The sequence below is a fragment of the Trichoplax adhaerens genome, genomic scaffold, assembly GCF_000150275.1.
Source record: "Trichoplax adhaerens TRIADscaffold_3 genomic scaffold, whole genome shotgun sequence".
Classification (NCBI taxonomy): domain Eukaryota; kingdom Metazoa; phylum Placozoa; class Uniplacotomia; order Trichoplacea; family Trichoplacidae; genus Trichoplax; species Trichoplax adhaerens.
In genome coordinates this window covers 6899721-7009706 of record NW_002060945.1, presented here as the reverse complement: position 1 = coordinate 7009706, position 109986 = coordinate 6899721, and the positions used below count along the sequence as shown (strand labels likewise).

The 109986-nt window shown below is 32.2% G+C and overlaps 17 protein-coding genes across 17 annotated transcripts; 10 read left to right on the top strand and 7 right to left on the bottom strand.

Annotated features, from left to right (window-relative positions):
- Positions 1-8853: 8853 nt before the first annotated feature.
- TRIADDRAFT_22706 (uncharacterized protein) lies at positions 8854-9189 on the top strand (the record flags this gene model as incomplete). The annotated part of the gene is made up of 1 exon (XM_002111092.1): positions 8854-9189. One exon carries the CDS (start codon positions 8854-8856, stop codon positions 9187-9189), a length of 336 nt encoding a protein of 111 aa, XP_002111128.1.
- A 5068-nt stretch (positions 9190-14257) lies between these two features.
- On the top strand, positions 14258-19092 carry TRIADDRAFT_54775 (uncharacterized protein; the record flags this gene model as incomplete). The annotated part of the gene is made up of 13 exons (XM_002111091.1): positions 14258-14597; positions 15429-15475; positions 15592-15689; positions 15853-15927; positions 16205-16271; positions 16428-16549; positions 16692-16829; positions 17062-17141; positions 17302-17432; positions 17865-17930; positions 18091-18176; positions 18609-18728; positions 18912-19092. The coding sequence occupies 13 exons, from the start codon at positions 14258-14260 to the stop codon at positions 19090-19092; spliced, it is 1551 nt and encodes a 516-aa protein (XP_002111127.1).
- A 240-nt stretch (positions 19093-19332) lies between these two features.
- TRIADDRAFT_54774 (uncharacterized protein) lies at positions 19333-21777 on the top strand (the record flags this gene model as incomplete). Its single annotated transcript, XM_002111090.1, has 9 exons — positions 19333-19557; positions 19938-19991; positions 20067-20140; positions 20284-20423; positions 20539-20666; positions 20755-20841; positions 20987-21075; positions 21203-21386; positions 21553-21777. The coding sequence occupies 9 exons, from the start codon at positions 19333-19335 to the stop codon at positions 21775-21777; spliced, it is 1206 nt and encodes a 401-aa protein (XP_002111126.1).
- Positions 21778-22996: 1219 nt separating this feature from the next.
- Positions 22997-25808, bottom strand: TRIADDRAFT_54773 (uncharacterized protein; the record flags this gene model as incomplete). The annotated part of the gene is made up of 2 exons (XM_002110564.1): positions 22997-23158; positions 25623-25808. The coding sequence occupies 2 exons, from the start codon at positions 25806-25808 to the stop codon at positions 22997-22999; spliced, it is 348 nt and encodes a 115-aa protein (XP_002110600.1).
- Positions 25809-27118: 1310 nt separating this feature from the next.
- TRIADDRAFT_54772 (uncharacterized protein) lies at positions 27119-34744 on the top strand (the record flags this gene model as incomplete). The annotated part of the gene is made up of 29 exons (XM_002111089.1): positions 27119-27229; positions 28137-28226; positions 28599-28640; positions 29112-29180; positions 29421-29494; positions 29741-29804; positions 29933-30025; positions 30123-30170; positions 30299-30394; positions 30494-30568; positions 30682-30785; positions 30977-31052; positions 31128-31190; positions 31279-31431; positions 31537-31650; positions 31729-31820; positions 31918-32191; positions 32274-32337; positions 32421-32512; positions 32600-32682; positions 32764-32824; positions 32906-33046; positions 33139-33255; positions 33397-33491; positions 33600-33756; positions 33826-33901; positions 33979-34070; positions 34176-34288; positions 34720-34744. 29 exons carry the CDS (start codon positions 27119-27121, stop codon positions 34742-34744), a joined length of 2754 nt encoding a protein of 917 aa, XP_002111125.1.
- A 576-nt stretch (positions 34745-35320) lies between these two features.
- TRIADDRAFT_54771 (uncharacterized protein) lies at positions 35321-40464 on the bottom strand (the record flags this gene model as incomplete). Its single annotated transcript, XM_002110563.1, has 13 exons — positions 35321-35435; positions 35542-35666; positions 35778-35855; positions 36053-36140; positions 36256-36346; positions 36507-36570; positions 36657-36746; positions 36829-36960; positions 37380-37511; positions 37841-37915; positions 38222-38325; positions 39073-39149; positions 40322-40464. The coding sequence occupies 13 exons, from the start codon at positions 40462-40464 to the stop codon at positions 35321-35323; spliced, it is 1314 nt and encodes a 437-aa protein (XP_002110599.1).
- Positions 40465-45825: 5361 nt separating this feature from the next.
- On the top strand, positions 45826-48770 carry TRIADDRAFT_63781 (uncharacterized protein; the record flags this gene model as incomplete). The annotated part of the gene is made up of 5 exons (XM_002111088.1): positions 45826-46387; positions 47121-47264; positions 47652-47936; positions 48140-48327; positions 48424-48770. The coding sequence occupies 5 exons, from the start codon at positions 45826-45828 to the stop codon at positions 48451-48453; spliced, it is 1209 nt and encodes a 402-aa protein (XP_002111124.1). The 3' UTR covers positions 48454-48770.
- A 2043-nt stretch (positions 48771-50813) lies between these two features.
- On the top strand, positions 50814-56066 carry TRIADDRAFT_54769 (uncharacterized protein; the record flags this gene model as incomplete). Its single annotated transcript, XM_002111087.1, has 17 exons — positions 50814-50877; positions 51266-51366; positions 52336-52587; positions 53061-53085; positions 53212-53366; positions 53547-53629; positions 53725-53836; positions 53959-54003; positions 54104-54282; positions 54354-54433; positions 54527-54615; positions 54698-54895; positions 55003-55060; positions 55343-55506; positions 55589-55660; positions 55776-55849; positions 55943-56066. 17 exons carry the CDS (start codon positions 50814-50816, stop codon positions 56064-56066), a joined length of 1875 nt encoding a protein of 624 aa, XP_002111123.1.
- Positions 56067-57692: 1626 nt separating this feature from the next.
- On the bottom strand, positions 57693-61084 carry TRIADDRAFT_13231 (uncharacterized protein; the record flags this gene model as incomplete). Its single annotated transcript, XM_002110562.1, has 12 exons — positions 57693-57844; positions 57957-58056; positions 58198-58263; positions 58378-58472; positions 58550-58604; positions 58687-58752; positions 58892-58940; positions 59207-59316; positions 59553-59660; positions 60016-60136; positions 60487-60572; positions 61049-61084. Coding segments are annotated over 12 exons (1044 nt in total), but the record flags the coding sequence as incomplete, so codon positions are not given.
- A 5334-nt stretch (positions 61085-66418) lies between these two features.
- On the bottom strand, positions 66419-67030 carry TRIADDRAFT_16656 (uncharacterized protein; the record flags this gene model as incomplete). The annotated part of the gene is made up of 1 exon (XM_002110561.1): positions 66419-67030. A coding segment is annotated over one exon (612 nt), but the record flags the coding sequence as incomplete, so codon positions are not given.
- Positions 67031-70728: 3698 nt separating this feature from the next.
- Positions 70729-71379, top strand: TRIADDRAFT_16617 (uncharacterized protein; the record flags this gene model as incomplete). Its single annotated transcript, XM_002111086.1, has 1 exon — positions 70729-71379. A coding segment is annotated over one exon (651 nt), but the record flags the coding sequence as incomplete, so codon positions are not given.
- Positions 71380-74994: 3615 nt separating this feature from the next.
- Positions 74995-75480, bottom strand: TRIADDRAFT_7506 (uncharacterized protein; the record flags this gene model as incomplete). Its single annotated transcript, XM_002110560.1, has 1 exon — positions 74995-75480. A coding segment is annotated over one exon (486 nt), but the record flags the coding sequence as incomplete, so codon positions are not given.
- A 3317-nt stretch (positions 75481-78797) lies between these two features.
- TRIADDRAFT_7524 (uncharacterized protein) lies at positions 78798-79229 on the top strand (the record flags this gene model as incomplete). The annotated part of the gene is made up of 1 exon (XM_002111085.1): positions 78798-79229. A coding segment is annotated over one exon (432 nt), but the record flags the coding sequence as incomplete, so codon positions are not given.
- A 6617-nt stretch (positions 79230-85846) lies between these two features.
- Positions 85847-86524, top strand: TRIADDRAFT_16003 (uncharacterized protein; the record flags this gene model as incomplete). Its single annotated transcript, XM_002111084.1, has 1 exon — positions 85847-86524. A coding segment is annotated over one exon (678 nt), but the record flags the coding sequence as incomplete, so codon positions are not given.
- A 4446-nt stretch (positions 86525-90970) lies between these two features.
- TRIADDRAFT_15762 (uncharacterized protein) lies at positions 90971-91648 on the top strand (the record flags this gene model as incomplete). Its single annotated transcript, XM_002111083.1, has 1 exon — positions 90971-91648. A coding segment is annotated over one exon (678 nt), but the record flags the coding sequence as incomplete, so codon positions are not given.
- A 2126-nt stretch (positions 91649-93774) lies between these two features.
- TRIADDRAFT_54761 (uncharacterized protein) lies at positions 93775-95438 on the bottom strand (the record flags this gene model as incomplete). Its single annotated transcript, XM_002110559.1, has 3 exons — positions 93775-94187; positions 94336-94537; positions 94887-95438. 3 exons carry the CDS (start codon positions 95436-95438, stop codon positions 93775-93777), a joined length of 1167 nt encoding a protein of 388 aa, XP_002110595.1.
- A 3100-nt stretch (positions 95439-98538) lies between these two features.
- Positions 98539-106351, bottom strand: TRIADDRAFT_54760 (uncharacterized protein; the record flags this gene model as incomplete). Its single annotated transcript, XM_002110558.1, has 20 exons — positions 98539-98659; positions 99136-99344; positions 99569-99793; positions 99977-100082; positions 100213-100274; positions 100542-100642; positions 100861-100931; positions 101187-101276; positions 101370-101451; positions 102131-102356; positions 102531-102620; positions 102710-102814; positions 102947-103030; positions 103251-103410; positions 103964-104053; positions 104368-104543; positions 104636-104716; positions 104878-104911; positions 105049-105170; positions 106112-106351. The coding sequence occupies 20 exons, from the start codon at positions 106349-106351 to the stop codon at positions 98539-98541; spliced, it is 2475 nt and encodes an 824-aa protein (XP_002110594.1).
- Positions 106352-109986: the final 3635 nt, after the last annotated feature.

Sequence of the window (109986 nt, the reverse complement as noted above, 5' to 3'; positions counted from 1 at the left end):
AAAACATTATTATTTTGCTATTTCTGTTTAGATTATACACACTAAAGTAGTGAAAATTCATTCTACATCCTATTGCCTTTAGCTACAGTAAATTTAAATTTAATTTCAATTGTTAATCAAGCTAATATGAGCAATAGCATATAGTCTTAATATCCATTTCTAATTACTGTCAGGCGTACTTACAGCATCGATATTGAAACAATAAAACGAGACGATAAAAATAAATTAATTTTGTAACATTTGAACCTCTTCAAAAACTTTTTTATTTGACTTAATTTTTTTCTCTTATAATACACAGATAACATGATAGCCTTAATCGATGATTACTATTCTATAAACTTATATTAGATTGCAATATAATGGAAGAAACTCTAAGCAAAAAGTATCACCCTGTGACAGTGTTATATATTGTATTAGAGTAGAAATATCTATGTTATGACAATTCTGTTAGCCTATCTTTATTTAGTTAACTTATAATTTGGATATACTGTGTTTTAATATAGCACTGACTTTTATGGCAGTGGCACATAGACACATACTGAAATTAATAGTTATAGTAGGGAATGCAAATCATCTACTTACAGTTCGAATCATTATGATTGTAACCTACTTATGGTAGATTGTAAATTATCGTGGAAATGTTCCCTTATAGGACATATCGTAATCTGACTATTCTGTATTAGTCATCAGATGTCTATGTTCGTAAATACTGCTGTCTGCATTAAGGGAACAGTAGCTATAATTAATATCTAATTCAGTGAATGATTCCAAAGTTAATCATACTAACTAGGACTCATGAACTATTGAGGAAGAGTATATAAATGCAGTATATCGTGTAATAAAGTGGATTCTTAAACTTAGTGTTTAACGTAAAATACGAGGCGTCTAAGTTTTTGTGTAGTCTGCTAGTAGAGCAAAAGTGTTTCTGATAGTGCAGATATCGTTCCTTGATACGTAGTTCAAGAAATTGACTTATTGATCGTACATTACGTTATCTTGTTGCAAAGCTGTTTTGTGACACACTCCTATTATAACGAAGTCACTTTTCAATATTCTACTATAGAGTAGTCGAGCCAACTTTTCTAATAGCCATTATTGGTACTAACAATACTATAGTAATGATGCAATAATCAAAAGAATACTAACTGGTATAAAAATTATAACGAAACTCTTCAAATACGTATAACTTCTATTTTTTTATGACTTATAAAAGAGAAAAAAGAATATATCCATCACTTTTTCTTCAATTTTTTACAAGAGTGATCTGATCTATTATAATTGTTAGATGATGAAAATTTAAAACGATTTTGTGTACTCTGTCAGCAATTTCATTATTGACAAAGAATAACGCTGAATTATTAACGTATATGTTACTATATACTACTATAACTCTTCAACGAGAGGAATTGCCACCATTAAAATGGATAACATTTCAGAAGCAAATTAGAACAAACTATTTATTATAAAGTGTTCAACTGGAGATGCTACGAAAGTATAGGAAAGAGAATCTTTTTAATAATTCACTTCGCTGATATAAATAAAGGAAGTAAAAACAATATTCGAATGAACATCAAGTTCTATAATAGAGCGGCACGATTGTTCGCCTAAGTAATATCACAATTTATAGACTAGTTTAGGAAAATTTAAATTAGACCGTTATTTTGATATTTGTTTTGCCAATGAAGATTGATTTGATCGTCTGGACTAAACTAAGAGGAGAAAGCTAGTAATAAAAATAGAAACACTTGAAATTTTAATGATTTAAGATATAATGACGTACTTTTTATTTAAAATTCTATTCATTACACTGAAAATTCAAGCAGTAAATTAATTGATTTAAGGGAAATGCCGACGGCAAGTAAATAATGCATTTGAATCAACAGATCTTATCGTGTTCCTTAATCATTGCACTTTAAGTATACTGTATTTCAACTATAGGAAGCAACATTAGTATTAGCACTCTTAACCAAGGCAAAAGCACTGATATCAATTTTTGCATAAATTCTATCTGATATTTAAATCATAACATTAGCTTAATCATTTTATAATTTCACAAAATACAGCCATAAAAGCTATACACTCATATATTCTACACCACCGTTAAAACATACCCATATTGTAGGCAAATTTTAAAAATACCTCCATATTCAAAAATTTATAAGACTTCATTCCACTACATCTCATCTCTATTATATACGCGTACAAGCGCTCCCTGATAGGTATTTTTTCTTCTACTTTTAAAACTTAATTATCCTCTTTGTGTATACAGATTAACTAAGTATGCACCAATTTTACTGCTCAGGATAAATTTTAACTACAATAAAATATTTATATCAATTAATTTTAGTAATATCTACGTATACATATATAACTATATTTCAATTGGCACAGATAGGATAAATGTACGCTAACATCATGGTAATTGAATAATAACATTTAGACAAACGCATTTACATCTTTTCGTATCACTATTTCTAAAGGGTTGTAGCTTGACTTGAAACTCTACCAATATCCTATTTGCCTATTAAATAATCCTATGATATATTAGAAGATCCTTTCTATTCTTCAACTAGTTCAAAGAAATTCCACATATAAAATAACTTATAAACTTTCTAGTTCTATTAATTTATCTATAGCATAAAAATGTTAGATATATTGAAAATAAATGGTGTGCCTTTCGTGGGCAAGTTACACGTTTTAGCTGTTGATTTATATCCAACTTCTGTAATCGATCTCGCACAGATTTGTATCTTATTCGTTATAAAGCTATCAGATGTTATTTTATAGCCTTGGCATTGAAAGATACCAACGGGTACTTATAGGAAAGAGAGTTTATTACGATAGCAACTTTATTTTTGACATCTGCATACGTTATGGCTAGAAAATTCCTTAATGTACTATAAATTTATTGGTAAGAAGTTATCCAAAATGATGATAAAGATTAATAGTAGTGCATTAATGTTTTCCAATTCTCATACACAAAATATATCTTAAAGCATCGATAAATTTATCGGTAGTGCTTTCAATTCTCAATATTGCTGCAATACTTGTTTCTAATATATGCATGATTGGGTATTAGCCAAAAGTTTTTCTATAACTGATATACTTAATTTTCTAAATACTTTTAATATCAACTAACGAATAAGCAGTTATGAGATTATATTATTGTTATTAGCTTTTGAAGAATAAGAATTCCGAATACCTCACATTTAGAGTAAAAATATTTTATTTCATTCGCACTATTGCAGTATACAATTTTATTATGCTAAATTCTATCTAAAGCGATACTTCTATCGACATGACACAAGTGCTTTCAATATTTAATTAGTTAAGAACGAATTACGCTAGAGCTAAGCCGTGATCATGTTTTGCTTCCTTTCTCTATAAAATTTTAACATGATAGTGAGAATAATTTTCAATATATAGAATCAAAGTTCGAAGAGAGCATCCTGTAAGGGTAATTTTGTAATAAAAATATAGTGACAGCGATCATGCCAATAAATTAAAGTTTTTTACCTAATCGTGAGCAATCATAATTTGGTATTATCTTCATGCAGTGGATAATAAAGAATTTATTGGATACGATATTAATAGATCAGTTGAAAAACTGTAATAGCGTTGCTGTAATCCGCTAATTGAAAGAATATTAAGATAGAAAGTAGTTTAATTCAATTATTGTATCAAGCCATAAACCTGGGCTAATTTAAGATTGTTCATAAGAGTCCATAAATCAGGTAAAAAAATCATTCTCTTAATGTTAAGGATGGTAATTAGACAGTGCATATGGATCTTTTCAAGATTATTAAACCTAGAGATCGCTTTAAATTATAGTTTTAGATTATAGACAGTCACAATACAATAAATTAATTTTAATTTAAATTTGTGTAATTTTATTTTATCTAGTTCGTTAGCTATAAATTTGACCAAGTAAATTACCGCTTAAGGAACATGAGAAACCTCTTGACACCTTAATATCGCATTAACAATATCTCTATATAACTTAAGATATTGCATTAATTCCTAATAGAATTAATTTTTATACATTTTATTCTAGACTATTGTTTTAAGATAAAATAAAAACATAGAGACACTAACTGAAATTTAATTCTATCTGATCAGTCATTAAGAACAATTTTTTTCAGCTGAAGTTCAATAAGACTGTTGTTATATACCGTAGTTTCGATATATTCATGGTTGCCTTCAGTATGAGTTTTACTTTTCCTTGGCCTTAGCGAGTTGTAAATGAAGTATATTTAATAGCTATTATCAGAAATTAGGAAATGCAATTAGTAGTATTCATAGTCGTTGTTGGTTCCGCTCTTAAATAACTGCTTTAAAAAGGTTTCTCATAATGTTAATACATTAGGATCCATAGCATGTATTGAAGACGCTGCAGGCCACAATTTTTTTTGCAATTTTCATAAGCTGAAGATGTTTACGCTAAAATAAATATCAATTTAGTTTCGAAGCGAATGTGATGTAACGTAAATTGTGTAGCTGAAAGATCTAACCTAAATTTACCATGAATATGTAAGGTGACAATCATAATCGACAGCATATTTAACACCTGCCTAAGCCAAATAGTAAGATGATTGTTGCGGTCTATTAGTATTCTAAGTGAAAAGTCTAATAGCCAATATTTAGGTAAATATACTTTAAATTATACGTAAATCTTTCTAAATTACAGAATGTATATCCTAAGTATTATAAGTTACCCTTGATTGGCAAGTGCAAAGTAGCTTAAAATCATACGATATCGTCTAAGATTGCATGGCATTAATCTATTTATGATGAATAATTAAAATATTTGCCAAGGCAGCAGTGTAAATACTTTGAGATACCATAAAACCAATGAAGATATCTACCTTATGTAGTAATGGGATACTATTATCAGAGTTATATTACCAATTAATGACGTAAGAATTTAAATAATAACTAAGTTCAATATAGTAAATATAATGTATGGAATTTAAATTAAAATACGACAATCACTAGTTAAAGTAGCGAGAAAAAGTTTTCACCTGATACCAAGGTAATATCTTGATAAAAAAAAAATAGTCTAATTTTTAATATTTCAATCTAACGTTAATAAATTCCTTATTAAGGCAATATTATCGTTCCAATTTTAGTACATTATCCTAACATATTTTTATTTCTTAATCACAGTAATCGACTAGTTAGCTTATCATGATATAAGAAGTGGTATATGAGGCCATCCCGTTTATATCAGAGTAAGCGCTATCTTTAAGAACTAGCTACAACGGATTCATATACCGTACCTGCGTTTTTGAATAAATTAAATTATGTATCGCGATTTACTCATACAGTCAATGTAACCTGAGTTATTAGCTACTTCTGAAAAGCTATGGAAGGAGCGTGCCGTTACAAGATCTTTTATTTTGTCTGCGCCATGTGCAGCATGAGATGTAGCCACGTAATTTTAGTTTAGAGTAAGCGATGAGTAAAGGTAATGTTAAATAAATGTTCAAGCCCATCTCCATTTAAACGCTATATCAAAAACCAATATATGTATATCATAGCAAGTCCTATTTCATCGATTTCAATTATAGATTGAGATTTAATTTATCTAGCGTAGTTATGGTAATGTATTCAACATGATATTGCATTTGGTGATCGATGATTACTAAATAGAGAACAACATTTATAACAAATTATAAGCAATTATATAATTGTTACACGTTTATTCTCATTAAAATTTATATATTATTGACGAATGAATGGAGATTAGATTACAGAGAACCAATTTATAGGATAAAATTAAATTTTTTTATGGCGGCTTACAGTATACACATCATTAGGGATATCCAAAACTAGCAAGCTATGTCGATACTGCAAGTACCATTTACAGATAAATAAGTTTGCATAGTGATATTTATTCGATCAATTCAACAAAATTAGAACATGGTCAGGACCAAATTTGAGCTAATTTAGTGCGGTAGCTGAAATATTATTAGCCTTTAAATTACGCCAATTACGATCTTAGAACCTTGAATTTGAAGCACATTCTATGATTAAGCTCAATATTACGTTGATATGTATTTAAACTTACGTAGCATAAGCGCAATATGACAGTATTGTCATGTTTACCAGTCGATAGTGGGACTTTCACTGTGATCTAGCCGAAACAAGTTTGTTACATCACATAAAATTCAGTAATTTCGTTATACTTGTACACACTGTAGCTCGTATAAATATCATTGCTATTTAGAAGTATTATAAACATTATTCACTTCTAAATAAACTACTAATTCGATTTCAGAATAGAAGATCATGCTTGGGAGCTTAGTTATTATTGATAATATTGTTTTATAGACTTCTAAGTTTGCAATCCGGTTCTGTATTCGCAAAGCATCTTACTTATAATGAAGATTATATACTTGGAAAGCCTCTTAAAATCATGTAGCGATTAATTATATCGATGGTATATAAGTCCAATGTTCAAATGTCTACACCGAACTTACGTATAAAACATGAGAACTTTTTGTTGTTCTCTATTATGGCTAGTATTTTTCTATTTCTAGTATTTAGCCATCATAATGAGCTACATTAGGCAGTTAATCTATCTTACGATATTATAGGTTCAAATACGTCAATAATATACTGGCTCAAAGAGCTAAAGGCTGTAACGTAAAAGATATCTTTTATATGTGATCATAAATGATCAGACACATGAACTGATAATATCGAACATAGCTTGTTATGCATTAATTATTGGTAGATAATATGACATATTTAAAATGTAATCGCGGTATAGGTATTTGAATATCAGAAGCTACCAGTATTTGCTAGTAACCCTTCCATAAGCTAAGGCATGAATATCATGAAAGTTGGTTTTGCGACGTATAGTTAAGGCCAATCAGATATTTCTTTAGAGATACAGTTCTCATTTATGGAATGATCGACAAAAATTAGTACATAGCTTACCCAAGCAATCTATTATGGTCATACGTATTAAATCAATTTTGGTATTCCTTTATATTAACTGGACTGTAAATTACTGCTAAATAATATAATTTATATTCCATCTACAGTACGTTAAGATCTTGAAATTCATTTAGTGTACAAACTGTAAATATTATGTGGTATACGTATATATTTAAGTGGTTGCAATACGTTTTCGTATCTAGCCTAAAAAATGCTGTTTCATCTTGTGGTAGTATCCTCAAATCAACAGATTCGATTTTAGATTTATTGTTGTAAGTTAATCTGATAGAGGGTTTTTTTGTTGAATAGAAGGAATAAAAATTACGAAAGAAGCTTCCCTATTATCTAAATTCCAGCAGGACAAATAAAGTACACAGGTATAAGTTTGAAAAGTTTTAATTGTTATAATATCCGCCTTCCTATGAATAATTTAAAAAAATGTTAGCAATATGGTACATCTATTGAATTGGGAAAGAAAGTTTGCTATCTTAGCAACCACTGTAGGACAATATTGTTGGGATATAAAATTTATCAGTTTTGATTATAATAGCTAAATGAATTGTTTATTAATTAAAAAGGATTATTTATTAAATTTTGCTAACTAAGTTAAATATTAACGTTGCTTTTATTCTTGGTTTTACTGTCATTAGAAAGGTATTAGGACTGATTTCAATCTATCGCTTTGAAAAAATATAAGGCGCATTGTTATTCATGGTCTTGCTCTAATTTGGAACGGTAGCGAAGGAAATTTATTGGAGATATTAGGCTTGAAAAATTTCTATATACGAGTCCATATTAGACGTATAACATACGATATATTTCAAGATGAAGAAATCATTAACGCCGATAGATTCTATTGGTCTAACAGTAGAAGCGAAAAAAGAGCGAGATGGTGAAAAAATTCCAATTGTCACCAAATCGCTCAGTGATGTTCGAGTTCATTCAAGTCAGACAGATCTTCAAAATAATGGTAATAGTAGTAATAGCGGAAGCAATAACGAATCTACAAGTAATAGGGATAACTCTCCAGATGGTTGGCTGCAATCTCCACTATCTCATGGAGAATACTTACCACCATCACCGCGATCCAATTCATTTGCTAGCATCTCTAGCACAGTAACATCTCATATGATCATGGTGGAAACGGCAGAAAATCCAAACTTTATTGCCGATCGTATGGATTCAGTTAGTATTTCCGGAGGAAGTGATTCAGAATTAGTTCGTGATCATCGTCCAAAGCGGCACCTACTTAAATCACAGCAAACTATCGATAACTCATGGTTCGATCAGCCTAATGGTAGTAGCCACAATGTTGGTAATATCAACGTACGTAGCCATTCCACGACAGCAGCACCCACACATGGTTATAGTGGTAGTCATCATGGAAGCCATGGTAGTGCTAGTGGTATCACAGCCGAAATTTATGATTATCGTGTGGGAAGTAGTAATAGTGACATTGGCGGTAATTATACATCGCATCATATTCGATCCAAAGAGTTTTCACATATTCATATCAATAATGGTAGTAACAGTGTATCTTCTCTAGCGACAACTTCTGTTTCTATTCCTAACAATTACAATAACGTTAATACAGTTGCCGATGAAAACCATAATCACGATGGAATCACTTCGCATAATAATGATAAATCGACAGTTGCTTCTACGTCGGATAGGGAAGATTTAGCAGGTTTGCTCGATTATAACAATTATCGAAAAGCTCATTTACCTACGGATCATTTCTGTTTTGGTGATAAAATGGCTCAAATTACTGAATGTATCTTTCTTGGGGACATCCGTTCCGGTCATGACGAACCGTTGTTATGCCGTTTAAATATTGAAAGTATGGTCGATATGTCCAATTTATTACCAGAAGATGTACCTCGCTCAAAAATCCGTGATATTCCTTGTATGTGCCCATCGCCTTACAAGCATACACGCTTACGCTTAAATATACAAGTGCGTGACTCAACTGATGAAGATTTAATGCCTTACCTTGAAGATATTAACAGCTTTATTGAAGCTAATCGCCGCCGTAATAAAAGAGTGTTAATTTTTTGCTATACAGGTAAATCTAGTGCACCAACTGCTGTCATTCAATATTTAATGCATCATAGTAATATGCGCTTACAGCAAGCCCATGAGCATGTTAAACGGCGTTTCCCATCCATAAAAATCAATCAAGGATTTTGGCAAACGTTACAACGTCTAGATGAACGTTTACATTCTACAAGTAACAAGAAATGATAACATTATTTCTTCACAGAATTTTTTGAAATATATTAAAAGCATAACTTACGATATGTATAAAGTATCGTACATTGAAATTAATGTAAACATAGTTATTATCTTAATAACTTATAAATGATGACGTATTGATACTTAATGATAGAAATGGTGATTTTAAAAATAGTGCTGATGAACAATTTCTTAATCCGTAAGAAAAAATATTAAAAAAATGTATAGATAGTTCTTTCAAAGTGAAAGGGAGGACTAATGCTAGTAATTATTGGTTACTGGGATTGATGAATAAATCGCTATTCTAACTTGATCTGTGATTAGTATCTTATTTCTTAATATTACTAAAGTCGTGAAGGAGATATGTTAGTCACTCCAATGCTTGTATGTTAAATTAGAATGAAATGAAATGTTTTATTTCAAAGTGATTCAACATACATTTCTAAAGATTGTATTAATTATAGCTCTCTTTTTTCAACTTATATTTCATAATACCCAATGGTACACTAGCTTGGATGGTGATACAGTACGACTAAATGACTAATCAATATTTTTATGATAAATTCAGTTGCCATTGCAAGAATAATAATCCTACAACAGAATGGTTGAAAGCTGGTTGTTGTTTAGTTTGATTTAAAGTATCATGTACTAGAAAATAATTTCACTTCAATCACTCATTTGACGTTACTAAAATACTTTTTACTACTAGATTGTTTAATGGACGTGAGAACAGATATTTAAATCTTATTTGTTTTGTTATTTCTTGTCGTAACTCATAATCTCATATCCGTATTCATGACTCATATATCGGGACATCCTTTAGCCACTGATATTATAACTGGCTAACTGGATATTAGATTAAAGGAATAAATTTTAATTTTAAGTTGAAAATGCCATTTTATGTTGCCTTGCACTCTAAGATATTGATATAATGTAACTGTAGCTTCTACGGTGGAGACTGATGTAATAAAAGAGTAATAAATACCTGTGATCTAAAATTCGATATGTAAATTGAAGATCTCTAGTTTAGAAATGTATGTCCTGGGTAGTGATAAAAACAGAAAGATACAAATATTCGCATATTGTAAACAGGTCTAATTTTGACCATTATCGCTATGGTATTGAGAGAAAAAATATAAAATTGCATTGATTAATATTCTATGATGCAAATAAAAGAGTATTTCAATGCAGTAACATCTTATGCCATTCTAATTTCATAAGGCAGCTTTGTCAACAGAGGAATAAATTCAATTTAATGTATCCGTATTTATTAAATTTGAAAAAATTGCATCCGGATGCAGAAATCTTAGAAAGAATGAGAAGCACTGTTAAGGCCCAATAAAACAAAGTTCTAATTACTGAAGTAGGAGCAGAGATGATACTGTTTCTTGATGTCCTAGAATGAAATATCTCAATCCTAGTATCTTTATCCTAATATGCGGTTGTCAATATCAATTTTTTTTATAAATTCTATTTTTAATATTTTGATGTTCTTTGTTATATCATTGACTTTGGTTATAATGGCAAATTTGTTAATAATATTATTATTACGGAATAGACACTACATCGTCATCGTTATAAATAAGTAATTCAATAGCTTGGATCTTTATAGAAATAAATAATCATGGACTGTTTGATATCTGCTATCCGCGTTTGTCAATCTATTTTTGACCTTTTTAGAATTGATCTTATTCACATTATTTATTTTAAAATATATTTCTTAGTTTTTGCCATAAAAGGATAGAAAAAGAAAGGGAAATACAAAATGAATCTTGCCTCGATTGATAGTATTTTACTATTTATAGTATAAACTTTTCGTCCTATAGCTGTGACGACAAACCAGTGGGATAATCATGAAATACCATGAAGAAAATTGTTTTTAGGAAACTCATAATAAATAGATGGACGTTCCATAGCTATTCACATAATTTTTGTATATTATCACGATATATTAATGATAGTAGTTCTCAGCATATTATCATATTATGCTTGAATATGATGATTGATACATTTAATATTCTCATTAATCTGTAAATAAATTGAATTTATTCTTAGAATTTGCATCGTATATTAATAGTCTTAGTCACGGACGCGGATATATAGCAAGAAACACTAAGAAAAAATGATCTTTTCCTCGTTGCAGTGGATCTAATTACTTTTAGTATCTGCGACGCGAGTTTCGATAGATTGGTGGATTATAGGTTTAGTATCCGTCAGAATTTAAGATATGGCGTTTTACGAAGAATTAGATTCTTCATTAATATGGATATTATGAGCTTGAAAGTTACTATTATAGATTAGCAATAAGTGATTGTAGAGTAATGCGCATAACTAAGTAGTACTAACAGCTAGAACAATTACAAAAATTGAGATATGAAGTAAAAAGCAGCAATAGATTGGTAGAAAATAGATTTGGTAACCATCAGAGATTGAGACATGGCATTTTACTAAGAAATAGATTCTTTAATTAATATGAATAGTGTAAGCTTGAAAGTTACTACTATAGATTAGAAGTAACAAGTGATTGTGAAGTAATGCGAAAAACAAGGTAGCACTATTAAAACCACTACAATTGAGATATAAAGTAAAAATTAATTAAATCAACGATAGACTGTCAACTGTCAACTATTGATCTCACTAATTTATTAATATTTTATTTACCAAATGTTGCCTAACAGTAAAATAGTATAGCATTTAATATAGTCATATCTACTAGGAAGGTAACAAAACCGTAATGTGTCTACGACTGATTTATTGCACTATTATGGCGCTGAGGACTAAAGGATATCGCAAAACTACCACCGAACGCTGCCACTTATGAAATTGTTGATCTACAACAATCGGAGACTTCCCGTAGTCGTGTTTCTGCTTGTCTCACTATTTTAGCATCTGTTTTAGCCACATATTGATAGTTTCCCTTGGTTGTACTAGTAGTGGTCTCATTAGATTCAGTAATTTTTATTTCTAAAATAAAAGAATAGAGAATGATTAATCCTTAACAGCACGATAGTATTTCAGAAATAATGGAAACTGGAAAGAAAGTAAAATCATAGTGCTAGCTGTGATCTATTAGACCGTCTTGGCACTAGCATTAGAGGTATCACGATTAGCTTTGAAGCTGTAATCCGCTAGCACTTCTATCTGCGACTTTACTTCCTAATTCTGTGGCAGAATCACTATTTTAGCAATATTTTTTTCTAGAATTACAAAAACATGACCGTGAATAATTTATAACTTAGGATGGGGCTGGCTGATACACAGAAGTATCCATTAAATGTGTTCTGATTCATGTTTCCTTGAGCATAAAAGTAATTGGAAAGCATTTCTTTATAAAAGAAACCCGCTTTATTGAACAGATGTTACTGTATATAACAAAATACATCTCATTCAAACCAATTTTGTTAGAATTCTGGTTTGCTACTATATACCAGTTCTATTTATTTTTAATTACAAAAACACAATTGTGAATACTTTATAACTTAGAATGGGACTGGCTGATACTGTAGACGTATCCGTTAATTGCGGCCTGATTTATGCTTCCTTTAGCATAAAAGTAATTGGAAAGCATTTCTCCATACAAGAAGTCTGCTTTACTGGACAGATGTTACTGTATAGAGCAAAGTACTCTCATTCAAACCAATATCGTTAGGATTCTGGTTTGCTACTATATACCAGTCCTATTTATCTTTACTTAGATTTACAAAAACACATTTGTGAATACTTTATAATTTAGAATAGGACTGGCTGATACTCAGAAGCATCCATTAATTGCGGCCTGATTCATGTTTCTTTTAGCATAAAAGTAATTGGAAAGCATTTCTCCATAAAAGAAGTTCGCTTTACTGGATAGATATTACTATACAGAGCAAATCACTCTCATTCAAGCCAATATTGTTAGAATTCTGGTTCGATACATACCAGTCCTTTTCTGTTTATCTTTACTGAGAATTATAAAAATACAATTGTGAATACTTTATAATTTAGAATAGGGCTGGCCGATTCTCACGAGTATCCATTTATTACGGTCTGATACGTAGTTCCTTGGGCATATGAGTGTTTGGGCAGCATTTTTCTATAATAGACATTCGTTTTACTACACAGATATTACTATATAGAGAAAAATACTCATTGAAACCAATATTGTTAGAATTTTGGTCATTTTGATACCAGTCCTCTCCTATTTATCTTTACCTAGAATTACAAAAAAACTATTATGACATACTTTCTAATCTAGAATGGGCTGGCTAAGACTTAGAAGTATCCGTATATTGCTGTCTGATTTGCAGCTCCTTAAACATTTTTTGATAATAGAAATTTGTTTTACTGGATAGATATTACTTTATAGAGTATAACACTCTCATTCAAATCAATAGTGTTAGAATTCTGGTCATTTTGATATATACCATGCCTCTCCTGTTTGCTAATGAATGACAGTCGTGGATTGTATCTTGTTTACTTATGGTAATTACGTTTTTAGTTGAATAAAATCCATTCCACTGTTATAGAAATTACTTTATTAAATCAATACAAACAGAATATGGTTAATAAACCCAACTCGATAATACTGAAAACATCAACGATTGCTATAGTAGCACTACAGCAATTGTTGACCAAACTAAGTTAAACTACCCTATGAAAAATTGAATAAAAGGAACCCTTATTGCATTCATTAATCTATTATAACGACAATAACTTGAGTAATTATTATGTAAATGAAGTTTAATCTTAAAGATATTGTTGTAATACTTGTAAGTGTATCTAGTATTACTATATATTACATTAGCGATAGATTGTGGTCGATATTGAATCAATATGCATTAATGTTGACCAATTTTATTGCTATGCGGTAACTAAAGATAATTAAAAAGTAAACTCTATTGACTGTTGCACTAGGAGGGAACAAGCAAGACTATGGATACTGTATTATGTCTATTAGGTCAAGGATAGAGTATCTTCAAGAAGACGCTGGTCGTCATGGAAACATTCTCTCTAACTTGACACGATTATTATATACAATTGCAGTTGAGGAAGGGGGAAAGATATAAATTAGGATTAGCCATTTTGGGAAAAAGAAGTAATGGCAACCACTGTTAATTCAATTACCTCAGCAAGAGGCGAAAGAAATCGCTATGGCCCACAATTACCAGTGATTGAACATCCATTAACGCGACTTGGAAATAAATCAGAATTAAAAATACGAGGTGCATCAGCTAACTATAATAGTTCACGACCAACAAGTCATCAGTATGATCGATCAACCAACCAAAATCTAAGTAAATCCATTCACGTTAAATTCGATGATGATATAAATAATCAAAATCATAATGTATCGGAAGAAAACGATCTACCTCCGTTAAGAACAGAAAATAATCAAAATCTTCCGAGCCGGAAACATCAACGACTTTCGACATGGCCAGGTTAGATACTTTAAGGAGATACTTATAGATCATATCCAGAAAGATTACCACATCTGGAGTAAGGAATCTTTTTTCTAGTTGCTTATAATAATTTAAAATTAAATTGAGTAATTTTTATGAATTTGCTATCGATAAAAAAGATACACGTACGCGAATGTGTATGCTCCTTATTGTAGTAACACTGTTATCGCTTTCTAAATTTGACTATTTTATCAAGATCAATATTGTAATTATGAGTTAATGATCAGAAAGATCCATTAAATTTAATAAGAAAATTGGGGCCTATGTTGTGTTTTAAATAAATTACCGTGCTGTAATGTAGCTTAATATAAATAGGATTCTATGATAACGATAACAGTAATTCTTTAAATAGCTAATGAAATTTCTTGTTAGGCAAGTTATTAAATTTAATCTTTACAATTTAAGTAAATAAGGAAATGTCCAAATTAAAGCTAAAGCGTATTTTAGACACCCTTATTTAATCTCTGTAATCGAATCTGTTATTCTAAATTACATTTAATTATTTTTACATAGTTTATATGTTATACACGATTGAAATTTTATAGTTTGAGATCACTAAGAATATATTTTAATTAATTGAATTAATTGAATATGTTATGCAATATGTTTATAGATTTATACTCTTTCAATATCCATTTTGAGATATTAACTAAATTATTTGGGCAGAATGTATAATACTCGCATTAAAAATTTGTTGGAGATAGAGTATAATATATTTGTCATAGCAAAGCTACCCTATTTACTATCTGTAATATTGTAAAAAAGTATTTGAGTTGCCTAATAAATAAGCTCCTCTAATTGTTAATTTAGGCTCTATACTTGATAATGTTCCAAGACACAAGATGAATGCTCCTGAGGTTTGTCAGTTGACGTTAATCCTAGCTCTAAGCAACTAATATTTATCATTAACTTTCTGATTATTTAAAAATTATATGTTCTAACCCTTTTCTGAAATATTTTACTCTATTTTTAGTTAATACAACTAATACGAGAGAAAATACCGACGAGTTTTCACGGTATCAAACAAGCATTTAAAGCGTCAGATCCTTATGGAAAAGGAAACGCTCCTAGGTAAATTAATAAATATTATTCGCTATTTATTTATAATATCATTAATTCAGATTTAATTAAGCAGATTAGATTTTTTTTATATTTTTTCATATATTAGCCCGCTATAAATGTATATGTATACCTGTACGTGTAATCGTAACAGATATTACAATTGTTTCTATAGAGAGGCTATGGGAAGAATTATATATCACTTGTGTGGATATTTATTTCCAGGACAAATTGCTTCACTACTTAAGAGGTATTCATGAATGTCAATATTATACTGTACAGTATATTCTACCTAAATTTTAGGGTAGTATGCCATAAAAATTATTATTTATAGTTAGTTAATATGTTCAAAATAACAATTTATATCGTATTGAGAAAATAGTATAAGCTTACAGTTATACAGAATTTAATTTTTATTATATAAATCTAGTAATTTTACGCTTCGATTATTAAGCTTTCTTCTATTATTTGTAAAAGCTTATTTTACGTCCATCAACTTATTTGATATTAAACTATTCTGCTATTAGTCTGAATTTATCTAAGAAAAAGGCTATTTCGTTTGATGAGTTTATCGCCGCTATTAAAGACACTGAGGTTAGCTTACAAATTTTATTATCATTAATAAAGTAGTAATAATTTCAGAACTTAATAACTGTAGGGTTAATTTTGCACGTAGGTAGCTTATAATAATGTTAACAGTGTTGACTGCTTGTTTGAAATTCGTTGTTTTTAACAATGTTTAAATGATAGTCTAGCAACCATGTAGCTTGGGTAGATCCTGTACAGAGGTTAAATAATAAACCTGAATTAGCACCAGTAGAGTGGACAGCAACTCAAGTTCAAGCGCATTTACGCAATAGAGCATTAGATGGGTAAGCTTAATTATAATTTATAAATCTAATGCATTATTTATAAAATTGCACGTAGTCTCTATGATGTAGTAAAATTTCGCAACTAGAAGTATCCGCTGATGAGTACGTAAAGATGTTACTTGTTGTTCTTATACCGTATTAGGACATTGGCATTATATGATATTTTACCCCTGGAATGTTTAGTTGAAAATGGACAGATATTAAAGCCACAATTTCGTATCATGTTAGAAAATTTAAAGATTTCTATGACCGATTTTGAATTTGAAAAGCTGTGGGACAGGTAAAAAAGATTACCTTATAGCATTAGTACAACATTGCTTTTATTACTTGGATTTAAATTCTTACGGATTATTATTTTACGTATATATTACAGTATCTGTAATCCCTTTATCATTAAATATGGGCAAAAACTCGTTTATTAACTGTATTTAACGAGAGCCATTTACTATATTTAAAGAAAGTTAATACGTACTGAATATTATTAATAATCAATTCATTCGATGTTACTATAGATGCGATCTCCATGGTGTTGGTGGTATGAAAACAGGAAAAGTGTTTCGTAGATTGGGCATTGATTATGATAAGCTGTTAGGTATAATAAATTCCATTTCTATTACTGCTAATTCTTATAGTTCTCTATAAAATAATAGAAAATATATTGGGTATGCAACCTAAATACTTTAGTATACTGAGAATTGTTGCTGTCTTTTTCTTTTACCTCCACGATAAATTATTTGATTGGTTCGTACTAGATATAACTGCTGCTAGATCTAAATCAAGACAGTCAAGTGATGAAAAACCATCAGGTCAAGACGCCTCTAAAAAACAACCACAAAAGCTAATTAAAAAAATTTGTGCTGCTTTACAACGCCTGGTGCATAAGGTAACATGTTTTAAATAATTTTTCTATAAGCTGTGTGAACAATTAGACTTAGCTATATCGTGAGTTTTAATATGCATGAAGTAAATAAGGGATATTAATGAGCTTTGGAACTTTAGAACTTGAATACTATAGTTTTACATGCGAGTATACCATAAATAAACCTAAATATCAAATAGTTGGCTATACTGATATAATAGTTTGGTACAGTAATTATATTTAGTAAACGTAGACAATAATATTAATTAGAATTGATATTTACAAAATTCGTTAGTTTTTAAGGTCGTAAGCTATGCAGCAGTGAGCTATGCCATTATATTTAGGAAGATCACGAGAATAAATATCTAAACTTTAATAGAAATTTTGTTATTCAATTTTGGTAAAGACTCTTAGTTCCATTTGTCATTTTAAAACAACTTTAATAAAATGCTCTAGTTGGAAGAACCATTTGAAGACTTAATTCAGGAATTTCAAAAATATGATCATGATAAAATCGGAAAGGTAAAATTGTAGTTGTATTTTGGTTATTTTATATGATGGTGTTGCTTCTACCCTTGATAAGATTAGTGACAGTCCTATATCTGAAAACTAGTGGCAGCATAAATTGATATTTATAATAATGAATTTAAATTGTCTTATTTGATTTAAATAATTTAATTAGGTAACCAGGCAAAATTTTCGTACGATTATCAATAATTATTTCAAGCTTAAGCTATCTCCAATAGATTTGGAATATTTCTTGCAAAGGTATAAGAAAATTACAATACAAATTTTTACTAACTTATTGATTATATAATTGGTATAATTCGATCAAACAATTGGTGATAGAATACCAGAAATAGTATCACTTGGTATATGACTTTGTATATAGCGTATAATTTATCTAATAGAATATGCAAGTATATAGGGATGATAGGAATATCGGCTAAAATTTTTTCGTCTCTTTGTGTGCTTATGATGCGCAATATAGGATCAGTCATCGCGAGGAAAATGCTCTTTCTTATATTGAATTGGTAACGAAGTTTCTTAGTCGTCAAACTAATGGAATCTTACATTCCATCATGACAACGTAGGTCAATCTTGATATACTAAAGTAGCATATCTACTGATATCCTACATTCAATGTTTAAATAATAAAATAGGTTGATAATTTCATGTATTCATCCTACCTTGTTTTAGTCAACCAGATCCTGTTCCTGTGAAATCGAATTATGTCGACTTACATACTTCAATGATGGCAGAAGCTAAAATTGCTCAAATTCTTCATAAAAAATTTATTTCAATATTGGAGAAGTTTAGGTGTGTGAATTGCTGATCCATATTATTTCAATGATATACGCTCACTGTATAAATTATCAATAAGTACTTTGATTATATATAGTTATTACATGTATATTTGATTCATATCTATATAAATTTCTGTCTTTACTAATTTAATCGCTCTTTAATGGATGGTACATTAACTGCTGTATTCTACTACAGGGTATTCGATTCCGAAAAATGTGGCTTAGTCAACAAATATGATTTTCGCTTGTGCTTGGAATCAATTTTAAGTAATAGCTTAACTGATTCTGAATTTGACGAACTTCTGCATTCCACTGAAATTGAAGAATTGCGAGGAATCGATTATCCGCGATTTCTTACACTGCTTGATGATGCGTAAGAATTGACTTTATACATTAATTATTATTAAATGTTGCTATTTATTAATCCCTCAATAGTATGCACATAAAGATTTAATTGCCTATAGTAAGAGTATCTTGAAGGTATTAGTGAATTAAATAGTCTTTACATTCAATATAGCTCATCTGCTAGTTTGATGCGGCTAATAAACCGAAGCGGAAAATCACAGGAAGTTAAAGAGGAACCTATAAAAGCGCCTTCTGTTCCAGCAACGATCACTATGGCTAACGAAGATATAACTGCTACTCCGATTGAATATAAATCTTTTGAAAAAAGTGGAAGCAGCAACAAATTCAGTTATCGGAGTGATTTCAATCGTGTTGATCTGCCAGAGTCTGCAGTTGATGATGCTAAAGAAAAAACTAGTGAGTTGCCACTTTCAAATTCGAACACTAAAGTTGTTCGATTCAAAAGTGAAGTTGCAGCCGGAAGAACGTTAAAGGAGGTAAAATGCAGCTTGCATATTACATATTAGCTTCATATCACATTTCATGTATTCTAGTGCCCCCTCCCCCAAAATATAAAATACTACAAGCAGAATAAGTATTATAGCTGCTGGATATCCGAAACTAACATTCTTAATATATGCTATATACAGTATTAACTAAAATGTGCAAAATCTTGGATTCCAATGTCGTTATGATAAATATATTATTTTACAGTAAAGCTGCTGTATAATTTAGTACTAGTTAGTGTACGTTATAATTGCTGAATAATAGCTATCATCCTATACATGAAAAATTATAAAATATATATATTTATATCGTACGACAAGAATTTTTTTCCAATCGAATTCTGTAATAAAATGCCTTGATGTTTACGCAGATTGAAAACGAAATCCGTCCGATATTTTCGAAAAGATTTCATACTGCAAATAAGGTTGGTGGATTCCACGAATATGTATTTTGAATGAGATAAAACTGAATTAATTTCCCATTTTTGTCCTCCAATTAGTCATTTATTTTTAAAATTGACAAGAAGCGAACGGGAGAAGTCTCTGCTGCCGATTTAATTCTCCTTGCTTCAAAGTACGAGTAATAGATTGAAGATTATTACCCTAATTAAGTCTTAAGGCTGATTGTTATAGCTATTTTAAAAGAATGATTTATTCACTTCTTAACGACCGATGAAGCCCGGTACTGTAATAGTGCAATCTTAATTTCATTTTTAGGTATGGAATAACATTGGAAACAGATGAAGTCTTGACCTTTTTCCGATCTATTCGCGGAAAAACTGTAAAGAAGATCAAATTTGTTGATCTGTATCAATATTTTACCAAAAGTCATATACTAAAGCCGCAGGAATTCCTAGGTTAGATATAATGATTAATAATTTTGATTAATTTATATATTAGATAGAAATTAATGTAGTTTTATAATAATTCTGATTACTTGTAATGATATATGATTTATCCATTAATATTTAGATGATCAACATTTACGCGGCAAAGATAGCAAAATGACAAGCGATGTAAAAATCCTTATAAAGCAGAAAAAAACGGAGCACAAACTTCATAAGATTCAAGAAAAAGCTATCAAAATAATTACGTCTAAGGTTAGTATGAATTTCTTATTAATTAAGTATCTGGAGGATTTCTTGTTCGTTAATTCACTGTTTAACTCTTTTACACTCAAACTACTAGAGTGGCCATAAATTCAATGAAATTAGGAAAACATTTGGAGATATCGATTTATCACGAACTCAAGCAATCCCTCTCTCTGCTGTAAAGGTAAAGATACGATCATTATCCATTGCATATGCCTTAGAGGATCTATATAGCTTGTTTAAGAAGGATGTAATTGTAGCTAATTTTGTTTCTAAATCGAATAACGAATGAAATTTATTGTCTAATAAAATTTCTTATATGAAAATAGAAAATTTTTATGGAATATGCTTCTGTCGACCTTACTGATGAACAGTGGGAGGCTATAAATGAGTTGTATCGACACAAAAATGGCTTAGGGTAGGTATTAAAATATATAGGTATTGCTAACAGACACATAACATAAGTGGTCCATTGTGAAATTAACATAATCGTATACGTATGGTATCTATCTGATACTATTTTTTGCTTACGATAATATTTTTAGGATCGATTATAGCGTTCTGCTAAACGATATTGCATTAAATCGTCTGAAAATTAAGGAAACTAATGCTCAAACAACACCTATTCCTGGTCGTATAGTTGGACCTCGTTATGAAACTCCTTTGCCGAGTTCATCTTTTCAATTTGATAACGATGCCCGAGCAATACTAATCAAAATACAGAGAAAGGTAACTTATCGAAAATTTACTAAGCAGAGACTAGCGTTAATAGAATTGAGACAGATATATTGCATCGTCAAGTTCTAAATGGTTATACGTACATTAACTACTTTTAACAAGTACAGTACTATATCAAAAGGATCTAAACTGATCTACCGTTGCTATTAATTAATAGATTATGCCTCAATGGAAACCAATAAGACGGTTATTGAAGAAGATGGACGAATCAGGCAGTGGAAAAGTAGATGTTTTAGTCCTGAAAAGCCTTCTTGAAGATTGCGGTGTTACTCTGCAAGATGATCAATTTTATCATCTTTTGACGTATTTCGATAGTGATATTTCTGGCAACATATCATATGAAGATTTTCTGAGATGTTTGATACATTTAGATAGACTTTAAGGGTCTTTGTGAAATAACACATTATTTTTATTAAACGTATCTTCCACATTAAAATGTATCTTTACATTCTTATTTAGTAGTCACACCGAAATTAGATATATCTTTCATTCTTAATGCAAATCATGTCCAATATTAGAAGTTGATCAGCAAATTTTTGTTGCTAGTATATCAATTTAACCATAAACTATAATTTAATCCATGTAGCGTAGCCTACATTCGTACTACATGATTTATTTTCCCCTTAAATAGATACAGAAAATATCATAGTATTTTCATTGTATATTTATTAAATGTAAGATTACCGTGGTCAAACGGTAATTGCTTCGCCAATATTAAATACTAGACATAGTAGAAACTACAGTACTGTCAACTATATAAATTAATGTATACAAGCTATGGCAGTAAGCGTGAAAGATACTAAATCCTGTGCTCATGTAATTAAAAATATATATATATATGATATATATATATATACCGGGTAGATTAATCAATTATAGTTTTATTCGTGTATCTTACTAACACCTTCATTTGGTAATCTGAAATTTAAAAAAGTTGTAAGTACTATAGCTCTTTCAATTTATTGCTGTCAATTGTGAAATGTTTAACAATAAGCTACTTCATATTCTTACATCTGTGTATCAATAGTGAACTACATTTACTTCGTTTAGTGATAAACTCTATAAGTAAAAACTTGTTGATGTTACTTATCTAACGGTTATTAAAAAGAATACTTCAAATCGGATCTATGGTTCATAAAGTGACGTTATTAAAAATCAGGATACAACTCGCGCATTTATGGGCAGTAGAGTGCTGGATAAATTTATTAAAGCTAGTGGTTATCATATTGTGCAATATTTTCGAAATGAAAGTTTGAGTACTTGAGGCATTATGAAATTAGACGGTTTAATACCTAGGCAATTAGTTTATTGTAAAGGTAAAATTTATGAGTAAATTTACATGCAGATAAAATGCTATAGAAGGTTGAATTTATGATTTAATTTATTTATACTCATACAGTATATTGCAGGTAAACATACAGATATTATTTTCAAATTAGATTACAAGTTCCTTTCATACTATCCTTAGTTAATCTTGACATCGAATAGAGTATAGCCAGTACACGCATAAAAACGGACAAAAATTTGGGGTGGATTATTATTACTATTGATTGATATCCTTTATACTAGCCGTGGTAGCAGTATAATGTGTTTGCGTTATATTATTGTGGATCTGTTTCTTTAAATTTATTCAATTTCGCGATGACTGCCTGACCAAAGCTTTCTCGATATAACGGGCTGTAATTATCCAACAGAGAGTATAATGTTTCGTAATAGTCAGATGGATTGTCTGCATCAATTTTATTATTTTCGTATCCAACAATCTTAAGAGCAAAAATATATAAAATTACATTATTCATGGTATCTTGGATCTTCTCATTAAGTTATAAATTCAGGTATAAGCCACAATAACGTTTTAAAAATTGATATAGTTGCAAGGTTAGCAATCTGATTGTGATAGTATCGACTGATTGCTTTACTAAATAGTGTAGCTATACGATCTCCCTGTATACCAGCAAAAGCTATCTTGATCGTGTAGTACAATAATGTATGATAGAATAACGCATTGTACATAACTCTCCAACGTTAGGAAACGTCAGGAATATTCGGAGACCGAGAATCTACCACATTTATACAGTAGTCACTGTGTAAAATACAAAGCATTCTAAATAGCACAATGCTACTAGCTCTAGTTACCCACTGCGAACGTCGTATGATATATTTGGCGTATTATAGCATAGATAATTTTACATATGCTATTAGGACTCTTTGCAATAATGTATTTGCTGGATTTGTAGGTGAAACACGGAGTCATTTAAAGTAGCACAAGGCATTAACTGATTGGCATTTCAGCCAATACGAAGCTGTGATGGCAACAAACTAATAACGAATAGTCATTTAAAATAGTACAAGGTATTAACTGATTTGGTATTGAAGCCAATATCAAGCCGTGACGATATCAGACTCATAGCGTATAATTTGTAAATTAATTAAATGATAGAAGTATACTACATAAGGGATTACTCATAAATAACGAGTAGTTGAGTGGTGTTGAATTGAGCTATAATAATTAACGTAAAATTGTACGTATTGATCAGAAAGTTGTGTATAGGATAAAAGGTAGGGTAGTAGTAATAATATCAATCCAGAAACGAACATTAGAAGCATGGTTTTACTTGGTAGATGTGCTAGATCCACGGAGGAAAAATACAATTACTTTATAATATCTCCTTCGTGATAAAAGATCTACTGAATAGCTTTAGATGAATTACGAAGTGATTTAAAAATAGTGCAATGCACTAACTGATTGGTATTTAAACCGATATCAGTTATCTACTAGATTTGTAATAACTGTCGGTGAAATGTGAAGTATTTTTTGTCGTGCAATACATTAAGCGATTGCTATTTCAAACAAAAGCAAGTGTCTGGTGGACTTGTATTAATTTTGAGTGAACTATTTGTATTTTAAAAAGTGTAATATATTAACTGATTGGCTGTTACAGCAACACCAAGCATCTGCTGGATTGGCAATCCCATTTTGTACAATATTAGTTAGGAGAAACATCAATTATTTTAATTAGTACAGCAGTGCAATGCATTAACTGAATAGCAACAGTCTACTGTCTTACCAAACGCATAGATAAAAAAATGGAATATTTTAAATAGCGCAATGCGGATTATTATTGAAATCAATCGATCTAGAGCGAACGGTAATATTGGTACAGGTAAAAATGGCAACCAGTAAATTAGTGCGTTCCAGTAAAAAATAATTCAATTGTTAATTATATATAATTAATTATAATCAGAGGTTTAATGACAGTTAATTTTAAAAATTTTCTTTCAAGATTCTGTATTTTAATCAATAATGTAGCTTTCACATTTAGTTTGATTACAGTTGATTTCACTTAATATCTTAGTATACGCGTATTGTGAACTGACTGCATTATTGGGGTTCAAAATTTAATTGAATAATATCCGGAAGCATAGCCTTATCAAGAATTTCATATCGTCAGATTGTAATTTGAATGTTATCTGTATTTAGTTGGCGTTTTTCGTGAGCTATTTTTATCTCAATTCAGTGTCAATTCTAGTGGTTGGCATTTCCTAATTTTGACAGCCTTAATGCAGTATACGAGTAAACAAAGTTACTGTAACATTAACCTATACAAGTCTAAACTGCTTATACTGTAGTCACCAGTAAGAAATGCAATATTAGCCAAGTTACTCAAGATAGCTTTACATCGTAAGATTGTGAACTAAGTGATCTACTCTATTTAGTTAGTGTTTTATAAGAGCAATTTTACCTCAATTGTAAAACTTAATGATTTATTTTGGTGACTGGTATTTCCTAATTTTGACAGATTAACTTACAGTAATACAGCATACGAGTAAACAAAGTCCCCCTTTACAAATCTAGACTGCTTATAGTTACCAGTAGGAAAAGCGATGTTAGCCAAATTAATCAAGATAGCTTTACATCGTAAGATTGTGATCTAAGCGATATACTCTATTTAGTTAGTGTTTTATGTGAGCAATTTTACCTCAATTGTAAAACTTCATGATTTATTTTGCTGACAGGTATTTCCTTATTTTGACATACTTAATACAGTATACGAGTAAACAAAGTCCTCCTCTACAAGTCTAGACTGCTTACAGTTACTAGTTACCCGTAGGAAATGCAATGTTAGACAGGCTAATCAAGATGATTTTACATTCTGTACTATCCATTGTTTCAATAATTAGTAATTTTAATTAGTCACTAGCAAGATTGTGTGTAGATAATTTTACCCTCCATCCTGATGCTGTCACTTCAATGCAATAATTCTTTCCCTCTTGAGTGATGACATTAATATAGCATATCTCGAACAACCAAGGTAATGATTTTGCAGCATGAATATCCTTGACAGAGAAAGCGATCTCTTTCATAATTGCCAAGGCTTCTTGGCGAATATCGCCGCTCTCACTAGCATCCATCTTGAGTAAACTCTGATCGGTCAACAGCTGTAGCAGCTGCCTATAAATTAATTTTCAGCCTACCTTACATCATGCATGGCACAGTGCATAGTGTGCAATATCATGGACTGCTAGGAGAAAACTACTTCTGGAGCTTGCTCGAGCTCGAGTGTTCGTTACCAAGGAGCTTGATGACGATTCATACGCCTCGAGAGTCACGTACACCTTGTGTAGATCTCTCTCCCCCCCCCCCCCCTAGCGTACCGTACGCCACTACAATGCAATGGCCGCACAATCCGCGGGAATCCAAAAATGTCTAACTGCACTTTTTTATCGAATATTGAATGGTGGAGTGTATTACTAGTATGCAGTAGACCATACATCAACTGTAATACTTTTTGATTGAGAGAGAGAGAGAAGTACTGTGCTACAACATTCAACATTATACTGTATTATCAACAACGCTGGTATATTGTATTTCTAAAAGTCCATGGTATGACCATAGGCCAAGGGGAGAGGATATGAAGAAAATGCCGGACCATGGATCATTATTTTTAATGATGGATACAAACAAATACCAATAAAGCTCTCTATGAACTACTCAATCTTTCGGAGAATTACTGTTATCAATTATTAATTCCATACTTGATGAATAATTAATGAATGGTCCATTAATTAACGATAGGAAGACGAAAAACTACAAATGAAGGTCCCTGGCAACTCTAGTGGCAAGTACAATACGGTAGTCCTTGGAGTCTTTGAAGTGGTTGCGAAAATAATGTCACTCTATAGCAAGAAATCATACGACACAATAAGTGACATAGGTTTTAATTCATGATTGGGATACGAAAAACTACAAATGAAGATCCCTGCAGTCTTTTACAATGTTTGCGAAAGCAATGTCACTCAACAGTAACAAATCATACTTACAATAAGTGACATAATTTAGGGTCACGGCCTTATGTACTGTAATGTACAATACAGTACGCCCGCTACTACAGTGTACAGTACTGCATGTACAGTACTGTATTGTAGGCTTCAATCTTCAATCTTACAGCACTTGTAGTGCTTTCTACTGTGTAAGTACTATCACTTCATGAGTGTTTAAGACGTCCGAGTATCGTACTGTACAGCAAATCTGAGCCACACTGTACCGTACTGTATTGTACAGTGTACAGTGTACAGTGTACAGTACATGAAGTGTTTCGTACAGTACATTGTACACTGTACGCTAACAATCATACCGATACTGTACTGACGTACGACCACTGGACGAGGAGACATTGCTCTGGTGCATGGCGGCTTGCAACTTTTAGACTTCTTTTTGTGCAATGGCTATTCCAGGACGACCTACCATTAATGAGCTCGTTGCTGCTTTAGAAGCTTTGTATGTTCATAACGTAGAAAAAGCATCGAAATGGCTGGAAGAATTTCAAAAATCGGTAATAAATGCTCAGTAGGATAATAACAGTGCTTAATAAGTTTCTACAAGGAATCGTGCTTTCGTTCTGACTCATTTCCACTCTCATACTGTACTCACAAACGATCAGCACTCCTCTTCGTAGTCCTCCATGCTGAGCTTGTACAATGGAACATTTTACTCATCTATATTAATATCGTCAAGCCTTCACATAGGCTTTTTATCCAACTCTCCAATTCTATCGATATCCTTTGAACAAGATTCAACTTGGTTCTTGACCTATATCGATGTGATGGACTAGAATTAGGATAATGATGACGTTGCATGTCTACCCAAATTAATCGATCTAAAGTAAATCGAATAGTTTTGTAGACTCGTGTAGGCTCAGTCTGCTAGTAGTACTTTTGAAATTGAAATCGAACAGCTACATTATATTTTTGTAGCAATTATAATGATGAACTGCTAGTACAGCGTTGATTATTGGATATTATAAGATCGATATGCTTATCGTATGTGAAAATGAGCACAGCGAGTACCTGATCGGTTGATGCTATAGGGAATGAATCAACTCGCCTTGTAGCGGAAGTAGTTGCTAATATACGCGTACTAGACGAGGATCTTATCATCTTGAACACTTATGTTTTCTCCTACCAGATGAAATAAACAATAAATAGCTTATATAATAATAGACATGCTACTATAGTACAGCTAATGCTAGGCCTAGTGGAATGATACTTTTTATCTTATTAGAATTGGTTAGGACGCTTTTTATTCTCTATTTTATACAACTTACAGTTGAACAAAATTGCTAATTGACATAACGAATAATCACCCCTTGGCTTATGCTGATGCAGTCAGAAGTGATCAGGAAATCAACGTTATCATGTATAATTTTCATGTATTAATAACGTATCTTATCTTAATTACAGGTATATGCATGGGAATTATGTGATGAATTATTACATAAAAGCACCAATGAGACATATACTTACTTTGCTGCTAATACCATGAAAAGCAAGGTAACAAATCAACATCATTTCACACCTAGCTAATCAAATAAAACACTGAGTAGTTGATGCCTAATGTTAAATCTACCTTATTAAATGACGTATGATAAAGAAAATAAGATAGGTTTTCATTATAGATGATAGATTTATACTACCTTCAATTGGAATGCTTGCTAAAATACAGTATATTACAACACTAATCTGCCAGATTAAGATTGAACATATCAGTTGGTAGAGCAAACCAGATACTTCTAGAGTAGTGGCTTGCATCTACTGTTAAGTTGTACATTATATAACTGTAAACTAAAAGCGGTAAAGACTGTACTTACTAGTAAACGTTACTTTTCAGATAACATTTTAAATACTGATAATTGATTTACTTAGATTGAATATAGTTTTAACGAATTACCGGTATCGTCACATGGGGTAAGTCAATGCCTTAGCGTAAAATGTAATAGCAATATATTCTTCTTTTTTACTGGATAATCAATTTATTATAAATGAATTCATGAGCTACTAAAAAATGCAACTTTGTTGTCAATTTGTAATGTAATATGCCTGTATCACTTTTTCTTACGCTACGTAATTTTTTTACAGTCCCTAGAGGATGAGCATCTCGCCTCATATCTTGCTAATTTAGTAACGTTACTGTTTCAGTTTACGTACAACTGAGACACCAAGACTATATTTAATTCAAAATATATCACTCGATTTGCACTCTTTTAACATCAGTATCGCTATATAAATGAATACCAGAGCTATTATATTTCCTATACTTCAACATTAACCTTCAAAGGGGAATATTATACTTATATTAGTTGCTTATTTATGAATGGTTGCAGAAAGTATGTGCTATACTAATTATGGTTATTACTATTAATCTTTACCTACATACAGTCATTAAGAAACTCATTAATAGACCATTGCAAAAGATTACATGCTGGATCACCTTCAACCGTAACACAAGTAAGCATGATTTGACAAAGGAAGATTGTAAAATGGAAATTATTTATTCCCAGGAGTTACCATCTTACGTGTTATTGAAAGCTAACAAGATATAAAACTGTACTTTTTAACTGGTATTCACTGTTAAGTTTTTACCTCTTATATCCAATAGCATATTCTTATCGGCTTCTAACCTATAACTTATTATAAGTTATTTTAATTCATCTTTATTTCGCTTTTATTGTTATACATAAATATTAGTTATGCATAGCTCTTGCTGACTTAGCAATACAGATGGATCAATGGAACGACGCTGTACAAAGTTTGATTGTTAGGTAAATAGATTGATATTAATAGGAATTCATATTTATGGTGTCATTAAGTTGATAAAGATTCCTTCACATTTACTAATAGCTTAAACATCGACCTTTAAAGAATTTGTATATAACTCTAAAATGAATAATGATTAAAATGTTTTTCGTTCAATGTTATTATCATGCTTTGCTAGCAATAAGATACATTTTAATTTCAATGTACATACTTAACTGATAAATTCATGTTTGATGTTGGCGTTGTAATAGTTTCGCTAGCGAAATCCGGTATTATCCCATATTATTGGAAACACTTGAGATCTTACCCCAAGAAGTACGTTTTTATATACTCATTGTTACAGATGTTAGATATGCGCTTGATGTATTTTTAGAAAAACTCGTTGTTGATTTCAAGTATCATTTCTGCTTGGATGGTTCAACAATGAATTCATCTATTTATAGATTGAAAGTGAAAAAATACGAGTTGGTGAAAACAGAAGAACTTTGGTAACAACGATCTTACGGCAGTCGTCAACACTAGTTTTCGAGTTTTTGGTATGAATAAGATAAAAATAATGCACTTCAACTTTTCATAATTTTATAAAGAGCGACTAATGATTTAATGGGGAACTATTTGCAACGTTATCTTTAGTCAAAGTGCATGGAAATGGTGAAGACTGACTCCAATATCTGTGTTAAAGTGAGTAACTATTCTGGTTACATATTGATTTTTTAATTTGTCCACTATACCGCATCAATGACTTCACTACTGATATCTTATGCAGATTGCAATAGCAGTTCTAAAATATAGAAATCTTTAATTTATAGACTCTTGCTTGCCTTGCCAGCTGGTTTCAGTTAGGTCCTTTAATATCCGAACAAATTATCTTGAGTAATTTCTTAGAAGTTCCTTTTCAAATTTTAGTAAGTAATGATATTTTTAACATTTTCGGGCTTGCTTCCATGTTTAAATAGTTCAATTCAATAACCTGAAAGTTTGTCTGTCTTTGTTAATTATTTTAGTTAAACGTTCAGTCTAATATGCGAATTTATGAAGCGGCTAGCCGGTGCATATGCGGTGCTGCCACTGTTGTTGAGGTAAAATATCATTATCCTGTTTTATGATTAATTATCAAAGAAGATTAGCTATATTCCTCTAGTGGCAATTTGTATCGACGGTAATAATATGTGTGCCGCAAATTTATAAATAGGATTATGAAAAATATCAAGATTTAGCTAAAGCACTTCTTACAGCATGTCATCAACTGGCGAATGGTGCTTTTCAAGAAGTTCTTAACAACAAAGATATGGAAAGGTACCTTACTGAGCTAATTAAAGTTCACATAAGTTCTAACTGATTCTGTATACAGTACCTGAGTATTATGCTTCTGGATGTATTTGGCGGCAATCATTAAAATTTTACGTCAATCCATCGAAATATTTAGATATGATATACTATCATTTCATTTGCTAATTTTGTAACTTTTTTTCCATACACCACTGAAGAGCTGGTGCACTATGTCATATTTTTACTGAGCTTGGCATTTCCTTCCATCGGTGTATGATCGATACGCCTAATCAGGTATGCAATTATAAAGTTACTGTGTTCTTATATATAGAAAGCCACTTTGTTAAGTTATCACTTGTGATTATTTAGGGACTGGGTAGTTTTAATCTATTGGAAATGATATCTTTATGTTCCGAATATGGAAATATTTCTGTAAGTTACTTGTAGGTGAGCTCTCAAAATGAAATTATTGATTATTACTAATATATTTTGTTATTTTTGTTTCATTGTCTTGGCTTAGCTTGCCCAAATTACCTTCGATTTTTGGTTTTGCTTGGCCGACTCATTATTTGACTTGACAGAATCTGACAACACTTACAGTAAACCCTTTGAACCGTATATATTTCGACTATTGGATCATCTATGCAGACTATGCCAACGATGTGAAAGCGAGGTTTTCATGAATGAGATAATTTATACATTTTACATCTTTTTCTTGTCTGATAGATTAAAAATCTGACGATATAGTGAGAAATGAATATCATTATCTCTACACTAGGAAAATGAAATCCTAGCTGACGATGATACGATGATCGAATTTCGCCGCGATGTTGAAGATATTTTACATAGCATTAAGTTCGTCGTTGGTGGAGCTGTGAACTGCTTTACACACGTCAGTTAAACCTATTGCCTATTTACATGTTATTCAACTTGTTTCTTACTATATCGGTTAACATTCTATTAACTACAGGTATGTCAAAATACCCTAAATTCAGCGAATACGTGGGTACAGATAGAAGCGGCATTCTTTATTCTTGGTATTCTAGCTGAATCTTTATTAATGTAAGGCACTTGTCAATTTTTTTTGTCGCCATGGTGGTCATACTTAAACAGATCGACGTGTTATAGTCTTATTATTTTTGGTATCGTTCTTTTCTAGGAGGCATGCTGAAGCTGTAGTACCTGTGATTGATATCGTCATATCAAGTCCTTCTTATGGGCTTGCTTTGAAGCAGACTTGTTTAAAACTATTAGAAAAGCTTTGCTTTGTATTTCATCAAGAGGCAGGAAGGGCTTACCTTTCCGGCTTTTTGTCTTATACATTTAATTCGTTACAAGAATCGGCTCTTACTACTCAAGCTGCAGATACAATTGAAAGCGCTTGTAAAGAATGCAAGGAACATATGTATCCACATCTGAACCCATTAATTGAGGTATCTTATTTGACCTATTTTTTTATTACATTAATATTACCAACACATATTGGTAATAACTAAAGTTTTTCTGATTTTAAAGGCTATTCAGTTTACCAGCGTCAGTGACCGAAACGCTAATAAATCTGCCCTTAGTCTTATTAAAGGTGATTGCATAATTACTCATTTTTTAAGTATTTTAGTTAAGTTCTGTAACTTATAATTTTATTAACGGACCAATCCTATACAGGCGCAATGGAAATCTTAAGTAATGTATCAGTGTCCAATGCTTACGAAATTTTACAGAGACTGGGTGCTCTGCAATTGGAAACTTTGCAGCAGGTAACAAAGCATACTTGTCAGATAAATAAATGACCATTTTCGATGCGGATGTTCTACCAGGTTGGTATTGTACTATATAATTCCTAGATTGCACAAGTTGGTGATGGGGCATCTATGGAAAAATCCCTTGATCCTGTTCCTCCTATTGATCGTTTAAGCCATATTTTTAGGTACCTTATCGCAGCACTACTGCATCGTTACTTACAAGCATTAAATTATACTGTATTTCTAACAAATAAATATTGGTACAGGTTTTACAAGGCAGGCCTAAATCCATCTGAAATGCATCCTTGCCTTTCTATTCTTGAAAATGTACATACTTAAATTAGGACTTTATTGTTATCTGAAGCAAAGTGCTACACAATCGTACTAATTTACAAGTTTTGATTTTAGGCATGGCCGATTCTTAGTAGAATTCTTAACAAGTACAAGAATGATGTTATAGTTTTAGAGCATACATGCACTTGCATTCGGTTTGCAATTCGTTGTGTGAGCTGCCGAGCTGCAAAATTGTTAGCGCCTATAGCAGAGCAGGTGAGTAGCTCGTTAGGTAACTGTATTGAATTTAAATGCATGGAATTTTTACTTACTTAAATGTAATTGACTTTATTTTTTGACTTTTTCAGCTGGTAAGCTCTTACGCAGAGAATAAGCACTCGTGCTTCCTTTACCTGTCTAGTATTTTGGTTGATGAGTTTGCATCTGAAAGCATTTATGAGAATAGTTTCAGGCAAATGCTTGAGGTACTATTGCGTTATGGTATATTGAAATAATATCTGTCTATTGATTAATTTGCATATTTTTTTACCATAATTTTCAAATAATTATACTCGTTTCTTTTGTAGCAATTAAAATTAATTCTGATTTATTCTTGATGTTTTTAGATTTTTTGTCGAGTAACTTCAGAATTTTTGAATAATCAAGCAGATTTAATCGATAATCCTGCAACTGTTGATGATCTTTTCAGATTAACTGCTAGGTTGTAATCTTTTGTCTTTTAAATAGATGTAATACAACAGCAGATGTGTAGATTTGTAGTTTATTTCTATACGTATACTATATTATGGAATTGTTTTTTGAAGTATAGATATCTACAACGTTGCCCTCGACTGATATTAACTGCGCCAGCAGTTAATTTTATTGTTGGATGTGGGTTAGCTGCTGCTACGTTACAACATAGAGATGCTCATGATTCAGCTCTTATTGTATTTTGTGACTTAATTGAATGCATACGTTATAGAGAGGTTAGTCACTTGAAAATAGTTTCTTTTGAATGTGCTAGTTAAATATGTGTTCATTTCTCGTTGGGTAAGTCGTTACCTGGTAGTGATATTATAAGGCAACGATCAAAAGAATTAGTTGACAATCACGGTCAAGCATTAGTCAAAGGTAAAGCTGAACGTTTGGAGTTTAAAGACATGAATTTCGAGCATCGGTAATTAAGACATTTTATTATGTTATTATAGCTTTAATTGATTCCGTAGCTGACGGTATTCCGAAAAGCCTTCTCTCAAAAGTGGCTGAAGTTCTTCTAAAATTGCGGGATTATTCGACATCGGTATGCGCATATCTAGTAGCTAGCTATTTTGATCTTCCATAAATTTTCTATTTAGTGTAGTTCAATGTCAGTGCTTTTTTTCTATGTATTTCCTAAACTTGAAAGTTATTATCTGAGTGGGTTAAAGCCACCTTATCGTCGCTAAATACTGTGACTGAAACTGGATCAGTAATTGCAACACCAGAACAACTTAACCAACTGTATGACAGAATACTGAGGTAGGAAGATTTTATAATTTAGGTCTACGTTAATACTTCTTCCCTGTGCTACATTTTAGGTAGTCATAGCTTCTGCACTCAGACTATTGTTATTGTTTCATTGCAGAGCTAACAACATTGAGGACTTAATATACAGCTTGAAAGAATTTCGTAGACTTTTTTATTAATTTTTTTGGTATCATGTTATTTTGTATGCAATCGTACAAATGGATCTTATGTACTGTGTAAATGTCGCTTTTAAAGAGCACATAAAATCTAGCCTTCTGTCATGCTACGCATAGACTAACGAGTTCATTTTTCAAGAGCCTAATGTATAGCATACTTGTATCGTATTACTGTAAATTAAGGAACGGGATGCTTTGCTACTCTTTATAAATAAATTGAGATTAGCATGATATATTTTTATTCAAGATTTTGTTGAATTTTTCAAGGTACGGGTTAATTTATCACAAATAAGGATCTTATTGTAATACCAATAAAAATTTGAGGAATGTTATAAAGGACTTTTGCCGCAAAATTTTTCGGACGTCCTATTTTCTTAGTGCTTATGGTGGATATTAGTCCAAGCTCTGAAAGCTATATGTAACTGCTAGTTAGTTATACCGTTAACATTAACAATTTTAGTTAAAGTAGTAAAACCGATTTCGATAATTGAGGTGGATGTTTTAAATAATGAATTTGCTAAGAGGCTGTATTAGACTAGAAGCGAGTAAAAGCAAAATACGTATCTCGCAAGGAAGGGCACTAGTTATTGCAATATTTATATAGTGATAAAAAAATATCGATCAAAATAATATGTAAAGAATAGTACACATACTTATCAGTATCTGGATAGCGATTTAAATAAGATTAATATTCAATTGCTAACGTGAGAAATTGTATTATCGATAACAAAGAGTATAACTTTTATCGATGTAGTATCTCTTGGCCGTGTAGATGTAATGTAGTTATCATCTCTAACTTGTTATGGTTACAAAAATGATATCAAAAACAATAGAAATCATATTGGTAAAAATATGACAGTGATCCATCTTATTCAGCTTTTAATCTGTTATGCGTATGATAAACGGCTTTGTCTATAGGATTAGAACAGTTATTTGCGGGTTCTGAAGGCGGAAACATTCTCTTAAATATTTTATTAGTTGACCTTAATTTATCGAAAATATTTTAATTGTTAGTTTTACATTTGTAGTTAAATAAAGTAGTTGTAAGTGTACTATAAGATTTGCGTATTATCTTAAATGAAAACTAACCTGATAATAAGTACTAATAATACCAAGGGTATGGCAAGTGCGCAAAAAGTAAACGCGTAAACGGCATACTTCATATTATTCGTAGGCCTCGCTACTCTTGTTGGACAGCTTGCTGGAGTACTTTTCTAGTATGAATAATATAGTCAATAAGACAAAGTCTGCAGTAGACATATGATTAAAATGATAGATTTAAGAATAATACGGAACAAAACTTATAAGAGTGATACAAATTTTACCGAATCTAAGTCGCTTAATTTAACTGTTTGCTGCAAGCTTAGGCCATCTAATCCATGTATTTCGATTGAAATTTCAGTCTGCAGGTCGCATATAATAGTCAAGTTTTTGAAGTTAGTTAATAGACCTGCAACGGCCATATTGAAAAATATATCTATCGAATTTAGGATGCATGATTCTTTTAAGTTGATAAGCCTAAGTAGGCAGATCTCAACTGAACTACGGAGCAGATTGTAAAGGAGCATAATCATTAAAAAGAATCTACGGGTCGCAATACCGCTTGTTCATTCCATTTCAGACGTATCAATCCGAAATTTTGATTTAGATGTATATCACCGACTCGATACTTAGATATGACATATCTCCTAACGGAAATATAGAAATGTGCACTTTAATATGATGTTAAATCAAAAATATATGTATCGCAGCTAATTGTACGCATTGGCAGATAGATAGAAAGATAGAGTACAATTATATTACTTTAACGACCAGCTGCAGACGCTAAATGGAACAAGAGTTGTTTCACATGTATGCGTTAGTCCGCTGGAAGTAATATCGAATATAGGATATCCTATAGGATCAAGCAATAAAATATTATAATTTATGATTAATTGGATGGATTTATATTATATACATAGCATTAATAATACAATTCACATAAGTTTAGAAAATGAGGTAATTTTTAAAGTCGTCAAAGTATCAATTTTATATCCAAATACAAAGATACTAACCAATCCATGACTCGTTGAGACATGAAATTTCTCCAAAGTGAACATCGCCGCTTAGCAAGATGACCTGACAGCCAGATATGGAATGATAATGCGTACGTTACCATATACCAATATAGAATGATGTAAATATACAAAAGTATTATCCTATACCCTTGGTCTTGATCTGATTAACCATAGAAATCTATCAAAACTTTTTTTATAAAATCTCCATCTATCGACGAAGGGAATATCCGTTAAAACCTAACATTTGAATAGTGTTAAAAATATTGTAATGTATAGGCGATGTAAATAATTCTGTAGAGAATGTGAAATTTCAACTAACCTGTATGCTACTGCCTATTATAGTTAAAGCTGCGTCTTCACTTAGTTGCTCTTTCAACCATTTCCATTGTTCATTGCCAAGTATGTCTTCATTAATAGGATCAAAGAACGTTCTTGTATCAAGTAAAATTAGCTATGAAAAATAAAAATTTTAATTACATAAAATAATTGATCTTTAATCTTTTTTTCGGAGGTTTACCTTTAATTAATCTGAAATTTCCTTCTTTACGAGTCTTAATATCTTACATTAATGTAGCAATTACTTGTTGTTAGCATCATATTTTACGAAAATATATACTCGTACTTTATCACAGGTAGTATTTCTAGTTGATTGCTTCCAGAGCAATTCAGATAATGCTGACACAAGCAATCAATTTTAGGCTAATGTACATACGAATAGACGATTAAAACAACCTTTAATATAGTAGTAGTGACTTAAACTAACTTTTACTGACTTATGCCTAGCACCCTATTCGGTATAATAATAGTGGTACACCGATTTTGAAGGCAATAAATAATTTATCACAGATCATCATCAATATACTGTGATACCTTCACAGTTTTGTTACCAGTTCCAAAATAATAAGAGACGTAAATGCCTTCTCTTTGGCGACGTTTGCTATCTGGTGGTTCGTCCAAAAAATTTAAAAATACGTGTTGTGTTTGCAATTTGTTATTGGAATTCTGTTATGAAAATTATAGGATTAATAAATCGGATGATAAATATAGATGAAAATATCATTAGATGGTTAGGTTGCAATATTAAAATAATCTAAATATTACCATTAAATAATATAATTTTACATAGTGGGTTTTGTAGTTTAGTACACCTCAATACTGCTCACTATCAATATTAGGTGTTGATTAAATAAAAATGTTTCAACTCTTAATTAGAATAGGTTGAAGATAAAGGTTAATACTGGTACGGTGGATAGTATTGCTGAATAGAATAGTTTGTAGTGTAGCATAGTGGTATATACTGTAATGCTATATAGAACATTTTTCATTACTACCTTATTACCACCATTTTCACCATAATCATGATCGTCCCAAACGCCAACTATTTTTATACCGCTGTTTCGAAATTTCTATTAAATACACAAATTATCTAATTAATGCTTCAGCATTATAAGTAGATTAAGTATAGCATATAGATCGAAAGTGTTAATAGTATATTTACGAACATTACTAGCAAGATTTGATTAGCTATTAAAATTAGATCCAGAATACCCATAAACTAAGAATATTAGAATCAATTAAGCAAGATATGCATGCCATATACAAGTAGAATAAGCATTATTAGGTCTAATGAGAGCGGTTTCTCGAAATTCCTTTAATATTTGTAAGTACATGAGCCAATAGTCTTGTGATCTGTATAAAATAGGGAATAATACCTTGTATGCAGTATTGTTATAGAAGCGCATATAGATATCTTCTACAACTTCTGGTGGATTACGAGTCCATACAAATGGTAGAATTCTGCGATCCGCGTAGACCACTATATCGCAAGTTTGGTGAATATCAAATTATCTTATTAGTTCTTGTTTCATTGAAGCGGATAGTAGTTATCATGAAGGAATAAGATGCTTAACTCGTTACTATATTGACTACTTTAATTATTTAGTCTACAAAAAGATCGATGGATTATAAAACGAATATTAATTGTGACACCTTATAAAAATACATGAATAAAAGGTATCTTGATGTGCACTTAGACGGTATTAAGATACTTGCAGAGCGAATGGAGCTTGCTTACATCTAAGGTGATAGCAATGCTATCGTCATTTAGTATCCATCAAGGCTTGCATATTGTAGTGTGATTATATCTTTAATCAATTTTAAAATATTGGTAGAGTAAAATTTTTGAGCTACCGTGGTTAGGGAAAGCGTAAACTAAGCTCAATTTAATAAGTTGCCGTAATAGGTCAATTCTATACTGTATATGAGTATACGTATGTCGTATAGTGTTGATAAAGATCGGTTGTAGCTTTTATTTCAGTTGATTGATACACTTTGTAGTATTGTAGAAGGCGAGCAAATTATAACGCGTGCAGATACAAGTATTTTAATTGCAAATATGATTTGTTAACGACTTTATCTGACAGTAAATAATTCATACATGCGAATTAGTAAGATTAATTAGTTGATAATAAAACTTAACAAGTAGTTCAACAGGTACCTAATATAATTTAAGGTTATAAGCATTGTTGTTATAGCAAAATAGAGTCTACCCTTTCGGACTTACCATCACCTAGCCAAACGAATAAATCTGGCTTTTGTCCAATAACACTTTGCCAAATTGTTTGTGGTAAACTATTCTTGCTAAGGCATAGAAATGATGTAGATTAGTTTATAATAACATCATAGTAAGCTTGATGATTGAATTGAAATAGCTCTATCAGTTTGCAGTAAGACGACTTTTATACTGTTAATGCTGTAATCAACTAGTCGCTAATCATAGTATACCGATGGTGGTAGTGCTTAGGAGTATTTTATTGTTTTAATTCGTTCATGATTAATACTGAGATGAACAAACTCTATGTCAAGCTGGGTTAAATAATAATATTTAGTGGATAATTGATTATGAAAGCGTGATACATTTTATATCATGTAACGTGTAGATCATTTGGAGACGTTTGATCGACGCTGTGAAGATTCAAAGTGGATGGAGAAACATGCAATCACGTCGACATCTACAATACTTATCCAGATTGCATGTAGTGAAAGCGCTTGCATCGAATACTGCTGTAAATCTATCGATCAATAAATGAACATTAAATTGAAGTAGCTCTAGAAATTTCAGGTGGTCCAATAACGTGTATTGTATGCTATGGTCTAGCAGCTCGTTAGCATGTGTATTGGTGCCTGGCTAGCTTGTATGAATCTTATTACCGATCATTTAAATTATGCAGCTTTCATTCCGATCAAAGTAGTGAAGATTCTAGCCAATACAGATAAACATTAGTTGTATTCAAGCGTAGACTGGATTGCGCCTAATGCTGATACTACCATTGCACATGGTACATTGGACTTGGATGTGAAATTGAGACTACTTCAGGTAGGCCGATAGCGTGCACTGTATGCTATGGTCTAGTAGTGAGTTGGCATGTGTATTTATGCCTGACTAGCTTGTACAGTACGAATTTCATCACCGATTTTTAAAATCGTGCAGCTTCAATTTCGATCAAGGTAGTCAAAATTCCTTGCAAATAAATACCAGCTCTATTGAAGTGTATACTGTACCGTATTATCGACCGTTGGTCTATGGTACATTGTACTTATACTACTCCGATGTGAAATTGAGGACTCCATACTTTACTGTATGCGTCATCTATGCAGCTTCCACTCGGTAAATTGTTTCAAGTTGATAATATACTGGAACTGTAGATCTACCGATGAGCTTACTAACTTGTAGGATATGACGGAGGCATGCAGTAGGGGTAACTCTTGATTTTCATCCTGCTATACTTTATTCATTCAATAAATTTGCATACCTGCAGCTGCCAAAGGCGACAGTACTGATAACACTTTGATTGTAGTAATCGGAAGTTTGACCTCCACTTACACCAAGTATCAGCATAGTAGGTATGAAGATCACCTTGGTCAAGAACTTTAAATCGCTCATTTTCGCTACCATTTTGCATCAACTATGCCGATGAATTACCAGTGCTTTCGCCTTGGCTTTCTCAACGACGTAATACTATTACCATAAAATTACCATAAAATTACAGTACAGTACAGTACAGTACATACAGTACAGTAAATACAGTAGTACTGTACTGTAGGCCGTGATTTACTGTACAGTACAGTGGCAGTATGCGTTCCTGTACTGTACACTGCACACTGTAAAGTCAGTGTGCACGAGAGACCTTCTACAGTGTACAGTACATATACATGTACTGTACACTTGGCCCCGCTTGTTCTCCCATACTGCACTGTAAGTTGATGAAACTCTACTTGTGCTACACCGCAGAACCACTATACAGCACCTGTCAGAACACAATTGACAATTTGCAACAGCATTAATTGAGGTTAACCCTATGCATCCATTAATTCTGTTGAAAATTGTCAATTATGTTTTGACAGGTACTGTACATTCTATGAGGGTCTCTAGTGTACGTATGATCAAAGTCACGTGATATTCTCCCTTACATTGCAAAAGTAAAAAAAAAAAAATTGGATTTGCCAAAGTTTAGAAATGCCCTTTGCCCATACAGTACAGTACTAGAGTACTGTACACTGTACACTGTACTGTACACTACGCAGGCCCAAAAGGGACAACTTGACGGTGAAGAATTCGACAGTACAGCACAGCAGAGTACAAATTCTACAGTGTACAGTACTGTAGAATTCTATAGCATACTGTACTCTACTGTACAGTACAGTGTACAGTTGAGCATTCATTAGTGAATTCATTCATTCATTCCTATACTGTACAGTGGCATACTGGAGTGGACACGTAGAATTCATAAATGATTTCGTTACGGATGAGTCATCGATTCAGCTAGCAGCTACTCCTCTACTAATCAACATTTTATCCAACGTAGAATTACGACATTGTTATGCTGTATTACTGTAGTGCAATATTGAGAATCATTGTTTGACAGAAACCCTTGTGTGTCGTAGCAATTCATTAATCTATTGGATGCTTCGAATTCTATATGTCATATACGGTATATATGTAATTATTCTTATCACTGGATTAATAAATAGTGCTCAGTAGGTAGTGCTATCTATAGAATCTTTTTTTCATCACTTCCGTGTTGTGGTCTACTCTACAATTTTATACAGTAGTACCGTCCGATTTCCGTTATACTGAACAGTCAACGCAGTAGAGTGATATTATTTTTTTTTTTTAGCAGTCGCTGATGATCATTCTGCTTGTTTTCCGTTTAATAAAATGAGTAGTAATATGATTAAAAAGAATGATGCAATGATGGATATGAAGATAATACCTGTAAATCCTTAATCAGTCATCAGCTACATGGACACTGGCTATCCATGACAAAGGATTGATGACTCATTAGATGATCGGTAGAATAACGCAAGTTTAAACAAGTATTAGACCTATGCATATTTACTGTACGCTATTATAGTGATTATTTTGGGGATTGATTCCAGTTTCTACTGTACCGTCTAATATTGTAACAGTACAGCAATGTTTTCTTTCCAATTATTGTTCATAACTGTTTATAGAAGGATTTTTTCGAAGGTAATTCTCTTTGTACCAGCTTACAACGAGAGTATTCCTTAAAGCATCCAATAATACAATTGGCATCATCAATTTCATGACATCCAAATTTTGAAATAATTTGATCATTCTTCTAATCTTAATATTTTGTTTATGCGTACAACTGTAGATGAATGGAATATTAATGATTGCTACACGCCATGATAGCGTGATTGTGAGTTACCAGGAATAATTTTGTGGGAATTTTAATGTTTCAGCTCTATTTTTTGGGTGACCTTATCGTCAATCTACAATACAGTACAGTACTTTTAAGCGATAATATTACTATTACTAGTGGAGTTACCTTCGTTGTTTTTTACGTACTGTATATACAGTAATTTTCTGTACTCGTGAATCCACCTATTGTCCATTTGTAACACTTGATTACTGTCTTTTACCCGCTGTCAGCAATACGTAATCTCTAAATATAGTATCAACATTTTGAAAGATTACCATCTCTAAAAATTCAATAAGTCTTGGAAGATTAAACTCCATTTGAATCGTTGTACAGTAGGCTAAATTGTCATACACCGTGTTCAAGGTAAATAGACAAGGCACTCGAAACTGTTGTTAATATTAACACTTTGGATCATTTTCAATCTCCTTGGAGAGTAGTTGAATGTCATCCTCCTGATCGAGAAGTAATAAATTGGTGAGATATCCAAGATATACATTGTACATTCACTGCTTTATAGAATACTGTAGAAGTTAGATACTAGTGTATGACATTAGTGTGGGTTATAGCACGCGTAGATGCATAGTTTATCGGCACTTGGAAACCTTTTATTCGTTTCCATGGTGGCCAAAGAAAGAATTTCTTCAACTTTTTCTCACGTTGTCGAAAATTGCATGCACATGAGTAGGGCACAATAGAGTAATACTGTCATCACCATAGTGCATTATTTTACTTAGGCTTAGGATGGAATCCATGAATTGTAGGCTAATTTTGATCGCAACGACTGTACACCGTCGTTGTGTACTACAATCTACGAAGTCTATCCATCAGTAAATCGATTGTAAACAGCCAGAAATGATGTCATTTAATGCTAGTCCTGTAGGCGGGGCAATTTAGATCGTCTTTTTCATGAATAGTGGAAAAAAAAGGAAAATTATTTAATAGTCTAATTTAAAGGATCAACTGTCTGCCTATTTTCATGTTGTTTGTACTCGTCTCAAAATTGCAATCCGCAAAATTAACTTTTACATTGATCATGATCCTACGTAACCCTAACACACATAGCCATAGTGGACTGTAATCATGATCGAGGAGTACTTAAAAGAGAGTTTCCTTTTCAATCTTAAATTCATGCTAGCTCATGAATCACTAGATAGATATCGAGTAATCCCCATGGGTTCATCATGTCGTATCTTCGAGGTATAATATATGTTGCGAAGTGATGAAGTAAAGCCTGTTGCTTTCTTGTGAAAAGAGTAAAGTGTACAGTATATCCAGTGTATCTCCAGGGTTACCGAGTTGTTATTGAAGTTGAAAATACACTACAGTACAGTACTGTGCGTGTACTGTACACTGTACACTGTAGTTGATAGTACTGTTGCTACTGTCTACTGTAGTACCAGTTTCATGTTTACTGTCAGTCAGACTGCTGTGAGTAGTCAGTACAGTTACTACACTATCAAAGACTTTTTGTTTTGATTGGCTTTGGCTGCTAGAACTGTACTGTACTGTACTGTAAGTAAACAATCATGTTCCTACAGGCCTGCATTGGTCGATTACTAGATCAGAGCAGAGATTGTTTTTTTTAAGCCGTCAATAAACTTGCCATTAATGATAGAAAAACTATTTATAGACATCCAGTACTGTAACAGTGGCACAGTAGTGCAGAATATTGTGTCCAGTACGGTACCGTATAGACTGCATCACTCTACTGTATAGTACTGTGACCGAGCGTGAACTGAGTCATATCGCTTCGGTAGTCGGAAGAGGAGGACCTCGGCGACCCACTGCTGCTTTCATCTCACTCATTAGCAAAGGAGACCACAACACCGGACCGGACCGGACTGGATCGGATCGTTAAGGCGTTTTCTCAACTCCAGTTGGAAACATCAATCGCGCAAGCCTACCGCAAGCAAAGCAAGACAAGCCCATCTAAGCCCTCCATCCATTCGGCGGTGGAAGAAAATAAACTGCAAACATTCCTTACTCAAGGCTTAATTTTCATCATCCATATTGGCAGTGATTGGTGTCCAATATACGCGTAGCTCCCCGACAAGCCCATCTAAGCCCTCCATCCATTCGGCGGCGGTGGAAGAAATAAACTGCAAACATTCCTTACTCAAGGCTTAATTTTCATCATCCATATTGGCAGTGATTGGTGTCCAATATACGCGTAGCTCCCCTACAGTGTAGCTGGGTGTGATAATCATCTCTAAATGATTGATTCATCCTAGGTAATCAACTACGATTGAATTGATCCTTTGACACCCGACGCCAGAAGAGAGATTTACCACTATATTCAGCTGGTGATCTTGTTGAATTTCCCTTGAACAGGTATGCCTTCAAGGCGATATGTACAGTATACTAGAAATGGATTTTGAATTCAATCATCGCTTGATCGCATTGTAGTGTATGTAATTGTCGATGCTTTCTTTACAAACTATTCTAGGGTGTTGTTAACGTAGTATAACTTGGCATTGAGACTACTGTTTTCAATCATTTCAATCCATCAGCTACGGAAAGACAAGAGACTGAGTGATTAAACGCGGTGATCGAATGCAATTAATCCTTTACTCATCGTTGTTGGTCAATTGACCACATCTAGGTAGGTTAAGACTTTCTTCTTCATCTTAATAGTGTATTAGTTAAGGCGATGTACATCAGACGGATCAACTAAATAGACCTCATCGATCAACGAATAGTCAATAAAGAATCTCTTGATAGTACTGCAATCGTCTATACTTCGTGTACACTTTACACGCTGTACAGTCTACACTCGTATGTTGTTAACGTATGGAAGCTTACTATTCAGATTGATTGATTTTCTAGGAAAAAGAAGAGAGAATACAAAGTTTTCACGCTGTAGCTAGATTACGCTACCAATCCCCATCGGTTGACTGCGTACATACAGGTATGTCTTGACCTTATTTTAAGGCGATACAGAGCACGATCAGGGCTTGTCTCTAAGCTGATATTAAAATGCTCGTAAAATAACCTTTCGATAGTACTGTCTTGAAATCGTCCATACTTTATCCAGATACATTGGTACAATAGATTGACAGTATACGAGTATTCGAGTTCAAGTTGAGCATGGTGACTAATAGACCTTGTTTTCAATCATTTTCAATCCATGGACAGTACTACAGAAAGAGAAGGGAGAGAAATCACATTCTGTCAGCAGATTACCTTGCCAACTATCATCGGTTGACTACATACAGGTATTTCTTGACTTTGTAAACTTTATACAACCGATTTAGAATAGGATCATGACTCGCCCATCACCTAATCTTGAAAGAAAAATAATCTTTTGATTGTATTCAGTCACCTTGTCCACGTTTTTATCTACTGCAGGTGCACACTTATAACGTGTGTCATTAACGTAGTAAAGGATGGATATTTAATATTTTGCATCACTTTCATTCGGTTGTAGACAATTTAATCATAGTTGAAAATTCTGTGGGCTCTTGCAGACTTTCGTATTTTCTGGTCAATTTGACGTCTTGAACGTACTACAGTATACAAATACGTTGTATGGGCAGACGTGTCTTAACTCAATTAGCCTGTACTTTTAGACTGGCAATAGTTGAACTACCATGTCTTCCATCACGCGAAGAAAACCCTCTGATGAGGATAAAAAACAATCTCGTCGACAAATTAGTAAAGTATTAGAAAACTTTCTAAAGCTTAAATTGGAAACTGCTGATAATTATAATCATGCCGCAGTGAGTAGATCTTCCGTTAACAGCTCCGTTGGTGGCGGTATACGTCGTACCGAAATTAGAGAGGTCTCGGCATCAATGCCATCGGTATATCCGCCTCGAATAAGTGCTAGCGTTGAAGTCATTGGTTATAGGAATTCCAGTAGCAATACTACCACAGCCAGGGAACGTTCCAGTTCTGCGTCAAAGAGAGAAAGTTCTGGCTCCGCATCAAAGCGAGAAAGTTCTGGCTCCGCATCAAAGCGAGAACGCTCTGGATCTGCGCCAAAAAGAGAACGCTCTGGATCTGCGTCAAGGAGAGAGCGCTCTGGTTCTGGTACTTCTTCGAGAAGAAAAAGTAAGCTAACTTTGAATTGGAAGAAAGTCAAAAAGCTTTCTGCCCTCATTAACCGAACCGACTCTAAAGTTGATCAGCCACAATCACCTACAGGTCAAGGTAATTGATATCCCGTACTAAAATAAACTAATTGGCCTATACGGCAGTATTGTCAACGTACAGTAGTAACATGGGGAATCATCTTGTGATTATTATATCATTTTAAAGAACGCTGTACAATCACCTGCTCATTTTGCAACGTTAACATAAACTAGACAGATACAATTAGCTGCCACACCATTAAAACAGTTATGATATTACTATCAACAATGATTACAAGTTACCTCCAGTATTAAATTACCATTTTAGAGAATAAAGTTGTCTTGATTCATCGTTAAAAATTACCTCTTAAAAATAATCCCCGTTTCCGAAGATAAATCACGGCACAGTAAAGCTGTTTTTAAATTTTGTTATCTAATAGGATATTGTATGGTTTTGCCATGAGGATTTATTCTATACTTTCTAGTTTTTACTATCGTTAATCTGTAGATTAACCATTTAATGCTATTTGTTTACACCATAATAACTATACTGATAAGATATAGACACAATTTAGTTATTATTTTGAAAGTCTACTTACTGTAGTACACGTACAATAACACGTATTTAGACGTATTACTATCGAATAACACAATCGGAAATGTTGCTTATCCGGCAATGAACCATTTAAGTTTTAAGTTTTAAATTACCTTTTCCGCATAGATAAGTGATTGTTGAGCTGATTGATTGTTAATGTATAAAACGCCGTGAAATATTGATTGATATTGTTCTGATGTATTGATTGCGTCATTAGCTATAGTACAAAAGAATGAAATAAGTGAAAGTTGGAGGAATGGCGATCGCTCTAATTTCTATCAGTATGGTATCTCTGCTGAAGATGATACAGAACCCACAGCAGGGATTAGCACCGAAGAGACGAAGAAAAGTGAAGGCAATGGTACGATTCTAACTATTGTTAAATAATATGTAGAGAGATTATACCAGAAAGTAGGCATCAAAATACAGTCCATCAAATGCTTTTATTATTTCCACTACTCTTTTTGCTTATACTGTATCAGTAGGATGTATCTATAAAATTTATTTACCATTAGCATTCATTGATTGATTTCTATTCATTTTCACGCTACTATACTATAATCTTTATAAAGTACAGTCTCTATGATGTAAAGTGAAATGCCAGTTATTTTTTAAAGTCGCTAAAAGTTACTATTAAATTAATATCCACTTTATCTAATTGAGATTCAACATGCTCAGTAGTCAATAATATCCATTATAGAAAATAAAATGCGATATTAATCCATAAAATCGATGACGAAATTGATAGGAATAACTGCGGTACCAGCTGAATTAACGCGTAGTAAATGGTCTATGCTTAGACAAGTATCTAGAGACAGTTCATGCAACAGTGAAAGAGGAAGCCCTGTAGAAGGAAGCGAAGAAGATAAGAAAATGATGTATGTTGCTCAATGGCTAGCAGCTCTTTCTGAGAGAAATGATTTAAGACTCGCCGATATGGGGCTTGGCAACTGCTCTTATACTACAAAAAAGAAAACATACAAACGATTTCAGAAAATGGCCAGTGAGGCTATCCGCAAAACATCAAATGCAGGTACATTGGTCACTTTTTGTGACGTTGCACTATTAAATCCCCTGGTAGCCTTTCTACCACAACAGTACCGTTATTTGTATAAATTTTTCAAAGAGATTCCAACATAACTTTATGTGAAATGTCTTACTAAGTTGTTTAGCTAAGTAATTTACACAAGATGTTGTATAGAATATTCAGTAATCTATTATTTCTTCCTCTTGTAGAGGTAGTTGGTTCGCCTGAATTATCCTCGCCCCAGCAAATGGCCCAAATCGCTACCGTTTTAGATTTAAGTGGAAGTATCATTTCTGCTTGGGGTAATATTGGTGACTTAGCGGACAAAGTCAAGAAACACACTAAAAAGTTTATACATGACACATTTACTGAATGGATTATCATGCAAGGAGGATGGGTTAGTGGATAAACTTAGCCACGAATATTTCTCGCTTTAATAAATTATGTATTATTGATTCTAATTGGATAAACTTGTCAATGTGATCTTTTATAGGGTTCGTTTGATCCAGCTGTAGACGATTAGCTAGCTGAGATGATTATCTTGACCTTCAAGAGTGTACTTTTCAACTGTCGAGTAAACACAAACACAACATTTATACAATACTCAAAGTTTCAACTAGTGGATACAATACAGTAGTGAAATTAGAATTGCGTAATGCATTCTTAACATGCTGCATTTATTGATTGGCGCGAAGGCATATTTTGCGGTGCAGCTTTTTAAAAAATAAACAGTTTTTGTATTATAGTGTATCAGCATCGTTTCAATGTAATATATGCGCTTACATACCTGTATGTGGCGCTTTTGGAAATGAGTTTAACAAGGACATTTAAACTCTTAAACGATACTTTTATGTGATTTTAAAACTATTACCTGCTCTTGGTTTCGATAATTATCATTTTATCTAATGTATTATAACGATTGGTCTATTTATATATTTGTAACATAGTCAATTTATTATTGAATGCGCTGTAGCAGTAAAAAATGTTTTATTAACATACACGTACTGATATAATATCCAAGGTGTTTACATATGAACATATGCAAGTATACCATTTTAGTTAGGGACAATGTATGGGAAGGTATTACCTTCATATCAATTATTACTTATTAAACACCAATTTAAAAAAATTTCTTGAAGCAGTTTTTATTTTCTGCGTATTTACCATGCAATGAGGTATGCTGGAATTCCCTTACAATTTGTTACTAGTATTACATAACGTATTTCTGTACTCTCGCATTAGTTATTTTAGCTTAAATGCGTCAAATTTGAAAGGTTTTGATAGTATTCAATACAAGTCGATATTATATGGAGCGCTATACAGTAGTTTGCATATCGTATTGTAAAAAATAGTTATTGAATTTTGATTGAGATGACTGCTCGTAAGTACGGCCTACCATAGTAGTCTAGATACAATTAGGAATTATTCTATACTCTACAAACTTTATTTCCATATATTCTACCCTAAAATTATTATATTTTCTATAGTCAACTTTATTTCCATATATTTTATTGTAGATTATCCTCTACATGATTATTTACGACTACAGTGTGCTTCACAGCCCAAGAAGCATTGGATGATATCTATATTACCGTTATTCCGCTATTGAGATGATATTAGCTATTGGTTAATAATTAATACATATAAGCCATTTATTTTTCCGTCTATAACTACGTATAGCAGACTTTTTGCTATTGGCCAGGAGTATTGTCAGACGATAATTAGTGCAATAATTGTACTATATTATTACATATCCTTGTTTGGATATTAGTATAGCACCAATCCATGATCACGTTGCCCATTGAGAGTTTTTCAAGACAGCGTTGAAATAATTGTTATCATACATGCATCTCTCGGGTACGTCTAATGCATTTATTTTGCACTATATTTATATCATTCTAGCGTTCTTTTTAGTATAGTTAGGTAAGTATCACTTTATGGACTAGGAATTATTATCCAGACATGGAAGAAATTATTGTCAAGATTGTATTATATAATTCTATATGAGTGAAGGTCCGAGAGATTTTTTGGCTTAGGGTTTAGCACCAATTGGCAATGACGATATAGAGCGTTGAGTATCTACATACCCTATTTACATATACTAGGCTTTTCAGAATGGTTGAGGAGTAATTCTAGGCAGAAATTAACGCAGTGATTATATTCTATCATTAGGTATCAGTGAAGACGCTAGAGAAGATTTTTAAACAACCCTTGAGCACCAATTCAAGTTGGTGAGCACTATGAATGAGCTCTACAATATACGCGTAAGCAATCTCTGCTTTCATTTCTCTCGAATAGTAATACAGCTGAACTATAGTATCCTTCATTTTATTAGAGTAACTCCTATTTTACAGACTACAGCTGAATTAGATCCTATACAGTAGTCCATAATTCCATGTTTTCCCGAATAGAGAAACGAGAAAAGCATCTCCACGAGATCTTCTTTCCCATTCTACCTTTATTTTTGTACTATTTGGTAGAATGTGCAAATACAGATTGGAACTGATACTGTTGATAGTACTGTGTCCTATAACATAGATCATGATATAGAGTACACTATCACTTTGCAAATCGTTGGATAGCACAAACCCTCTCGATGCACATGCCTAGTGGAAAGGTTCTTTCAAATTCCAAGCTCTAGTTAAGGAGATTGCCTCGAGCAAGCAATAGCTGCCATTGCAAGTGCTATTCGCCAAATTATCCAATTAATTCTACTTGGTCAGGACTATCATTTCTTCCTCATCAAATGACGATTCATTACTGCAATATTAGAGTTATTATTACGTGTTGATACGAACACGTTATAATCAACCTGGCTAGGATAGGATAAAAGCAAATTCTGGACGATTGTGTGTGTATATATCGCGTGGATTGAAAAAAAAAATGGCTGATCCTGATTATGAAGATGTCAATTACCACCGTAAAAGAATGCGATTAGAAGACTCTGGTTAGTGACTACTGCAGACCTGTTTACTGTGTATTTCTGTACTTTCTAGCCTTGTTACTGTTGAGATAATTTCTTTCCATGATTGAATCTGAATACTGTTTATCTCCATGGTGAAAACGTTAACAACTAGCTCAACTTGCAATTAGGATAGCAGCTCTACTTTTTAGCGCATTAACTTAGTGATCGTAGTATCTCCTAGGATGAAATTTATCGATATCACCTAGTCAATATTATTATTGTAGCCAGGGATAAAGCGATTGAATAGCTATGAGTGTATTTCCGTATCCTTTTATGCTATCAGGAGTGATGTTATCATGGCGGGAAAACCACTAGTTACTGGCTCATGACTTCTCATAATCTTCTATCTTCGTATCTACTATGTGTTTAGGAGCGAAGGAATTAGCAATACAGAAGATTGAGGATATTATCACCAACCAGTTTGATACAGAATTACGATATAAGGAGAGGGAAATCGCTACTATTGATCAAGTAAGTGCGTTAATTAAGGTTAACTCATGATCGGTGTAAATCAACATGGAACTGACGTTCGATATTGATATTCTCACAAAACTGAAACGATATCCCTTCCTTTTAGTGTCTACGTTTTCATGAAAAGAGTAAATGAGGTGTAAATCGACACTATGTTCTTCTTAACTTAAACTATCTATATGATATCGAATAATTCTAGTCACCAAAAAGCTAATGGCAAGGCAAGCTACTATTAGGCAATTGTCATATTGCTATACTGACGTGATTAAAATTTCAATCCTACACCTTAATTTAGAAATTAGTGAATGAAGCGGATTAAATGATTAGAGATTGATACTCCTGTATTTCATCAATATCCTGCATAAATGTTTTCTTTATATACTGCCATTACTCGAGCATAAACTTAACTTTTGCTCACTATACACTAACGGCAATGGTGATTATACTCAGTCATGTACCGAATGATGCACAGAATGGACTTTATCCCTCGTAGATTTCAACAAACTTTTCATGATAATCCTTATGCTAAATGTACATTGATATCAGCAGAGCCAATCAAGAATCGAGTTATCTTTTAGCTATATTAACAGTACCTGCGACTTTTATCCAATCATATACAAAATGTAACGACAAATTAAATATCGTCCTACCTGATCAATTCCTATATACGAAGTATATTATTATTGAATCAGATGTAATCAACCCAAGGAGCACCATGCGTAAATGCTCCTGCAAAACCATATTGATCTTTTCTATTGAATAACAGTTGCCACCATGTTTGTGGGATATAACATTTCTTACAATTAAGTTGTAATTAAAGCCCTTTACTGATCCTTGGAAGATTAAGCAATAGCTTAATTATTGACTAATGTTGCATGAGATTTGTGCAATAGACGATAGTGAATCAGATTACAATTCAACCCGTCTTATGCGATGGTTTTCTAACAGCAAATTGATTTAATTATGTAGAGGATTTACCAGGTTCGAGCAATGTTGGATAAAATAAGAGCCTGTATCATCGCCAAATTTTATGGTACTCCGAAACCTCTGGAACAGTTAACGGATCGTACAGCAACAGACCCTGATACAGCCGAAAATGAGGATATAATTAGTCGCAATTTGAGCTCGCAAAAGCTAACATTTATTAACCCCAATCACCCTGCCGAATCAATTGTAAAAGAAGCTAGATTACAGAATTCGACAGCTACTAAAACTACGCAGGTAAAATTACTATGCGTATAGTACTTATAAATTGACGTTACAAATATTATAGCAAGAAATTCTTCTATCTTTATAATTACGATAATAGCTTGACTGTATATAATGATTCGCTATTTTTACTCCTATGATACTTAAAGTATCTGATCATCATTTTATGCTTAAACTCTGTCGTAAATACTATATCTTGCCTCCTGGATGATTGGTATTGCACTCGTTGAGATAACGTACTTTTGCGCAAATGTGCAATAGATTATATTATATCACAGATCCTATAATAATGTCCTAAGTAAAGTTAAGACGAGATAAATCATTCATCTTATATTGACAAGGCATGTAGAGACAACATTCAATCTTATGTAGTCAGCTGATTACTTTATGAATTTCGTCACTGCGTTATACTACATTTAAAGTAAGGAACCTTGAACTGATTTAAGTGCTTGACAGTGATTTTTCTGATCCTCTTTAAACTCTAGGAATCTAAGGCTATTCAAGAGAGATGTACGTAATATTAATAAATGTAAAATATTGCAAATAATTACCCTAAAAGTATTTACAAAAAATGCTTTCTAACGACATTTGTTGTATTAAAATCTCTACGAGTTAATAAAATCATTTTTAATAAAGCATCTAGAAATGAAGGCGACATTAGTTCTAGATTTTATACCAAAAAGCGAATTATCATCGGCAACACCTCGAAATATATACCATTAGATCAACGTGATGAACATAATCAATCGACACATAAGTGGATGGTATACGTTAGAGGCACAGAAGAGGTGGTAAACTATTTCGTTTTTAATATTACTAATACAATTTTATCTTACAACAAGAATTAAAATACCATTATCCTCGCATATACAGTACTTATGTTATTATTATGACTTATTATTATAATTTATAACAAAATATTACCTTATTGTTACGCTATTAACATAAATGATGATGTCCTTTGATCGCAGGAACCTGAAATTCATCAGTTCGTAAAGTGTGTTTGGTTTTTCTTACATCCGAGTTATAGACCAAATGACTTGGTTAAAGTCAAGTGAGTTGATCTAATTTAGCGTCTTGTTTTACCCTATACACATGAAGCAGCCAGAAACTGTGATGATTACTAAACCTACTATATTTATTTGTTAGTCAGCCACCGTTTCATTTAACTAGAAGAGGTTGGGGAGAATTCCCAGTACGTGTTCAACTCCATTTTGTCGATTCTCATAATAAGAGAGTTGATGTAATTCATCATTTGAAGGTAATACTCGGATGGAAATTTATAAAGATAAAATGTGCATCTGTTTTACTTATTACATAAATACTAGGGTTGTAGTACTATATTCCTATTAAACATCCTTCACGCTTACGTAATTACAATAGCTCGATCGTACTTATACTGGCCTTCAAACTCTTGGTTCTGAAACGGTAGAATCTAGCATATTCTTTGCATTATATATATATATATCGCGGTGTCTACAGATACTTTTTAACTATTTTCATGTGTTATTGATGAATTAATACAAAGATTGTCGACGTGGAATTATACCATGAATGGAAAACAGATGTTGATACTGTCAGCAACGCACCGGTAAGCCCTGATAATCTTGATGAAATTGTGGATGAGCTGATTTCAAAAGATAGTAATCCCGAAATCGTTGGTGACAACGATATGTTTGAACAAGTTACGTCTCCTGATACATTCAAGTAAGGACTCTTTTTCGTCTTCACAAAAATATTTAGTTTACATTTCAATATGATCTTAAAACAATTATTAGATATGAACCAGAAATTGAGACAAAGTTTGATTTGGAGCAATTACTAGAAGAAGGGGCTAAAGTTTATCAGTTAATATCTGGTACGGAAATTTGAAATTCCTTTAATCAAAGGAATGAAATTGCTTTTCAAGAAGTTGTTCTTTATTAACGTATCACCCTTTCCCTATTATTAGAAAATTCGACTCCTCTTTCACAACCTTACTGTGCGAAGAATTGTGAAACTTTTTTTTCGTGGAACATTGGAAAACGAAGAGCAGCAGAGGTTACTATCCATATTGAATACCTAACGCTTTATCACACCTTTGAGATTATATCTTAATATAACCATCTTGGTATATTTGTAGTGGCAAAGAGCGATTGATATGAAAAAATTTATTGGATCGCATAGCCCCGGTCTAGTGCAACTACCAACTACCAAGCAGATTACGATTTGGTGTCGTCAACATGGATACACACCTGTAGACTTGAATAGCAAGCGAGATGGAGGTATAGCTAACTTCTGTCACATATGTGGTCGACTTCTTTATACTGGGAATCAGCAGGTATAATATATATTCGATGAGAAAAATTTATTTTCATACAAGAAAGTACGAAATAACAACAGTATAGTATTATCATCGATTTTGACTTCTGACGCGTTAATTTGAAGGAGTTTAAGGAGAATATGAAGACTAATCACGTCTGTAAGACTTCATTCGATTTACTAGGTAAGCACCGTAAAATTTAATTGCATACTAATCCGTTCGCTGGTGTGTATATCCAGCGCAAGCTATATTTTACCGAAATGTATTTCAAAGCAACCGATTGTTTTTATTCTTATAAAGATACATGCACCTTAAGTACAGCGGATAATTTGCTTACTAAACTGGCAAAAAAGGCTAAAAAAATGAAAATGAATGGTACAAATAAATGTTCCAACCATAAAATTGAGTCATATTATCGATATTGTTTCCTTGCAATGTAAAGTGCCACATATTATATTTTTGCAGCATATGATAATGAAGCTATTACAGAGATTAATGTAGTCGACAACAGTGAAGCACATGAAAGTATTGATAATAAGAGGACGGTAATAGAATCAGAAAATCAGGAAGTATCTATCCCACCACTTCCACCAGAATTGCAGTGGATACGTGATACTTCAAAAGAAATTGTAAGCGATAATACTTTATATTGCATGTAATTGATTTAATTTAATATCTAAGAATTATAAATATACTTTGCCACTTTATTAGATCGGCGTCGATTTTCAAACAGTAAAGAAAGGTGATGTAGAAACTCCATTAAGTGAACGTATCATTTTCGAGGTATCTATTGCTGCCATAGTTGAAAACATACGATGAAACTTTAGTGTTCAGAGAGTTATTGAATCATAGGTGTATTCATCACTGTATACATTTCTTTATTATGGTAATTTACTAGGCATGTAAGGGATTTATCAAACATATATTGAGGAAATCTGTTGCCGTAGCTGCGAAGGGTTCCTCTTCTTCAGTGTAAGATATTGAAGGACAATTGCTTTCATAGTTTGCGAATATCTACTGTTAAATATAATCTGTAATTACTAGCTTTCATCTATTTTGATACAGCATAGACTATGTTCTGGTTCCATCTCATATTCATGCTGCAATCAAAGAAATTGAGAATTGCGATTTCATTACCAAAAGCTGCTTGGGTCAAGAAATTGCTGCCATCAATGAACTTGAATCATAATGCTTGCCTCTTGGGAATTATATGAAATTTTTTATCACGTTGATATCGTAGCTTGTTATACGAGTACGTTTTTAGATAATTGATTGCAGGCTTATGAAAAAAGAATACCAAATGTAAATATAGTCTGGTTTAATGTGATTTATGAGATTGTAACAAGTGATTGATTGTCATTAATGACATTCGTTTTGACTATATTAATCGCAATGTAAATTACATGACTCTTCAACAATGTATTATCAATGTACCGTTAAACCTAATATTGTAATATAGTATAACTCAACATATGATTGTATATACAGTATCAGTTAGGTCCATTAAATTTACTCTGTCGAATAACTGTAATTGTGTTTTAGTACTCTGCAAATAAATTCTAACCGACAGAAGTTTCTGTCATTGGCCAAATTACCAATTAAGGTAGCTATACTGGGATGACAATTATTGATTAGAAAATATAATGAAGAACTTATTTTTTTAATCATTTAACTTTCTAATATCGACTACACAACAGAATAAGAAAAATCCATTAAAAATATGATGTCTCAAGCAGAAAATTTCAAAATTTGATAGCTTAACTTCAAATAATTACTGATAATCCTGAATAGATCGAATAGCAGATAAAAGAAATATTTATCAACACAACCCTTTTTTTCTGATCAATATTTTATACAACTTACAAAATAGCGAATTGAAGCAGAAGATACAAAACGTTTAATACATAAAGAACATATTCGTAAATTACATAATTATGCATTCTTTTGATATTACGTATATACCAGTTTCAATACCAACGCATATGACGCGTAATGGCAATTTTTTTGCAGTAAAAAATAAATACAACGTCATAATATAACAATTTCATTTAGTTCACTGTAAATTATACAAATTCTTTTTTGCCACAGTTTTATGTCTGTAATGTAGCAATCAATTCATAAGATTATACAATATCATAAACTCACAAATTCTAGTAGATGTCAAGACGTCACAGTAATACCGTACAGCAACGAATAATTAGCCAATGTTTTTAATCGGCAAATCGTACAGAAATAATTTTATAAATACAATATTCAGGATCTTATAAATATGACCTAAAAACATGCTTCTTGTAAACCATTATCTGAAAGATTATGAGAAAGAAAAGTAAAGATTAGAACCATTAGTACTCCCTACATTACTACATCTGTAAAAGGGATTGTAAAATGTATAACGTAACATTCAAATTAAAAATCTCTGATGGATAAATATCCTGATCATTAATGTCGTATTATCATAATATTATTATACGGAAACTGGAACATGTCCATTAGCATCTGTAGGATTGCCTAGGCCATAACTAGTTGATTTCAAAGGACTACCTGAAGATTTTGCCGTTACATTAGGAATAACCGTAGTTTTGTGATTATCCTTTGTGTTATGGCGAATATTGTCGCCAGGATCATCGGGTTCGTTTGCATTTGGTGGCGCAACCGGATCATCATTGTTATACATTGCGTTAATGCTTTCCTTAAAACTATTATTTCTTTTCATTCGAGGATGCTTATAATTTATATCGCGAATATGTCTGGAAAAATTAACTCGAGACGTAAATTCATCTATGTTTCTAGGAGGTGGAGGAGCTTGTTCTGTTATTTGAGATGGTCCAGGATGGTCTAAGCCATTTCGCCGAAGTTCTAGCATTGTTGCTTGCAACATTTCCATAATTTCATCATCGTTGAAGTTATGATTCTCCATAGTTTGCAAATGAGACATTGCTTCATCAAAGCTCATTTTAGATAATTGTTCTGAAATTGGTATCGAATATAATTAGATAAGTCAAGTGATTATAAAATAAAAATATGGAAACTAATTAGCACACGTATACAAAAACGAAACGCTAATCACTTATTAGCTTACTCTTGTATAGCTTAATAACCAAGAACGCCATGGCAATAGGAACTCTATCGCCATCAAATATAAAAGCATCCCAAACTCTCAGAGTTAACGAAAAAGGCAACTAGGATGAAATCCAAATAACAATAAGAATTTACGTTCGAAGATGGTAATATTAAATAATCATGGATTGATTGATCTATTGATACAAGCGATATTATAGTTAAAAAGTGCAATTTTAAATATGGGTAAATCTTTTGCAGACCCTATCAAGGAAGCATTGTAAAAACCATTTCATTGAATATATTCTAGCGTCGACTTCAATTTTTTTCTGCAAAAGTAATACATATTCTGAACTTACTCTTTGATAACAAGAAATTCTGTTAAGGACAGACAATAATAACTGTAATAATTGGTGTAACTGTCGATAGCACTCTTAACTTACAAGATGCTTGTGAAGTTTTGTTAAAAGTTTTTTACAAATTTTTTCATGATGCTCTTGAAGTCTGAGTAATTTTGGAAATCCAGGCTTGAATAACCCTATGATAAATACAGGTCAATTAATAAAATGTGTCTTTAGATCTTGTATAATTTTAGCGCAAGTTATAAATAATCACCGTGCATTCCATGCATTCTATCAGAAAGGAGACAAGATAAAGCCCAGAAAGCATCCTAGACAGTATTCGGACGAAATTAAATCAGATTAAACCCGTAATTTGCACTCGTAAACTGCAAACTTAAATAAGACTAGTACCTCTTCATTAAAGTACATCAGCAACAGAGCTGCAATACCACTCATTCCTTGACAATAACCAACTTCCTGTAAGGATATTTTATTGCATAAGTGCACAAGCAGAGGAATACTATGTATCTTTGTACATGTGTATTATGTTACAGTAATGATATCTATACTAAAGCACATCAAAAAACAATATTTTCGAAATGTTAGGAATAATTACCGTGTTATACATCGAATATGTGGCAAGTACATGAAATAGAGCCTGTTGCCTTAAGTACAATAAAAGATAAATTTTAGTGATATAATAAAGTTACAATGCGTGATAAACTAGTGAATAGAAAACATAAGTTTTTATTGAAGGAAACAATTTACTAGTTAAATATCTCCATCAAAGTGCACTCATTGAAATCTATAAATTTTTTATAATTCTTAGCAAGAAAGATATGACTATGCTTTATATTGAACAAATTACCGTAAGTGCTCTCTAATATTATGAATTTGATTACTTTACCGCAGGAAGTGGAGGAATACTTACTTTATACCATAACGATCACGAAACATGATGTGATTACGATATGTTCGGTTAACGTCCAAATCAATCTGCCTTATATCGGGAGAAGTACGTCTAGCCAATAGTTTAGCTTGCTGGGAAATAAAAGTAATAAAACCAATGCAATAATCAATGAATGATAATTATGCTTTAAATTATCACAACTTCTGACAATTTCAGCAATAGCAGGCCCTAATCATACTTGATGTATGTAGGTACTACATGCAGAATCATATATAGGTTAAAAATCAACTTAGATAATCTTATTTTTAATAAGAAAATGACCCTATACCTAGTATAACTTTTTGTATAAGAGAAATCCTTCACTTACATCATAGAAGCCTTCTTTATTTAATTTGATTTTATCTAAGCGTAGAATTTGACTCCATGCCTGACTACGTAGAGAATTCGGTATACCCTTATAAACTCGGTTACGCAACTAGAAGGTTTCGAAAATTATGAGATAAAAATTGTTCTTAATTAAAGTACGAGTGTATCCATTCGATAATGGTATAAGGCGCTCAGAAAAATTACAAATTTGGATAGCTATTATTAGTAGCATTCGATAATTAAAAAATAATCGCTTTGGTTAAATAATTAATATTCAGATATGTATTTATGATGAGTAATTGAAATAAAACGAGAAAAAATTGCATTACTGAACCTTACTATTTAGCTGTTGATAATCACAATTTACGAATAAGGCGTTAACCTATGCATGTTATATACAGTATTTTGTTTTTGACTACGAAATTAACCTTAATTTTTAAGAATAATGTTATAATTCTATCAACCTTATCAGAAAGAAGCGATTTATCCCAATTTTTTAACATTTTTAACCATTTAATTTCTCTTGACCGTTCGATTAGCAATGCTTTCGCTTCTAACTCCGTACGTTTGGGTAGGGGCTCCTTGCTATTTGATAAGTAATTGTCGAAATAACGTTTAGTACTTAATATTTTGGATTACAATATAAGCTTAAGATATAATCATATGTGCGTCCTCTATGTAAAATGCTTTAATCAATTCAGTTTAATTAATTAATCCGCGAATATTAAGGGCAATAATGTATGGAGTATGATTGAAGACTGAATATTTCTACGTGATCATCAGGCATGGTAACACTACCTAAGTTATTTGATTTGATACGTTAATTTTTACACTTGCATACATTTAAGGCCAGGATTACTTCATTTAAATTAGTACGGCCATTCAAGCTCACTATCAATAACTACAACAAACGCTGTGAATAATAAAGAGCTTACTGTAAAAAACCATAACGATCGGTGACTTTATAAACAAAGAAATCGGCATCTTCCCATGGATCAATTTCTGCACCTTCTTCTCGTCCCTTTGATTGATATTGATGATAATGTGTAAAAATGGCGATATTTTTGATATTATTTTATTAGTAAAAGTACATAAAGTTAATATTAAAATTTCAAGTTAATTAATATCGATGTTTAATAGTCTCATTTCTTCTTATTCTGTGGAAACTGATTTCAAAATAGAGTATCCATAATATATCCAGTTTAGTACAGTACTGGGATGTTGCTTATTACATTATTATCGACAATAAGCGATTATAACTGTACGATGTCAAGGACTATTCTACCATAAGACATAAAGAAACTTGTGTAATACACGTATACTGCAGCTGGCATATTTAATTATAATAAAATCTGTTACGTGTGTTAGAGACATTAACACTGCCTCTAAGGTAAACAATTCTTCGTTTAATTTAGTATTATTTAGCATTAATTGTAGGTAGAAAAGGCATACTCAAGCATCACTTATACAAAACATTCTTTTGTAGGGCTACCTCACCTTATCGTACTTGGCTACAATGGCAGCTCTATCACGATCGGCTTCATCATAATCGGAGGCCATTTTGGTATATCAACAATCTGCCAATTGATTACATAAAAAATGCAAGGCCAATACTTTAATTTATTATATTAACCAATACTACTGTATATTAGATGAATTATATATATATTATCTAACAATCTTTTTATCATTCAGTAGCAGATTGAACAATGCTATGATACATTAACTTATATCAAAAATACTGCAAACATTTTACGCGTGATAGGTATAAAAAATAATGCAGTGAGACCATAACGAAAAGCTATATGGAGTTATGTAATCAAGTAACGACTATTGCAATGTTAGAAGATAATCCGCGAAGCTGGAATTCAATTGCCAATGGTAATCGTATAGTATATTATACTTGTATATAAAAAAAGTGACGACATCCGTTAGCGTACGCCAATGGGAATGTGTTTAAACCAAGTTAAAAATAATACGTACGAATATAAATGTTGTTTTATTGCCGATATAAGAATGATCATGATCGATTTCGCATAGAGACAGAAATTTACGTGGTATGTGAGAAAATGACCTACAGTATGTAGAAGATACTGTGATTCCAGATATAGGCGTGTTTACTAGCTCAGGAATATACTGTAGTAATGGGCAAAATGCTGTTCACAGTTCATCGACCGTTATGTATGAACCAGACTAAATAGGATAAAAAACGCATTTGATACATTAATCTTTGATAGTAGTAAAACAGAATTAAAAGCTAATACACGTAACGTAATTGATCCTTTTCATCCCATTATTATAATACTGTGGGTCTGTAGCCATGAACTAATTGATCTAGTCCAAATTGAAGCTTGCCAAATTAATGAGTAAGTATAAATAATTTAACTCATTCTTCAGGTGTATTTGCAACAGAATTTTAAGATGAAGGCGCACTCTGATGGCGTGCTAGTGGAAATAATTTACTAAACTTTACTATGCGTAATAAGCTTGTATTCTAAGTCAATATCTTTGAGATCTCAGTATATGTTGACTCGTCAGAACATCAATGCTTTTAAATCATTTGCAGCACTGTCTGCCCCGAATATGCAGCACGCACAGGTAGTCCATTATTATGAGCTTCTCTCAATTGTAAAGTAGCGGTAGTATGTTTCATCCGCATTTAGTAGATATTACTAAGAGGACATGGAAGACAATTGATCTTTCATTCTTAAATGTTAGGTCTAGTTGTGTGATGAATAAGCTTATATATTCGATATACGCGTGCACAAGTTGTAAAAGTGCAACGTTGTCGTGACACAAAATACATACTATAATTTCTGCTATACCCTCTATATTCAGCTTTCCTGTTAAAACTTGAACAAAAGTTAAATCAGACAGACATGATATGACAAAATTATATCATAGCATGGGCTCTAGTGCCAGCAATGGTCAGCTATGATGAAAAGGAATTAATATCGCTCATCCTTTTTCTCGTATACTCAGCGGTCTTTTTATGTACTGTATTGTATAGTGTCTTGTTAATATTTATCAGTAAAAAATTCAATCATTCAATACTGAATTAGAGATATAGTGTCATTTAGAATGTATCTATATTACCATATGTATTACACAATTCGAATGGTTTTTACCTGGAAAAATACAGTAGTAGGCAAGACACAAGTTGATTTTCGACTGCACTAAAGCCTCCTGTGTATAGTACACGCATGCATCGTCCATATTTGATCATCCTACGCGTAGGTGTATACTGTACTCAGTGTACTGTACGTATAGTAGTAATAGTTATGTCATAGTATATATTTACAAGTATAATTAATCTATCGTCTCGACATTCTCATATACTGTTCATGTTTTTAGGCGTTTTATAGCATTTGAGTAGGTCAATACTGTCCATCTTTGAGTAAGAAATTGAATCATTCGTGGTGAGACTGGTCCGTCATCATAATCAGTCATTTTTTCCTCTTTCAGAGACTACTGTACTGTACATTGCATCATGAGAATGACTTATTCATTATTGTCCAAAATGTACTGTAGTCGAGGAATCGAGGGAGTCAATATTAAAATCTTGTTCACCACCTTCTTGCATATTCAACATGGAACTATCACCTAGTAATTTCATAACTTGGCAAGTCATACTTCGGCATAATAAAAATTAAAAGTACAGCAGTACAGTGCAGAAGTTTACTTTAGGCTGTCCGATTGGTCGATTGATTTAGGTACGTCTGCAATGGGTAGTACAGCAATGGAACAAGATCAAGATTGATTGCCTTGACTAAATCTTTAGTAGGAGTACGTTAGTTATGATTGTGATTTCATTTCTTTCGACAATTTTTCTCCAACTACATTAAGTGTAAACTTAAAAATGAGATTGAATATCGTGTATACTAGATGAAAGTAAACTCAAATTGACGTATAGAAATGGCTATCAGTATGGCACGAAATCAAAAGCGAGGTGAAAAAAGCAAATTCCGTTGACAGTAATTCTTCCTCTTACCTCTCAATCAACTAGAAATGGTAGTATAGATGTTACCAGATCAAACAGGAGATACTATACAATAAAATTTCTCAGAAATGTACTTGAAAATTTCATTTCAATGATTTTAGAATGGCTTGGAAAGGAACGTTGAAAGGAAAGGAAAAATTCAATTTTCAATGTCCGACGCAATAGTGAAATTTCTACAGTCACTGTCGTGAACCCAAGGGATAATTGTTTTAGTAAGGTAAGGCTCTATGGCTTTGCACACTGAGTACTGTATTGTGTGTGCAATACTGTAATATCAAGTCGAGTCAGTGCAGTGATCAGTTGAAGCGTACGATACCAGTTAGATAAAGGTGGTGGCTGAGTCTGCTCAACGGCAAACGACGCTCTCAGCACCGCCCAGCAACGTCAACAATGTGGGCACCAAGTGTGACACCCATACTGGGTTGACCCAAGACGATTGAACAACGGGTTATGAGTCAGAAGAGTTTCGTACAATCAATGTACACTTGTACAGAACAGTGCAGTACTGTAGTTGGTCTACTGTACTATTATAATACTGTACTGTACAGTACAGTATATGATTTTCGGGACTTGCGAGGAGCTGCGCATGAGTAGTGACTTCGTGTGATGGGTAGACTTAATACAAAATGGTATTGACTATAGGAATCTCTTTTTCTTCATACAAACTTTTGCAGAGTTGACAGCAGAAAGATGGAGTTCTGGACTGGACGACTAAATCTTAATCTTATCGCTAAGATTTAGTAACCATGGCAGTAAGATACGAAAGGTATCCGCAATCAGAAATGTAGCTGTCGCATCCAGCTCTTCCGAATATTGTACAGTATTGACAATATGATAGTGACTTGTCAGTGTTAGTAAACTTCCATCGACTTTCTTGATGGTAAACTTTAAATGTAGAATGGTATGGTTCTTTCATACAAACGTGCAAAGTAACAGTAGGGGATACTGTAGAACCCAAGGTAGCAGAAATCTAGCAGTACAATACTGTACAATGGACTTCGAGGTATCGAGAAATCCGTGATAGGACTGTAGATCTCGAAGATCTACAAGCCCATGGCTGTATGGCTGGCCGTACAGTCAGTTTACAGTAAGACAAATATCGTTCTAAATCGTAAACGCAAATCCGAAAGAGATTACTGAGAATTTCACCATGGAAATCTTAACGTAGTATAATTACCGTAGTATAAATTAATACCAATCCCGTTTTCCTCTTTACAAGTCCCTGACTGAGTTTACGTAAAGACGTCAATTTCCTTAGGAAGGGCCATGGACTTTGGACTTCGAATGACAGACAGTACAGCATAGCAACAAAGAAATACTTCTCACAAATTATCATGCTGATCAATTGGCGTCATTAGCATACGATAAATAATATACATTTGTTATCAACATAATGGCTTATAAAGGAATTAAACACTCATAAAATAATGAGTTAACTACTTTTTATTCCTATGTTTGATATTTTATAAAGTTTTTCTTATATCTCTGTACTGTGTGAAAGCAGGCCAAAAATTTTTAAAATGCAGGAAAGCAAGTAAAAAAACCTTTTACGCCTGTAGCCCAGTGACTAGAAGCGATAAGCTAAGTCTGATTGAATATCAATATAATAGCGAGACTTTTTTTCATAGGAATGCATGTCATTATATTATTATAGTTAGAATCTAGTGTGCCTTGACAATTCCGATGCTAGCTTAGGTATTTAATACATAAGAGTACCTGTGGCAAAAAAATAACACTTAACCGAATGCACTTGATGGGCAATTGGACATGAGTCATTTTGATATCATTTAGTCAATTTCTTTGTGTAAGCTACACACGCTAATCCTGCTCAAATTGATCACTATGCAACTTTGCAATAGAGTGGACAACGCAAAGTATATTTTTCATCTGCCACATCCATGACAGGATGTACCGTACTAATTTATTGCCTTCAAAATTGCAGTAAACAAAAGCAGTACGTAGTATTAAACGAGACTAGTTATGCGTAAAATCAAATAAGTCTATTTCTTTAAATATCCAAAGAATTCGTAATTCCTTATTAGGTATCAATAAGAAGGTTAATACATCAACTATTATATGCTTTATATTTTATTTTAATGTACTTCCTGATTCAAGCCGCACTATCTGATTCCTTTTGGTTAATCAATTAATTCTGTAATTACTATAGCACAATACAAATTTTTAAAATAGGTGAATTTGATAATAATATCTCATCAAACAGCCAGTTACTGGAATAAAAACAGTAATATGATAACAGAATAATTAAAAATAATCATCATTATATAATATTTCTATGCATGGCCATAAGCATGTAGAATTTAGCATACAAAAAATTGCAATCTTTGCACACGTACAATATCACGCAAATTGCAGAGTTCATTGTGAACGCTTATACGCAGTCGTTAGTTTAGCTTCAATTTCGGTTAAATGGAATCTTTGACCTTTTTTAGCCTATCAAGCTTAAGTTAATGCTTCATTCTGTTGCCACAGAAGAGACAGTACATCAATCAAACTGTGGCATACAAGCAAGTTGTATATTATAATTTGTTTGTCGCACCCAATAAGGTACATAAATTTGATCAATTGAATTTTAAAATAATTTACTATCAAAGCAAAGGAACAATTGATTAAAAAGTGAGCATGTAAAAGTAGATAAACAGTATTACTTTACATAATGCAATATATTAATTTAAGCTCCTTCTAGATTGATTACCAATATAGATCCTGCGAGCAATATCGTTGAGTAATAATTGTTTATCCGGTTTAGTGACACCATGAAGTGCCAAGGTTTGATCAACATACCTTTTAGTAATATTACGTTGAAGAGGCCTACTATCGAAACGAAAGTGCAGGTTACTTATCGGTTGAATACCACTTTTATATGCTAATAAACCGATGTAAACATCATCGATACCAGGTAGTTTTTCGATATAATTTGTAGCATCCAACATCTTCCGTAGTGCTTGTCCAGACATAATATTAGCAAAACCAGAGCAGTAAGGCGGAAACAAGCCCCATCTATAATGCTCATGAGATACATAATACTTACTTCTAATATTTCTGATAGGTCTTCGGTTGTCATAACTAACAAAGCCAACCCAATGATTATCATAAACCTCGGGAACACTGGTGTTCAAATGAGTTATATAATCATAGATACGCCATTTGTTAACCCAAACATCATCATCTCCTTTATAGAAAAACTTTGGTTGACAGTATTTAGAGGCCCAATGCATACCAGTGACCGTTTTATCCGTTAAACTATGATGACTTTCTAAAGAGTTAAGGATTATCATATCACCATGATATGATGCCTCATGATTTACCCGAACATCTCGCTCCCGATCACCAGTTAAACCCACTATGAAAACGGTTTTCCAAGTTTCATTATTATTCCCATTCAACCATATATTGGATGCCCAACTTTTGCGAATGCCATTGCGTCTACTATGATGCTTCGCGTGGCTGTTGATGGCTAAAAATAATAGTGTCGAGGTTCGACATGGTGGAGGCTGAAATTCTATAAGTTTCATACAATCGTTACCATGTCTGATAGGATATATATGGAATACTGGTAATTGCGCTGGCTGAAAGTCTAACCACATGTATTTAGCTTGCAATCGAAGGCCAAATCTCGTGGTATATATAATATAGAGATATGTTCTAAAAATGGCTATAACTATAAATACAGCAATATACTTTCGAATAACCACCGATCTTGGCATGCTGTCATGTACATTAATTTATAGTATATACTCGTATAAGCCTAGATAAATATATCAATCAACCTTTACTTTTATTTGTATTGGAACATAAAGATGATATAATACGTCCTTCCACAGCTTTAACTTTCCCTATCCCAGTGCTACACGTAAGGTGAAAGAATAACTTAAAGCATGATGGAGTATAAATTATTAATATGCTTTCAGTTTATAATACGGATATGATTGTAGTATTGGCAATCCTGGAAAGAATTTTGCCGATAGAGGATATTAATTTTTTTACAATTAGAAATGAATAAAACAAACATCTCAACCTTCAATATCTCATTCTCTATCCAATAAAACTGCAAAATTGCGATTCGCTGCTAAACCTTATCAGTACAGTACAGTGAGTGTCGCAACTGTCCACGGAATAGTAAATGATCATCATACTCTACGGTGTGAGCGTATGTACAGCACTTGTTAGGGACTGCACTACTCAATTACTAAATATCGTACACGTATTTAAAGAAGAGAAAATTTAAAATTGGCCCTCTTGCTGATTATTAGCCTGCAAAGAACAAATGTACCGTACAATAAGGTATTACGGATGTATCCTAGACATGTTCACGGGCCAATCGTTTCTCAATAACTACAAATTATCCAACTATTATATCAGTAATTAAAACAAATTGATATTATCCATTTACTTCATTTACTCTTTAAACATTTTCACAGCTGAAAAAGCACTTACACAGAACGATAAATTATTAGGGACCATATCGGTTTGCAGAAGATTAACTACTGACAGCCGGTTATTCGACATTCCCCAAACCAGCAGGCAGTCCAGTTCGACTAGGCTCTGTTTCTCTCGCTTTGCAAGAACTTCAATTAATGCGCGTGTACTATCCAATTACCGAACGAATAAACAAGGTTGTAGTAGTTCTCACCACTATGCTGTACAGTGTACAGTATTCATCAGACTACTGTCTAATATCAGAAATTGCCTATAGAACAGTCGAGAAAATAAGGCTACTTAATCTACCCAAAGTGTTTCCTTCATTTTTATTTCCGTAAGCCATCAAACAAATATTGTAGTAGTGTGATTGTGACCATAGAGCATCGGTGATACTTAGGGTGAGATAATACAACACAATGCAGTATGACATTAACCTTTAAGGGTTAAAGTACTAGGGACTTGTCTTTTACTGAGTAAAATCCCCTGACGTACTCGTCAGTACGGTGTCCTGTACTGTACTTTCATGCTGAATACTATACGGCACATCTCTGGAAATAGAAAGAAAAACTTCCGAGTAAGCATAGTAACTCCACCACTATACTTCGAATTATATTATAATACAGTATAATATAATGTAGATCTTTATAATTAATTAATTATTAATACTTTTATTCTAGTAGCTTATGCGACAGTGCAACTGCAGAAGTCGATGTAAAGATCTTGATCTAAGTGGATGCTGCAAAACAATAACCTATTGTAGACTGAGCATGACCGGCTTTCTTTTCATTGGTCGACTCTTTTGTGTTTCTTTCAGTAGGTCAAAGAAAAGTTCTTCGCCATAGATATACAGACGCACGGACGCGCATACCATTTCTTCTTTGTAGTCAAGTTAGAGACGATGAAGTGGACCGCACCGCAACGGTACGGATTATAAATAATTAATTAATTACAACACTAATTAATTATTTATTCTAATTCAGTATTTTCAATGATAATTATTATTGCTATTACAAATTACTTTCTAAACACGTCGACGAGCTTCTCTAATATTGCTCAATCTAGTCGGCAATAGGAGTAGAAATCATCTACCTAGGAGATTATCAATTCAAAGGCGTAGCTAGTAGTTTTACTTGTTCTCAATGCGAAGGAGCCAGGCATCCTGCTGAAGAATATAGCATACCGTATGGTAGTAGGGATCGATCAACGCCGCCACGGTTGTTGTTCTACGGTTATAGAGTACTACATCTGTACGTATTGTTGTGCTATATATTGAGACTGTCTAATTCTATCATTTTAAATCAGTTCATTGATGATTAGTTATCTCATAAATGTCCCATTTTTCCACTACGTTAAGCGATCAAAAAGAATTTTCTTACCCTTTGTCATTGTAAATGTTATACTGTATGCCCGTGAACACATTCAATTAAGCGCATTTAAAGGTAAATCTTTCTCACACCATATGTAATATACTGTCCTTAAAAATGAAAAATATTCAAAGTATCCTTATGTTAAAAGGAATGTGCATAGCTTACTTAGGGTATAGAAGTAGTCAAACCATCATTCCCTAGACTATAGTATAGTCATTTATCATTATTGTAGTACGATGAGATATTCTTGTATGTTAAACCGTCTATTTGGCCGTAATAATACGTACAATACTACTTTGATAGTGGTCAATGTGCTGTCCAGCACAACAATAGTCGTGAACAATTTTACAACTGTCCATGTCATATTGAACAGGCTATAGCAACCGAGCATGATTATTTTTATTTTAATATTGACTAGTGGGTATGACAAGCACTTACTGTAAGTTCAATATTATATACTCGTATAATCATATAATTTCATTCATTCCATAGAAGGAATCCGACTCATTCATACTCAGTTACAACTTGCACTTTCATGGAATTTATTTCAAATTAGTTCCATTAAATGAATGACAGGCCACTATCTGATCCATTTCAGAGATTTTACTGGCAAATCCAATTTGATAGTAGAAGGATATTGTATTAATAAAAAGAAATGGTATTTCAATAATCATGGTGATAGCGTGCAAGCAATAAATGATATCCTGAAGGCCAAAAATCTCAAGGTATTGTCTCAAAAAAACAATACAAGTAATATTGATCATATTGATACCTTGGTCTTTGTGATTACAGACAATTATTAAAATAAAATACACATTTTGTTATTTTTCAAGTTTACAGACAATGTTGTAGTACTGCAGGACGTAGACTGGCTATGATAATATTGCAATACATCATAGAATGTATAGAAAGTAATTTCCTTTCAAACTGATTTTATCAAACTATATAACTACAGTATTATAGTAGCATACTGTCAAAGTAGATTTATGAGCAGTGAAGATTATCTGCTTGCTTCAGAATTGAAAGAAGGTTATCAAAAATGAAAATGTAACAATTCTACTTCCTAGATGCCGAAGGGTGGACATTTTGGTCGTATTCTTTCGTGGCGAAGGCTAATAGCAGTATTATTATTCTTGATCGTTACAAAAATTTATGGTGATTTTATTTGTAGCTTCAAAGTGACAAATTGGAATAAGAAAGCTACTGAGATTAAAAATAATAAGCCCAAACCCACAATAATTACAAAACTTCCGAAAAAACAAGAAAGTGAATTGCCAACCTTTGAAGCTGAACCTAAATATGACATTACAAAATTCATCACTGAAAATTCCACTCAGCCACAACCATGCTTTAAACCGGCTTTCTTCCTATTAGCAATTAATAGCCATACATACCATTATAAACGACGAAAAGGTATTCGTGAAAGTTGGGGCAACGGCTGGGATATCAACGATAGCCGTAATGATAGTTATACATGGAAAACTGTTTTTGTGGTCGGCCGATCAGGCGTGAAAAAGCGCGACGACCTAGTTGATGCTGAGGCAGAACGTTATGGTGATATGATTATTATCAATTTAAAAGAAGGCCATCAAAGTTTAACGGAAAAGACTGTCGCTGGCATGTATTGGGCATACAAATACTGTAGACCAAGATTTTTTTACAAGGGCGATGATGATGTATGGCTCAATAAATGGCGAATGTTTGAGTACATTAACCACATCGATAGAAGTGGATGGAAAGTTGTAAGAAAGCACTGGGTTGGCTATGTAAGTCGTGGTAATCGTAAACCAATTCGAAATAAAAAAAACAAATATTATATTTCACCATTAGATTATAAATGGAAACGATTCCCTCCCTATTGCTCTGGCTTTAGTAATTTAATGTCGGGAATAGCATTGGAGCGAATGGTAGAATCGATTCCATTCATTAAAAAACTTCCGGGAATTGACGATGTATATGTTGGCCTACTAGCTTATCGAGCTGGCATTACACCAATTCATAATCATCGATTTCATTACCATTGGATCTATGTGTATCGTCACAATTTCACATTGCGTCAGATTGATATTACATTGGCAGAGCATGGCGTTGTTACGCCTGAATTACAGTTAAAGTTAACAAAAAATGCTCGTAAAATCTATTTATCAAGACCTAAAAAGAATACTAGGTGAACTGTTTAACCCTAGACGTACTGTACTTATTAATTAAACATGAAAATTAATTTAGATAATATCAAATTTACTATTTAGTGCTCTCTGGAGTATAACTTCAAATATAATCTAAATATATCGTGCTACATAATCAGATCAAGATCAAATTAAAGTGATATCATTTTTATTCCTACAATTAAATAGAGTAAATTGACTATACCTTCAATAACATCCTGAATTGTTGCAGCTAACATAAAATTTTAACAAACATGACAAAAAGGAGAACTATTGTTATTACTAAATTTCTGAAAATAAACGTTCAAATGCATTTTTAGGTTAGATTTGAAAGCTACATTGCTTATACTTCTTGAGTAATACGAGAATCACATACGAGTATAACTTGATACCATACGATATTAAGACAGCTTTACGTTAAGTTACAATAGCAAAGAGAGAGTATAATTTTAAGACTGATATTAACTCATATTAAATCCAAATTAAGCCTATCCTTAACTTAAGCCTTTTCTTTCACTAAATCAATTATAGCAATCTATCAAAAAAAGATTAAAATACTGTATTAAAGCTGCAGCTACAATCGAGTAAATTTACTATACCCTATACACCGATGGGAAGATAACATTTTAAATGTGTAAGGTAATAAGGCACTAAATTCTCTTTGCTGTTGTCTTTGCAATCATTTAAATATCTTCTCTCCTATTGTTATAAATAAATAGTCCTTCTATGCACTTATACTATACAAAGGTGCAATGAAAGAATATTCTTATTTTAATATTTATTTCAATTAAACATTCGGCAAGTTTTACACGCAAGGCAATTTCTGTTCAGGAAGTGATAACTTTACATGTATTCATAACGCGCTACAAGCCTCCAACAACTTGGCTAGCTATGCTATACTTTTAATAACGTAAAGATATAGTGTTAATGTCTTACACCCATTTCTACGGACTCACATTTCCAATATTTCAGTTTACGAAAACAATATAATACATATATATATATACTCCACCTTAATTTTAAACTAAAATGAAATGTTTTCCTACCTTGTAACCGTATAGTAGGCAAATTTCTTATCAATTATTTATTGAATAAGTTCACTTATGGCATTTTTTAGGTCTTGCACTGCTCTCTTGCATTTTGCTAATCACTATGCTACAATAATGAGTTTATACATATTATCATCCTTTATACAGTGTAGCCAAAGTAGCAGCTTTGCAGATTATGTTATAATATGCCATGTCGGGACATATCATTTATCCTAGCAAAATTTACTTAATAAAGCAACATTTTTAATGTTCGTATAACATTGGCATTATATTGATGATGATACATTAAAATCAAACATTCTCATAATACTCTCTGATTACGATAGTATTATAAATAAAAGACAGCAATTTTAGTTATGGAGGAGTATTTTTATAATCATAATGATTCACTTTATAATGCATACTTTTACAGGTATATGTACGTACCACCGTTTAAAACTTACACGAATTACCCGGTAGTAAGATCGTATGATTCTGCACTTTAACAGAGTAGCTATAAAGTAATGCATAATAGTTCTAAATACGATAGAAGACTTATTAACACGAAAACTTGCAATGTTTTAGAATATGTGGTAAAGTAGTTCTATAAATTATACTGGTATTTTCCTATCAAGGAGATGTAATAGCTAGCATAGTACATATGATATATCCTATAATTTGTAATCAGAAATAACTCTATATAAGTGGTACTATTCTTCACACTGGATACGATGCTTATGTAGGCTGTGAAATTAATTTTGACTATAGTAAATATATATCGCTATCTTGCTGAATAAGGTAAAAGAATACTTATATATTTATTGTATAGTGCTGTGTTAATAAATTCATCGCTTATTTTGCTCTTAACTCATGTTACTCATAGCACAGTCTATACATACCCCTTATGTAATTTTAGACAATTTTCAGCATCATAAGTATATATAACATATATTCCAAAGATCTTATTCTGCAAAACTAAAGTATTTGATGAATTATACATCTAAAATATTACTTTAGAACGTAAGTATTATTAGTATCTTGTAGTGAAAGCTAATAAATACTACCGTTAGTTAGGCGCCGGGTATAATTTCTAATATTTATAGCAATTAATATAACTAGGGCAGACAAATTACTAATATATATTATGAATGCAATCGTATTAATGCGAGTAATTTGTCTTAAGTCATGTATATATGCTAGGATATAAATTAAATAGGTAAATATTGTATTCTGAGAGTGTAATTAACTTTTATTGAATTTCTCTAGTAAAGTAAACTAAGAATTTCTGTTAACTGTCAATTAAAATGTCACACAATTACATTTATCACAATCCATTTATGATGAAACAAAACTTTTAGTACGTTTCGGTACAAAATACCAGAATCAATTCTGTATACTGTCAAAATTTTAACAGTTTCATGTAATGTACAGGTTTATATATGGTTACTAATATCATAGTTATATTATTCAAGAACGATCTATCTAAAGTTAGTAGTGTAAATCTATTAGCAGAGGTAATAACTGTATCGTAAAAAGTTGCTTTGCTATGGTATCTGAAGAAGTGCTGTATCAAATACATTATTCGTCTGTTAGAAAGTAAAAAGTAAATTCGGGACTATTTGAGATCGGGGAAACTTTGTTGATATATGAGTAAAGTAATTTGATATCAAAGAATACGATCATGGAAATAAATTTGAGCATTCCTAATGTAGTAAAAATTTTGCACACTGATTTTGTATCAGTCAGTAAATAATAACGACGTAGATATAGTATAGGAACATAATATTATTATTAATATTGCAAAGAATTTCATATTGGATATAATCCGTAAACATGATAACCATTATTTTTAAAAGGTATTATTCACGGGAGCTACTTTCCAAAGAAAGTTTAGTATCGATCAGGTAGAATTTTTTACGAGTAGTTGTAGTATTCAAACAACAAACGGTAGTGAATGAATTACTCTTAGAAAGCTGTATTATATTGACATAAAGAACAAGTAGGGATAATATAAGCTATAAACCATGTAAAATTGATTTAAAAGACAATTGCTAAAAATAAGAATCCATATTGCCAAATCAATTGCTACGGGACAAAATGAAACAAATAGATCTATGATGGTACCTCAGTGCCGAATAATTTCACATCATACCAAGTAAATATTTTAATTGAGGGGTTATTAAATAACTAAATTTATGTCTGAGCAATTTAATTCTTTGTGAAAATTGAATTGATAAAAATACTGAAAATCGTCGAAATAGTCTATATTTTGTCGCTTCATTGTCTTGTTACAGAATTGGGTAAGATAATGACGATAACTGATATTTTTAAACAGAACTTGATCCTTTGCTGTCAAGACGCGATGCTTTGCTAATGCAGACAATATTTCCTGATTTAAGTCTTTAAAATGACTACGCAAATGAAATCGGCCTTCTAGTGAAGGTCTAATACCAGATTTATTAGCGAGTAATCCAACATATACATCATCGACAAGTGGAATCATCTCAACTTCCTTTATCATTCGTGTCATTTCTTGTAGGACATGATTTGATAAGATGTAAGCAAAACCGGAACAGAAGGGTGGAAAAAGATCTTCACTAAAGTCCTGCATCGATAAATAGTACTTGCTATTTTTATTACGAATAGGTTTACGATTATCAACGGCTACAAATCCTCTCCAGAAGCTATTGGTTGGTGCTTCAAATGATCGATTAGCTTGCAAGGCATATATATATAAACGAAATTGATTCACCCACACATCGTCATCTCCTTTATAAAAAAATGTCGGTTGGCAATATAGTTGTGCCCAGAGCATACCTAATACAGTTTTTTCAGTTAAAGATCGACGATTTTCGTCTATAATACCTAGGACTATGTCTTTATGTAATCTAGCCTCTTCATAAACTTGTTCCATAATTTTGTTGTCTTTAACTATACCAACTATAAATACAGTTTTCCATAAAATGGCAGGTAAATTATCAGTTTCATTTTGCGATATAGTAGAGCCCCATGATTTTCGAATACTTTGTCGCCTGTACTTATGCTTTGCGTGACTATTAACTGCTAGAAGAATAAAAGGAGACGATTGACAAGGAGGGGCACTGTGGTAGCGCTCAATTTCAATGGTAGATGAGCCAATCCTTTCGCCACTAAATAAGGATTCTGTATTAACTACCTTAGTTACGTAGTTTCGTCTTTCAGTAGCTGAATTAGAATTACTTAAATATAGATAGCAGCCATAGATTGTGATAAATATCAGTATCAATGAAATAAATTTTCGTCTTAGAGTTTTAGCCATCGCTTATATTCGAATACTACCGGTACCTAAGAACTACTTTCGTATCAATAAAAAAGAGAAAGTTTAGGTTTCTATGTAGACTGCTTAATCGTAAATAATTTTAAAACTATTATAACTAATTTCTATCCAACGCCAAATGCATGTACCCATTCGTAAATTATTTATCTATATACATTAATAGGAAAGTTCTCTTTGATTGTTAAAAATTTCTTTTAGTAGATTTTGCTATTAATATTTTTATTTATTTACCCTATATACTATCGTCATAGAATCAGCCGCACTTCATATAGAGCAAACTGGGTTAAGTGAAATAATCTCATCGAACTCTATCACTCAATACAGCAAATTATCAGCATACACGTTTATTGTGCAACAAACATGTTTGCTGTATCAATTTATCCTAGTTCACTACAGTACATAATATGTGTAACATTGATGATGATTTAATACAAGTAACTCGATTCTAAATGTAGTAGATAAATAGGTATTACTTTAATGATACGGGCATGTTATACGAGATAATGATAACAACTTTGTACTAGTGCTATCTATCATAATCTAGATACAGCTGCATCTACGATATGTAAAATGTTTCAAATAAACACTAGATATCCCGTAATATAGTATACTCGTGTACAATATAAGCTTCAGATACAAGCATATACATTAATATTACGACTTTGTGGATTAACTTACGCATTTGAATAACTAACTGAATAATTAACTGTCTAAGTTGTCTTTCTTCGGAACCATTGCTTAAATTTTAACAGTTCTGGCAGCCATTATAGCTGAATCATGAGAATTAAACAAAGATAAAGAAAATGTATTGGGGCGTTTTACAAGATGGTAAACATCTAATATAGTCAATTATATTTTTGCAACTCAAGTAGACAAGGAATGATTAATTTATTTTGTAGTTATGCTTTATGAATACTTACTCTATTTATTACTACGCGATATAAATACAGATGAACTATTCCCATCGATTACACAAATGAGTCCTTCTGTATACATAACGCGTATTTTTTTACGCTCATATAGTATGATTAGTTTAAATGAGCAAGAGACGACTATAACTACAGTAATAAAAAGTTACAGAAATGCAGGTTATAGTTCTTCCGATGATATTTTTTATAGTAAAACTTTACCTAGTTTGTAGATATTTGACAGAAGTATTTGTACAGAGAAGATACACTCTATCTACGATTCAATTAACCTAGAAGTTTAGGGTTAAATCTCCTTTTACCTATTATTTTCGCATGATGGTATGATAAGGATCGTAGAGCTATCTACCAATTCTTCACGGGCAATGTCTGGGCACTAGACTGATCGACCAGAAGTAATGAAGATTCCCGTAGTTAATAATTTGATTGAATTGAAAATTAAAATTGACAGCTAATCTAATTGAGTCAAGTGCAGACTTACAGCATGTAGTAGTGAGCGTCTATTTATATACTCTACGGTAGCTGTAAACCCCACTTCTATTATAGGTTGTTCTATTCCCTGTATGGGCGGTCATATTCATAGTCAAAGGACTACTTCTTAATAAAGGGGAGCATTTTTATTAACAGGATAGGTATCTCTAAAATTCTATATGGTCTCTACAGTAGTACTACATATACCATCGGTACTATAGTTACTTATTAGGTAAGATCGATACTGTACAATGCATTATTAATGGCACTATTTTGACAGTGTACTATTAATAACTTATGGACAATTGCACATAGGTTAATTTTTTTGTAGTAGTACATATGGCGTGGTGTTACCTACTATAATAGGCACAGTAATAATGAATGCATAAATTATGCGGTATAACAAGTCATCGACAAGCGCCAAAAAGAGAAGTGGGTCCTACAGTCAACATAAGGATACAGCTACGAGTAAATATATCGAACTACAAGTTTTTACTGATATTTGTTAATGCCAGAGATAGTCAATACATTTAATCGAGAAGAATAAGATGTCGATACAACGATGAGGTTGAGATTCTATAGCGGCACTAAAAATTCAAATCCATCAAAGGAAATTATTGTAACAGTACCAATATATCGTCTACTATCTTGGATCGTTTAAAATAAGCTTACTGTTATACTGCAGGTAATTTGCTAATATTTATATATTATTTATGCAGAAAGATAAAAGCAATAGGGCCGATATAATGTTCTACTCTTAATAGTAATCGATAAATTTTTTATAGTTTACTGGTCTTGTAATTTAGTTGGTACTATAATCTAAGCCATGTAAAAGTATCGATTGAAAATAATATCACTATATTTATTATCCATTCACTTCGTTTAGCCTGGATAGATTGGCCTCCTGCGTCTAGTTCTTTCATACGTAGAAGAAAGTGCTATCTCGAATACAGATATACAATAATGTATGACTCATAAAATAATACTAACATGCACCTAACGGAAAAGATTTAGAAAATGTCTTTGGCTTGTGGCCTACGTCGAAATCGAGAAGTAATTGCTGCTGTAATTGTACTCGCCTTCATCACTACAGCATGGTTCATTTTAGTAACCTTAAATACACAACCAAGTATATTGCCATCGTACCAAAAGCAATGTCCAAGTCAGCCTAGTCGACAAGAATCGACTTCTATCGCTAGTGTTAATGATTATACTACTGTTGCCATAAACGAAACATTCGATAATGAGCAAAATTTCATCACGTTGGAATCTCACGAGGACACTATCAAGTGGATTGGCAATCATTATGTCGCCAAGTATGATCGAAAACTAAGTGTGAAATCTTGCAAGCATCCTCCCTTGTTAGTATTGGCTATTAATAGTGCTGCTAATCATTTCAATCGACGTAGTGGTATTCGCAAAACTTGGGGCAATCCTACGGAATTCAATATACGCTTTGAGAGTAAAAACTTATGGAAGGTTATTTTCATTGTTGGACGTACAGGATCCAAAGTCATCGATGAACGAGTCGATAAAGAAGCTAAAAATCATGGCGATTTATTAATGATTAACTTGAAAGAGCATCACAAGTCTTTAACCGATAAAACTTTATTGGGTATGTATTGGGCTAGTCAAATTTGTCGGAGTCAATTTTATTATAAAGGGGATGATGATGTCTGGGTCAATAAATGGAGACTATTTGACTTGATAATCAAGTTAAACGTGCGAATTGAGTCAAATATCGATCTGAGTTCTTGTTGGATTGGTTTTGTCTCTTCAATTAATCATGTACCAATCCGTAATAAAAAGAGTAAATATTACGTTTCCTACGAAGATTTTAATGGTGAGCGATTTCCTCGATTCTGTTCTGGATTTGGTTATTTTATGTCAAGAGAAACTGCTAGTAAGGTTATTACATCTGTTCCATATGTTAAAAAAATCCCTGGTATTGACGATGTCTATATCGGACTTTTAGCTAATAATACAGGAATTCAACCTATTCATAATCCAAGATTTCATATTCGTACCTATGATGTTAATAAGCTCATTTATAATGGAAAAATATTGTACGAAACTATTGCTGAACATGGTGTACATAATTCTCAATTGATGATTAAATTTCAACAAATGGCGAGAAGGAGACATATAGCATTTATGAAGGACGATAAAAGATGAAGCTGTGTTACAACAAATATCATGTCTTACTATCATTCTACATATTCTTGGAAAGAGTTCTTAACAAACTTAACGGTGTAAATATTCTAGTATATAGATAAATATTTTAATATCTCGTTAATGTCGAAAACTTGAGTACAGCAAATATTGTGTTATAACTATTTCACTTTTCCTAAGGTTGCCTATTTATTTTGAAACACTTGTACATGATACTTAGGTTACTGAATTTATTACGAGTGTTTCTTAACTGATTCTGTACCTTTGAGTTTTAAGAATACTACAACAGATGATGATAGAATTAATATAAAATTCTTACATGTTTTACGTGCTGTATTTCTATCTACATTATTATCATAGTAAATGAGTGTCTGCTTAGTGAAAGCTAAGTATTTATTTGGCTTCAATTAATAGAATGTCCATTTTTTTTCTTTTCTTCGTATAAATAAGACCAGATATTCTTAGTATTAGATTCTATTCTACAACGTTTTTTATATCCTTAGATATTTGCGAATACCCTTATTACACGCTTCGATGGTTGCATTCTCGATAAATCCTTGCATATTTTTTACATATGCAGATCCAGGTTCGTAACTTGCCACCATCGTAAACGTGTATCTAATGTAAATTAAACAGCTAACCATCGACTCCATTGATTATATATATTGCTATTGAAATTACTCGAGTGTTTGCTAAATAAACAAAATTGGAAGCAAATTTTAAACAGTATCATAACCCGAGATGCCCAGATAACTTTTTTGCCTTCGTGATTATAACATTACCACAAAATTACGTAATAAATAAATTTTTTAACCGTAAGAAGTTAAATTCATGATGTGTTTATACATTGCGCATTAAAATTTAAAATTTATTGCAGGTTGACGAAGAACTACCCAAGTCAATATAAGCGAAAAAAAATTATAGCTTACCTTTGAAAATAAATTCAAATTTATCTTGATATAAAGGCAGTTGTGATATCATAAGGCTAAGTGGTTCTTAGGTATCAAGTTATTGACGAGCGAAGCTAAATTCTAAGATGCGTTTAATGTCTAGAGAGTATAAAATATAAATCAATCACGTACGAAAGAAAAAAATAGCTATCACAGACACCAAAATAACTTAGATATGGAAGTGTAGTTTATAATGACATTTTGTTTTGAACTTTTTAGGAGTATGAGCGACTACTTTAGGAATTGTTATTGTTAGTAATAACCTAAGTTATTATGATATTATCATAATATCGCAATATGTTACAAGTATGTATCGGGAACATACTGTAGCAGCTTGACAGGGCTTACAGTCGAAGTAGATTTATGTATGAAATTGTTTATTACCTCGAATGTCCATATTTGATAATTCAATCGTAATAACATGTTTGTTATTGAAATGTATTAATAGCATAGTAAATATGTTTATTACTACTGAAAGAGTATATAAGAAGGACTGTGATCAATAAAAAGTGATCCAGGTTAAGGTTAAGTTGTGTGATAGCTTTATATCGTATATTGTGTTGAGCGAGTTAGTACTTCGCAAGGATTCCAGCTACAATACCGTAGGCTAGGGAAGTAGTTCTACGGATTAAAGTAAAGTTTATTAAAAGTACCGTGTCGTTTTCTTATGTCGCAAGAGTAGTTGTGGCAATAGCTTACAGATATTGAAAATTGAAAATTACACAAATATTATAAAATATCGACGATACTTTTGCGTTCAAATGCAAAAAGGGTGGCGAGGAAGTATGACAGATTTTTCAAACCGGTGTACTCCTATTTTGGATATTAACCAGTCTGAATTACTATACACATTAGAAGGCTCTACTGATCTTCAACTAAATTTTTGCATAGTACGAATATCGCAATACTTGCGATCTCTTGCTAAGAAATTTAATTATTCGTCAGTAATTTTAAGAATATAAAATAAATGGCCTAAAATTTCATGTTTAATCCCATAATAACGCTGTTATTTTTACCCAAGGAAATTGAACGACGCGATGTTTTGTTTCTTGAGAAAAGCAGATAATGTCGTTTCAAAGTAACTATACTATTTCACTTATCAGGCAAAAAGCTGTTACCATACAGTAATCTAAGCTTAATTGGCGGATGTAAAAATTATTTTCTATAGGCATAAAACAATAAACAGTTTCCTTGGTGCTGTATTAATAGTCAATTCTTTACAAAATTTACTAATATATTTTGTAATACAGCTATCTTATACACTTTAATGGACTGTATAATATTATGAAAGTAAAGGTAGCACTCAAGAGGTGTTCAAAACATAGGTAACTTACAGTCACAGTAGGGCTTACTCCTGTATATATCAAAAATAAAATACGAAGAACTTGATTTCATAGTAGGTTTATATTCTCAAAGCACACTTTTCAGTCTATATTTATGTAGGGCATATCCGTTTCGAAAGATGAATTCGAAAACAAAAGGTACTAGCCATAATAGATTGGAGAAGAATAGATTTTACTGAAATTATCAAAACTACATTTTTACTACAATTATATAAGTTATCTTTATTGGACATATAAATGTAGTTAGAAGAAAGTAGAAGGAAGCGATTGTCTTAACTTATCGTTCAACCTAAATTCAATTTAGCACATTTTTTATAAACGTATTCTAAGCTATCTCCCTGAAAAAGCTATAAAGAAAAGTAGTCATATCGTAGAATAAGGGATTCTTCTTATGTTTCAAGTTGCCTTTGATATTGTAAGAATAGAATTTATAAATAGTATAAGGGATAAGAATTACTTTAATATGAAAAGGAAATATCTTAGCAAGGTGCATAGTATAGGTATATTGTATGAACAAAAGAACACATTAGTATTAACGTATACGATGTAGAAAAAAGTCCATATAAATATTTTATATAACTGATATAAAATTATAACATGAAATGTCCAAAGTACAGTTACGAGAAAGGGAAACAGCTCTTGTTACATATAAGTCTTAAATGTTTAAGAAAGTAACTTAATCAATCTAATGAAAAGGCTTATACGGTAGAACAGCCATAATATCATAGAGCAAGAATACAGTTTTACTATGTTAAAATAAAGAGTAAAAGGTAATAAATTGAAGCAGGTTTCTCGCTAGCTTGTTTCATTAATGGAGTATATAACATATTTATTACAGAAATATTCTATAAATTACGTCTGTTTTATTGCTGAAATGAGTTTTACCTGTGTTGTTGGCTAAATATCAAATTAGAATGTTTTATAGAAGCAAATATTATTGCCAATGATCGTCTGCTTTATTGTCAGACTTCGCAAATAATGCTTGGAAAATTTTACCCTGCTTTTTTTAATTTACTCTTGCTTATCATGTCAGTAGCAGATGATGAAGAACCGGTTTAAGGTATAGATTTCACGGATGACTAATTTAACTCAATTACTTCAAATTTTTTATTCTTTATTTACTACCAGCACTGTAACATTCAAATTTGAATAAATAAATGTCAAAACAGTAAGCTTGATGATCTTTGGCTTTAACATAGAAATAATTGTGATCTTGACAATATTACGTCTTTTTCTTTCTTCGTAAAAATCACAGTGTTAATCTCATCCGCGATAGAATTCTTTAAATGTTTCAAATTTATTCTTCTAATACATTGTATTCTCATTTAAGAATCGAATTTCAATCAAGTTCAAGATTATTACTAGACATCGAGAACACTTTTTCATTGGTAATAATTCTAAAACAACTATTAATTATTTTTCCATTACAATGAATGAATGGCTATAAGAATAGAATAGGTACAAAATAACTGTGCATTCCTGCTAAAAAACTCTCACATTATTAAAGATGATCATCCTTGGCCTAATTATAAGATAGATAGCTGTAAATGTTTCTAAATTGCAATTAATAACTATAGGAAATAAATCTTAAGCTTGTGACGTCATTTTTAAGGATTGTCAATGGTTAAGGATGATCCTGTTTGATTATTTATTGTATCAATAGAAGGGAGAAAAACTTTTGACAGTTTCATCTAAAATTTAAAACCAGAAATCTTTAATTTAAAATAGTGAAATATAATGAGTTAAACAGCATAGTATAACTATTACAGTTATACTCTCCTATATAACCAATTTATCTGTTTAAATAGAGTTAAGCTATTTTTCAGATATTTATATCGTTAATGAAAATAATTGCTATGCTCTCTTTAATAGTAGGATCCAAATTATACCAGTTCATTGGTAAATTGATAAAATACTAGTTGAATGTCTGGACTATTGTAGGTTACTCCAGCTTGTGTTATTATCATTATTAGTTCGTTTAAGATATTTTTTCTTTCTTGAATTAGATACTACTGTCTAAAATATATTATATAAATTCTAATAAACCAGTGCAATAAGCATATTTATTCAAATCTATTGTGAGAATATCAAAAAATCTGTGAATAGTTGCCACTGTGCCACTGTCCTAAATAAGTTATATTAATAAAGTTGAGTAGTGTACGTTCCTATTTTACTCTATTTTCATAATTATGACAAGCGGATTGCTAGCCTATTGGTATGAAGTAATAGATTATTACGATCGGTAGTTTCTAGAATGATATCATGAAAATGCAAAACATGATAGCCTGCGTCATTAAATTGAAATCAGCAGAGTAAGGATTATAGTTTTAGAAATGATGGAAATCTATTTATAAACCGATTAAGCATAATTATAAGCCTCGATGTTTTTAATTTATATCTACACTATAATTATAAACTGCAATAAAATCTTCAAAAAAAACCGTAGCGAAGGTAAGCGGATATCGTAAATTAATAAATTGGCTTGATAGATAAAAATATTACTATAAGAAGCAATACAATAGTGATTGGATCATGCAATGATATCGCTAAATTACTCTAACTTGATTCGCTCTATAATGGTGAATTAAAAATCCGAACAGATCATTGTAAACAAAAACACTGCTGTCTATGCCGGATTTATAAAGTAATATGAAAGGAGGACGTTAGTCTACTAGAGTAAATCTATCATCTATTTCGTAGACTATATTGCATAAGTTTTACGCATCTGTATTTACGACTACTAAGACAAAAAAGAATATTTCGTAGAAAATATAAAAGCTGTTGATTATACTTCATATTGATTGATACACTGTAGTCAATACAATGTGATCTTTATAATTCTTGTTGGTATAGCAGAAGGTGTATTAAGCACTTCGATTAGATTATTAAGACTTCGTTATTTCTAAAAGGTACAATACCGTAAATATGATGCTCTTTTACGCGTATACCGGTAAGAAATAAAATGATTCCATCTTGATTCACTCATCAAGTGCATGTTTTGGCTACTACAATAAATCAATAATTACGTCAACAACATTATATACAGTTAGTTATTTATCACAGCGCTAACCAATCATGCCATAAAGCTTATATAATATTTAACATCAATGTCTATCTATATTTAATGTTGATGACTTACTGATTTTGTTTTTTTCGAAATGATTCAATGGGTAGTCGTGAAAGAATAAACTATTTTTGTACTATTATTTTATTACACAGTTCCAATTTTTAAATTATTGATAGACAAGTAGATTATATAGAGTATTTTCTTTGAAGATTTCTTTAGGAAAGAATCGCTCTAGTAAATTAATAGGGATATTTAAAGTCGTGCAGAGAGAAAGTTAAGTGTTGTTTTGTTATTTCTAGACAGGATTGTGTGTTGGATTCTATGAAAAGATAGAAGGACAATAGAATTTTTCCAATAGACCTAGTAGTAAACCCATTGCATATAGTGGCATAAACTGGTCAACCAGTTTATGCCATCGCACCTGTCGTTGTTGAAATTATATATGCACATCTTGTGCTCTACAGATCTAAGAATACGTAACAGCACGTTTCTTTTACGATAAATATAGAATACTGAATATGATATAAAGAGGTACTATAATGCTATTAAAAGCTTTTTCTGTATTAGCCCGAATATCAAATACAGATAATACCATACGATCTGGTCGTTTATAATCTAGTCATCGATCAATTTTGCTATTTCTATCTTTACTTCTGTAAAGTAGTTATGGAATCGGAATTGACCATTATGCCTAAGCCTAATCAAGAGAAATTGCCGGGAAAAATTCGTTTACTTTTCACTTGTTATTCACCTCGAAATCGAAAATTAGCTGTCATCATTGTAATCCTATTATTCATTTTAACATGGTGTTTCTTCTCGCAAGAATACCAACAATTTTTAAAGTACAAACTATTACAATGTAACAACGGTAGATGTTCTTCTTCTAGCGATACGAAAGAGAGAATAGATATGCTAGTTAATTCTTTAGATAGAACATCACCGTCACCCCAACCCCATTTAGAATATAATAGAAGTGAATTTAATCCATCAACAGCGGAATTCCATGCTATTGGCGATCAGTATATCGTTAAATACAATCAAAAGCTTGCTCCTCGACGTTGTAATCAACCAGCATTTGTAGTGTTTGCAATTAATAGCGCAGCGCGCCATTTTAATCGCCGTATCGGTATTCGTCAGACATGGGGCAATGCATGGGAGTTTCAACAACGAATTCGTATTGCTAATTTATGGAGATTAATCTTTATTGTTGGACGTACTGGTAATATTAAAATAGATCGACGTGTAGATGAAGAAGCTCGACTATTTGGCGATTTAGTAATTACTGATTTAATCGAACATCATCATGTCTTAACTGAGAAGACAATACTAGGCATGTATTGGGCGCGTCGCTACTGCCAGACACAATTTTATTACAAGGGCGATGATGATGTCTGGATTAATAAATGGCGTCTATTTGATTATTTAGTAACACTAAGTCTTAGACCTACAGTTAATCCAAGTCATTGTTGGATTGGATTCGTTTCAACAATGAATCGTATCCCGATACGCGATAAAAGTAGTAAATACTACATTTCTTATGATAATTATCCAATGGATAAGTTCGCACCATATTGTTCCGGCTTTGGTTATTTTATGACTGGTCAGACTGCCGATCGACTAATCTGGGCTATACCTTATGTGCAAAAAATACCCGGCCTTGATGATGTCTACATTGGTTTATTAGCTAATGTCACTCATGTCGAGCCTACACATAACGATGATTTCCATATCTATACTAACAATGCTCGGTATCGAAATTATACTTCCTATGAGCTTTATCATACGATGGCTGAACATGGTGTTAATGATGCTGAACTAATGATTTCATTTCATCGTTCAGCTAGGACGAAATATGTGCAGCTTATGGATGATCAAATTATTGATACAACGTAAAATTGATTAATATTACATCAGTACGACAGGTAAACTAGCAAGGATAATAGCTGTTTAATGAATAACGATAATTAAGAAGTTATTGATGCACATATGTATATAGAATTCGCAAATATCCGGTAGCATATAGAATATGCTGTACATGTCTAAAATCTATAGTACGAGCTGATAGATTTGCACAATCTCGGTTAGGCACTCAATTGCTAGTAAAAGAAAATAAATCATGGATCCTCAATTCGTCATAAATATTATTACTTATTCTACTTGCAATCAATGAACTGATTAATTAATTCTCTTGTTCATTACTGTATGTGATATAATATTGGTATATTAATTTTTGGAATGGTTTAATATACAATATATAAACAAATTTTTTACAAGCTTATCGAAATTTTATCTTTACGAATTAAAAATTTTCACAAAATATAGACAGCATCGTCAACATTTCAACATTGGAATTAAAATGACGGTAATAAAGAATATTTCCATGTTAACGATATTTAAATTTAATGTATGAAAACCCGTAGAGATAAGAAATTTTCTTTACCTCTATGATGGAAATTACGTAAGTAATACACTGTATGCTCCAAAATGCATGATCGACTTTTTTTCATCGGCAGGGTTTATTTTATTCTTCCTGGCTTCTCCACAGATACACGGACACAATCTTCGGCTTTTGAATGACACAGCATTTTTCAGTTGTTATAAAAGGATACAACCATTTTAACACTATCGATATAGTTTTATCATTTATATAGTTCGTCATTCTTTCTTATAATTTTGTTAGATAGTTGCACCCTTTGTGCCATACGCCGTTTTCTAGCTTTTAATGTTTTTTTAATAAGATTTTTTGTACTTCACGCATAATGAATAGCATGACCTAGTAGTACTACAGAGTACAATTGCTAAAACTTTATTGAAACACTATGTTGTGCACTTTACGAATTCAAGGTTTACAGTTCTAGCTGATATTCAATCACCACCCTAAAATGTATCTATTCCATCTTCGAAGTAGTTTTGAAATCAGATATAAATGTTATATTACATAGAGAGCTAGCTGTTGACTTGACTTGATTCATTATATACTGTTACTGTAAATGGATGAGTGTTTGTTAAATCAATAAAGTTGGAAGTCAATGTTAATCAGTGTAATTATAAATCGAAATGTACAGATGATTTTTCTTATCTTGACGGTTATAACATTGCTCCAAAATTACTGCATAGAGCAAATTTTTAGCGATAGAAGTTTAGCTTTAGAAGTATTTACATTGCCCATTAAAATTAAGATTTATAGCAGGTTGATGAAGAACTACCCAAGTCAATTTAAGCAGAAAAACATGATAACCTACTATGAAAATGGATTCCAATTGTCCTTAGCTGAATCATTGAAAGGATATTATAAGGCTACATGATTCTTAGGTACCAAGTTATTGACGAATGACGTTAAATCGTAAGACGCACGTAATATCTAACGAGTGTAAAATACAAATCGATCACGGATGAAAGGAAAAAATAAGAGTTTGCGGTCATTAAAATTGAAAATTATACAGACATTATAAATTTCAACAGCACTTTTGCATTCAAATACAACGGATGACGAGAAGATATGACAGATTTTTTAAACCAATGTACTCCTATTTTAGATATTAAATCGTCTAAAACTACCATATACAGTAGGATTATTCTACTAATACACAAAGGATGGCGAGAAAGTGTGATGGATTTTTACATCGGGCCACCCCTATTTTGGATATTAAACTGTCTAAAACTGCCGTACACAGTAGAATAATTCTACTAAACTCCAGCAATATTCTTACATGCTATGTATATCGCAACACTTGCGATCTATTGCCAAGTAATTTCAGTATCCGTTTGTAATCATAAAAACATAAAATAAATGGCCTAAAATTTCGTGTCTAATCTGATAATAATGTTATTGTATAACCCCAAGAAAAATGGAGCGACGTAACATTCTGTTTCTTGCTATCATTTATTCCATATGTAATAAATTTTTCCATCTTTAGTTTAGCAATTCTAGCTATTCATGTTTAGCATATAATTTCATTTCAAAGAGTAAACTACATAACTGTACTTAACAGACGAAAATCTGCTACTATAGAACAATCTATGCTGAATTAGTAGGCATAAGAATTATTTTCTAGAGGTATAAAACTATACGCAATGTTTCCAATGTTATTCAATAATAGTCATTCTTTTACAACATTGCCATTTTATAAACATTGTAATAGGTTATTTATTACGATAGAAAAGGTAGCACTCAAGAATCATTCAAAACAACTGTAACTCAGAGTCAAAAAATAGCTTAAAAGAACTTGATTTCATGGTAAATTTTTCGAAGCACACTTTTCTATCCATGCACAGTAAAATCGTGTCAAAGGATACACATGAAAACGAAAGGTACTTGTCATCATACCACGAAAAAGGAATAGATTTAGTGAAATGCCCAAAACAGCCATTTTACAATGGATGTCTGGACAATTGTAGGTTACTCCAGCTTGTGTTATCATCATTACTTCGTTTATCGCATAATTTCTTTCTTAAAATAGCTGCGACTGCCTCAGGTATATTATATCAATTCTAATAACTGAATACGACTGTTACCAATAAGTTACATTTATAAAATTGGCTAGTGTACATTTCTATTTATTCTATTTTCACAATCACGAAAAATCTTAGTATATTTGAATTAAGATAGATAAAAAGATGTTAGTAGAGTAAACCAATATCATTGCGTTAAAGATCACCGTTAAGTATAAATACATTATTTTGATCGTAGTACAGTCGATAGCTTGTCGGTACGTTATAAATTGTAAAACTAATTCATTTTCCAGTAAAGGGAAAGTAAATTAATTAAATAACTAACTTATAATAGACCTCAAAGGTCAGATCGTGTTCTGATTATGACTGCCTCGTGCTATCTGCGTGCTCTAATGTATTTTAAAGTAGTGCATGATCATTACAATATGATCTATATAACTATAAATGGTATGGCAGACAGCGTATTCAACAGTTCGACTAGATTATTAAGGCTTCATGACCTGTTAAAATGTAGAATACCGTAAATTGATGCTCTTTGCGCATACAGGCACTAAGTAAAATGATTCCAGCTTGTTTACACGTTAGGTGCATAAATAACTATGTTGGGAACGTTATATACAGTTATTTGGGTGATCTTTCAAAATTTTTAAATTTGCCACAATATCAGCTAAGCATGTCGTAACGCTTATGCGTATAATGCCTTACATTAGTATTTAGTGTTTATGCGTAACTTTGGTAACGTGCCGATTTTGTTTTTTTCAAATGGTTAAATGGAATAGCCGAAGAAGAATAAATTATTTTGTAGTATTATTTTATTAAAGACTTCTCATTTTAGCTTATTGATAGAGTTATAGATTATACCGAGTAATTCCTTCGAAGATTTCTGTCGGAAAGAATCATTTCTAGCAAATTAATATCAGTATTTAAAGTCATTGAGAGAGAAAGTTAAATGTTGTTTTATTATTTCTAGACAGGATTGTGTTTAATTTTACAAGCATATAGAAGAATAATAAGTTTTTTCTCTATAGACCTAACGGTAAACCGATGGCATATGTTGCATATAAACCGGTTGGCCAGTTTATGCCATCACACCTGTCGTTGTTAAAATTTTTATATACACATCTCGTGCCCTGCGGATCTAAATGGCCTAACAGTATATTACTTTTCGTATAAATAAAGTCTATTTGAATAAGACATAAATAGACGCTATAAAGCTAATGAAAGCTATTTCTATATTAGCCCGAATATCAAATACAGACAACACCATAAGATCTGGTCGTTTATAATCTAGTCATCGATCAATTTTGCTATTTCTATCTTTACTTCTGTAAAGTAGCTATGGAATCGGTATTGACTCTTATGCCTAAGCCTAATCAAGAGAAATTGCCGGGAAAAATTCATCTACTTTTCGTTTTTTATTCACCTCGAAATCGAAAATTAGCTGTTATCATTATATTACTATTATTCATTTTAACATGGTATTTTTTCTCGCAAGAATACCAACAATTTTTAAAGTACAAACTATTACAATGTAACGATGGTAGATGTTCGTCTTCTAGCGATATAAAAGAGAGAATAGATATGCAAGCTAGTTCTTCAGATGGAACATCACCGTCACCCCAACCCCATTTAGAATATAATAGAAGTGAATTTAATCCATCAACAGCGGAATTCCATGCTATTGGCGATCAGTATATCGTTAAATACAATCAAAAGCTTGCTCCTCGACGTTGTAATCAACCAGCATTTGTAGTGTTTGCAATTAATAGCGCAGCGCGCCATTTCGATCAGCGTTTCGGAATTCGTCAGACATGGGGCAATACATCCGAATTTCAACAACGAATTCGTATTGCTAATTTATGGAGATTAATCTTTATTGTTGGACGTACTGGTAATATTAAAATAGATCGACGTGTAGATGAAGAAGCTCGACTATTTGGCGATTTAGTAATTACTGATTTAATCGAACATCATCATGTCTTAACTGAGAAGACAATACTAGGCATGTATTGGGCGCGCCGCTACTGCCAGACACAATTTTATTACAAGGGCGATGATGATGTCTGGATTAATAAATGGCGTCTATTTGATTATTTAGTAACACTAAGTCTTAGGCCTACAGTTAATCCAAGTCATTGTTGGATTGGATTCGTTTCAACAATGAATCGTATCCCGATACGCGATAAAAGTAGTAAATACTACATTTCTTATGATAATTATCCAATGGATAAGTTCGCACCATATTGTTCCGGCTTTGGTTATTTTATGACTGGTCAGACTGCCGATCGACTAATCTGGGCTATACCTTATGTGCAAAAAATACCCGGCCTTGATGATGTCTACATTGGTTTATTAGCTAATGTCACTCATGTCGAGCCTACACATAACGATAATTTCCATATCGATACTAACAATGCTCGGTATCGAAATTATACTTCCTATGAGCTTTATCATACGATGGCTGAACATGGTGTTAATGATGCTGAACTAATGATTTCATTTCATCGTTCAGCTAGGACGAAATACGTGCAGCTTATGGATGATCAAATTATTGATACAACGTAAAATTGATTAATATTGCATCAGTACGATAGGTAAACTAGCAAGGATAATAGCTGTTTAATGAATAACGATATTTAAGAAGTTATTGATGCACATATGTATATAGAATTTGTAAACATCCTGCAACATAGAGTTATGCTGTACATGTCTAAAATCTATAGTACGAGCTGATAGATTTGCACAATCTCGGTTAGGCACTCAATTGCTAGTAAAAGAAAATAAATCATGGATCCTCAATTCGTCATAAATATTATTACTTATTCTACTTGCAATCAATGAACTGATTAATTAATTCTCTTGTTCATTACTGTATATAATATAATGTTAGTAACTTAATATTGAAAATTATCTTATATAGAAAATATTAACAATTTCTTTTAAATGTTTATTGAATTTATCTCTGAGAATTAAAAATTCTCATATAACAGAGACAGCAGCGTCATTGTATCAAATTGAAATCAAAATGACGCAATAAGTAATACGAGTATTGCCTTAATAACGGTATAGCGGTATTTAAACTGAATATATTTGTTCTCGAAAATATTAGATTAATATACAGTAAAAAAATAAAGAATTAATTAATATTACATAAAAAAAAATTGAAATTGGATATTTTTTGGCTTATAGCATTTGGTATTTATGTATAACGACAAGAATCTACATATACTTACTGTAACTAGAAGACGACTCGATTTTCTAGGAGAGAGTAAAAGAGTTGAAATACGAGGTCGTGTCATTTCTTATAGCAAACAAAATTGAAATATTGAATAAGCACCGTTATCTAATTACTGTAATTTCAATACTGGTATGTAACATAGATTGCACCAATCTTTAGAATAAATTCTCGAATAGAATGCAATGTGAACAAATTTAACCTTGATTTTAAAATATCTTTCTACCTGGATTTTGACTTACTTAGATGATAGTGGTCAATGATGGTTTTAGAGATCTGAGAACGATTTTTTACCGACGTGCAAAATTACTTAATCTTTGAATCCATTCCCTGACTGTATTCTTATTCAATCAGTAACCATCTTGAAAATGCACATTTATACTATATTGGGCTTCGACTGACTAATCTTAAGGGTTGAGATAGTTGCAACTATACGATATAAGTTTGGTTACGGTCTAGCACGGTTTCCTTAATTACGCGTATAAGCTGGAGCGACATTAATGTTAAGACCGATCAAGTAATGAAAACATGGCATATTGTACTAGATAGCCAAGGAGTTTGCATATATTAGATGCATTGCGAGTACTTTTATTAGATTAAAAGGCGGAAGTATCATTAAATTGTAATACCAAAACGTTTCTAAGCTCACGCTAAAGAAGAATTGTAAATCTCTTACAAGTTTTCTTGTTAATGCCGTTTTAAGTCATGCGTGCTCTATTTCGAAACAGTGTAATTCCAAAAATTGAATGGTTAAATAAGGTAATTCTTAGGGCTAAATTTTGATACGTGCACAACTGGTTTGAGACAGAAAATCCTTAGAAGTCTAAATGTAACAACGATTGACTACAGCACAATAAGTTTGGGCATACAGACAAGGTAATCAAGCTACTTCTCAATTTTCTATAACATTGAATTGAAATTTTAGCACTAGATAGCAGCCTAATTTATTATGATAACTAGGGTTTCGATTTATTACAAATTAATTTCGAAGTTTGTATTAATAATAATAAACAATCTGGTGTCCTATATTCAAGTAGGCAAGTAATATAATAAGTCTTTTTTTCCATCGTAAGTTAATAACAACAGTTTCAAGTATACGTATCACTGTAGATACAATCAGAGTAACATAATCTAGCCTGTATGAAATTATTATCATACTAACAGTGTTACTAATTAATGTTCTAAGCAGGCATCGTAGATTATGTATGCTTCTCTGCAGTACAATCCATGCTAAATATTAAAAAGCCATACATCGAACAGTAATTCAATTACTGTGTGTCACTGTAGTTGGTTACAAGCTCGATTTTACTGTAGTCTGACTGACAACGTCATTTTGCAGCAAATCTTCGATTTCCTTTGATTCGAAGCCATTCTCTAATAAAATCTCTTTAGTATGCAGGCCACATACAAGTTCTTGCTTTGTATGCTCAGGTAGATTGCTTTTACCATGCATACGCGGCGCAGGTGAAGGCATCTGCTTACCATCAGAATTGGTGAAAAACACTTTTCGTTCACTGTTAATACTCCAATTACCAACTTCGTTATCTTCCAGTACTGGAGCTACGCAGGCATCGAGGTTCTGAAAGATGTTACACCATTCATCTCTAGTTCGACTACCAAATATTTTTGTAAATTTTTCCTTCATTTCCGGCCAATACTTACGATCATTTTGAGGAGGTTGGCTATCTATATCTAGATCTAGTCCTGTACCCAATGCAATTACGAATATCAGCACTTGTGATTAGGAAAGTTTGGAATAATTTGATATCATAGACCACTAGTTTAGTTTTATCTGTTTATCTGTTAGGCGCTTAAATAAGATTGACGCTAGCAAGAAATGTATATTGCATACCTTGGAGTAATTGGGAATAAAAATTAGGCTCTAGCGCACCTACAGACATAAATTTTCCATCTGATGTTTCGTAACAATCATAAAATGGAGCGCCAGAGTCTAGAAAATTTTTGCCACGTTCTTCACCCCATAGACTTCTGCCGTATATCGGACTTGCTTTGGATGCAAATAGGAAAGTACTGGCATACGCTGCTCCGTCAACCTAATTAAGAAGAGGATCGTTTACTGTAGAAAGATCTGAAAAACAACTTACCAATTACCTAGTTTTGCTTTCTACGTAGGTATATTATCTACAATCGTATCACCTAATATTAAGTAATTTTCTAATAAAATTGATCAATTTTAGTGTACAGTATGAGCATCTATCTCTAACAGTGTAATGCCATTATTTTTTGGGGGGGGGATAACGTTATACGGATACGAAATTGACCGTATCCATTGGCATTTGAGTGCTTATTCCTTGTAATACGACATCAATTCGTATCGATGGCTATAAATGGCATAAGAAACATTGAAATCTTGTATAGTAGTGATAAAGCATTATGCCTTACCATTGCAGAATCAATAACTTGGCCTTTACCCGTGTTATGCCTTTCTAGTAATGCCAATAAAATGCCGTAAGCGCAAGTAATACCACCGCCAGCAAAATCAGCAGCTAAATTGATCGGGGGCGTTGGTTTTTGCTTATATCTTCCAAGAAAGGATAATACTCCAGACATAGCGAGATAGTTGATATCATGTCCAGCTGCTCTATTCCATTTACCCGTCTGGCCATAGCCAGTTAACCTAGCATATATTAATCTTGGATTTAAATCTAGCATAGTTCGAGGTCCCAATCCTAGCTTCTCCATGGCACCAGCTCGAAAAGGATCCAATAATACATCGGCATTACTGCACAGTCTCTTAATAATACTGGCACCTTGTTTAGTTTTTAAATTGACGCTAATTGAACGTTTACCACGAGCTAAGCAATCACCGTTTGGATCGATGCCAGTTCTGTCCACTCGAACGACGGAGGCACCAAAATCTGCAAGAAGCATACCACAGAAAGGTGCAGGTGCTAAACCGGCCATTTCTATAATTCGAATGCCTTTCAAAGCCATAGTATCGACTGCGTTTGATTGAGCACCAGATAGCGAAATGATTACGAGCGATATAGGAATAGATGAAATAGAATCAGTAATGATTATCGGCTATCCATCCTGAGCTGCAATAAAACTTGTAGAAGTCTCAGAGTAGCTAATAGTTGTATTATATTAGGTAATTAGTAAATTAATACGTGGCAAATGACGCTTTTGCTGCATAATCATATTAAAGCTTAGCTAGCAAGATTCAAGCAATGAGTAGCTAATAGTTGTATTGCATTGCGTATTAAATATACGCGTATACTAATAAAAGTGGCAATGGCGCTTTACTGCATAAGGGACATTAATGCTTAGCTAGCAAAATTCAAGCACTACTAGGTAAAGTATCATTAGGTCCATACAAGGGTTGAGATTTAAAGATTCTCGCCTTTCTAATTTCTGGGTACATATAAGCGAGTGTTCATATGAGATTTTCTAGCAGCAATGATGATTTACTATCTCGATGTGGTTATGCACCACTCCCATCTCTGTGATTGAGTCATAGACTCCTAGATGAATAGAACTTGTAGAAGTCTCTGAGTAGCTCATGATTACTAATACGTTACGTTAATATTCAATCTACTGAAATAGAGCTTCTACTCAATACTTGCATATATGTACTCGGATGTTTATTGATATAAGTTCAATTTCTACTTCTAATTGATTAATTCTATTAGAAGTGAGTTCAAGAGATCGCAACAGATGTGGGATAAATCTTCCACAAATGGTGTTGAAAAGCAATAAGATTTACATTTGTAACGAGCATGTTGATAATGTGTTACCTTTCAGTTGATCATGAAGACTTTAATAGCTCAAATAGATCAAGAAAGAGTGATTTAGATGAATAATTGGACTGTTGAATGAGAAGATGTGCAATTTGGCCAGCCAATTGAAAACTAATTTAGCCCAAAGACTAAGTCGCTCTTGATATAGCAAGGATTTCTATGGCCAATAGGCTACCGTATTGGCATTATAGCACTCTCTTCGATAGGACAGTAGAGTGTGCCATACTGTACTCTTAATGTCATACAACTGTTTATGATCGTGTTACGAAGAGAAAGCTCTATAGAATAACCGAATTAAGGCTAGCATATGAATCGTTTAAGAGCGTGGATAGACAGAGAGAGAGACAGCTAAAATTAAATGTCTTGATTTTTCACTGAAAACTTGACTATGGACGCGATATTTTGTTACCCACAATATCGCGCAATTTTCCAATGGATCAATGTAGATGAAATTGGAGTATACAAGTCAGATTTCCTCCTTTTTCTTTTGATTTATCCATATTGAGAGCAATCAATTTTGGCACTTGCTCTAATAATATCGCTTTTGATTTTCGTTGCCACGAATTAAGCACCGCTCAGGCAATACTTTCCAAAGTCTTTAGCTCGAGAGAGATTTTATTTCCAGTCTATTCAATAACTTAATAACAAGAAAATGAATTTAAGAAATTGATGATGTGGTTTAAGTAATTTCAGAGATAATCAGCAAATTTGTATCGAATTTTGACTGGTAGCTTTACTTCCTCTTTCTTTTGATGATCTCCAAGTAGTAGTGGCAATTGATTATTTTAATTGTAGATGATAAGATTGAATATTGTCTTACTGTACTGTGTAGAGAAATAAAACCATACGTAGATATTATAGCCACTATCATAAGAGTACCTTGAAGATTACATAAGTGAAAATAGCGATAGGGTTCCACTCTTAACAGTGGGGATTTTGTAGTACTACTGCTACGGTACACGCCTGCACGCTGTTATGCTATGGCCAAGTAACTCTAAAAATATTTGCCTTGTTAGGGGTGCCGCTATTTCTTTCATTAAATTCTTAATCTACGCCAGTTATTCATGAAATAATGAGCTTGGTTAGCAAGTAGAGACTATCAAAAATCTGCTTTCTGGTGTGGCCTTCATTTAGCAACGGCCCGGTACAGTATTTTGTGATCTTTTATTACTCTATTAAATAATTAGTTCAGCCCTTTTGTAGCCATGAATTAATTAGGCAAATGAATAAATTTCATGAAATGATGAATGTTGCTAGAGGCTGTTCATAAGGGAAAACTGCTACTTTGGTAAGTATAAGCAGACATACGTGCTCTATAAATCAAGTCAAAATTTGATGCCTTAAATTAACTAAGCAATGAGTAATTTCATGAAATGATGAGCATCGTAAGAGGCTGTTCATGAAGGAAAAGGCTACTCTAGCTAAGTACGAGTAGAAGCAAATTTAAACGTTCTATAAATTTTTATTACGCTAAATTAGCATTTGCAGCCTTAAATTAACTGAGTAATGAGTAATTCCACGAAATGATGAGCATTATTGGTGGCTGTTCATGAAGGAAAAACAGCTACCTTAGTAAATACACGTAAGCACGTACGTATTCTATTTTATTATGTTAAATCAATACTTTGCAGCCTTACATTAATAAATCAATGAATAATTCATTTCAGTAGTTCATTTCATGAATTACTCGAATCACTCGTATGAGCATGGATTAATCAGAAAGTAAACTGCTAAATTGCTGTGCAATCATATCAACAGGTTTTGTACTACAGTAGCTACGGTGCTAAAGCCACAATGCTATAAAATAGTAGCAATATTCCTTGTGAAAGGGGAAAGAAAGCAAAAGAGTTCTTCATCGCTACCATAAATAGTGCAAGTTAAAACTACAATATTTTATTTCAAAATTGTACAAAGTTATATATTTAAGCATACATCTACTATACTAGCTCAATAAGTGTTTATCATACAAATTTCGAAGCATTAAGCTTTACTCATAAATCCATCTTTCTGAAGTATTAAAAAAACTGATTTCGTTAGGCAAAGCTAAAATATTACCAAAATAATGGTCACAGTGATCGTCACACAAACAAAGGAATCATAATAAATCAACTATATCCCTGCTGATTTATTATGCTAACACCAACCGTAATTAATTCTAGAATTAAAGTAATAAAACATCGTTATTAACAGCCATTCAGTCATCGATTATATCATGTTGTTAATTAAAGACGATTGGGTAATTTAAATGTTTCTGGATAAGAAAATTGTCACACAAAATGCGTAACAAAATTGATTTAAAAAGCTGCTGTAGATATCGGTGTTAATTCTTCTTCTTCTTTTTGCTCTTCTTTAGCTCTAATTTTTTCATCTATATGAAATCCCATTAGATCTTTCCTAGTAACTATGCCAACACATCTACAGTAATTAAGAAGAGAATGAATGTAAATGTAAATAGAATTATATAAGATCGTATTGAATAATTTATTGGATTTACCATAGGGTCGATGTGGATATCATGATAATGAATTCAGTCTACAGTACAGTATATCTATGATTAAGGGTGCAATAGCCAATTTATGTGCTTAAAAGATTAAATTAACAGCTTTGTATTCAATACTAGGTAGATCAGATTGAGGACAGCAAGATTTTTAAAGGCTAACCTCATCTTAATCTAGGATAGATATTGTATATTGGGTAACAACGTAAACAAAATCGAATAAAAAGTTTAAGACTAATTCTACATAGCCTTCTTCTATCATTAAAGTCAACGTAGATATTATAACAGTGCAAGATAAACTGATTGTAGTAATCGAGATCTAAAAGAATTAAAATGCTACTAAAATGCTGGAGATATCGAGGAATAGTTCATCTTTCAAACATTATAGCATTACCGATTATCTTCGTCGACCACTGCTAAATGTCTTAAGCCCATCGTTCGAAATAGAATATAACAACGGCGAAGAGAGAATGATACGGGAATAGAAAAGGAGGATTTGTTTATGTAGGGTCTTAAATCGACAAATTTCTGATCGTATTCTTCCTCGCTAGCGTATCTTTTGATATCAATTGCTAAATCATCACTGTATTTCACATCTCGCAACTAATATTGCAGAGAAATTGCAAAAAGCAAAAAATGGTATCATTAATGATATTGTTGATTGGTTTAATATTCAATATTTAATGTTTTACATCTTCAAGCTAAAGAAATTATGAAACTTTAATTCAATCTATAATTTAGGTATCAAGGAATTAGTCTTAGTCAACGTTCTTAATAGAAAATGGAATAGTAGATAGAAAGGATCATGTAAATGTCATTTAACTTACTACATCATACGAAGCTGTTGGTGTCTTGGAACCATCATCATCGGGTCCTATAAAAATATCTTTACTAGTTGAAAATAGGCCATAAAGCTCTTGTTCCGTAATTAATCCAAGAAAGATTTGTTCATCATGTCTTTTGGATTTTGTCACAACTGGATAACCAGCATGATGATCGTTATTGACTAATAATTTGGCTAGATCACGAACTGACGTTCTCTCTTGCAAACACTATATAATTATAGCATAAAAATCATCTTTGATATGAATCTCTTTCATCATTTTGGCTAAATATCTTTATAATCTAGTGATTGATGGGAGATCACTCTATCTAGTGATACTTTAAAGGATTTTAAAAAATCAGATATTCTCAATAAATATACATATATGTATATAAATTGAACACTTTGTTACCTGTGGATCACGGGTCATGATATCGCCTATCGTATAAAATTCATGATTCGGGCTAGTCATCATATCAATAAATACAATTAGTTCTAAACAAACTATTCTAAAATGTCTAAGGATTTTAGTAATAAACTTACTACTGATGATGGTTTAAGGATGATGGAGAATGATCAAGGAATGGAATACACTTCAATTCCAGTAAGGAATGATATAGCGAATGAGTTAGGTAATCTCCAATTAACTTTGCGACCAAGATACTGGTCATGATGACTAATAAAAATTGGACATCATTGGTGATTTCCATCTATACATATTCAATAGTTTTAAAAGAGAATTAGGCACGAAAATTGAGTTTAGAGAATCTTATGATACTAGTTCAATGGAGTTGATAGTGTAATAGAATAAGAAATTATGAGATCGATACTTGTAAATAGAACATATAACTAACGGTTCTAATTTACTCATGTTGATTTCTAAAGTGAGAATTCTACTTATAATTGCGGCTTCTATACTTGGGACAAAGTTTAACGTGGCGATATTAGTTATTTAATTTCGTAATATCAAGCAATACCATAATCACAGTTAGAGACATTGTTAACCGAGAAACGCCTCCGAAGAAGGAAGCAGCACCGACTAAAGCAAACGCACCAGGATCCATCCATGCCCAGTATCCTTTCAATGATAATTAAGAATTGTTAATTTAAGATACGATAATAAAACAAATAAGTATAGGACTAGGTGCAAACTAATATAAGAAATAACTGATCAATATTAAGAATTTTGAATCTTATAGTATTCACGAGCATTGAGCAAATTACGAATGCTAGACAAATTAACTTTCCTTCCGGATTTGTGGCATATATAAAATGCGAGGGTTTCTATCGCGTTACCTGATTGATGGACACCAAATAGAGATACTAAAGATAATCCTATAATTCGGCCGTATAAAGCACCAATAAACCTATAATTATTGAAAGGTATAGGAATATCAAGATAGGAATCGTAAATCATCATCATTAATCAAGGTGGTATAGCATATTGAGTTTACGGTGCTTCATTTTTTTATAAAGTAGCATATAGAAAACGATTTTTTAGCATTCGTTATTTCTTGTTTATTTCATTAATCAAGCTACAGTAATCGATTATTTTGATAATGAAATAGGGATTTAAGATTAAATTGGGGCTAAATTGATTTATTTCAAGTAAGTAATCTTACAGCATGGGTACGACCAATCCAGATGCAACAGCTGTGCCAGCGGACCAACAAGCCAAAATGAAATAAGGTCCCAAGACAACAAGCAAAGGCCTAGTGAATTGGCAAAAGTAGTGGATTTGTTCATTAACATATTATTTTTAATTAATTGTATACGAGTATACTTATACATTTTTAAATTCTTACACGTAATCGAATTGGTAGTAAGTCTGACGAGAAAAGAGGCGATGGATTGCTTCTTCTCCTTGTTGTGTAATTAATGTTGCCACTAGAATGGATTGATAATTATAGTAGTTGCGTAAGTGAATAAAAATAGCACAAGAAATGATCTGAATTCGATGATCAATGTTGTTTAGGAAAGTAAAATACAGTATATCATGAGTGTCATTAAATAGATTGATAATGATTAATCATATATGTATAAGTGAACAAGAATAGCTCTAGTAATATAGAACAAGATACGATAATAAACTTAAATTTTTCATAATTAATTGTTTAATAAGATAGCAATATAGCCTATCTTGAGCTTAAGATATCTACTGCATTGAATACATCGTTTATTGGGAATTACTTGCTGTTTTCTAAAATTATTGTAAGCATGTATAAAAGTTACTTGTAAACTATGCCTACTTACTGAATATATCTATCATGATTTTAAATACTACTAGGATAGGTGTATAAGTTGGATAAAAATAACGCAAGATATGATCTAAATTTGATGGTCGATATCGTTTCGGAAAGTAAATTGATGTATAAGTGAGTAAGAAAAGCTGTAGTAATGCAGAATATGATATAACTACAAACCAAAATTCTCCATGATAAATGGTTTAATGAAATAGTAGTAGAGTATATTTTGAGCTTTATCTATATCTTAACTATATTATGGTGTCTCTCTCTATTTGCCTAGAATATCTCATTTGATCACTTTAAATATTTAGCTTGAATACCTTGATTATAACTGTTGTTATTATAGACTTTAGTTGAAGACATATTGATAACTGTTCCTTCTGGACATTGATAGCGTATAACTTCGTCTTCAGTACGAATTTTATATTGGCTACCACTTTCACAAAGAGGGCCAAAGTAAGAATTATTTCTGACTGAAGAAACGCATTGAAATGGTGTGCAGGGAAATGCTGATGGAAGATATACCGACATAACCGCCATGATGGTCTAATGATAGAATATGAAAATATAGATAGAGATAATACTTTGTTCAGCTAACATTGGTATATAGCTATTTTAGGTCTAATTTTAATTTTGAAGATAGACAAAAATTAATTCAAACTCAATTATTTGTTTCTAATTACATTATATTTATAAAGACCAAAAGACAGAGCAACTTACCATGATAATTGTCGGTTCTAAAATTCGGACCAATTTCTTAGCCCATGTACTTTTAAAAAGATTAACGACATAGAGTCGAGCACGAGCAAACTAGCAAAAGAAAATAAATTGATTCTTTGGAGACTCATCTTCCATTGAATGGTGATAATGAGCGTTTAGTGCTTTAAAATTAAAAATACCTTTAGATTAAGGAAGGTAAATAATGCGCCAAGAAAACCCCCAATAATGCCAATGATAATAGCCGGTAAAAATGCTAAGATATTAACTGGGATTTCTCGTGTTACCTAAGTAAATTTTATTACTCGTTTAAAATACTTTTCTCACTCTTTAATAGGACTGTATTGATAGCGATCAATATCGGTATGGGGGTTTCTTAATAATAGTTAGCGCTCAATAATATTATTAAATAATTCAACCTCAAATAAGATATAACGCCTTGGTTTAAACTGTCCAAAATCGCCGCTATATTGGAAACCCGAAAAAGCTGAATTGAAAAGATCCTAAGTAGCATGATTTCAAAAAGTAAAAGGAAGATGATCGGATAGACAAAATCATTCGATAATATAACCAGTAGAGAATAATATTTACTCCTTATTATGAAGACCGTATAGATTTGAATAGGGGACTACTGACAAATTATTAAATAATATAACTGCTAGAGAATAATATCTGCTCCTTTTTACTCATATAGATGTGAATAGAAGAGTTTTCATTGCATACCGTAATAAATGTAGAGGTCATGCAACAGAAAAATGTCATCCAGCCATGTTTTATACTCCAAAATGATGCGACTTCTTCCATAGCAAAGAGTAAACCTCCAACTGGTGCACCAAAAGCTGCTGCTACACCAGCACCTGCTCCAGCACTAACAAAGTTTCTCCTAGAATTGGGTAATATTTCAAGAAAATTAATAGACTACAAGATATAATGATTAATTATAAGTTTTATGATAATAGCTGTTTCGCTACTGTATTTTAATATGAGACATTTATTCATTTCTGAGTCCAGAGATGGAGGTAATAATTATCTATCGATATTATTGTCAATTATCATGAATATTGTAGTTCTTACAATATATCGATAGAGTAACTCTATAGCAGTGTAGGGAATTATTGGATTTTGAGAATTAGTAAAGAAATGCTTCAAATTCAATTCTATCAACATTCAGATTGAAATAGAATGGCGAAAGCTATTGTAGTTCCCTTTACGTTGCTATGATAGTAGGATTGACTTCTATAGTATACTAATATATATTTATGATACGTATGAGCATTTTTTATAATGATGATAGCTAAAGATGTAATTTTATTTAGCTATATATTATAGACATGCTTTTTATTTGATTAGAGACAGCTTAAAGAGTTTAAACTCCTATAAATGAGCAACTCAACGAAAGCTGTTGCTCTAGTCAATGGCAAGATTAAGAGTTGTACCTGTCTTCAGGATTCTCAAATCGTCCGAACGGTAAGAAGCGGCCGAAAAATTTCGATCTGCCTTGGCTAACTCCTAAACCGATTAGCCCTCTACGTGTAAAATTGAGAGAATCATCACTATTCGGTTAAGATATTCACGGTAAGATAAAATCAACTGTCATCAACTTTTCTTTGATGGATTCATAATATGATAAAAATTGGCTATAGCAAGAAAACTTTTCCTTGCTGATTGACAGTGAAACGATCGAATTTCATTATCATCAATCACTTTTTTTCTGCAGCGATTGACAACTAGATGGCAAAAATTTACTATACGAGTATCAATCCACGTTTGATAATATCAAAGGTGTGCAAGTCAAGAATAAAAATGGAATTAAAATCTCAATGCAATCTAAAAAGTTTACCCTAAGCTAATCATTGGACCTTCAGGACCGACAGGTAGACCAGAGCCTACGGCACATACACATGATGCAAATTTAACAAAAAATGTTTTCAATCCAAATATTTCCGGAATAATGGTGCCATTTAAGTAGCCAATTAATTCCGGCAAGCCGGAACCAGCAGCCGGAAAACAAAAAAGCTAAGAATAGCATCAATTGAATGAGAGAGAAGTTAGAGAATAAGATGTTGTTAATTGGATTGCATTTTAAATGGATATTCATGAGCACTTACTACTGTTAGAGCTCCTGATGTTAACGCTAACAGGATGCTGATAAGTGCAATCCAACCTAGAGCGGTTGCATGATTACCAGACTAGAAAAAGTAAAATGTGGATAGCAGGACTATAAATCAATAAATGATCGCAAATTGAAAGTTGGAATGCAAAATTAGTAAGTATAGTTGCTTTCATATACTGTACAAGTTTTAATAGAGTTTTAATTGAGGATAATAATAAAAGGTATAGATCTACTTACAGCAACATGAAGGTATGCAACATCCCATCGTGCTCTAATTCATACGGGATAAGGAGTGAAAGATGAGCAAGAGAGAAAGAGAAAAAATGTTGGATTATGCATTCCTATCAATTCTATCGTCGACAAATTATAGACACAATATCATCGTCATGGACGTTACTATTTTCTTACTCAGCAATCAGCTTAATAAATTGATGCATAAAGAAGCCAACCAAACCAACACAGAGCCCAATGATTCCCATCATTAGCCATCGATCCCAGTCTAAGTTGCGAGCATGTTTGAGCAACCAATGCTATTTATAGAAGTGTATAAAATGAAGGTTGAAATACCATTTTTATTACTCTTGCCTAAAGATACGCAGGGCTTAAACTCTCCAATGTCAATGACAGTAAAAACGATCCATTTACTTCATACATTGAATACAACGTTTTTGAATGTAATCGCTAGTACTAATTTTAAAGTTGAGTAAAATAAGAATGAAGAATCAATGTCAAAAGTGGCTTGGAAATAAATAATTTGCATTGGAGATACCTTATAAACTTGACTATGAAGTAGGAAATAGTCAGCGCTACTGTATCTTGACAACAATTCTTGATCGAGAATCAATGTAAAAATGGCTTGGAATTAAAGCAATTTACATTGCCGATAGTTTAAAGACTTGACTACATGGTGGGAAATAGTCAGCGCTACTGTATCTTGACAACAATTCTTGATCTAGAATCAATGTAATAATGGCTTGGAAATAAAATAATTTGTATCGCTGATACTTGATAAACTTGGCTATGAGGTGGGAAATAATCGTTACTGTAATAAGCGTTACTGTATCTTGACAACAATTTTTGATCAAGGATCAATGTAAATTTGAATTGGAGACACTTTATAAACTTAACTTTTAGGTGGAGAGTAATCAATACCATTGTATCTTGACAACAATTCTTGATCAAGAATCGGTATAAAAAATGAGTTGGAAATAAAATAACTAGCATTAGAGATACTTTATAAACTTGACTATAAGGTGAGAAATAATCAGTACTACTGGATCTTGACAAATATTCTCGATCAAGGATCAATGTAAAAGAATAACTCGGAAATAGAATAGTTTGTATTGGAGATACATTATAAGCTTGACTATACGTGGGGAAATAATTAGGACTACTGTATCTTGACAATAATTTTAATGAAGAATCAATATCAAATATAGCTTGGAAGTGAAATAAATTGCATTACAGATACCTTATAAACTTGACTATGAGGTGGGAAATAATCAGCACTACTGTATCTTGATAATAATTCTTTTTCTTTCTTAGTATATTGATGATGATGGCTTGATCCTCCAAGATCACGTCCAATTTGGAAAAATCGAGTTTTAATGACTGGCAATTGCTCTTCTAGGCTTTTCCCTCCAAATATTGATAATCCAGCTTTTCGCCTTTGGCGAATTTCAACCATTTTTTCACCATTTTTCTCTTCCATTTTTACATTGATTCTTTACGAATGAAATCATAGGATAAAGCGAGCTATTGGTAATCTTTTAAACAGAATTAGAGTTGCTACTAATGATGATTATTCTATAGCTTGGGCGTGTTGCTATGATAAATTGAATATTGTAAATCTTCTATCCATCAACAGTAGGATATCGATAATAATCCAATCTTGGATAACTTAAGTAGTGAATTAGTCATAATTTTAACAAAGAACGATGAAGCCTTCATGTTATTTACCCGTTATTGTTGGCTCAATTAATGTCAACGCTTTATCTACCAATTAAAAACTGTTCCTGAAACCTATTTTTCTCCTATTAAATATTAATAAGATTAATAAATTACTACTATTAAATCTATTGGCTTTGGATTGGTGGATAATAGCTATCATTTCTCTAAATGAAGCATTACCTGGAACTGGAAGGGGAGGAGAAAGAGGGTTGGGTGGTTTTGTTGACTGTTGTTAGTTTACACAGCCAAGGTCATGATATAATATCTTGTGCAGGCTAAGCTGCTAGGTTAAGCAAATAAAAGCTCCATGAATATCATCTGATTCATTGTCTGTATACATGGAGAGAATATTTTCTCTCCCTCTCACTCTGCCTTATATTATATTATATCGCATTTAAAATATTCTAGCCGTTATTGATCTTCAGATATATCGGTCTAAAGTCTGATTGTTCCTTTATTGATTTATGCCAAAAATGAACATGAAGATTGAAATGATACTCTACCATTCTCTCCTGGCTTGATTTAAGATGAGAAATTGATTTCCTTTATTACAGTCCTATTTTAATAGACATAATTAAGACTTTATTTCGCTTTATGCTTATATCAAAACACTCTACATTTCGACATTGGGTCTTAGTTTTGAATTTCTGTTCGGACTAAAATAAGATTAGTAGTTTATAACCTTGCGAATGATGAAGTGGATTATTTTTTATAAAGTATATAGTTCTTTCTCGTTTATTTGAGGTTCTATACTGTGTTTATAAAGCTTCTCCTTTTCATCTAGTTTACTACTCGATCTAATTGATCTGTTGCACTCTTAGGTTACCTTAGAATACTCCTAAGACACGCTAATTTTTATGCTAGAAGGTAATGGAGAACAGCCTCGTTATTAATAAAGATTTTCCTGATTATTATAGGCTTAGGATGATTGCTCTGTATACTGATTCAATATTAAAATTATTAGTCTATCATGATGATGTTGAAGCTCCTTTTCCTCCCTTACATACTCTATATAGTATTACTTCTAACGATACCTTTAAAGTAGTCAAAAGTATGTTTACTTAAATATTAAGATTAAAAATCTATCGGCATTTGCCCCACATGAAGCTCTATCACTCTTTTATCTTAATGATCTTGATTACTTTTAAGATTAACTTTATAAATGTATCCAATAACATGCAAATTTAGATATTAAAATTACTTAACAGCAATCTTATTACTTAACAACATCATTTTTTTGCCTATCGAATCAATATTTCTACTTTACTCGGCCTATTAATTCTAATATTGGCTTTGTACTAACAGTAGGCTAAGAGCTAACATGAGTGAGTAGTCCAGGTATGGCTGGTATGAAGACCTTTTTACTTCCAACTTCTTTACTTTACTCGGCTCATTACTTGGAGGATTGTTTGCAAAATCCTAAAATTAAGTTAATTTAAACGTTAAGAATACTATTCTATCAATAATCTCGCAGTATATTAAGCCATTTTTATCATTTCTTCGTCGTGATGATCTATAAAGCTTCCAAGATAGCCTTCGAATGCATTTATAATAGTTAATTTAGATGTCACGGTTACTTGGCGACGATCTTGTCACTTATTAAGATATCGAAAGATGTCATAAATAGATGTATACAAACATACGTATAACAAATATATATATGTATATCTATTTGAAATAGATATGAAATAGATATATATCAGATCCATACATCTGCTCATATCAGAAAAGACGTTTAAATAAATACATATCAAATACGCGTATATTAAATTGATATGTTCCAGAATGGTATTCAATAAGATACTAATTTAGATGCTAAAATTACCTGGCAAGAACCTTGTTGATTAATTGTAGACAGCCTTATGTTCATTTAATCAATAATTTTAAATTATTCCATCTATTTATTCTAATATTAGCTTTGAGCTAACAAGCTGTAGGCTAGATTGATACCTGAGATAACTAGTCCAAGTCTTGATATTATTAACATCATCTTTATTCTCTTACCTATTCGACCTAATTTGCTCTGTATGTTGCTTCGAAGATTATCTGCGAAGTACTAAAATCAAACTTATTTGAACGTTAACAATACTATTCTATTGCTATGCTTGCTGCGTATTAAGTTCTTTTAATTTTTTTCTATTTTGATGATTTGTACAACTTTTAAATGGCCCTTGAATATGTTATAGATAGCATGTTTCATTTAGATTTTAAGATTACTTGGCAGTAATCTTGTCCTTTATTGAGGTCTTATTCTATCCAGTCAATGAGTCTACTTTGCTAGACTTACTTATTCTAATAGTGACTTTGAAAGAACAAAGATGGGCTAAACTTATCGCTAAGATAAGCAGCCAAGTCTTGATGTTATTAAGATCTTTTTACTCCCGCATACTTTATCTCATTTACTCAGCATATAGCTTCGGAAATTACCTTTACAGTAGAAAAATCATGATAGTAGATATGTTAAGATTAGTAACCTTAGAGACTTGCTGTACATTAAACTCTTTCTAATTCTTATTTTCAGCTTAATAATCTATACTGCAGTTATTACCTCCGAGATGATCTTTGGATGGACTAAGTAAAATGGCCATGGAGATACTAGAATTATACTTGATGACAGCCTAGTTATTTATTAAGATTTTTCTTGTCTATTTTACTATATCAACGTTTCTAGTTTATTCAGGGCTTTTATTTCCAGTGGTTGATTTAGTAAAATAAATGTTAATTTGCCTGCCCAGATTAGTAGTTTATTATCCTCGTATTTATTGTGCCCGTTGATTTCCCCACCTACTTTATTTAGATGTATTCCTTCTTACTTTGGGCGATTTAAATAAAATATCAATTTAAATATCAAGCTTAGAAGTTTATAGTCTTATTGTTTATTAAGTTCCAATCTGGGCTATTTATATAATTGTATTACTGAAAGATAATATATCCAATTATAAATCTAGCATTAACCTTTATATCGCATAAATATTGTTCCATTTTGTCATCCAATAAATATCAATCTTTCAGCTCCATTTGAATTGAAAATCAAATTACTATACCGTTATTATGTGATTCTCCTGTGGTAGAACATTTCTGTTAAGTTTAAATAGATGGAACCTTTGTGTACTTTAAAGTTGTGGTATAAATAAATACTTGATACATACTATCGTTAAAAAAATTAGTCAAGTAATGAAATGATAAATAAAGTGGGATATACTGCATGTAACCGATGCAGTAGGCTATTTACAACGTAGCATGCAAGACCATACTCGTAATTTTTTATAAAAATTCGATTATTTTTCTGATATTTGCTGAGAGATTTAAGAAAATAATTGAGTGCATACAGTTAATAATAAGGGTTAATTAACGTATTTCATTAGTCAAAGTTTTAATTTAGAGAGTGGTTTGACT